Here is a 116,156-nt window from a genome sequence, read left to right on the forward strand (position 1 = left end):
CTTTCAGACTGTGACAGCAGTGCCACTTGCCTGCTTGCCCCTTGCCCCTTGCTCACTGGGGTATAAAGGCTGCCCTTGAATCTCTTCTCCAGGTGCACCCTGGGGGACAGGAGGGAGGTTCCATCAAAGATCCTCTCAAAAAAAAGATCCTCTCTTCAGCTCCAAGTGCCACCCTGAGGGTGGCCTGGAGATCTCTAGGACCCCCCCCCCAGGGGCTGATGAGTGGGGGGCCATGGCAGCAGGAAGCTTGGGGTGCTGGAGGCTTGTGGTTGGGTTGCTGGGGCCCAGTTGGCTGCGGAGCCCTCAGGAGGAGGCAGGAAGTCAGGGTGGGACGTGGGCGGGCTAAGACAGGCGGTGGCTACCTCAACGAAGGGAGCTGAAGCTGGGTGTGAGCTGCCAGGCTAGGCCAGGAGGACCATGTGAATGGGGCCAGGGGCTCCTGGGCTGGGCAGGTAAGGAGTCCTGGGAACAGGGGTCTAGGACTGGTGGGGGGGGTGCCTGACGGTGGGGGCTGCATCCAGGCATGGGGCTGGGCCCCTGGGTATTCAGCACCCCTACAGGCTGGGGGAGAGAAAAGTCTTGCTGGAGGCCAGGTGGGTGGCAGGCAGTGCAGCTGGTAAGAAGTAGCCTTACCTGCGTAGCCGTTGTCTCTCAGCCCTGCCACGCTGTCTGCCACTGGTCCCTACCTCACTGGGAGCCTTTTCTGGGAGATCCGACACATGGACTATTACATGTGAAAAAGGTCTTCAGAAATCCCCAAGTCCAGGGGCGCTGCCTTCAGCTCAGGTCATTATCTCGGGGTCCTGGGATCAAGCTCCACCTCGGGCTCCCTGCTCAGCAGAGAGTCTGCTTCTCCCTCTCCCTCTGCTTCTGCCCTCTGTCCTAAACCCACTTGTGCTCTCTTGCTCTCTCCCGCTCTCAAATAAATACACAAATAAAACCTTTAAAAAAGAATCACCAAGTCCAGTCCCTGATCCCATGATGGATGAACTTCTGAGGCCCAGAGAGGTCGAGCCCTCCCTCCCTGCAGTCACTCAGCAAGGCAGTGGCAGAGCTAGTCCCTGGGAGAAGGTGATGGTCTAAGCTTGGCCTCCCCCACCCCTATCCGTGGGGCAGGTGATGGTCAGGCTTGAGTCGGGGACCCAGGAATCCTAGTGGTTGCTGGGGCAGACCCCAGTGACAAGAATCGTTTGAGAGAGAGAGAGAGAGATTGAGAGAGAGAGTGATCACCCAGAACATCCGGAGGGACACGTGAGACGTGATTTTAGCCTTGGTGACCACCGGTGCTGGAGAAGCAGAAGTGTCTTCTGTTGCAGGCGGATGGATACGGGAGGGCGTGTTTGTTATCTAGGATGGGGCCTCCAGAGCGGAAGTATCTGACCGGAGGCTGGAAAGTTGAAGAACGAAGAATGGAAAGGGCAGGGCAGAGGAAGGGCTATTTTTAACCGAGACAGGGGTGCAGTTGGCCCTGGGAGAGGGACGCCAGCACTTCCATCTGGAAAGTTGCCATTCCTGCCCCTGCCGAGTATCAGAGGAGGCCACTTGGTTCCTCTGGCTTCACCGCCCGCCCCCCCCCCGCCCCCCCAAACTGTATGCGTCAGGCCAGCTGGTCTCTCTGATCGCTGCTTCAAACCCTAGGAAGGCAGAGGCCCAGGAAGGCATAGTCAGCTAGCTGCCCACCCCTCACCTTCTTCTGAGCCATCCATTTACGGGGAGGGGCATCCCCATGTGAGCCGGACTTTCCAGGTTTCCCGTATCTTACCCTCCACCATTGGAGTTTTTCTTGACACGCAGTTTCCACCCAGTCAGCATGCCCCAGCCTTTCTCTTGTCCCCAGGTCCAATGCCTGCAGCCTTTTGTAGGGGCCAGAGAACACATTGACTTTCCATGTGCTTCCGGGGGGGGGGGCTCCTCGGCCTGCACCCCTCTCCTCCAGCATGTGCTGGCAGATGACTCAGAGTCCTTTGCCCTTATGGCTCAGGGACGGAGGTTCTCCTGAAAGGGTAAAGGGCCAAGTGTCGGGGCAAGAGAATGAGGCGAGGTTCTCAGGGAACAGAGGACTTCCCTGTGGTGATCCAGAAGACTCACAGATCTGACTGGAAGTCAACACAGTTCTGAGAAGGACAAAGGCCCATTTTGGAAAGCATCTACAACATGAGCCAAGGTCACTGTCCCTGGTTTCTGTTTCTTGGGTACCATGAAGACAGAACAAGACCAAAGGCCAGAGAGTCAATGGGTATTGTGCAGTGCAGAGAACACGGGTTTCAGGGTCAGGCTGACCCAAGTACAATTCCAGTTCTGCCATTTCCTTGAACAGTATTGACTTCACCTCCCCAGACTCCAAACTCTGTGAAGAGGCAGTCATAAATCTCTCTCTTGCAGATTGCATTTGGGGAGTTGGGTTGTGCACTGGGTCGTACCTGATGCATAGTAGGTCCTTAACAGAGGTTAGGCAGCCCCTCTCCTGTAAATGGTGCACCAAAAGGAAGGCTGTTCACACCCAGAATGACCCGTACTCAGCACCCTGGCCGGCCAGCATACCGCTCATCCCCTCACACTTGTGGTGTGGTTTTGCAAATGAGCTTGTTTCCTGTATATAGTGGGTGTGAGAATTCTAGGCTGAGCCACAGGGTCTGCCTTACAGGAGAGTAACACACACACACCCCCATACACACATACCCTATCCCAAACACCAGACTTATCATCAGAAAATATCCGTGTGTAGGTATGGACGGAAGCAGAGACAGGGTCTACATACACAACACATACTGTATCTTACGAATCCAGAGCCTGGGGGTGTGTATGGATTCACATACATCATCAACTTGGCCTTGAAGTCACCAACTTCAAGTCAGTGACTTCAAGACCAAGCTCAGTTCAATGAAAGCAATGCTGAGGGGAGCTGGGGGTGGGGGTGTTTGGGGGCAGGCAGGACCAAGATACCATCAGGGGACGTGGCCTCCAAGAGCAAACTTCGGTGTTGGCCTGAACGTAGCTGGTGCTTCATTTCCGATGCTTGTTCTAGGGAACACCAGTTCCATGAGGCATCTGGAAAGAGAGTGGTTCTGGGGCCAAACCAACATGGCCTCCGCTCCAGACTGGGCCATATTAATTTCCTGGTCAATGTCTCAGCTGGTTAGCACTCTGAAAATTCCCCCAGAGAACGGGCCTGATGGATTCTGTCTCATCGACATTGGCATTTCCCAAACTTCTTTGGTCACAGAAGCCTTGTTCCTGCATGACCCATTCATTGCACGCCTACTGTTCCTGAGACAAGGCGAGGGATGGAAGGGTAAGCTACGCAGTGACTCCTCCACAAACCGTCCTGTCTCTTGGCAGAGTTTCTGTGTTGGTGGCGGTTTGTTGTTTTTTGTTTTTCAACTACAAAATTAGCACATGACTGTCGTTAAAAATTCAAACAGTACGGAGGCATAAAAAGAAATATAAGAAACTACAGCCCCCTCCGGTCTCACTTCTGGGATGTGTTCACTGCGAACAATTTGCGAGCATCCTTCCAGATTTTCCTACGGACCGTGGCTGCAAATAGTAGGAGTTAGGAGCCCCGTGTCTGGGGGCAGAGAGACAGAGGTTCAGCTCGCCACTCCACCACTTATTTGTTTGTTATGAGGCCTCAGACAAATCACTTCACCCTGTTTGTGCCTCAGTTTTTGCATGTGTAAAATGGGGATAATAATAGCCTTTACATCATAGGATTATTATGAGAATGACATGCAAACATGCAAATAAAAGCTTAGCCCAGAACCTGGCTGCAAAGAATCCCCAAATATACACATTTGAATGCAAATAGGCTTCTATGCTACATTCTGTTCTATAGCTTCCTTGCCATGTTTTTTGTTTTTTGGGGTTTTTTTGCTTGCCATCTTATATCCAGGATGTCTTTCCATGTCAGTACATGGAGACGGACCTCATTTTTAGTGATTTTAGCTTAACATCGACTTGGTAAATGGGCAGCGGCAGCGATTTTGCAATACTACTTCCTGACAAGTACTGCTGTTTTGTGTTTCCAGTGTTGTGAGTCACAGACATTACCAGTCACTGAGCTGAAGACAGACCCATGGCCCCTGGTGAAAATGGAGGGACCTGCCAAAAGAGGTCAGGGCCGGGGGTGCCTGGGTGGCTCAGTTGTTAAGCGTCTGCCTTCAGCTCAGGTCATGATCCCAGGATCCTGGGATCGAGCTCTGAATCAGGCTCTCTGCTCTCTGTTCTCTGCTTGGCAGGAAGCCTGCTTTTTCCTCTCCCACTCCCCAGGCTTGTGTTCTGTCCCTCTCTGTCAAATAAATTAAATCTTAAAAAAATAAAAAAAGAGGTCAGGACCAAATGGACAGGAACCTGTCTATTTGCTCAACCTCTGTGTCCCCCAACCTAGATCAGAGCCTGGCACATAGAGGTACCCATTAAATTTTTGTCAGTAGTCTGGCCAGTTAGGAAAATGGTGCCTCCTCTAACTCACCAACAGAGGTCTAAATCCAAAGGTCCTTCTCACTCATATTGCAGCAAGTCCCAAAATACGGCCTGTGCACCTCTACCGTGGAGTGATTTTAGGGGGTAACAAATGTGAATTTACATATGACATTATGCGCTTGGTTTAATGGATCCTGATTTCTATCTCTGGCTGGTGATACTGGTTTTCCATTTAGGGTAGCGAAGTTTCCATTTTAGGTAAATGTATTAAAGGCAAAAGGGTGGTCTGTGAAAGTGCCCAAAATCACAAAGGAAAATGAAAATGATTGATAACGGCTAATGTTAACATTTAGACTGGAAAAATGTTTAAGGCTGGTGCAGGGAAATGCTCACACTAGCCTCAAATAGCAATTAGACTTGACCTTTAAACAACAGTGGGTTTGCGCTCTGACCACACGTGGTCGAAAATCCACATAAAACCTTTGACCGCCCAAAAACTTAACGACAGTTGACCCTTGAATAATGTGAGGGTGTAGGGGTGTCGACTACCAGCGCAGGCAAAAATCCATGTGTAACTTTGATTCCCAAAAAAGCTTTACTAATAGGGTACTGTTGACCAGAGCCTTACTGATAATGTAAATAATTAATTAACAGATAATTTGTATATTATATGTCTTGTACACTATATTCTTAAAGTAAGCTAGAGAAAAGAAAAGAAATGCTATTAAGAAAATCATAAGTGGGGTGCCTGGGTGGCTCAGTGGGTTAAGCCTCTGCTTTCGGCTCAGGTCATGATTTCAGGGTCCTGGGATTGAGTCCCGCATTGGGCTCTCTGCTCAGCGGGGAGCCTGCTTCCCTCTCTGTCTCTGCCTGCTTGTGATCTCTCTCTCTCTCTCTGTCAAAAAAAAAGAAAGAAAGAAAATCATAAGGAAGGGGCGCCTGGGTGGCTCAGTTGGTTAGGCACCTGCCTTAGGCTCAGGTCATGATCCCAGCGTCCTGGGATTGAGTCCCGCATTGGGCTCTCTGCATGTGAGGTGTCTGCTTCTCCCTCTCCCTCTGCTCTTCCTCCTGACTTGTTCTTTCTTTCTCTTGCCCTCTTTAAATGAATAAATTAAATCTTTTTTTTTAAAAGATTATTTATTTATTTGACAGAGAGACATCACAAGTAGGCAGAGTGGCAGGCAGAGAGAGAGAGAGGAGGAAGCAGGCTCCTTGCTGAGCAGAGAGCCCAATGCGGGACTCGATCCCAGGACGCTGAGATCATGACCTGAGCCGAAGGCAGTGGCTTAACCCACTGAGCCACCCAGGCGCCTGAATAAATTAAATCTTTTAAAAAATATTTAAACTGAAAAAAAAAAATCATAAGGAAGATGGAACACCTGGCTGACTCAGTCAGTAAAGCATGTGCTTCTTGATTTCAGGGTTATAGATTTGAGCCCCATGTTAGGTACAGAGATTACTTAAAAAGATCTTTAAAAAGAAAGAAAGAAAAAGAAAATCATGAGGAAGAGAAAGTACATTTATAATACTCTACTGTAAAATATCCACATGTGAATGGAACCACAAGGCACAAACCCATGTTGTTCAAGGGTCAACGATGTTCTCATTTATTTAGCTCTTGGCAGGTACTAAGCACATGATAAGCAGTTTATGGGATCATCTGTATCTCCCAGGTAATGCTTACAGCTGCCCTACCCGTAGGTCCCACTTTATTTATTTATTTATTTATTTAAAATTTTATTTACTTATTTGTCAGAGAGACAGAGAGAGGAGATGGCGAGCACAGCGGGGGGAGCAGGAGGGAGAGGGAGAAGTAGGCTCCCTGCTGAGCAGGGACCCCAATGTGGGGCTCATACCCAGGACCCTGGGATCATGACCTGAGCTGAAGGCAGACGCTTAACTGACAGAGCCACCCAGGCTGTCCGCGCATCCCCAGTCCCCCAGAGAGGTTTAGTAACCTGCCCTGAGGCCCTCTGCCAGTGAGTGCCTAGGGATTGACAAGGATATGGTGAGCTGAGGGCACCTGGGTGGCTCAGTGGGTTAAGCTGCTGCCTTTGGCTCAGGTCATGATCTCAGGGTCCTGGGATCGAGGCCCGCATCGGGCTTTCTGCTCAGCGGGGAGCCTGCTTCCTCCTCTCTCTCTGCCTGCCTCTCTGCCTGCTTGTGATCTCTCTCTGTCAAATAAATAAAATAAAATCTTTAAAAAAAAAAAAGGATATGGTGAGCTGAGACCCCATGACCGGCAGACTCCTAGAAACTTGAATAAAGCTTCATGGCTCGCCGAACTGTAAATAAGGCTCTGTCCATCCTGATAAAACCATCATGTCACAAAATGCGCACTGAGGCACACAGGGATCGGACTCACTAAAAGGATTAGAGGTACATACAAGTTACTGGTTGGAGGGCCTCTACCCAAAATACCAGCTTTAGCATCCTTGCTCTGTAACCCACACTTCCGGCAATAATTAACTGACAATCAGTTTTATGGTTAAGACACTCAGTTTTGTGAGAATAAATCTACCTTGTTTGCATTGAAGAGAAAGCTTACCTTTTTGTTCTCTATGGTTAAAAAGGTGGGGGGGGATTATACGTGAAAAAGGAGAGAACTCGGGACACATCCCTCCTTTACCCATTAGAAATTATTTATCATGCCCGCCAACCCTGATTGTTGAGTACCGTGATGAGGGATCTGTGTGGACCGCCTTCATAGCCAAGGCTCTTGATTGAACATATACAGCTTTGCTGACAACCAAACCTTGGTAAAAGGCCAAGAAAATGTTTTAAATGATTCTGGGCAGATTTTGCCACAAAGTGGCCCAGGGTACCACGGTGGTTCTGCCTCATGATAGCCTACCTGCTCTTGGCTAAGAAACCCAGGTTCTTGGCAAGAACCTGGCACACATTATGGACAGAATGTTCGATAAATGAATAGCTTTACAGTTGAAGGGAGGAAAAGTGTTGTTGTTGTTATTGTTTTTTTTTTTTTTAAGATTTTATTTATTTATTTGACAGAGAGAAATCACAAGTAGATGGAGAGGCAGGCAGAGAGAGAGAGAGAGAGGGAAGCAGGCTCCCTGCCGAGCAGAGACCCGATGCGGGACTCGATCCCAGGACCCTGAGATCATGACCTGAGCCGAAGGCAGCGGCTTAACCCACTGAGCCACCCAGGCGCCCCTGTTATTGTTGTTTTTAAAGGGGACAAAACACATCCTAGGCCCAGCTAGGCAAGAGAAAGTCTGGAGTTGATAGAAGTGAGTGAGTTGGCAAGAATTGGAACTCACGATGATATCAACGCTAAACAGGTCTGGGTTCAGATGATCCAAGGTGGGAGCTTTGGGTAGCTTGGGATTTTCAATCGGTTCTACCAAGTGAGCAGGGCTACTGCATGTGTTGGGCGCTGTGGTGAAGGGCACCTAGAGGCCTGAGGTCTAACCTTCACTCTACTCTCCGCATTTGAAACCCCAAAGAGGGGTGGCTCTTTATAATTGGCACAAAGTGCTCTGTGGACCACAGGCAGCTCTGAATTTTACTGAGAACAGTACAGACCTTGGTCAGAGGAGGTCTAGATCTCTAACATTCTTGTTATTGACCTTGAATTCCTGAGTTGGAAGAAGAAAATGTCCTGTTTCGTTCACCCGAGAATCGGCCTTGCTGCTTATTCTGAGAACCCTGGGGATTCTCTGGATCTGTTTTTTTCTTCTTTTTCTTCCTTTTAGACAATGAAACATTTATATATTTCTTAAAGAGACATTTATATATTTATCTGTTTGAGAGAGGGAGAGGGAGAGAGAATGAGTAGGGAGGAGGGGCAGAGGGAAAGGGAGAAGCAGACCCCCCGCTGAGTAGGGAACCCACTTTCAGGGCTCCATCCCAGGACCCCGGGATCATGACCTGAGTTGACTGAGTCAGAGGACTAACCAACTAAGCCACCCAGACACCCATGACAACGTGACATTTATAGTAAGCTTTAATTTTGATTTTCTTTTTACAGACCTCATTTGTCAACCTGGTTAGATTGTTTTGGCTACTGGTAATCTTTGTCACGCTAAGACGAAAGGGATGGGACACACATTTTATATAAATAGAAATATCCGTCTATGACCTCACAATTACACAGGGACAGGCACAAACTGTAAATCCCCTCATTCTGTTACACAGCCATCTGCATATACGACCTCAGACAAACTCACGGGCATGCGCACAAAAGCACAATGCTTGCTTAATCATATGCCTTCATATATACAGACCTGCATTCACCTGTCCGGTAAATTACATTCAGAAGCATGTAGTCTAGATGGAAGGAGCATTGTCTTGGAGGAAAAGGCCTCTGTTAACAGCACAATGATCACAAAATTTTTTTTAGGATTTTGTTTATTTATTTGAGAAAGAACGAGAGTGGAGAGATCACAGAGAGAGAGGGAGAAGCCGACTTGCTGCTGAGCCAAGAACCTGATGCCAGGCTCAATTCCAGGACCTTGAGATCATGACCTGAGCCAAAGGCAGCTTAACCAGCTGAAATACCCAGGCGACCCATGATCAAATTTTTGATGAAGAGTGCTGCCCCCACCTCTCCCCACCACCACCCCCTGCTCCCCCAACCCCCCATACCCCTGCCAGTCAGACCTGCCTCTCTGCCCCTGTTTCCTCATCACTTCTTAGGATCCTCCACTTCCTTTGGATTTCCCAGGGAGTGAAGAATAGAGGAGGATACCTTGATAAAGGAGTAGGAAACTGATTTGAGTTTCACTTCTGCCTAGAGCCCTCATGTGCTCTTGGGAAATTCACATAACCTCTCTGATCCCCCAGCTTCTCCATCTTTAAAACAAAGCTGGTATTATACTGGTGTTTCTAAACTCTTGTCTCCCAGACTCCTTGGCCCCTTCCGCTGTTGTACTCCCCACCCTCCTGGGTCATGGATCTCATGATTTTGAAGTTTCGTCCTACTAAACTACTTTGTTTAAGTACTCACTTTCATGTTATCTAATTCAAATTTTAATCAGAGACAATCAGTATGCATTGAAGAAACAGTAACATGATTTATCAAACTAAGAAACAAATTATAGTACAATTTCCTTTCAGTTTTTTTTCTAAAAGATTTTATTTATTAATTTGACAGAGAGAGAGATCACAAGTAGGCAGAGAGGCAGGCGTGGGGGGGGGGAGCAGGTTTGCCGCTGAGCAGAGAGCACGATGAGGGGCTTGATCCCAGGACCCTGAGATCTTGACCTGAGCTGAAGGCAGAGGCTTAACCCACTGAGCCACCCAGGAGCCCCATTCCTCTCAGGTTTTTAAAAAATACTGAAAAAACCTGCAGGCCTCCCATGTTATCCTGGGGCCTCCCAGGAGCATGGAGCCCTGGTAGCTGGGAACCACACACCAAAATCTTCTCTGGCATTCCTGGATCCTAGGGTGTCATTATGGCTGCCAGACCCTACGCACCATAGCTCACACTTCCGTAGAGGGCAGGATCTGCTCCTGGTAGCTGGAGGACTCCAGGAGCACACAGCCAGCCACGGAGAAAACACTAAGGGTCAGATTCCCAGAAGAGTTAGAGTTCCTTTTGGCTTAATCAAGACACAGCTTGACTTTTTCCTCATTCTTGGCCCCAGTCTTTAGGAATGTCAGGTCCTCTCTGGGAGGCACAGATTTAGTCCAAGACATAGGTCTTGTCTGCATGCTGTCCTGGACCCTGGCCATCACCAAACTGTGATCTTCATAGGCCCATCTGAGGGTCACAAACAACAGGATGCTCACAGCCACACCCAATAGCTCAGCTCATCTTAGACTCTTTCCAGATAGTTCTCAGTGCTTCTCTGGAGGCTTTTCTGCTCATAGTTCCTAGCCATAATAAAATTAGGTGTCAGAAAAGCCATTTGCAGGGATGTCTGGGTGGCTCAGGCAGTTAAGTGTCTGACTCTTGTTTTCGGCTCAGGTCCTGATCTCAGGGTCCTGGGATCAAGCCCATCAGGCTCTCTGCTCAGCAGGGAGCCTGCTTCCTTCTCTCTCTCTCTCTGCCTGACTCTCTGCCTACTTGTGATCTCTGTCAAATAAATAAATAAATAAAATCTTTTTAAAAAAGGATTTTATTTATTTTTTAAATTTATTTGTGTGTGTGAGAGAGAAAGAGATAGCACAAACAGGGGGAGTGGCAGGCAGAGGGAGAAACAGGCTCCCCACTGAGCAAGGAGCCCAATATGGGGCTCGATCCCAGGTCTGTGAGATCATGACATGAACCAAAATCAAGAGTCAGATGCTTATTACCCGATGGGACCACCCAGGCACCCCATGAATAGAAAAAAAATTTTTTTAAGCCATTTGCATCCACAGATGAGTGTTTGAGCTGGCTTTCTCAAATGTCTCTCCCCCACATTCCAGGACTCTTTTTTTTTTTTTTAAGATTATTTATTTATTTGATAGACAGAGAGCACAAGTAGTCAGAGAGGCAGGCAGAGAGAGAGGAGGAAGCAGGCTCCCTGCTGAGCAGAGAGCCCGATGCGGGACTCGATCCCAGGACCCTGGGGTCATGACCTGAGCCAAAGGCAAAGGCCTCAACCCACTAAGCCACCCAGGTGCCCCACACACTCCAGGACTCTTAGCAGTAGAGGGGAGAGTGAATGTGTACCCTTTTCCTTGAAAGTCTCTTAATTTGGCTTAAAATTCCATGTATTCCATTCCTTGCATTTTCCTCTATAATAGATCTGTGTTTGTTTAACTATATGACTAAGGTCAGATGACACTCATGTTCTAGGAAGATGTATACCCATGACTTCTGGTACCCATGATGGGTTCTAAGTTTCTCAGTTTAAGAAACATGAATTTCTTTTTCTTTCTTTCTTTCTTTCTTTTTTTTTTTCTAAGAAACATGAATTTCTAATAAGGAGGATTATTTACTGATTCCATTCTCCCACCCTCCAAAGTAGGTGCTGGGAGGGGCAGAATGAGCAGTGCTGAAGTCTTTCTAAGCTCTAAACTAAGCTAACATTTGTGTAAGCTTATGAGAAAGGGGTGACAGTCCTCACTGGACAAGAAAGGAAAGTCAAGCTTGGGAAGAAGAGTTTCAGCAAAGTCATAGAGTAAACGTCAGAACCGGAGTTTGAACTTAGGTCTCTCTGACTCTGAGGCCTGTGCCAAGCAAGGAGCTTGATATGGGACTCGATTGCAGGACACTGGGATCATGACCTGAGCAGAAGGCAGCTGCTTAACCAACTGAGCCGCCCAGGCGTCCCTCTTTTTTCCTTTTTTTTTTTTTTTTAAAGATTTTATCTATTTATTTGACAGAGAGAGAGAGAGAGATCACAAGTAGGCAGAGAGGCAGGCAGAGAGAGGGGGAAGCAGGCTCACCGCTAAGCAGAGAGCCAGATGTGGGGCTCGATCCCAGGACCCTGAGAACATGACCTGAGCCGAAGGTAGAGGCTTTAACCCACTGAGCCACCCAGGCGCCCCTCTTTTTTCCTTTTTGAATTGAGATGTAATTGACATGTGTCCTTCAGTCTTGCAAACCCCACAATCCCCAGTACTTCCTACTTCCACTCGGTTCCAGCATGGATCAGCATCTCTAGCTTTGTTCTGTCCCAAATAGGTTGTGTGAGTTTAATCTTTTTTAAAGATTTATTTATTTATTTTTAGGGAGAGTGTGCCTGAGCCAGGGGAGAAGCAGAGGGAGAGAGAGAGAGTATTCTAAGCAGATTCCCCACTGAGGTCAGAACCTGATGTTGGGGGCGGGGGTTGGGCTCTATCTCACAACCCTGAGACCTGAGCTGAAACAGTCAGACGCTCAACCACCGGAGCCACCCAGGTGTCTCCTGTGAGCTTAATTTTTTTTTAAAGATTTATTTATTTGAGGGGGTGGGAGGGGACAAGGGAGAGGGAGAGAGAAACTCAAGCAGTCTCTGAGCTGAGTGGGGAGCCCCACAACCCCAAGATCAGACCTGAGCTGAAACCAAGAGTTGGACACACAACCAATTGTACCACTCAGATGTCCCTGCATGAGTTTAGTTTTAAGCAGTCTTTTTGGGCTTCTGTTTGCTCCTCTAAAATCAGAAGTTAGACTTGGTGATGTCTTTCTCTCTTTCTCTCTTTTCTTTTTCTTTTTTTTTTAAAGTAGCCCCTCCTCCCTTTTAAAAGATTTTATTTATTTATTTGACAGAGAGAGACACAGGGAGAGAGGGAACACAAGCAGGGGGAGTGGGAGAGGGAGAAGCAGGATTCCCATCGAGTAGGGAGCCCAATGCTGGGGCTTGATCCTAGGACCCTGGGATCATGACCTAAGCAGAAGACAGATGCTTAACGACTGAGCCACCCAGGCGCCCCAGACTTGGTGACCTCTAAGACCCTGGTAGATGGGAGCCTCTGTGTATGAACCCTCCACATACCAACATTTATTAATGACAAGTAGTTCTGGGTGCTGGGGTATTCAGGCAAATAACCCACAGCTTCTGTTCTGAATGAGCCCCCCATCTCATCAAGGGGAGGGAAAGACAGTGGGACTGACCCATAAATCCATCTAGTCATGGCATTCAGTGCTAACTGACAACTGTGTCTGAGTAGAGTGTTGACAGAGCAGGGTATTGGGAGGGCTTCACTGGGGAGGTGATATTTGAGCTGAGCCTTAAAGGTTCAATTAGTTCAGTAGGCGGACAAGAAAGCATTCATGGTAGAGGAGTCACATGTGCAAAGGCATGGAGTAAGAAAATAGTATGAGGTGTTTGGGAAAGGCAGAGGTAGCTCAGAATGAAGGTGTGTGTGTGTGTGTGTGTGTGTGTGTGTGTGTATCAGATAGTGTGGAGGTGGATTTGATCTTGATATTAAAACGTCATAGGGGAGCACCTGGATGGCTCCCTCAGTTAAGTGTCCGGCTCTCCTTTTTGGCTCCAGTGGTGATCTCAGGGTTGTGGTATTGAACCCTCTTGGGCTCTGAGCTTGGCACAGAGATCTACTTGGGATTCTCTCTCTCCTCCTCCTCTCTCTCTCTGCCACTTGTGCATGAGAGAGCATGAGTGGGGGTGGAGGAGCAGAGGGAGAAGCAGACTCCTCACAGAGCAGAGAGTCCAGTGGGGGCTTGACCCCAGGACCCTGAGATTATGACCTGAGCTGAAGGCAGACGCTTAACCACGGAGCCACCCAGGTGCCCCAGCAAGTTTTTTAAAGGGTCATGGCGTGCCGGAGTGGTTCTGTCGGTTAAGCATCCGACTCGATCTTGGCTCAGGTCTTGATTGCAAAATTGTGAGTTTGAGCCCTGAGTGGAGCCTACTTAAAAAAAGAGGTCTTGAATGGTAAGTTAAGTTTTATCTGAGGACTAGTGCTTTCTAAGCGGTTCTGAGGAGCAGCCCTAGGGAAGGGGGTTTCTCAGGCCTCCTAGGGGCTTCACAAGCCGTCACAAGACATCTCCACTCTGTTTCAGGCAGAATAGCCCCACGTTTACTTGCTTTATCTATTAGGTTTTGCTTGATTTCCATCCGACAAAAAGTTTCCATTGCTTAAGCAAACAAACAAAAAAGTTATGGCCAATAGCAACACTGAAGGGTTTTCTGCTGGTGAGAATCAGAATCCTCTAAAGGAGATTTGCTCTGGGAAAAGTTGGGCCCTGACATCTGACATTAGAGAGCAGGGCCCTCTTATTCAGCTTCCTTGGCCAGAGAGGGGAGTTGTAATTAGGAGGAGGGGCACACACACCTCTTTGGTAGGGAAGGAACAAAATTTAGGGCTCCCCCAGGGCCTGGGGAAGTGTTGTGTGATCTTTAGTAGGTAGTCCTCCAACATGGGGGATGGGAGGAAAGAGAGGGTTGGTGGAGAGGCAGGAAGTGGGCAACTAGGCTAACAAAGGTATCTGTGGCGGTTTGCCCATTCCAGGTGGGAGGGCGGGGCCTAGGGCTCAGTGGGGGCCCATGTGTGACTCTACTTGTGGCCAGGGGGTCTCAGAGTGAGCACCAGTAGGGAGCTCCTCACCAGACCAGCTGGACCCATTTCAGCTTTTCTGTGGCTGGTGGCTAGGGGATGGGGGATGGGGGCCTGACAATTTCAGGTACTTCTGGAAATTCCCAGGGCAAGGCCCTAGGATGTCTGATGTTGGGGAAGTAGATCTTGGGGGAGCCCCTTCACCCCCCTCTCCATTGCCCCAGGGACCATGGGCTGTAGCTGCAGCTCAAACTCTGAAGAAGACTGGATGGAAAACATCGATGTATGTGAGAACTGCCATTACCCCATAGTCCCACTGGATGGCAAGGCCACGGTAAGAGGCAAGACGGGGGACTTGGTGAGGGAGTCGGGTGGAGTATACAAGTCAGGAGAAGGAAATGGACCACCACCGAAATAACAGAGTGGCCCTTTCCCCTTGGAAAACAGAAAGGAAAGGAAGTCCAGAGAGGGGAAGGGACTCTCCTAAGTTGTTGGCCAATGCAGAGATAAGACCCAGCCAAGCTGGAGAAGCAAAAACGGGGCAGTGGGGAGAGAAGCCAGGATTGGACTCAGTCTCTCACTCTCTGACCCCACTTTCACCCCCTCACCCCACAGCTGCCCATCCGCAATGGCTCTGAGGTGCGGGATCCACTGGTCATCTATGAAGGCTCCAACCCCCCAGCCTCACCATTGCAAGGTGACCTCACAATCAGCAGGGCCTGAAAGTTAAGGGGCCTGGATCCTGGGCTGTTGGCCTCCATCTCCCATTCACTCTCTGTCCTGTCTTGCCTCTCTTGCCCCTGGTCTTCTCCGCTGCCCTGTAATTCCTGAATTCTGTGTTCTCAGCCTAATCCAGGTAGGTTCTCCCTGACGCGCTCTGTCTTTCCAGACAACCTGGTTATTGCTCTGCACAGCTACGAGCCCTCTCACGATGGAGACTTGGGCTTCGAGAAGGGTGAACAGCTCCGTATCCTGGAGCGGTGAGTGCCCCCTCTTCGCCACCCATCCTTGCCCTACCAGAGCATGGGAGGGAGCAGGGATTCCCCCCCCCCCCCCGTATCGCGGTACTCCACGGGCTTGCAGCGGCCGCCCTTAGGACAAAATGGGAGGCTCTAAGGTGCTGGGCTAGAGGGTGGGTGGCAGGGTGTAACGGGGGCTCTGAAGGTTTCCAGCCCAATCCAAGGCCAAGGAGACCCCACCGACTGGCTCTGTCGCACAGGAACGGCGAATGGTGGAAGGCACAGTCCCTGACCACCGGCCAGGAAGGTTTCATTCCCTTCAACTTCGTGGCCAAAGCGAATAGCCTGGAGCCCGAACCGTGAGTAGGGACCCCCCGTGACGAAGGGTGGGTGCAAAGGCGGGATGCTAAGGCTGGTGGCGAGTGCTTGAGGGCGACGGAGGCGGAACTGACCAGCAACAGATAACGGCCTTCCCTTGTGCCTTGCGCAGCTGGTTCTTCAAGAACCTGAGCCGCAAGGACGCTGAGCGGCAGCTCCTGGCGCCCGGGAACACGCACGGCTCCTTCCTGATCCGGGAGAGCGAGAGCACCGCTGGTGAGCGGCTGGGTGGGGCCGTGGGCGGGGCCGTGGGCGGGGCCGTAGCTCGGAGGTCTGACCCCCGAGATCGGGGGAAGGGGGGCGCGGGGACGGAGATTTGCTTGAGTTCACCCACTCTTTCATCCAGGATCGTTTTCACTGTCCGTGCGGGACTTCGACCAGAACCAGGGAGAGGTGGTGAAACATTACAAAATCCGTAACCTGGACCAAGGCGGCTTCTACATCTCGCCCCGCATCACTTTTCCTGGCCTGCACGAGCTGGTCCGCCATTACACCAGTGAGCCCTAGCAGGAGCCCCTCAGACGTGCGCGCGGGGCTCCTTCACCTGTGCCCTACCAGCCTGCCTCCCCTAAGTCCCTCTCAGGGGTACCCTCCACCCATCTCAGTATGCTCCTTCATTCCCCGCAGTGGGCGAGGTGCGGTACCCACAGCCCAGGTGTCGGGCGACAGCCTCACACCTCCCCCGCCAGTCCATTTCCCCTGGACGGGGACTTGGCCCGGCGGGGACTCAGTGGGGACACCCGAATCCGCCGTATTCACGGCCCTAAACCTCTCCCTTGTGCTCGCAGATGCTTCGGACGGGCTGTGCACGCGGTTGAGTCGCCCCTGCCAGACCCAGAAGCCCCAGAAGCCTTGGTGGGAGGACGAGTGGGAGGTTCCCAGGGAGACGCTGAAGCTGGTGGAGCGGCTGGGGGCTGGCCAGTTCGGGGAAGTGTGGATGGGTGAGTGAGGCCCTCTGCGACTGCAGGAAGGGGGAGAGGAGAGGCGTCCGCTGAGGCCGCGAGAGTCCCGAGACGGCGTCCGGGCAGCTACCTGGCTCCGGGTGCTCGCGCTCCCAGTGATTCCCCTATCCCTCCGCGCCCCAGGGTACTACAACGGGCACACAAAGGTGGCAGTCAAGAGCCTGAAGCAGGGAAGCATGTCCCCCGACGCCTTTCTGGCCGAGGCCAATCTCATGAAGCAGCTGCAACACCAGAGACTGGTCCGGCTCTACGCGGTGGTCACTCAGGAGCCCATCTACATCATCACGGAATACATGGAGAACGGTCGGTGCCGCCACTACGATCGGCCGCTGGGGGGCGCTGCCACCCCCTCCCCCGCCCCTGATAGGAGATGAAGGAGATCTGCCTTTTCGCCCAGCTCAGAGTTTCTAGTTTTCCTGGGCACCTAAAGACTCACCACCAGGGACAGGAAGAGGGTGTGATGTTCAAGCCTGTCTGGGAGCCCAGCCCAAGGTGGCAGGCTCCGAAAGAGCTTTCACTTCTCATTTTCCCTGGCCTTTTTCAAAGGCTTAAGATCAAGATCTCGGGATTCGTGTGTGTGTGTGTGTGTGTGTGTTTAAGATTTTATTTACTTATTTGGCAGAGAGTAGAAGCAGGGGAAGAGACAGAAGCAGGTTCCCCACCCAGCAGGGAGCCGGGGGCTGGCTTGTTCCCAGGACCCTAGGATCCTGACCTGGGCTGAAAGCAGATGTTTAACCCAATAGCCATCCAGGTGCCCCCTCCCCACCAACCCCCCGGGATGCTTGATTTCAAATGTGCGGGTCTCTAGCCTTATTTCTCTCTTCCTTTTGACCCTGACCCTTGAGAGGGCAGATCTGCCTCAAATCTCTCTTTTTCAGGTGTAAGTGAGCCTCTTGTCCTCCCTTGGACTGATTGAGAGCACCCAGGAAGGTGGATAGAAGTTTCTAGCCCCCGCCAAAAGATTTTAGGCCCAGCTTTGTCACCAATTTGCTGTGACAGGCCAAGTCCTTGTCCCATCTCTGGTGCTCATTTTCCCCAAGTTTAACATCAGAAATCTGAACGGGCTCACCCAGAAATAATTTAGAGTAGTCATCATGAGCTCTAGAATCTGACTGCCTATGTTAGAATCTTGCCTTCACGATTGTGTGGCCTTCACAGCTCTCTGCTGTGGTGTCCTCATCTGTAATATGGTGATAATAATTCTATAGTAACTTTCTCATGGGGACTTTGTGAGGATGACAGAGTCAGTGTACACAGAGGTGTTAGAATAGTGCCTGCAGTATATTTACTGCTTAGCAAGTTTGTTGTTATCTGTTTCTGATTCTTTGGGAGTATAAGAGCTGTCCCTCTTCCAGGAAGGGAAAAAGGCTCCTAATTGGCTATTGGATTCTGGAAGTAGCAAATAGGTTTTACCACGTGGACCAAGTTCAAGTGGTAGCTGCTTGGAGTGTTGTGTTGAGGAGGATTCTGAGGCTCACTGGAAATGAGTGTTGGGATTGATTAGCAGCATCTACCATGGATTTGATGCGGGAGTGGCAGTACATGCCCATGTATTTGCTGTGTCTGGGGGAGCCTTTTATCTTTGGTGACTAATTCAGCCCTCATAGTAGGGAAATTTAGATTGTTGCCACCTTTACACAGGGTTTTAATCTCTTGAGAAGTCACTAGCTCTGTTCCAGCAACTGTCATCACTGGTCTTCTCCTAGTTACCCTCTGCTTCCAGATGTGGTCCCTCAGCCCCCCCAGGCAGCTCTTACTATGCTCCATGCAATATCTTTGGCACACATTTATCACTGCTTATTTTGGGAGGAACACCAAGAGAATGGATGGACAAAACAAGGCTCCTGCTTTCAGAGGAACTGCATTTTAGTTATGTGGCACAAACTCTAGGAAAACCAGAGTTTTGCCACAGGAGAGTTCCAGCACGTCATGGGAATGTAGATGATGATGCAATTTATTAGGCCTGGTAGGATCTAGAGAGGCTTCCTAGAGGAATTGTCTAGCTGGGCCATGAAAGAAAAGTAGAATTTTTAGAAGGCAGAGATGGGAACAAAGAGACTTTGGGGTGAGACTCCAGTGGTCTATATGAAAAATTTCAAAATTATCTAGGGTGGGTGAAGTGAAAGAAGCAGGAATGGGGGAAAGACAAAACTACAGTATGGACTGTGCTGGAATTTGGACACCCAGCTAAGGAGTTTGGATTTTACCTCATTGGTGACAAGAAGTTTACCGACTTTTCCAAGCATGTTCCATCCTAGTCCCCGGGAAAAGCCTTCATATATCCTGGGTATCTTCACCCCGAACGCACACTTCTCCATTCTCACCGCTTACTCTTCTTTCCACGTGTCAGACACTGCTTCTAGATAGCCAGTTAGAGAAGGCTCTGGGAGCTTTCTTTCTTTCTTTTAAAATTTTTAATAACAAATTTTCCTTTTTTTAAAAGATTTTATTTGACAGAGAGAGAGAGCACAAGTAGGCAGAGCAGTAGACAGAAGGAAAGGTAGAAACAGGCTCCCCACTGAGCAGAGAGCCCGATGTAGGGCTCAATCCCAGGACCCTGGGATCCTGACCTGAGCTGAAGGCAGACATTTAACTGACTGAGCCACCCAGGCGACCTGTCTGGGGGCTATCTGCTGGGACATCTTGAGTCAGCAACTTTTGCTTCTGCTCACAGGGAGCCTGGTAGATTTCCTCAAGACCCCCCCAGGCATCAAGCTGACCATCAACAAACTCCTGGACATGGCAGCCCAAGTAAGGAGACTGGGGAGGGGCTGGGCAGGTGCATAGCCCAGTGAGGTGAGGATGTTCAGCCCAGGGCTGCTGACCTCCTGTGGTCTTCAGATTGCAGAGGGCATGGCATTCATTGAAGAGCGGAATTATATCCACCGTGACCTGAGGGCTGCCAACATCCTCGTTTCTGACACCCTGAGCTGTAAGATTGCAGACTTTGGCCTAGCACGCCTCATCGTGGACAATGAGTACACAGCCAGGGAGGGTAAGTGTGGGATATAAGGGAATTCTGGGGCCTGTAGGATCTGACCAAGCAGACCCAGGTGACCTCTCTCTGCCCCTCTCCAGGAGCCAAGTTTCCCATTAAGTGGACAGCACCAGAAGCCATTAACTATGGGACATTCACCATCAAGTCGGATGTGTGGTCTTTTGGGATCCTGCTGACGGAGATTGTCACCCATGGCCGCATTCCTTACCCAGGTCAGGGCCAAGGGGTCGGAACTGAAAGGGTGATGGGGAAGAGTAGCCCATGCATGTCTGTCCACTCACTTCATCTGTCCCTGGTTCAGATTCTGAATCTTCCTAGCTGCTTTTCCTGTATTCACTCAAGACTCCAGAATCCCCAGTCAGGTGCCACATCTCCTAGGGCTGGCTTCTGTGTCTGTCTCGATCTCTCTCCTCCTTCAATAATCCCAGTTCTTAAGTTCTGACACAGGCAGCCTAGGGTGGTAGAAGAGGATCTGACTTGGGAGGGAAAAAGCCTGCCTTTACTACCAGGTCTGCCACTGATGCTAACTTTTTGTTTGGGTTTGATCAGATCATTTTTTTTTTTTAAGATTTTATTTATTTATTTGAGACAGAGATCACAGGTAGGCAGAGAGGCAGGCAGAGAGAAAGAGGAAGGGAAGTAGGCTTCCTGCTGAGCAGAGAGCCCAGTGTGATGCGGGACTTGATCCCAGGAACCTGGGATCATGGCCTGAGCTGAAGGCAGAGGGTTTAACCCACTGAGCCACCCAGATGCCCCCAGTCAGATCATTCTTTCTTTCCCCACCTGTAAATTATGAGGTTAGAATAGTATCTGGCCCATACTAAGCACTCAAGAATGTTAGGTTTTATTATTTTTTTTTAAAGATTTATTTATTTATTTGAGAAAGCAAGAGTGCAGGGGGAGGGGCAAGGGAGGGGGGAATCTCAAACAGACTCCTCACTGAACACGGAGCCAACATGGGGTTTGATCTCATAACCCTGAGATCAAGACCTGAGCAAGTCAGACACTTAGCCGACTGAGCCACCCAGGAGCTCCTAGATTTTATTATTAATCATCACTTTGGGCAAGTGACTTCACCTCTCTGAGCCTCAGTTTCCTGATATGAACAAAAGAGACTATTTGTGAAAGAGCTTGACTCCCAGCAGGTGCTCACTAAGCAGTGACTTCCCTGCCTTCTGGAACTTTCCACATAACAAATGAGAGAGATATATAAATGACTAATTCCTATCCTCTCCCATCCCTTCCTCTAGCCTCTGGACACAGTCCTTTACCCCCAAATTCAGCCAAGACAGATGGAATTTTTTGAAAGGAACTTGCTAGGAAGTTCTGGGGAAAGGAAATGGAACACAAAGACAGGGGAGAGAGGTCACAGAGTACAATGGCCAGAAATGCAGAAGCTTCCCACACCCCCAGAGCACTATGTACAGAATTTTGCTCCTAGAAAGGTAAAGGCACCTTAGAATCAGGTGAGAGCCTGAAGGACTTCTCTTCCCAGGACTGGCCCTATCAGAGTCCAAGGGCAGCATGGGGGTGAGAACCACACTCCAGTCATCCAGCCAAGTGTCCTTACAGCTCCTCCACTGTGCCCACAGAGGTGAACCCACAGAAAATTTCTCTGTTAGAAGAAAAAAGAAAAGCAGGGGCTCCTGGGGGCTCAGTGGGTTAAGCCTCTGCTTTCAGCTCAGGTCATGGTCTCAGGGTCCTGAGATTGAGCCCCGCATCGGGCTCTCTGCTCAGCACAGAGCCTGCTTCCCCCTCACTTTCTGCCTGCCTCTCTGCCTACTTGTGATCTCTCTCTCTCTCTCTGTCAAATAAATAAAAATATTCTTTTTATTTAAAGATTTTTAAAAATTTATTCATTTGACAGACAGAGATCACAAGTAGGCGGAGAGGCAGGCAGAGAGAGAGCGAGAAGCAGGTTTCCCGCTGAGCAGAGAGCCTGATGCGGGGCTCTATCCCAGGACCTGAGATCATGACCTGAGCTGAAGGCAGAGGCTTTAACCCACTGAGCCACCCAGGTGCCCCAATTAATAAAAATCTTAAAAAAAAAGAAGAAGAAGAAGAAGAAAAAAACGTGGGGCTCCTGGCTGGCTCAGTCAGTATAGCATGCAGTTCTTGATCTTGGGCTAATGAGTTCAAGACCCACACTGGGCATGAAACCTACTTAAAAACAAACCAACAAACAAAATAAATAAATAATTAATTTTAAAAGATGAAGAAAAGCATTGAAAGCATGAGAATAATTGGCAACTGACACGTGACTTCAGGATTAGGAAGATAATGGGGAGTAATGGGACTTGGGTGAACTTGCATTACCACTAAGACGATAGGAACCCCCCAAACAGGTATTTTCTCTTCTTTTCTTAAAAGATTTTTTAAAAATTTATTCATCTGAGACAGAGAAAGAGAGTGAGCGTGAGCAGGAGAGAGAAGCAGAGGGAGAGGGAGAAGCAGACTCACAGACTCCCCGCTGAACCAGGACCCTGACACAGGACTCAATCCCAGGACCAGAAGATCATGACCTGAGCTGAAGGCAGATGCTTAATCATCTGAGCCACCCAGGTGTCCCCAGACCTTTTCTTTTTCAAGAGAAGCCAAACCTTGGATTTTTTTTTTTAAGATTTTATTTATTTAGGGACGCCTGGGTGGCTCAGCTGTTTAAGCGGCTGCCTTCGGCTCAGCATCCTGGGATCGAGTCCCACATCGGGCTCCTTGCTCAGCAGGGAGCCTGCTTCTCCCTCTGCCTCTGCCTACCACTCTGTCTGCTTGTGCTCACTCTCACTCCTCTCTCTCTCTGACAAATAAATAAATAAAATCTTAAAAAAAAAAAAAAGATTTTATTTATTTATTTGGCAGAGAGAGATCACAAGTAAGCAGAGAGGCAGGCAGAGAGAGAGAGAGGAGGAAGCAGTCTCCCTGCCGAGCAGAGAGCGTGATACGGGGCTCGATCCCCGGACCCTGAGATCATGACCTGAGGCTTAACCCACTGAGCCACCCAGGCGCCCCAAACCTTGGAATTTTAAGAAAATTTCCTATATCCAAATACTGATGATTGATTGTTTAAAAACACAGTAGGGTGCCTGGGCAGCTCAGTTGTTTAAGCATCCAGCTTTTGATCTCAGCTCAGGTCTTGATCTCAGGGTCTTGAGTTCAAGTCCCGCATTGGACTCTAACTGGGTATGGAGCCTACTTAAACAAAATAAATAAAATAAATAATAATAAATAAATAAAAATAAAAACCCAATAGGCGTCAAACCAAGTAGGTCTATGGGCTATTTAGACTGGGTGCAGACTATGGGTTTGCATCCTTGACTCTAGCCATGGCGTTTAGTTCCCTGATCTATGTCCTCTGATTTCCTGAATTTCCTAGTTTTAAGGGACATGGCCCTCAAATTATTTAATCTGGTTCCTAGAGGCATCTGGTGAATCTTCCTTATGTGGGGTCTGCTTTGCTGGTCTCTAGGGCCCACCTGGCATCTCATGTGCCTGTTCCCCAAACCAGACAAGCCTCACCCCTGTGCCATCTGTAGGCTCCTGTCCTGCCCTGGGGCCTGACCACCCCATATTCCACCACCAAATCATAATAATCACAGATATTCTTCTTGTAGCATCTCCTCTCCAGGCCCTATACTTGCTATTTTACAAGCACTGTCTCCTTCAATTTTCATAATAGCTGTATGAGGTAGGAGCTACTCTTAGGTCCATTTCCCAGATGAGGAAACTGAGGCCCAAAGAGGGGCGGTGGCTCACCCACTGCCTCACAGTCATCACATACGTGTTATTAAGTGCTTAAGCCACAGCCAACACTCCAAGTGGCCTGGCTGATGTGTGGCTGGTACCTGAAGTACAAGGACTTAGTGTTGCTGCCCACCGAGATCCTTTCTGATTGGTGCTCACACCGTGCCAGTTAAATATTCCGAAAGTCACCCCTGCCGTGGAGGTCGGAAGCCTGGAGCCTTGATATCATCTCTCCATCAATCTCTAGGGATGACCAATCCTGAGGTGATTCAGAACCTAGAGCGAGGCTACCGTATGGTGCGACCTGACAACTGTCCCGAGGAGCTGTACCACCTCATGATGCTTTGCTGGAAGGAGCGCCCAGAGGACCGGCCCACCTTCGACTACCTGCGCAGTGTGCTGGAGGACTTCTTCACGGCCACAGAGGGCCAGTACCAGCCTCAGCCCTGACACACCTAGCGGGCCGGGCCCAGAGCCCTCCCTCCATCTAGCCCACCTGGCTGGGGGAGATGCAGTTCTTGTGTCATACTTGTCATACCCGTGTCGCCTATGCACCTACGGACTCTGCGTGTGAATCCCGCCCACGCGTGGCAGGACCACTTCCTGTTGTCTTATACAGGCTTCTGTAGCTGTGTGGGTTCTGCGCAGGTGTCTTGTATGTGTGTGGCATGGGTATATTATGTCTTGGGCACCTGTTCAAGTTGTCCCTTTGTGGGCCCTTCTACTTCCCGAGGCGACCAGAGAGAAGAGGGACGCCTGTGATTGACACTGGCTTCTGCCCACCCCCTTTCCCTTACCCCTCCCATCAAGAAGCTTCTTGAAGGCTGGGACCTTATCTGATACCTCTGTGTGCTCTCCTTGGAGCCTGGCACACATTAGGAGCTCAATAAATGACTCTCTGTTGATGAAGATTACATATCTCTCAGCTCCCCATTCACTCCCATCTACACTTCCTTGGGAGGGGGAAGTGGGGGTTCAGAAGATGGAAAATAAGTCACCCTGAATTGGGGTGAAAGATGGGATGAGGGGATGCCTGAACTTTTTCCAGCTCTGCTGATTTGGGGGGCCAAGAGGAAGTTCCTACACGTTGCTGGATGGGCTCTGTGAACTCCTTCAAACTCCCATCCCAAAGGATTAAGGGTGACCCCTATGTAGAGCCTTGTGAGGAGTGGGTGTGTCCCAGGACACCCTCCCCTCCCATTACTTAAGGGTAATACCACTTATTTATTTATTTATTTATTTATTTATTTGACAGAGAGTAGAGAGATCACAAGTAGGCAGAGAGGCAGGCAGAGAGAGGGGGTGGGGGAGTGGGGGGAGAAGCAGGCTCCCTGCTGAGCAGAGAGCCCGATGTGGGGCTCGATCCCAGGACCCTGGGATCATGACGCGAGCCAAAGGCAGAGGCTTTAACCCACTGAGCCACTCAGGTGCCCCTGGTAATACCACTTTTTACAGCTACTGATTCTGGGGCTATGTTTGTACTCAGATATGTTTTATTTTGTTTAGATCTTACTTATTTGACAGACAGAGATCACAAGTAGGCAGAGAGAGAGGGAGAGAAGCAGGCTCCCTGCAGAGCAGAGAGCCCAAGGCGGGGCTCTATAGCAGGACCCTGAGATCGTGACCCAAGTCGAAGGCAGAGGCTTAACCCACTGAGCCACCCAGGCACCTGGAATCTTTTTTTTTTTTTTTTTTTAAGACTTTGTTTATTTGTTTGACAGAATGGGAGCACAGGCAAGGGAAGCAGCTGGCAGAGGAAGAAGCAGGCTCCCTGCTGAGCAGGGAGCTCAGTCCCAGGACTTTGGGATCATCACCTGAGTTACAGACAGACCCTTAACCACCTGAGCCACCCAGGCAACCCTTCAGATATATTTGGATTCACTTTCAAGACTTTTTTGTTTTTTAATTCTATTCATTTATTTGACAGTGACACAGCGAGAGCGAGAACACAAGCAGGGGGAGTGGGAGAGGGAGAAGCAGGCTTCCTGCTGAGCAGGGAGCCTGATGGGGGCTCGATACCAGGATCATGGGATCATGACCCAAGCTGAAGGCAGACACCCAACGACTGAGCCACCTAGGTGCTCCCCTTCACGATGTTTTTAAAGATTTTATTTTATTTTTTTAAAAAAGATTTTATTTATTTATTTATTTGACAGAGAGAGAGAGAGAGATCACAAGTAGGCAGAGAGACAGGCAGAGAGAGAGGGGGAAGCAGGCTCCCTGCTGAGCAGAGAGCCTGATGCCGGGCTCATTCCTGGGACTCTGAGATCATGACCTGAGCTGAAGGCAGAGGCTTAACCCACTGAGCCACCCAGGCGCCCCAAAGATTTTATTTTTAAATGGTCTCTACACCCCACATGGGGCTGGAACTCACAACCCTGAGGTCAAGAGTCACCCAGTCTACTGACTGAGACAGCCGGGCACTACCCCCCACCCCAAAATGTTTTTAAACATTGAATTAATTCACTCATTTGGCAAATATTTACTTATTTATAATTTATTTATTTATTTGAGAGAGTGAGAGCACAAGTGGGAGGGGCAGGGAGAGGGAGAGAGATTCTCAAGCTGACTCAGCACTGAGCGCGGAGCCCCCATGGGGCTCAATCCGAAGACCCTGAGACCACTACCTGAGTGGAAACCAAGAGACGGATGCTTAACCGACTGCGCCACTCAGGCACAACTTGGCAAATGTTTATTGAACATCTGAGTGTTAGGCATGGTTCTGGGTTACGGCAGATAAAGCAAACAAAATCTGGGGCGCCTGGGTGGCTCAGTGGGTTAAGCCGCTGCCTTCGGCTCAGGTCATGATCTCAGAATCCTGGGATCGAGTCCCGCATCGGGCTCTCTGCTCAGCAGGGAGCCTGCTTCCCTCTCTCTCTCTCTGCCTGCCTCTCTGCCTACTTGTGATTTCTCTCTGTCAAATAAATAAATAAAATCTTTAAAAAAAAAAAAAAAGCAAACAAAATCTCTGTCCTTAGGGAACTTACATCCTAGAAAGGGAAGACACCATAAACGTCACAAAGAAGTAAATGATATGGTATGTTACAAGGTGCTGAGTGCTGAGGGGAAAATAAAGCAAGGTAAGGGGAATGAGGAGTGTCATGTTTGGGGGAAATGTACAATTCTAAACAGGATGGTCTGGGAAGGCCTCATTGAGAAGGTGACTTTTGAGCAAATATTTAAAGGAGATGAGGGAGCAAGCCACATTTTAGGGGGAGGAGAGGCCAGGATGAGGGAACAGCCTGAGGCAGAAGCTCCCTTGGCCAGCACAGAGACAGAAAGTCCAGACAGGGGCCCTCAGGGGTAGATTTTTGCATAGCCATGACATGACCTGACTTATGCTTTATTATTATTTTTTTACCTTTTTTTTTTTCTCTGAGAGCTCGTGTATACAACACACACACACAAGTGAGGGACCCTGGCACCCCACGATCTGACTTACATTTTAAAAGAAGGGCCCTTCCTTCTGTCTTGACTGTTAACTGAGTTAGCAGTCAATTTATAAAACTGGGAAGATTTTGCCTAAAACTACATATTTCTGCCTTCTCTTGAAAAAACAGCTTGGGGGCACCTGGGTGGCTCATTGGGTTAAGCCTCTGCCTTCGGCTCAGGTCATGATCTCAGGGTCCTGGGATAGAGCCCCACATCAGGCTCAGTAGGGAGCCTGCTCTCTGCCTGCCTCTCTGCCTGCTTGTGATCTCTCTCTCTCTCTCTGTCAAATAAATAAAATCTTTTAAAAAAAAGTTTGAAGATTTGGTTTCCTGTCCTCGGGGAGCTGGGTAGTGGCTCCCCCTTCGGGTAGGACTTGAGCTTTTTCTTTGCCGGAGTCCCTTTGCCAGACAGTGAAACTGAGTGCGAGTGGTTATATCATCATGCTTGCACTGTTGTTCTTAGAATGAAGAGGAAAATGAAATGTTTTTCACCTCTATTTCCATTAAAAAGTGAGAGTATGAAAGATACCTGCAGATGGCAGTGTGTTTGAGGAAAGATGGGGGAAAGGCATATTGCTTCAGGAAAGTGAAAAAGAATCCAATTTTAGAAATATGCAAAGCACTTGAATCAAACTAATATAAATCCACTTATTTTTATACCACCTGCCTCACCTCTGGAAGGATCTGAGTTTCTGACTCCTGTTCTGCATTTTATAAAATGCTGCCACACCCATGACCTCATCTGATCCCCACCCTCCTCTTCTTCTGGATACTGTGTGCAGCCATAGAGCTGGTGGACTTTGTATTCTTATCCTCTCTATTTTACAAAAAGGGAAGTGGGAGCCAGAAAGGTTATTAGCCAGAAAGCAGCAACACAGAGCTGGAAACAGGGGTTAATCCCCTGGCCCTTTAGCTGTTTCTATGATAGAATTGCCCAGTCTTAGATCTTCTGTTACTTTTATAATCAGTGGCCCAAATGCAGTTCCTAAGTGAGGAACACAAGTGCACAAGCAGTCTTTAACTGTAGAGGCATAGGGGTACCTGGGTGGCTCAGCTGGTTAGGCATCCAACTCTTGATGAAGCTGTCTTAATCTCAGAGTCATGAGTTCAAGGCTCCTATTGGGCTCCACTCTGGGTGTGGAGCCTACTTAATAAATAAATAAATAAACAAATAAATGAAGAGGCATAAAAATGTATCTTATCAACTATAGGACCATGAATTTGTAACTTAACTTGGCACACAAATAGTTAAGTATCCACTAAATATTAATACTGTTATATTTTATTATTTTAATAGCCCATCCCATCCCAGTGCTTTTCAGTCTTTCAGCTTTCAACAATGAACAGTTGTTGATTGTTTGATCAATTTAGAGCAGTGGTTCTCAAGGGGAAAGTAGGGGTAATTTTATATACACACACACACACACACACGCACACACACACACACACACGCACACGCACATGCACACCTTGCCCTGGGGACAGTTTTGTAATGTCTGGAGACAATTTTTGTTATTGCAGCTGGGGGTGGGAGTGGAAGGTGCTATTGGCCTCTAATGGGTAAAGGCTAAGAATGTTGCTAAACATCCTACGATGCACAAGACAGCCCCCTGCAGTGTGGAATTATCCAGCTCCAAATCCTAATAGCTTTCAATAGCTTGAGAAACCCTTCTCTAGCACAAGGGGACAGTTTCCTCTTGGGTAAAGGCACTCTTTAGTCCTCCTGGGTGACGGCGTCAGGGAGGTTTGGCGTAAGCAAGGCTGGGTTCAGGGTGCCGGGGTGACTCAGTCATTAAGCGGCTGCCTTTGGCTCAGGTCATGATCCCAGGGTTGGGGATCCAGCCCCAGCTGCTCAGCTGGAGGCCTGCTTCTCCCTCTCTCACTCCCCTTGTTTGTGTTCCCTCTCTTGCTATCTATGAAATAAATAAAATTTAAACAAGAAAAAAAGGCAGGGTTCTGCACCTTCGTTAGTGTCTCTGCTGCACAGTGGGCATTCACAAAATCTGTACTATTGAAAGTTGGATCTAATTACTCATTGTGTGACTCTGAACAGGTCACAGAGATCTGAAGTGCATTGTCCGTATCCCTAAAATGGGAATAAAAAGCCTCTTCCAAAGCTGCTGTGAGCAATCGTTGAGATAAACGTCGGTGGAGCTGTTGCACAGTTGGCCCACAGCTATTTTCTTTTCTTTATCAGTTTATCTCTCCCTCTTCCAAACCCACGTTCTAATCCATGTTTAGCCGTGTCATCAGCTCAGTGACCTTGTGCAAGTCACTTCCCCCCACCCCGCCTCAACCCCCCACGTAGACCTCCTCTGAGTCTCTACAAAATTACAAAGTTGGCTTCTGATCTCCAAGCACGCTTTCCAACACCTAAATGGGACGGTGAAGCGTACGGCTCTGCTTTCTTCCCCCGGGACTAATGGTACGGTCCCCGGGCAGCTCCCCCACCCCCCTGTCGCAGACCTTGGTACAGGCCCAGGGGGCCCTCGGCTGCCTCTCAGGGCTGCCCTTGCCCCCTGCCGAGTTCCGGGCCGTCCCTGCGCAAGCTGATTGGCTGGATCCGTGCCCGGGCTGCGCGGCTATAGGTGAGCCCGGGAGGGGACGGGCGGAGCGGGCTGGAGGCCCGCCCCCTCCCCCCTGGGTCGGACGCTGAGCGGAGCAGCGGGCGGGAGGCCGGACGGACCGACTGACGGGAGGGACGGGAGGCGAGCAAGATGGCGCAGACTCAGGGCACCAGGAGGAAAGTCTGTTACTACTACGACGGTGAGCACCGTGCGCGCGGCGGGGGCGGGGCCGGGTGGGATCCGGGAGACGGAGGCTGAGGAGATGCGAGCGGGGAGGCTGGGAGAGGCTGAGGCGTTGGGGAAAGGCTGAGAGAGGAGGCTGCGAGGAGGCTCAGAGAGAGAGGCAGAGGGAAGAGGCTGAGCGGAACGAGGTCGAGACTGAGGGAGGAGGCTCAGAGGAAAGAGGTCGGGGGAGGGAGGAGGCAGGGGGAGGAGGCTGGGGGAGGAGGCTGAGAGCAGGAGGTCGAGTCTGAGGGAGGAGGCTCAGAGAAAAGGAAAGGAAGTCGAGGCTGAGGGAAGAGGCAGAGGCCGAGCGGGGGTGTTTTGGGGAAGCCTGGGGTAACTTGATGGAGGGAGGTGGGATTCTCAGGAAGCCTGATGGGGAGAGTTTGAGTGGGACTCCTGGAGGGGAGGCTGAGTCTAAGGGAGGGGAGGCAGGATCTGGCAGAGAAGGGTGCAAGGATTTGTTTCCCTCCCGAGAGTACAAAGGTCTTCCTCTGCCCCTTTGCTTCCTCACCCTTTTTGGTGAGGGTCCTGCAGGAGTCACCACCTCCTGTCACCAGCCTCCCCTCCCCCCGGGTCTCTGAGCTGGGTCTGCAGTTGCTGCTGGGAAATGGGGCCCCTGGGCTTGGAAGGAGAAAGATGCAACCTGTTAAAACAGACTTTTTCATTTAACAGAAGCCTGTGGAGCAGCTTACTCTGTACTAGGGACGTTTAGGTGCTGGGGCCATGGGGCTGATCAGGTCACTTCTCATTTTCCCTCAGTTTGGAGGGGGAGATGGTCAGTGACAGAATTGCTCTTCAGTATCATGCTGGGATAAAGGAAAGCTCAGAGTGTTTTGGGAGCACAGAGTAGAGGCACCCAGCCGAGCCTGCGGAGTCTGGGTGGGAGGTGCCATCTCAGTTAGGACCTGAAGAACGGGAGTTACTAGCCAGGCCCAGGGAAGGCAAAGATGACGTTAAGTTTAGAAGTAAGAGAGAGGACAGCATTTTTGAAAGACAGCAGGTATGTGTATAGTATGGCTGAGACATAGGTTTGAGTGTAGAGTGTAGAAAGTCAGGGAATAGGCTGGAGGGAAAGGTTGCAAGTGATGAGGCTGGAAAAGTAAATGGAGACCAGATCATGAAGGGCTGGGCACTCTGTCTTAAGGAAGCTGAACTTTATTCTGAGTGCACTTGTGAATCATTGAAGTTTTATGCAGCCTGGTGACATCATCAGACTTATACCTTAGAATTATCACTCTGAGACAGAAATTAAGTACATAAATGTAGGGGTAAGGAAGAAGGCAAGGATCCCAAACTCTTGGGTTGGGTAGTTTGATGTGTTAGGCTATATCAGTTGATAACTTTGGGTTTTGTATTTTTTTTTCTTAAGATTATATTTATTTATTTGACAGAGGGAGAGCATAAGCAGAGGGAATGGCAGGCAGAGGGAGTGGGAGAAGCAGGCTTTCTGCTGTGCAGGGAGCCTGACTTGGGGCTTGATCCCAGGACCCAGGGACCACGACCTGAGCCAGAGGCAGACGCCCAACTGACCGAGCCACCCAGGTGCCCCTGGGTTTTATACTTTTAAGAAATACTTTTTGGGAGATATCCAAGTAGAAGCATTCAGAAGGCTGTTGGCCATTCAGGTCTGCAGTTTAGTAGGAATGAGAAGAGAGAGATTTTTGGTAGTTTTCAGCATACAGATGGTAATTTTTGTTACAGAGGGTGCGATCACCCAAGAAGTTGTACAGGGTGGCAAAAGAAGAGGATCCTTGGTGGAATTCTAAGGAAGCCGACTGAGGAAAAGTCTAGAGCTTTTCGTGCTCGGTACTCCCCCGTCATAGTGCTTGTCGCTGTCTATTGGAATTGCCTGTGGACCTGTTCATTCTTCTTAGACAGTAATCTCCTTAGGGAATGGGGTTGTGTCTTACCTAGCTCTGTATGCTCAGCCCCCAGAACAGTGCCGTGGTCATAGTGGGCTCTCCATAAATACTTAAATTGTACAAGGGGAATGTAAGTGAACCAGAAAGTCTTTTCTTGGTTGTTGTTTTTTTCTTTAAGTAGGCTCCGCACTCAGCAGGGAGCTCACCATGGGGCTTGAACTCATGAGAACTGTGAGTGAGATCAAGACCTGAGTGAGATCAGGAGTCAGATGCTTAATGGATGAGCCATCCAGGCACCCCAGAAAGTCTTGGGTTACAGTAGCCAAAAGAAGGTGGGAGTGGCAACTTGTTGGCAAGAACTGTTTCATGTGCGCAGTTTCAGAGTGAAGCTAGATTGCAGAAGATTGAAGAATGAATGGATGGGTGAAGAGAAGACGTCATATTGAACCCTTTTCAAAGGAAGCTTGGTTGGGGCAGAAAGAAAAGGTTGTTTATAAAAGGGGATGTAGTGGCTGAGGGTAGAGCATATTCAAAATCCGAATGTAAAATAACCGGAGGGAGTGGTTGAAGATACGGGAGAGAGGGGCTGGTATTGATGGAGGTTCCTGAGGAGGCCAGGTGAGATGGAAACCAGAGCACAGGGAGCAACACTAGACTTTCCAGGGGAAGTTTCTTCGTGATGAGAGGCAAGGAAAAGTTCAAATGGAGGTACATTGGATGGGGAGAAAGTTGAGGGAGTTTTCAAAATGAAGGAACTGGAGTATTCTTTTTCCTGTGAGTGGTGGAGGGCAGTTGGAAGAGTAGTCCTCTCAAAGAGAGATAGCTATTAAGTAGCTGTTGTGAAAGAGGGAGCTAGGAAAATAAATTTGGAAGGACTTCTGGACAGTGGTTAGGGCACATTTGAGGCTGGAGCCTCTGACTTTGTGGCCGTATCAGTTTACACAGTTGTTGTTGTTCTAAGATTTTTTTCATTTAACAGAGAGGGAGAATACAAGCAGGAAGAGCAGCAGGCAGAGTGAGAGGGAGAAGCAGGCTCCCTGCTGAGCCAGGAGCTGGATATGGAACATGTGGGATTCGATCCCAGGACTCTGGGATCATGAACTGAGCCGAAGGCAGCCGCTTAACGAACTGAGCCACCCAGGCGTCCCTGTTTGCACAGTTTTGTGATCTCTACACCGTAGTTTAAAACAAGAAAAAGTGAAAAGACCTTAGTCTTTTCAAAGGAGACAAAGGAGACGGCTTACTTTTTGAAAAACTGCTTGTGAGTTTTGCAGTGAGGTCACTAACTTGGGACCCACACTTAGTTCTGCCCCTCAGAAGCTTTGCAGTATTGGGCAAGTCACTTAACCTTTGTAGGCCTCAAGTCACTGTCCTATAAAACTGATAAACTTTGAGAAGAGTGGGGAAAAGCTCTCTAAATTATAAAGGTAGTATCTAAATAAAAAAGATGATTTCTTTTCAAAAGTCAGCAACTGGATTAAAAGCTGTTAGGAAAAGGATGGTGCCTCTGTACCCCACCCCCCAGGGGCACCCCTAGCCTTCTAGATAAGTTATCTTAGTTCCCCAAGTCTTAGCCTTGGCTGAGTTCGGGCTTGATAGGCAGGGGAGTTGCTGGGGATTAAGGCCCAGGCGAGAGACATGGGTAAGCCAGGAATCCAGTTACGTAATGGTAATGGTCATGTTACTGTCTGCTTTCAGATTGGGTCTGCATCAGGATGTCTCAGCCAATGCCTTGAGAACCTATTCTACCAAATCCTCATGACTAATAAGGTGGTCTGAGGGTCTCTGGAAATAAATTTCCTCCTGCCTTCTCTGCTACTGCATCTCAAAAGTCTGTGTCTGAGTGAGACAAGGGTCCCAACTGAATGCCCCAAATACTGCATTCTGGCTTGTGGCTCTGGCTGAGAGCACAGTTCTTGCCCTTAGAGGCTTCACTAAGATTAAGAGAAGAGGGTAGAAGGACATGAAGTGAAAACTAAGGAAATTTGAATAAAGCATGGGCTTTTAGTCAATGATACTGTGTCAGTGTTGGTTCATTAATTGTAACAAATACTTCTTATTTTATCATGTAGAATGCTGGTAATAGGGGAAACTGCTTGTTGGGTATCTGAGAACTCTCTGTACTATCTTTGCAATTTTTCTATAAATCTAAAATTGTTCTAAAAAGTAAAGTCTATTAAAAAGACAGAGAAGAGGGTGAGATCCCAAACATCCAGCTGTTCAGAAGTTTCCCATTGTCCCTGCATGTCTATGACGAAGAGGATTGGAGCATAGTTTGGGTGCTCTTGGTGGCGTTCCCCACAGTGCAATGCTCCCTGGTAGAAGCAGACTTCCTGCTGGGCAGGGAGCCGGATGCGGGGCTCATGTGGGGCTCCATCCCAGGACCTGGAGTTCATGACCTGAGCCAAAGGCAGATGCTTAACCATCTGACCCACCCAGGCGCCCCTCAAAACAAATTTATTAAGTGCTACCTACAAATGAAGAGGAAACGACCCTTTATTTTTTTTATTTTTTTTAAAGATTTTATTTATTTATTTGACAGACAAAGATCACAAGCAGGCAGAGAGGCAGACAGAGAGGGAGGGGAAAGCAGGCTCCCTGCCGAGCAGAGAGCCAAACGTAGGGCTTGATCCCAGGACCCTGGGATCATGACCTGAGCCAAAGGCAGAGGCTTAACCCTCTGAGCCACCCAGGTGCCTCATGATCCTTTATTTTGATCAGGAATATGTCTGGCGCTTAAGCTGGGCTTTGTAGTATGAGGATCGTTAGAAAAGGAAGGACATTCTGGGTCAAAGGAACAGTCTTAACAAAGGCGACTTGGGTGTGAAGGTGAATGCCATGTTCAGGATGCTGATAATCATCTAGTGTGTTTAGAACAGAGCCTGGCAAATTTTCTGTAAATGTCCCCATAGTAAGTATTTTTGGCCTGTGTGCCATGTGGGTGGGTCTCTGTGGCGACTGTTTATTCAATTCTATTGTAATGTGAAAGCAGCCATAGCCAATATTTAAATTAATGGGCATGGCTGTGTTCCAATACAATTTTATTTACAAAAAACAGGCAGCCTGTAGTATTTGGCGCAAGGGCCATAGTTTGCCTACTCCAGTTTAGAGCAGAGAGCTGGGAGAGGGAGAGAGCAGGAAAGAGATAGGGCAGATAGTTTCAGTTGAAAGCAGAGGAACCAATTAGAAGTCTATTGTTATGAATAAAGCAAGAGATGATGAGTTTAGTGCTTTTATTTTTAATTTTTAAAATTTAAAAATTAAATTAAATTAATTAAAATTATTTATCTATACATAAATTATATTTATTTATTTATTTGAGACAGAGAGAGGGGGAACACAAGCAGAGGGAGTAGGAGAGGGAGAAGCAGGCTTCCCACTGAGCAGGGTGTTTGACGCGGGGCTGGATCCCAGGACCCTGGGATCAAGACCTGAGCCAAAGGCAGAATGCTTACCGACTGAGCCACCCAGTACCCCAAGAGTTTAGTTTTCTTATCTATAAAATGGGAATAATGCTCGTGTCCTAACTGTTTTACCAGGTTATTGTGAGGATCTAGTAAGAAAATGAATGTAAATGTGCTTTAACTCCATAAAATGTTATAAAGTGAAAGAGGTGAACTCTGACTTATAGTGATTTTGAATAGTAATGGTTATTCTTCTGTTGTGGGAGTGACTCCTTTGGAGATATAGTGAGGTGAGTCACCTCACCGCTGCTATTCTCCTGTAGCTTTGGAATGGATCCATCACACTGTCTAGTGCCTGTGGGCTCTAAGTGCTGGCCTCCCCAGGGTCCCCTGCTTTGTTTGTTTCCCTTTTTTTTTTTTTTTTTTTTTAAGATTTTATTTATTCATGGGGCGCCTGGGTGGCTCAGTGGGTTAAAGCCTCTGCCTTTGGCTTGGGTCATGATCTCGGGGTCCTGGGATTGAGCCCCTCATTGGGCTCTCTGCTCAGCAGGGAACATGCTTCCTCCTCTCTGTCTCTCTATATCTGTCTTTCTGCCTGCTTGTGATCTCTGTTTGTCAAATAAATAAAATCTTAAAAAAAAAAAAGATTTTATTTATTCATTTGAGACAGGTACAGAGAGAGAGAACATGAGCAGGGGAAGAGGCAGAGGGAGAGGAAGAAGCAGACTCCCCGCCGAGCTGGGAGCCTGATATGGGGCTCGATCCCGGAACCCCTGACATGGGGCTCCATCCCAGAACCCTGACGTGGGGCTCCATCCCAGAACTCTGAGCCGAAGGCAGACGGTTAACCATCTGAGTCATGCAGACACCCCTGTTTGTTACTGTTTTGTTTTGTGTTTTTTGTTTTGGAGTTATTCTTCCTTGAAGTGGGTGAGAATCTTGGAAACTAGAACGAAAGAGAAAGAATTTGACTAGGAGATGGTTATAAAAATTCCTGGATTCTCCTGGGAGTGTGTGTTTAACTGTGTCACTGAAACTGCCGCTCTTTCTTCTTCAGGAGATGTTGGAAACTACTATTATGGACAAGGCCATCCAATGAAGCCTCACCGAATCCGTATGACTCACAATTTGCTACTTAACTATGGTCTCTACCGAAAAATGGAAATCTATGTGAGTTACTGGGAGCCCCACCACTCCCTAACCCCATCAGTTCTGGTCATATGTTACTCATCTCATTTTCTCAACTACTCATTCATCATATGTGCTGCGCGCCTGTTACGTGGCAGACACTGTAAATGAGAGATTTCTGTTTTTAAAGGTTTCACACCAGTGCTGGAAACTGATAGGTACACAAATAAATTATATTATATTCTGTAAGTGCAACAATTAAAGAATGTACAAGATGCAGAGAAAATGAGAAGTGAAGGAGGAAGGGAGCCTTGGAAAGTTTCCGGGAGGTGCTATCTGAGCAGATTTTTTAAAAATATTTTATTTATTTATTTATTTGACAGATCACGAGTAGGCAGAGAGGCAGGCAGAGAGAGAGAGGAGGAAGCAGGCTCTCCGCCGAGCAGAGAGCCTAATGTGGGTCTTGATCCCAAGATCCTGGGATTATGACCTGAGCCGAAGGCAGAGGCTTTAACGCACTAGGCCACCCAGGGTTCCCATGAGCAGAATTTTAAATATTGAATAGAATTTAATCTGGAGTTTAGGAGGGGACTGATGTTCTAGACCAAGGGAAGAGTGTAGACAAAAAGGCAAAGAGGTGAGAACAATGTGGTGTATTTGGGGAAATTATAAGTAGTTTGGTGTTTTGGTAGTGCTATAGTGTAAAGTGTATAGTGTGAGGGTACTAGAGCTGAAGAGGTCAGCAAGGATTAGATATGCTGTACTATGTAATAAACAATTCTAATGGACTAGGATCAAAAAATTCCAATGCCTAAAAAAAGAGTGATCAGGACTGTTTTGAACCAGACAAGACTCTGATTACTAGAGAACATAGACTCTCTAACTGCTTAACTTGGTTCCAGCTGGTTTTTGCCCCCCTGCCCATTTTTTTTTTTAATATTTTATTTATTTATTTGACAGAGAGAGATCACAAGTAGGCAGAGAGGCAGGCAGAGAGAGAGAGGAGGAAGCAGCTCCCCGCTGAGCAGAGAGCCCGATGCAGGACTCGATCCCAGGACCCTGAGATCATGACCTGAGCCGAAGGCAGCGGCTTAACCCACTGAGCCACCCAGGCGCCCCCCCCGCCCATTTTTACTTAATTAATTAGTTAATTGAGATTTCACTTATTTATATGAGAGAGAGCATGAGCAAGGGGAGAGGGAGAAGCAGACTTCTTACTGAGCAGGGACCCTAGGATCATGACCTGAGCCAAAAGCATACATTGAACCTACTGAGCCATCCAGGTGCCCCCACCTACTGGGTTTTAGAGAGAAGCTAGAAATCCATAATAGAAATTATTATGTAATATGGGACCTGATTTCAAGAGCCTGAGATCATGCCCTTAGCTGAAACCAAGAGTTGGATGCTTAATTAACTGTGCCACCCTGGTGCCCCAAAGATCTACATGCACTGTGGGGCTAGAACTCACAACCCTGAGATCAGGAGTTGCATGCTCTACTGCCTGAGCCAGCCAGGCATCATCGGGTAATGGATTTTAAATCAAAGAGAGATAAAAACAGGCATGCATTTTATCTTTATTTATTTATTCATTTACTTAAAAGATTTTATTTATTTGTTGGGGAGAGAAAGAGGGAGGGAGAGGGAGAAGTAATCTGTACACCCAGTGTGGGGCTAAAACTCATAAGCCCGAGATCAAGAGTCACATGCTCCACCAACTGACCCAATCAGGGGCCCCCGGGCATGCATTTCAGAAGCAGGGAAGCCAGTTAGGAGGCTGTTGCAAAGATCCAAATGAGAAAATAAAGAAGGGCTGGGGGCCCATGTTACTTTATGGTTAGAGCCCAAGAGTCAGTGGTTAAAGTCTGTGCCGGCAGCTTAAGTAACCTAGCAACAGCAGTATCCTTCCTCACCATTCCAGAGACTGAAAGGAGATGAGTCTTCTGTTATGTCCTTAGAGCCGCTGGAGGCAGCTGGGGAAGCGAGGAGGGAAGGTAGAGGAGCAGACAGACATTGGGATCAGAGAGCTTTTTTGGGTGTGAGAGGCATCTGGGAATGAGAAACATAAAAGGTAGCAGACGGAGGTTTTGAGGGACTCGAGGGAGCAGACTAGCAGCTAGATACAGAGAGGATACCTAAATGTGGAAGAGTGAGCACCAAGACCTTGCGGAGCTGCCTTGTCCACATCTTTACCATGCTCATCTGGCCCCAGCCTGCCTCCTTTTCTGCCACTCCCCTCTCAGAATCCTCTGAGTCGGCCAGATGGGATTCTGCTGCTTTCCACCCTGTCCTGACTGAGAGGATTACTGACTCTGCCCAGTCATATTTTACTCATCTTCAAAAGTCACCTCAAGCCCTATTTCTTTCTTTCATTCGGTAGATTTTTTTGAATACTTATCATACCCCAGGGACTATATTAACCTCCATGAGTGATATTGAGATATTAAAAAATGGATCCTATCTTCAAGTGAGAGGAAAGATAAACTAACAGTTATTGAAGACTGCTTAGGTGGTAGGCCAGGGCTACCTGTTAGTTCATGTAATCCTTATAGCAACCCTAAATTATAGATGAGAAAACAAGGTCAGAGAGGATAATTAATGTGTTCAAAGTCACATAGCTGTTAACAGATGAGCTAAGACTCCAACCCAGATCTCTCTGGTTCCAGAGTCTTTATGTGTCCATTTGTCATTTGTCCTTGTCCCTCTTCCTAAACCATATATATATATATATATATATATTTTTTTTTTCCTAAACCATATATATATATATACATATATATATATATATATATACATATATATATATATATATATATATGTTGTTTTTTTTTTTTTTAGTAGGTTCCATGCCCAGTGTGGAGCCCAGTGCTGGGCCTGAATTCACAACCCTGAGATCAAGATCTGAGCTGAGATTAAGAGCTGGATGCTTAATCAGTTGAGCCACCCATTTGCCCCCGCAAGCAATATTTTAACGAGAAGCCTAGAAGTAGATGGTTTCTGGACTTTTTGGTAATATCATAAGGGAGCCAGCTCAGGCATCTCAGCTTATTGATTTTTTTTTTTAAAGAGTTATTTATTTATTTGACAGACAGAGCTCACAAGTAGGCAGAGAGGCAGGCAGAGAGAGAGAGGGCTTCCCGCCGAGCAGAGAGCCTGATGTGGGGCTCCATCCCAGGACCCGGAGACCATGACCAGAGCCTAAGGCAGGGGCTTAACCCACTGAGCCACCCAGGCACCCCATTATTGATTTTTTTTAAAGGAAAGATTTATTTTATTTATTTTAGAGAGAGAGAGCAAGTGGTGGGGGGAAGAGGCAGGGGAGAGGAAGAGAGAGAATCTCAAGCAGATGTCCCGTGTACCGTGGAACCCAGTGCAGGGCCGATCTTGTGACCCATGAAATCATGACCTGAGCCGAAATCAAGAGCTGGATGCTTAACCAGCTGAGCCACCCAGGTACCCCAGCTTATTTGATTTTATCCTTTTGTTTTTTTACCTTGAAATCCCATGATAGCTGTCTCAGCTGCAAGTATTATGTCTTTGTACAACAGAATACAAAGAGGAAGGGAACGAGAGGCAAACAGATCATTCTCCACTGTCCCTATCCCACACTCCTTTTTAATTTATTTATTTGACAGAGAAAGAGATCACAAGTAGGCAGAGAGGCAGGCAGAGGGAGAGAGGGATGCAGGCTCCCTGCTGTGCAGAGAGCCCTATGCAGGGCTCCATCCCAGGACCCTGGGACCATGACCTGAGCTGAAGGCAGAGGCCCAACTCAGCGCCCCCACACTCCCTTTTTATTAAAGAGAAAAACCCTTCCGAGAAGTTTCCCAGCAGATTTCCCCATAAATCTCACTGGGTCATTTGCCATCCTTAGGCCATTCACCAGCCATTGGCTTAGACTAATCACATTCGGTTCCTTTGGCTGAGTCCATGAACACCCAACCAAACTGAGATCTGTTACCAAGAAAGGAGAGAATGGCTCTTTGGGAAGCATCTAACAGTGGCTGTCATAGAAACAATAATGCCTTATTAGAAATTTCTTCATCTGTATGTATTATTGTTAACTTCTAAAGCAAAATTCTAGTTTAATCTCTTTCTTAAATCTCTAGACTTGTTCTGTTTAATGTGATCCATTTTCTTCTCTGGCCCTGCTTCTTCATTGAGTATGAATCTTCCATCCTCTTCCCCCAACGGTGTTTCTGTGCATTCATCCCTTCTGTCTTCTTCTCTCTCTGGGCTGTGGTCCTGGTATTCCTTTCCCAAAACACAGTTATCCGTTTTAATATATGTTCTGAAATTGCTGGCTTTTGAGAGTCAGTCCTAGAAGAAGCTCCTTAGACTCTTATGGAAGTTGCTGTATGCTGGGGTATCTGGCTGGCTCAGTTGGTAAAGCATGCATCTCTCGATCTTGGGGTGTAAGTTTGAGCCCCATGTTGGATGTAAAGATTACTTAAAAATAAAATCTTAAAAAAAGAAGTTGCTATATTCTATCTCCATACCTGAAAGAGACATTTTGAAGTCTTTCACGCAGTGGTCCCTCCCCCAGTTCTGCCTCCACACATCTAATTAATCTCTCCCAGAATCTATATCCTCATTTTTCATCCAGGAACCTTCCTATTTACATAATCAACAATTCTGCTCTCTTCCTTGCCTTGGATGCTAATTTTGTATATTCCCAGGCTTCTTATTCATCGCCTTCTGTTCTTTTGTGCTTTTTTTAAAAAATGTTTTTATAAAATATTGAGTTGATATGAAAGAATTTTTATAAAATATGTGGAAGGTATAAAGAATCACAATACAATTAATACCACCTAGCTTAAGAAAACAAACATTACCAGGACTGCTAAAGCCCCAATATGCCCTTCCCTGATCCTGTTTGCTCTCTTCCCCAGAGTTAACCTCTACCCTGTATTTGGGGCTTATTTCTTTGCTTTTTAAAGATAATTTTACCAGTATGAATTCTTTATTTTTTTTTTAAGATTTTATTTGTTTATTTGACAGATCACAAGTAGGCAGAGAGGCAGGCAGAGAGAGAGGAGGAAGCAGGCTCCCCGCTGAGCAGAGAGCCAGATGCAGGGCTCAATCCCAGGACCCTGAGATCATTACCTGAGCCAGAGGCAGAGGCTTAACCCACTGAGCCATCCAGGTGCCCCCAAGTTTCTTTATTAAGTCCCTTTTTAAGCCTTTTATCCATTTTCCTATTTGATTGTCTTTTTATTTTAATTGGACCTTAGATACGCAGAATTAGAATAAATATTGTCCTTGGCTCATAAGCATCAAAAGAAGTTCCATTTTTGGTCTTTTTAAAATAATATATTTTACATTTTCTTACTCATTTAGTAAATATTTTAATGGTGCTATGCACATCTGTATTCCTGCACCCCAGTCATTCTTCTAAATTTTGTGTTTATTATTCTCTTGCTTTCTAAAAAATGTTTATCCTGTGTGTATATGTCTAAACAATTTAATTATTTACTTCTTTTTTGAACTTTTTAAAAAAACCACACAGGTGTCCCCCCTTTTTAAGTTTATTTATTTTTAATAATCTACACACCCAGCGTAGGGCTTGAACTCACGACTCTGTGATCAACAGTTGCATGCTCTTCTGGAGCATCTGGGTAACTTAGTTAAGTGTCTGACTTCAGCTCAGGTCATGAACTCAAGGTCCTGGGATCAAGCCCTGCATCAGGCTCTGCACTCAGTGGGGAGTCTGCTTCTCCTGTTCCTTTCCCTTTGCCCCTTCCCACCCCCCAACCCCCAGCTGCTCATCCCTTCTCTTGCAAATAAATAAATAAATATTTATATATGTATTTTTTTAAAGATTCCACTTATTTATTACTTGAGAGAGAGAAAAACATTGAGAGAATGAATAGGAGTGGGGACAGAGGGAGAAGCAGAGTCCCTGCAGAGCAGCCCCCAGGACCCCGGGATCATGACCTGAGCTGAAAGCAGATGCTTAACTGACTGAGCCATCCAGGGACCCAATAAAAATTTTTTTTTTTTTTTAAGATTTTATTTATTTATTTGACAGAGATCACAAGCAGGCAGAGAGAGCGGGAAGCAGGCTTCCTGCTGAGCAGGGAGCCCAATGTGGGGCTCGATCCCAGGACCCTGAGACCATGACCTGAGTGGAAGACAGAGGCTTAACCCACTGAGCCACCCAGGCAATCCCAAAAAAATCTTTTTAAAAAAGGTTGTGTGGGGCACCTGGGTGGCCGAGTTGGTTAAGTGACTGCCTTTGGCTCAGGTCATGATCCTGGAGTCTCTAGATGGAGTCCCACATCAGGCTCCCTGCTGGGCAGGGAGTCTACTTCTCCTGCTGACCTCTCTCCTCTCATGCTCTCTCTTTCTCATTCTCTCTTTGTCTCTCTCAAATAAATAAATAAAATCTTTTTTTAAAAAAAAAAAAAAGAAAGTTGTGTGCTCTTTGAGCTGAGCCAGCCAGGTACCCCCTATGACTTGCTTTTTTTTTTTTTTTAAAGATTTTATTTATTTATTTGACAGAGAGAAATCACAAGTAGATGGAGAGGCAGGCAGAGAGAAAGAGAGAGAGGGAAGCAGGCTCCCTGCCGAGCAGAGAGCCCGATGCGGGACTCGATCCCAGGACCCCGAGATCATGACCTGAGCCGAAGGCAGTGGCTTAACCCACTGAGCCACCCAGGCGCCCCTATGACTTGCTTTTATCATTCAATTACTATGTTAGTAAAATCCATCTACCTTGCTTCATATAACTATCATTCTTCCATTTTTCTCTGTTGAATAATATCTTATTGTCATTATACTTCAATTTATCCCTTCTCCCATGATCTTAATTTGTATCTCATTTTTTATTTAAAGATTTTATTTATATGTTTATTTGAGAATGAGAGAGAGAGGGAGAGAAAGCACATGAGGCAGATGGAGAGGCAGAGGAAGAAGCAGGCTCTCAGCTGAGCAGGGAGCTCCATGTGGGGCTGGATCCCAGGACCCCGGGATCATGACCTGAACCAAAGGCAGACGCTTAACTGACTGAGCCACCTAGGCGCCCCTGTATCTCATTTTTTAATTTTGGGAACAGTGCTTTGACTATTCTTGTACATGTCTCTTAGTGCATATATTCAAAAGTTTCTTTGGGCTGTTTCTCTAGTACTAGAACGGCTGGACTGTAGGATTTATGAGTATGAAATGCCACGTTGCTTTTCATTGTGGTTAGATGAATTTTTACTCCCATTGGTAATGCGTAAGTGATACCTTGAGGGGCACCTGACTGGCTCAGTTGGTGTTATGTGGCTCTTGATCTTGGGGTTATGAGTTCAAACCCCACCTGGAGGGGCGCCTGGGTGGCTCAGTGGGTTAAAGCCTCTGCCTTCGGCTCAGGTCATGATCCCAGAGTCCTGGGATCAAGCCCCGCATCGGGCCCTCTGCTCAGCAGGGAGCCTGCTTCCCTTCCTCTCTCTCTGCCTGCCTCTCTGCTTGCTTGTGATCTCTGTCTGTCAAATAAATAAATAAAATCTTTAAAAACAACAACAACAACAACAAACCCCACCTGGAGTGTGGAGATTACTTAAAATAAAATCTTAAAACAAACAAACAAACAAAAAAAACCTCGATTCATATCTTTTCCCATACTTGGAATTAGACTTTCAATCTTGCCAACCAAATGAGTATAAATAGTATGTAAATAGTATGTAATTGTGGTCTTGATTTGCATTTCACTAGTGACCAGTGAAAATGAGTATCTTGTATGCTTATTAACTATTTGTAGGTCATCTTTGAGCTGAGCCAGCTGTGACATGTCTTTTCTTTTGCCCATTTTCCTGTTTTGGGTTGTTTGGGTTTCTTTTTTCTTACCAATTTGTAGTAGTTCTTTATTCTGATATAAATCGAGCCCTGCATCAAGCTCCCTGCTTGGCAGGCAGCCTGCTTCTCCCTCTCCCACTCCCCCTGCTTGTGTTCCCTCTCTCGATGTCTCTCTCTCTATCAAATAAATAAAATCTTAAAAAAAAAGATTATATATTTTAGAGAGAGGTACATGATAAAGAGGAACAGAGGGAGAGAGAGAGAATCTTTAAGCAGAATCTGCACTGAGTATGGAGCCCAGTGTGTTTGGATCCCATGACCCTAAGATCACTCACCACCTGAGCCAAAACCAAGAGTCAGACGCTAACCAGCTGTGCCACCCAGGCACCCTGCTCTAAATATCTTCTCTTCTGGTTTTGTCTTTTTACTCTAATGCATCTTTAATGATCAGAAATTCTTGATTTTAATATAGTCATATTTATTAATTGTTTCCTTTATAAGGGCTTTTGTGTCTTAAGAAATCTTTCCCTTGGGGCACCAGGCTAGCTTACTCCAAAGAGCATTCAACTCTTGATCTCCAGATTGTGTTTGAGCTCCACCTTGGATGTGGAGATTACTTAAGAAAAGAAAAGAAAGTACTTCTCAACTCTTAAGGTATTCTCCTAAGTTTATCTGTTAAAAGCTTTATAAGGGGGCACCTGGCTGGCTCTGTCAGTAGAGCACGTGGGTCTTGGTCTTGGGGTTGTAAGTTCAAGCCCCATATTGGACATAGAACTTATTTTAAAAATAAAATTTAATTTAAAAAAATAAAAGCTTTAGGGGTGCCTGGGTGGCTCAGTGGGTTAAGCCTCTGCTTTCGGCTCAGGTCATGATCCCAGGGTCCTGGGATCGAGCCCCACATCGGGCTCTCTGCTCAGCAGGGAGCCTGCTTCCTCCTCTCTCTCTGCCTCTCTGCCTACGTGTGATCTCTGTCTGTCAAGTAAATAAATAAAAATCTTTAAAAAAAAAAAATAAAAGCTTTAAAGGTTTGCCTTCACATACATGTATTTACTGTATCTTTTTTTTTTTTTTGAAAGATTTTATTTATTTTCCAGAGATAGAGAGAGAGAGAGTACACACAAGCAGGCAGAGAGGCAGGCAGAGGCAGAGAGAGAAGCAGGCTCCCTGCTGAGCAAGGAGCCCGATGTGGGACTCGATCCCAGGACCTTAGGATCATGACCTGAGCCAAAGGCAGCGGTTTAACCAACTGAGCCACCCAGGTGTCCCATATTTACTGTATCTATAATTGATTTGTTAATATGGTTTGAGGTAGGAATCCACTGAAATTTTTCCCCCATATTGGAGCTGATTTACTAAGTCTGTTGTTTCCCCCACTGACCTAAGTGCCAGCTCTTTTCTATATGAGACGCCCATATTTGTTCATTCATTCCACAAATACTTGAAGCTCCTACTTTGTGACAGGCACTGTGAATGGGTTTGTTTCTGGGCTCTGTGTTCTGGTGACTTGATCTGCTTATTGACCCGTATGCCAAGATGCAGTGACTTAATAATAATGACTCCTCAGTAGGTCTTGATATCTACTAGCACAAGTCTTCCCACTTTGTTCTTTTTTTTTTTTTTTTAATTTTAAAAATTTATTTATTTATGTATTTGACAGAGAGAGAGGGAACACAAGCAGGGGTGGTGGGAGAGGGAGAAGCAGGCTCCCCAGTGAGCAGGGAGCCTGACACGGGGCTCGAACCCAGGATCTGAGCTGAAAGCAGATGCTTAACTACTGAGCCACCCAGGCGCCCCCTCCCACTTTGTTCTTAAAAAAAGAAAGTGACTTGCTATTTGGCCTTTATACTTCTCTATAAATTTTAGAACTCACTCATCAAGGACTACAAACAAATCTGCTGGGAGTTTGGTTGTAATTTTTTTGAATTTTTATAGCATTTTAGGGAGAATCGATTTTTTGAGACTATTTTAGTCTTTGAGTCCATGAACATGGCATATCTCCTATTTATTTAGGACTTTTTATTTCACTTATTTACTTTTTAAATTAAGTCTTTTTATTTTATTTTTTATCTTTCTAAAGATTTCATTTATTCATTTGAGAAGGAGAGAGAAAGCAGGCATGAGCAGGGGGAGAGACAGAGGCTGAGGGAGAAATAGACTCCCCACTGAACAGGAGCCTGATACAGGGCTCAACCCCAGGACCACAGGATCAACCAATGGTTACACCCACACATCCCTAATTAAGTCTTTTTAAATGTCTTTTTTTTTTTTTTTTTAAGATTTTATTTATTTATTTGACAGAGAGAAAGAGATCACAAGTAGGCAGAGAGGCAGGCAGAGGGTGGGGGAAGCAGGCTCCCTGCTGAGCAGAGAGCCTGATGCGGGGCTCAATCCCAGGACCCTGGGTTCATGACCTGAGCCGAAGGCAGAGGCTTTAACCCACTGAGCCACCCAGGTACCCCATTAAAATGTCTTCTATAAAGGTTTCTTTTAGCTTCTTTGTTGTAAATATAATATGGGCACAGAAAAATGTATAAAACATATGTGCAATTTAACAATTTGGTATACAGTAAACATGCATGTAAACACCAGCTAGTTCAAGAAGTAGAACCCTGCTTATCCCCGCCCTGATCACAGCTGCTTCTCTTGCTGCAGAGGTAATCAGAATCCTGACTTTTCTATTAATTGCTCCTCACTCTTCTTCATAATTTAATTACCTACATATGCATCCCTAATACAGTATAGTTCAATTTTGCCAAACTTAAAATAAGTGGAATTATACAATATCTGTTTCTAGTTTGTTCATTTTAATTGCTGTGTGGTATTTTACCGTAGACTGTACCATAATTTATCCATTCATCTGTTGATGGGTTGTTGAGATTTTGGCTATCAGTCTAAAGTTTTATAAATTTCTTCTTAAAAGTCATGCACATCGGGGCGCCTGGGTGGCTCAGTGGATTAGGCCGCTGCCTTCGGCTCGGGTCATGATCTCAGGGTCCTGGGATCGAGCCCCGCATCAGGCTCTCTGCTCTGTGGGAAGCCTGCTTCCTCCTCTCTCTCTGCCTGCCTCTCGCCAACTTCTGATCTCTGTCTGTCAAATAAATAAATAAAATAAATCTTTTAAAAAAAAAAAAAAAGTCATGCACATCATTCATTTGATTTTTTCCCCCAAGTATTTCTTTTTAAAGCTCTCATGAACTGTATCTTTAAAATTTTCATATTTAGATTATTTACTGAGATATAGAAACGTAATGTAGTTTTTTTTTAATTTAAACATATGTCCAAGCTCTTTATAAATCTCTTTCTGCTATTTTTTTTCTGCTATTTTTTTAAAGATTTTATTTATTTATTTGACAGACAGAAATCACAAGTAGGCAGAGAGGCAGGCAGAGAAAGAGAAGGGGAAGCAGGCTCCCCACTGAGCAGAGAGGCCTTGCAGGGCTCCATCCCAGGACCCTGAGATCATGACCTGAACCGAAGGCAGAGGCTTTAACCCACTGAGCCACCCAGGCGCCCCTGCTATTTGTTGTTTCTGTGAGCTCTTTGTTTGCTTGCATGTTTTGTGATTTTTTTTTTTTTAAGATTTTATTTATTTGAGAGGAGGGGGAAGAGAGAGAGAGCACAAGCAGGGGAGAGGGGTAGCCGGAAAGGTAGAGAGGAACTAGAAGACTCCCTGCAGAGCTGTGGGGCTCCATTCCAGCACCCTGAGATCATGACCCAAGCTGAAGACAGTTGCTTAATTAACTGAGCCACACAGGCACCCTTGCATGTTCTGTGATTTTTTGTTTGTTTGTTTTTTGTTTTTTTAACTTTTATTTATTTATTTATTTTCCAATTTATTTATTTTCAGAAAAACAGTATTCATTATTTTTTCACCACACCCAGTGCTCCATGCAAGCCGTGCCCTCTATAATACCCACCACCCGGTACCCCAACCTCCCACCCCCACGCCACTTCAAACCCCTCAGATTGTTTTTCAGAGTCCATAGTCTCTCATGGTTCACCTCCCCTTCCAATTTACCCAAAAGCACATACCCTCCCCAATGTTGTTCTGTGATTTTTGACTGTGAGGCCATATTTCTTGAAACTCTGTGTCCTGGGATGAAGTTAGGTTCTTAGAGCAAGATTTGCTTTTACTTCGTGAAAGAGGCAGCTTTTGAGATAGGCTTTGTCTTTGTTGAAGGTAGTAGATCAGGGGTGCGGAGTTAAGGGTGGCTTCTGTCTTGAGCAACTGGTAGATGTGGGTGAGTATGGGAACCCTGGGAAAGAAGAGCATAGGAGAAATAAGGCGGGGATGCGGTCAGGATTATGGGGGAGGTATAATGAAGGGGATAGGCAGTGGGTTGAAATGGAAGTCAAGAAAGGGTGGAGTTAGGGATTACACCTAGTTTCTCAGCCTGAGTGAATGTTGGTGTCATTAACTAAAATAGTAAAAGAGAAGTCTGGAAGTGAAGTTAAATTTGAATGTGTCTGGGTTCTCTCTAAGTTGTTACATCCAGTTGGATTTGAAATGCCTCTAGGATTCACAGGTGGAGCTGGGTGAAAAGCTGTTGGAATTGTGAATCCGGAGCTCAGAGCAGAAATCAAGATGGAGTGAGTCTGGGCAGGTATCTTTGTAGAAGGGATAGTCAGGGGCGCCTGGGTGGCTCAGTGGGTTAAGCCGCTGCCTTCGGCTCAGGTCATGATCTCAGGGTCCTGGGATCGAGTCCCGCATCGGGCTCTCTGCTCAGCAGGGAGCCTGCTTCCTCCTCTCTCTCTCTGCCTGCCTCTCTGCCTACTTGTAATCTCTCTCTGTCAAATAAATAAATAAAATCTTTAAAAAAAAAAAAAAAAAAAAGAAGGGATAGTCAGAGCTTCACCCACAGCATTGCCATGAGGGTAAAGGGCTTAATATAGTAAAAACGATTTAGTATTTGGAGCCAAGTCTTGTTTCTTTCAGTATGGGTGTGTTCTAGAAAACAGTCTTCAGGGCACCTGGGTGGCTCAGCCCCACATTGGGCTCCTTGCTCAGCAGGAAGCCTGCTTCTTCCTCTCCCACTCTCCCTGCTCATGTTCCCTCTCTCACTGTTCGCTGTGTCTCTCTGTCAAATAAATAAAATCTTTAAAAAAAAATCTTCATTTTGTAGTCTTACATTCTTCCTTATATAAAGTGAGGCTGAAGCAAGAGCCAGCTAGTATCTGTATTAGGACTAGGGGTCCCTAGTCCAATTTACCAGCTGCAGAACCATGGGCAAATTACTTCACCTTCCTATGGAGAGGAAGGGTACTAATTGTACAGAGTTTAAGAGGTTGTTGTAAGGATCACAAAACGACACACAGTGCCTGGCTCAGGGTAAACAATGTTAAGTGTGGATTGAAAAGGCTTTAGAACGGTATTGGTAGTTAGAAAAGCAGAAGGTCATCTTAGAGGAAAACCTACTTTTAAGGGATGAGAGGAAGAGAAGAGAAATTTAAAAAAAAATTTTAAATAAGGGTGGCCTGGGTGGCGCAGTTGGTTGGACGACTGCCTTCGGCTCAGGGCGTGATCCTGGAGTCCCGGGATCGAGTCCCACATGAGGCTCCCAGCTCCATGGGGAGTCTGCTTCGCTCTCTGACCTTCTCCTCGCTCATGCTCTCTCTGTCTCTCTCTCTCAAATAAATAAATAAGTAATCTAAAAAAAAATTTTTTAAATAAGATTTTATTTATTTATGTAATTATTTAAAGCAGAGAGAGAAAGAGTGAGCATGAGAAGCGGGATGGGCAGAGGGAGACAGAGAAACAGACTCCTGCCTGAGCGCAGAGTCTGACACTGGGTGGGATCCTAGGATACTGAAATCATGACCTGAGCTGAAGGTAGATGCCTAACGGACTGAGCCACCCAGGTGTCCCAAGAAGACAATTTTTCTTTTTTTTTAAAGGTTTATTTATTTACTTGTCAGAGAGATCACACAAGCAGGGGGAGCTGCAGGCAGAGGGAGAAGTAGGCTCCCTGCTGAGCAAGGAGCCTGATCCCTGAACCCTGGATCATGACCTGAGCCAAAGTCAGACACTTAACTTACTGAGCCACCCAGGCATCCCGAGAAGAGACTTTTTCAAAATAGGGCAAGATGAATCAGAATGTTAGGATAATCCCGAAATTACCATGTCAAGGAAGCTTCAGCGGGGAGGGTATGATCAGAATTGTTGGTGTGATGATGGTTTATAAGACTTCTATTTCAGTTACTACTAGTTACCCCTTTTTTTCAACCTCTTGAGCCATTTGGCCCATAACTATATATTGTTATACTTAGTACTAAAAAGAAATAAGAATTTATAAAGTGCCTCACAGTTTACAAAGAGATTTAACATCTCATCCAATTCTCACGATCCCTGTGAGGTAGAAGTTGTCCCTATTTAGTAACTGAGAAAATTGAGGCTCACTAGAGACTTGCCTAAGCAACAGAGCCAGAGTGACAGTCAGGGTCTTCTGATCCTGAATCTCCTTTGATAATCTTCTGTGCCTAATTAGATCTTAAGTTCTGGAGGCCTTAATCTAATCAGTCATTGCTTGTTAACCTTTACAGCACCCAGCTCAGTGCTGGGCAGATACAGGTGTTAGAGTAGATTCAGTGAAGACTGGCCGTGGTCAGAATAACGTGTCCTCTCTCCCCTCTGCCCTCTAGCGCCCTCACAAAGCCAATGCTGAGGAGATGACCAAGTACCACAGTGACGACTACATTAAATTCTTGCGCTCCATCCGCCCAGATAACATGTCTGAGTACAGCAAGCAGATGCAGAGATGTAAGTCCGTTCTGTTCCTCCTTCCTTGAGAAGCCCCACTTGGGTCTGCCTTAGAATCGCCGAGGTCCGCAGCCCTGCCTTCCCTCGTAGCTCCCATTCAGCCGACACCTGATTTCCTGTGCCTCAAGGAGGCTGAAGTGCTGCTTTTTTTTTTCTCAAGTCTAGTTTTCCTTTTATTTTTTTTTTTAAGATTTTATTTATTTTTTTTGACAGAGAGAGAGATCACAAGTAGGCAGAGAGGCAGCCAGAGAGATGGGGGGAAGCAGGCTCCCTGCTGAGCAGAAAGCCTGATGCTGGGCTCAATACTAGGACCCTGAGATCATGACCTGAGCTGAAGGCAGAGGCTTTAACCCACTGAGCCACGCAGGCGCCCTCAGTTTTCCTTGTATCTTGAGTATGAAGAATAGAGTTTGATCTTTGTCTAGTTCGGTTCACAACACTGTGCCGAGGAAACTGTAAATGTTGCGATGGAAAGAGCACTGACCTGGGGAGAGGGACACAGGAGATACAAGCCGCGCTCTGACTCCTCACTGACCCGGCGAGTCACTTCCCCTTAGAGTTTTCTTTTGCAAAATAGACTGGGTGTCATCCCGTACAAGTATAACTGCTCTCACTTTGTGAGCAGTAATTGAGAATCAAGTGGCTATTTAGACTCTAGATGATGTGATCTTTGAGTTGAGGTGATTCTCCTTCTGCGTCCTGAGACTCAAACACAGAGCAGGTGGCATCTCAGAAGCTACACTCAGTTTGTAGGAATCATGGGGACTATTTCAGCTGTGGGAGAAAATGTGTTGAAATTTGGGAGAAAACTCTCATATCTGACTTCTCCCTTGTGTTCTTTTAGAAATTCTCTCTCAGCACCTACAATCTCATAAAATGAAACAATGAAACAACATTGTCCAGAAGAAGTTTTGATTAGCTCATAACAGCTTATTTTGAAATATCAGCAAGTCTGTGGCACTTGCTATACTGGCCACAAGGCAGAAAGTTTATTTGTTACAATAATTGTGTAGTTGTAATGGTTACAGAACCACAGAGACATTTTTTAAAGCATCAAGCTTCTTTACCACCTACAACTCCAGGAGCTGCTGTCCCCTCCAAGTGCAGTGTTTGCTCTTCGAATTGACAAGATCTTATTGCTTCCAAGATGAGACAAATGCCTTCCTTTGCTCTAGATGGCTTTAGTGCTTCTCATAACCTTTTTAGGTCAGTGATCAGGCTCTACTGTCAGCAGAGAGAATTCTCATTGGAGAAGCAACTTGGTGTTGAAGCAAGAAAATGAGCTTTGATGTCTTGGTTTGAATCCGTTCATTTGCCACTCCGCTGCTGTGTGTTCTTAAGCAAGTCCCTAGCCTCTCTGAGCCTCATCTTCTCTTCTTATTTATTTAGCTTTAAAGATTTATTTATTTATTTTAGAGAGAGAGAGTGCTTGTGCACGGGGGAGGGGCAGAGGAAGAGGGAGAATCTCAAGCAGACTCTGCTACTAAGTATGGATCCCAGAGCCCAGAGTCAGATGCAGGGCTTGATCTCATGATCCTGAGATCATGACCTGACCCAAAATCAAGAGTCGGGTGCTTAACTGACTGCACCACCCAGGGACCTCTGTTTTCTCTTCTTTAAAAGGAAGACAGGGGGTCCTGGGTAGCTCTGTTAGTTAAGCGTCTGCCTTTAGCTCAGATCATGATCCAGGATCCTGGGATTGAGCTCCCCGTGAAGCTCCCTGACCTGCTTGTCTTTCTTCCTCTCCCACTCCCTTCCTCATGCATGCTCTTTTCTCTCTCTCAAATAAATAAATCTTAAAAAAAAAAGAAAGAAAGAAAGATAATAGTGCCTATTTCATAGTGGAAGTTGGGGGGGATAAGTGAGATAGCATGGACTGTCAATGAATAGTAATTTTTGCTATGATGACATATTACTTTCATTTTTTTCAAAGATTTTATTTATTTGTCAGAGAATGAGAGAAAGAGAGCATAAGCAGGGGAAGTGGTAGGCAGAGGGAGAAGTAGGGTCCCTGCTGAGCAAGGAGCCCAATGTGGGACTAGATCCCAGGACCCTGGGATCAGGATCTAAGCCAAGGGCCCACACTTAACCAAGTGAGCCACCCAGGTGTCCCAGCTTTCATTATTTTCAAATCTATCAAGGCAGACATAAAATATTAGGCTCTGAGGAATACCCAGGTTTGGTTCTGGCTCCCAGTTTGTTCCAGTTTTCCTGAAATTAGCGTTCTAAGATTGTGCATTTAAAAATAAGGTTTGGGGGCACCTGGGTGGCTCAGTGGGTTAAAGCCTCTGCCTTTGGCTCAGGTCATGATCTCAGGGTCCTGATATTGAGCCGCACATCAGGCTCTCTGTTTAGAGGAAAGCCTGCTTCCCCCTCTCTCTCTGCCTGCCTCTCTGCCTACTTGAGATCTCTCTCTGTCAAATAAATAACTAAAATCTTTAAAAGAATAAATAAATAAATAAAAATTAGGTTTGCAGAGCACCTGGGTGGTTCTGTGGGTTAAGCCTCTGCCTTCAGCTCAGGTCATGATCTCAGGGTTCTGGGATCAAGCCCTGCATCAGGATCTCTGCTCTGTGGGGAACCTGCTTCCCTCTCTCTCTGCCTGCCTTTCTGCCTATGTGTGATCTCTCTCTCCCTCTCTGTCAAATAAATAAATAAGATCTTTTTTTAAAAAAAAAAAATTAAGTCTGGGATTTTCTCTCATTGAAGAAGTCCCTTCTCTAAGGACTTTAGGCGCCTCCCTGACTTGATTCATAGAGTCATAGAAAGCTGTCACTTTGTGAAGCACTGTGTAACCAGGGGTATCTACAGAGACAGTAACAGGGATGTGAGAGCTAACACCTACTCTAGGAAGTTATACATGTAAAAAACTAAGTAAGTTAGGCTTCCTTGCTCTTAGCTAGAATGTAATAAATGTTCTGTGGTCATTTTGAGATTTTGAGAACCTTGATCAGAAGGTCTGAGCCAATAATTAGTTAAAATGGGACCATTATGTACAGTAGGCTCCCTGACAGCCTGGTGTGATCTGCCCACTTGCAGTCGGTCCCCTACCAGCTAGCCTTTGCCTCCTGGGGAGCTCGTGGCCTATTGGGCTCAGGCCTTCTTCTTCTTCTCTTTTTTTTTTTTTCAAGATTTTATATATTCGTTTGTCAGAGAGAGAGCGCACAAGCTGGGGGAGCAGCAGGCTGCTTGCAAAGAGCCCAAAGAGTCCTTGATCCCAGGACCCCGGGACTGTGACCTGAGCTGAAAGCAGATGCTTAACCGACTGAGCCACCCAGGCATCCCAGGGCTCAGGCCTTCTTAAAAATAATAGTAAATAAATAAAATTTGTTCAAACGTTAAAAAATGCAATTTTTTTTCTTTTTTTCTGGTAGTTTATCAGAATATGAAATGTGGTGGACAAATGATAAAGGAGAATTGTGGTGGCAAAATTTGGAGGCATAATCATCTATTTTTTAGATATATAAACTGGGGCAAAATTACTTTCCCAGGGTCACCCAGCAAAGTAGTGGTAGGCTGGAGAATGGAACTCGTTTCCTAATTCTGGAGTATTTTTAAATAAATAAATAGCATGCAAAATATTTCAGACACACACACGAAAGTATAAAAAGTAATAGAATGAGGGACGCCTGGGTGGCTCAGTTAGTTAAGCAGCTGCCTTCGGCTCCGGTCATGATCCCAGCATCCTGGGATCGAGTCACACATCGGGCTCCTTGCTCAGCAGGGAGCCTGCTTCTCCCTCTGCCTCTGCCTGCCATTCTGTCTGCCTGTGCTCACTAGCTCTCCCTCTCTCTCTCTCTCTGATAAATAAATTAAAAAAAAAAAAGTAATAGAATGAAAATTCAAGTACCCCACTACTGGTTTTTGTTCTAAGAAAGAAAACATTACCAATATAGTTGAAACCCCAGGATGCCTCCCCTTGATCACACACCCTTTCTGTCCTACCACCCACCCCCTCATAGCACCACAGTGGGGTAAGGCCTCTCCTGAGTCCCTGTTAATCCATGCATGTCTTTGTGCAGTGTGTTTTTTACTGCCTTCTCCATCTCCCTCCACTCTCCCTTCTCTCACCCAGTGTTGCTCCCTTCAGCCTAACGCCAGCCTAAGAATAAGAAACGTATTTATAGTGGAAAGAGAGAAACCCATAGAAAACTCCTCTCTCATTTCATGCATTAGCCCAAGTGAGGGACTGCCTCCCAGTTGCCCCCTTTCCATCTCCAATCACACAGCTTGTTGAACTGAGCATGATGGGCTGGCCATTTGAGCCACATGTTGGTTTGGGGCCTGAAGGAAAATACTTTTTTCTCCTATCTAAAACAACCATTTCTTGTGGCACCCAGCAGGCTCAGTCAGTAGAGCACACAACTCTGTCTTGGGGTCATGAGTTCCAGCCTCACATTGGATATAAAACTTACTTAAGGGGCGCCTGGGTGGCTCAGTGGGTTAGGGCCTCTGCCTTCGGCTCTGGTCATGGTCCCAGGGTCCTAGGATCGAGCCCCATATTGGGCTTTCTGCTCAGCAGGGAGCCTGCTTCCTCCTCTCTCTCTCTCTCTCTCTCTCTGCCTGCCTCTCTGCCTACTTGTGATCTCTGTCATATGAATAAATTAAAAAAAAAATCTTTAAAAAAAAAAAACTTACTTAAAAATAATAACAACAACAAAAACAGATAAAACAACCATTTCTTCCCATGGTGGCTCCACATCCCAAATGGGGGTTTAAGCAAAACTCTGGCAATCTAGGCAGGCCAAACCCAGTGAGGCAGGAAGCAGCTGGAAGGGGCATTTGGTTGCCAGTGGATAAAGAGCCTGGCTCCAGCGACCAAAGTTCTTATTGACACAGCCTCCCAGTGTTTACCCGGGCAGTGGGGGTGAGAGCCAGGTACTGTTGCTCACCCCCTTGTGTGGGCCATCCTTCCTCAGAGCACTTGTCTTGGTGGGGCACCCTCCAAGTTCAGGGCAGTGCCAGAGTTAGTAACACTTGTAGTTATCGCACACTTTGAGCTTCAGCTGTCTCTCCGAAGGTTACCACAGTCCGAGCCAGGCTCTGCTACCCTCTTCCTCCCAGGGCTCCTCCCTGCTCGACTTGGGGAACCCCGGCTGATAGCAGCAGGTACAGTAGGAAGGCTGGGGCAAGGAATAGCCTACACTAATTTCCTGTGTATCGTTCATGTCTCAGTAGTTTCCTTTTTTTTTTTTTTTTTTTTTAAAGATTTTATTTATTTGAGAGAGAGAAAGAGCCTGAGTCTGAGGAGGGGAGGGGAGGGGGGAAGGAGAGGGAGAGAATCTCAAACAACCCCTCCTGCTGTGCATGGAGCCTGATCTTACAACCCTGAGCCAACCCTGAGCCGAAACCAAGAGTAGGATGCTGCACTGACTGAGCCATCCAGGCGCCCCTAGCAGTTGCCTTTTCTGGGAGAGGAGACTTGGAGCCCTAAGGTTCCTCTCTCGCCCTGTGACTCCACGGCCCTCAGATGCACTTCCCTTCCTGCCTCTCAGTTCATTTGCATCACTGTTTGCATGTGTTTCCTCATTACGCTTTAGTTTGTGCTTTTTGCCCCTTTGGGTCTGAAATAACCTGACTCCAGTTGTCACTCAGAGGTGTAGTAGAGAGAGCACTGAACTGTGGGAGTTGAGACACCTGGACCCTGATTCTGTCTCTGCCACTCTGCTTATAGGACAGTGGGCTGGTCACTTAATGCTCGGGATCTGTTTGTCCCTGTGGACGGTGGGGTGGATGTGTCCTGCCCAGCTCATGGGGTTGTGACAAGGACTAAATGAGACTGTACATGAGATTATTGGGAAGAAGGCCAGAGTGCATTTTCATGGGCTTTTAGGGCAGGCGGACCAATGCTTAAATATTGCCTCTGCTATTTACTAGCCGTTCACCTCTCTGAGCAGGTTTCCTCATTTGTAAAGTAAGACCAAAGCCTGGCTCAGAAGGTCAGAAGGAGAAGGTTACGTGAGGATGAGGGGCATAAGGAATTTAAAGCCTTTAGCACAGCGTCTGGCACACTGTTAAGCATTCAGTGGATGATGGGTTACACAGGTCTCAGTTCTTCCCTGCCTTGTTGGTCAGCTGGAGAGAGATCTGGAACAAACCCAGGAATAAGCAGCTCCGCTTTTCTCCCTCAAGGAAAGAGCCAACAGGGGCGCCTGGGTGGCTCAGTGGATTAAGCCGCTGCCTTCGGCTCAGGTCATGATCTCAGGGTCCTGGGATCGAGTCCCACATTGGGCTCTCTGCTCGGCAGGGAGCCTGCTTCCTCCTCTCTCTCTGCCTGCCTTTCTGCCTACTTGTGATCTCTCTCTCTGTCGAATAAATAAATAAAAAAAAATCTTAAAAAAAAAAAAAAGGAAAGAGCCAACATTTTCTAAGTACTCACTGGCTATGCTCTTCCCCATAAAGATTTCTGTTCATCTTCTCAGTGGTTAGGTGAGGCAGGTATCATGATTGCTAGTTAAAGGTAATGAGCCAAAGCTCTGGGAAGTTAAATGATTTGGCCCAATCACAAAACCAGTGAGAGATAGAGCCTGGACTAGAACACAAGCCTCCTGAACCCAAATTCTATATTCCCTCCCCCACCCCGCCCCCACAGGCTCATAAGTATGTAAATAAAGAACAAAGGAATTTTGGAAACTAACCTTTGTCTTATGTCTTTTAAGTCAACGTCGGTGAGGACTGTCCAGTATTCGATGGCCTGTTTGAGTTCTGTCAGTTATCTACTGGTGGCTCTGTGGGTAAGGAATATAATTCCCTCCTCGTGGCCTGTGCTGGGTTGTACTAGTGAGGTCTGCCTTTTGGGCCGCTGTTCCAGTAGGGCTGATCGGTGACCATGTAAAATGGTCCTATGAGTTTTTACCTTAGGTCTTTAAAATACCCTCTGGTTTAGTCCCAGCCCAGGTTCAGTCTCTGACAGGGTACTGACGAGTGTCCTTGACTGTTCTCTCCTACCAAGAGATCTTACACCCTGGAATTCCCTGCAGACCGCATGGAGTTGTGGAGATGCTGTACATAGAAGCAGTTTGCAAACTGCAAAGTGCTTTAAAAATGGGAAGTGTCATCATCTGTGTCTTACAAAAGACCATAGTAATCACCTTTAGAGGTCAGAAATACTCCCCACATATCTCCCACTTCCATTATTAACTCCTAGATTACCTCTATGATTACTCAACCCTTTCTTAACAAATATTTATTTTCCTATGATCATTGTTTTCTGTCCTCTCCCCTTTCACTCGGCTCCCAGTATCATCTCAGATCGTCTCAGGAAAAAATTGCCCACAATCATGCTGTCCGTGAATAATCGTTATTACCATTTTGGTGTTTGTATATCCATTCTTTTTTCTGTATGTATATATCTGGATATAACATGTACGTCTGTATTTTACAAAAATGTGTCACATGCATATAGTTTTGTGTCTGCATCTTTTACTTAGTAAATCTTTAAAAGTTCTTTAGCTCACATAGTCTATAGCATAATGCCTAGTGGCTATGTGATTATTCCACATTATGGGCCAACTTTGGTTGATATATAATCAGTCCCCTTTTATTGGATCACTTGGCTCATTCCGTGTTTTTATTGCTGTTGTGGTTACACTGCCGTACACGCACCTGAATACACAAGTGTGTATTTCTCTCACTTCTGGGCCTGTTTGTACTTTGAGCTCCTAATACCGCTAGTATCTTCACCGTTTTTTGACCATGAACCCCAGTAAGAAATACATTGACACTTGCAGTCAAGGTCATGCACACACGTTCTCGCTCTGAAGCCAGTTTTACAGGAGAGAGCAGTTACCTTTACTGTCATTTTATCTTAGTTTGTTTTGTTTAACACACACACACACACACACACACACACACACTAGTCATGACCCACTAAACCAGCTCTAAGGCTTACTGATGGTTTACCACCCTCCGTTTGGGAAAAAGTTGTTGAGAGTAGCCAGTGTCATATCTACTCCCTGCTGGAAGAGGAAGGGAGGGAGGGAGAGGACTGACCCTTGGATTATACAGTCCCATTGTTGAATAGGTCCCACCTCTCACCGGGCTTCCTGGGCTTCTTGGGGAAAGGGGGAGAACGGCTTGTTAACAGTCTTACATTCACTCTCCCACACCCAGCGAGTGCTGTGAAACTTAATAAGCAACAGACGGACATCGCTGTGAATTGGGCCGGGGGCCTGCACCACGCAAAGAAGTCTGAGGCATCTGGCTTCTGTTACGTCAATGATATCGTCTTGGCCATCCTGGAACTGCTAAAGTATGCCTGCCTGGCCTTGTCTCTTGCAGGAGATCCTTAGGCCAGGTTCCCACTTCCCTCTCCCCCGGGCTTGCCTCCCTAGTTTGCTTTTCCTAGCAGTGTGCTGGCTAGGATGTGTTCATTGAGTGTCTCTGGCCATCCTCTCCTTGACGGGGTCCTGGTTTGATCTGAGCCCACGGCAAGATCAGGGGCAGGCGCTGCTCAGATCCTGCCTCCAGAGTGTCCCTGTGTGGCTGGAGTTGACCCTGGCTGTAGAGTAGGAAGATCGGACTTGGTCGGCTTGGTCAGGCCTCTGGAGACACCCTGCCGCTCTTCCACCTTCCTTCAGCCAGTTTCCACGTCTCTGGTGCTTAGAGATACCTGAGGGAGGCAGCCAGCCCGGTAAGCTGGGACCTGGCGCCCTTGGCGCGTCCCATTCCCAGAGAGCCCCCAGACCCCTGACCCCCTTCTGATCCTAGGTATCACCAGAGGGTGCTGTATATTGACATTGATATTCACCACGGCGATGGCGTGGAAGAGGCCTTCTATACCACAGACCGGGTCATGACTGTGTCCTTTCATAAATACGGAGAGTACTTCCCAGGAACTGGGGACCTACGGGTGAGAACTCCCTTCAGGGGCCTACTAGCTCACCCTCAGCTGCCAGCTCTAACTCTCCTATCTCATGTCACCAGAAACCACTTCCTGCCTCTTCTGCCATTCAGAACACCATAGCCCGTTGTAGTGTACCTGCTCAGGTCTCCTTCCCTCCCTTATTCTGGAGGAAGGGAACAATGGGGCCCGAAGGGTTGGAGGGATAGGGGTCGCATGGCAGGTCCCTCCAGGCCATAACGAAGTTACATTACAGTACTCAGATGTCCCATATGACTTGAATTTTAGACTAGAAACATCAGGTTCAAAAAAACCCCAGAACATCAGGTTCTCTCCTGGGGGCTAGGAATTGGGACCCTTATGGACCATCTCAAGGGTTCTTAACCTTCCCCTTTGATCACCTATCTGAAAGCTATGGGCTCTGTCCCTAGGAAAGTGTCGGAAATGTTTTGTATCTGATATTGAATAGTTAATTAGACACCTCCCCTTAGTGAAGCCCGTCAGTAGACCTCAGGATAAGAGTCCTCAGAAGCAAACTCACTGAACTGTTGTTATATCTGCTTCTATTAACATGAAGATGAAACCAGCCCTATGGCATGCGGTAGCCCTCTGGTGAAAAAGTGGCAGTAATTCATTTGTTTGCTGTGGCAAGCATTTGAATAAGTGGGTATTTCCAATTTTAAAGAACTCTTCCACCTTCTCTGGGGAGGAAAAGGTTGTCCCAGGGTGGGTGTGATTTCTATGATCCAGCCACTGGCAGCTCTGACCCAGTCCAAAGGTGGAGGTCTTGTGCTGTGGGGTGGGATAGTCCATCTCTGGTTCCATGAATAGTTCTCAGGCTGGGCACGAGCTCAGTGGTGTGCCCAGAGGAATGAGCTAGACTTCCCCGTGAAAGGGATGGTATTAACCAAGAGGCCCCTGTTCTGTCCCTGACTCAGCTCACGGGCCCCACTTTTTGCTCTTAGAACCACTGCCTGTCCTTAGCCTTCCAGCCCCCATCCTTGAACCTCTTCTTAGCTTCCTCTTTCAGTTTTACTTTAATGTTCCTCTTGATTAGGATATTGGGGCTGGCAAAGGCAAGTATTATGCTGTTAACTACCCGCTCCGAGATGGGATCGATGACGAGTCCTATGAGGCCATTTTCAAGCCGGTAAGTGGCTTATCCACCACCTGGGCTGCAGTCGGGCTTAGTCAAAGGGAGGGGTAGCAGAGCACCCCAGCATACGTCAGGAACCTCTCCCTCCCTGAGAAGCTGGTCGGGAAAGGAGATGTGTTTTGACCGTGGCTCATATGCTGTGTGCTCGGCTAGAGGAACGAAATTCATCCAGGTGTTTATTGGTGCCTTCTGTGGGTCGGGCCCTCTGTTGGAGACAAGACTATCTAAGGCATAAATCATGCCCTTGAAGACCTCACAGTCTATGTCGTGGGAGGCTGGCACACACACAACAGTGTGCGGTCATTACTGTTTTTGCAGGATGAACAGAAGAGTGGGAGAAAAACCACTGCCTGGGCTGGGGCGAGGGTAGTCAGAGCCGATTTCATAGAGGTGGTGATATTTGATCTGGACTCTGAAAAATGAGGATTTGTCTGTGTGAAGTAGGAGCTGGAGGCTGGAGGGCGGGGATGGCGTTCAGCAGGGCAAACAGCACTCCAGAAGCACAAAGGTGCCAGTACGTAGCTTTGTGTAGGCCAGTGTGATGGGTGGGAGGACTGTTGGAGGATGTGGTAAGAAATGTATGCTGGGGTCGGTATTTCAAAGGGAGCCTTGAATGCCAAGCTGAGGAGTTAAATCTTCCACCTGCAAGCCACAAGGAACCATTACTGGAGTATTAATGTAAAAAGTTCAGGTAGTCAAGTGCCTACTGTATGCTGCATAGTAAGGGTGACAGCGAAGCCCAAGATACGGTCTTTGTCCTGGTAACCTCAAAATCTTGTCAGAAGGAGAAAGACAAAAGTAAGCCCTCCCTCACGATATGAGGCTCAAAGTCTGTAGGACCGAGGTGTAGGGCAGGTGCAGCTCAGGGTCAGAAGTGGCACTGGAGTTGGGGCAATAAAAGTAAAGAAGGGAAAGATTGAGGGAAAGATGAAGAGGCTCTTCTAGATTCAACATTCCTAGAGCTAGAAGGATCTCGGAGAGCCTTTCAGATTGGAAAACTGAAATCCCAAGTAGGGAAACAAGCGCCCCAGACCGATGTTCCCTCTTTACCACCCAGCATGAGGGAGAGTGCAAAAGTGGGAGTGAATGATAGGGGGCAGAGGGACTACACCCACCCTTTGCAGCCCCGAGCATCACATAACTTTTCTTAAAGCCAGTGGTGACCAGGATGTGTCCTTTTAGGTCATATCTAAAGTGATGGAGATGTTCCAGCCCAGTGCGGTTGTCTTACAGTGTGGTTCCGACTCCTTGTCTGGGGATCGGTTAGGTTGCTTCAATCTGACCATCAAAGGTGAGACCGTGGAGCATCGGGGTGGGTGGGCGGGTCCTGCAGGGTGCTCCTGTAACCCCTTTCTCCCACCAAAGGGCACGCCAAGTGTGTGGAGTTTGTGAAGAGCTTCAACCTGCCTATGCTGATGCTGGGAGGAGGCGGCTACACCATCCGTAACGTGGCCCGCTGCTGGACGTATGAAACAGCAGTGGCCCTGGACACGGAGATCCCGAATGGTAATAACTCCAGGGCCAGGTTGGGTGGGGCAGAGCTGGAGCTCAGATGTCTGCAAGTTCAGGAGCCCTTTCCCATTGGCCATGTGGCCTCTCCTCTTCTGATACTTGTCATTGATTTTCCTGCCTATTCACTTGTGATTGTCAGACCATCAGTTTTCCCTGAGTCCTTTTTGGACCCTGTCCTCCCTCCCTTTTGCTTCTGGTCTAGATGAAATTATCAGTGGTTATTTATAGCTTTGGAATTTCTACTCTATAGGGGAACTGGGTAGTCATTGAGGACGTGCTCGCAGTGAGCATTGCCTGAGTTTTCCAAAACCAGGGGCTTGTGCCTTCTCTTCTGGAGAATGGCATTAAAAAGACTGAAACCCTATAAAGTAGCCAAGTACTCTGTTAGATGGTTGGACTGATGTAGGTTCCAGATAAACCTACAAATGCTTGGGGCGCCTGGGTGGCTCAGTGGGTTAAGCCACTGCCTTCGGCTCAGGTCATGATCTCAGGGTCCTGGGATCGAGGCCCGCATCGGGCTCTCTGCTCAGCAGGGAGCCTGCTTCCTCCTCTCTCTCTCTCTCTGCCTGCCTCTCTGCCTACTTGTGATCTCTCTGTCAAATAAATAAATAAAATCTTGAAAAAAAAAAAAAAAAAACAAACCTACAAATGCTTTTCTCAGGGTCCCATGGTAGCCAGGTCTCTTGACTCTTAACCTCCTGCCCCAATTAGAGCTTCCGTACAACGACTACTTCGAATACTTTGGACCAGATTTCAAACTTCACATCAGTCCTTCCAATATGACCAACCAGAATACCAATGAATACCTGGAGAAGATCAAGTGAGTATATCCCCAGACACCCCCTGACTGAACATTCCAGGCTCTAGTTTGTCCCTAACCAGAGCCCAGCCACCCTCTCTACCATTGGCCACAGACAGCGACTGTTTGAGAACCTGAGAATGCTGCCCCATGCACCGGGGGTCCAAATGCAGGTGATTCCTGAGGACGCCATTCCTGAGGAGAGTGGCGACGAGGATGAAGAAGATCCTGACAAGCGCATCTCAAGTAAGACCCAGACCCCGGGGCCGGTGCCTTCCCACTCAGTAGGTAGCTCTGACTTCCCACCACTGTTGGTTCCGCATTCCTCTCAAGCTACCCATCTGTTGGGAAACCCAAGTGCTAGGACTTGGAACAATTTAGGGACTCCTTGAGTTTCCTCCCCCTCTTCGTGGACTCCCCTTCCCTTGATGTCTCTTAGAGGGCACACGGGGAAGCACCGGGCACAGACCCTGAGGTAAAGCTCACCTCCTGCTGTCTCACCCACATTCCACATTGCCTCCCAGTCTGTTCTTCTGACAAACGAATTGCCTGCGAGGAAGAGTTCTCCGACTCTGATGAGGAAGGAGAAGGCGGTCGCAAGAACTCTTCCAACTTCAAAAAAGCCAAGAGAGTCAAAACTGAGGATGAAAAAGAGAAAGACCCAGAAGAGAAGAAAGGTGGGTTTGGGTCATGCCCAGCCTTGGGTCTTGAGCCCCAGACCACAGAGGAGGATCTGTATAGGGCATTGGGAGGAGAGAGCCGACTCAGGCCCTGCCTTCTGCCGGGTTCAGCCTCAGCTCCCAGAAGTAGCAGGCCCCACAAAAGAACGAAACTCGATTTGTCATCTCCACTGGCTGATTGAGAGCCCTGCCAGGCTCCGAAGCCAGGGACATGCCTGGGCTTCCCGTGGTCAGGAGTGTGGCTCTCACATACCACCCAAGCCCTTTTCCCAGCACTTCACCCCAGTTTCCCAGGGGGCTGCCTCCGCCCACCAGGTTCAGGCATTAGCAGGCTGGGAAACCGGTCCGACCTGTTTGTTCTCAACAGGGCTCAGTGGGAGGACCTGGGATGGGCTTTTCTCTCTTTTGTATGTCCAGTGAGCTGTAGTGTTGGGGAAGGGGTTTTAGGCTAAGTAAAGATTCCATGGGTCTTTCTGGAGGGGAGCCCTTGGTCATCCCTGCACTCTTCTGTTCTAGAAGTCATAGAAGAGGAGAAAACCAAGGAGGAGAAGCAAGAAGCCAAAGGGTGAGGAAGGAGCTGTCAGCTATCTCCCCAGCATTGGAGCACCAGCCCCTTTGTCCGCTATGCTGAGGGGAGGCACAGGGACAGCTGGTGCAGCTTACAAAGACCTCTTTCAGGGACCAGTCTGTCTGTCTCTGCAGCTCTAGGCAGAGCTAGGAAGCCTCAGCTCTCAGCAAGTCACCTGGGCAGCTGGGGTCCTATAGAAGTCATTGTCCCCATGTTTTTGCCTCAAGGCCTCTGGGGTGCTGTTATCTCATGCCAGTCTCTGCTCTCTCCACAGGGTCAAGGAGGAGGTCAAGTTGGCTTGAGCAGACCTCTCCAGTTCTGGCTTCCTGCCAAGTTCCCCACCTTCCTCCCACAAGCCCTCAGATTTTATATTTTCTATTTCTCTGTGTATTTATATAAATATATATTAAATATAAATATCCCCTGGGACTAGACAGGAACCAGGGCCCTGAGCCCAGGGCACGTGTTAGAGTGAGCTTTTTTAGTGGCTGTGGCTGCCTTGCTGCCACCCAGCCTTCCCCAGTTATTACTTTTGAACCATAAAGGGTGCCGGGACTGGAAGGCATACTCTTAAGCAGCCATAGGACAAAATCCTGAAATGTCAAGTGCCTGCTTAGTAGCTTTGGAGAGGTGCCCTTACTGAGCATTCTAGGAGTGGTTGGGTCTTCAGAGACACCCCTCGCCCCCTGCCCAAATCAGGCTCCTTAAGGTAACATCAGCCATTTTAGGTTGGTTCTGTTATCATACCTTCCCCACTAGCCCCATGTGAGCCAAGGAACTCACACTGCCTGCCCTCTATCCTCACCCAATTCTGCAGGTGGAGATTGGTGGTCTAGTATCCTTTTTGAGATACTATTTTCATTTTCGTGAGAATCTTTGTAATAAATTGGTACATTTCTACATCCTCCTGAGTTTGTGTCCTAGCAGTGTCCCTGAGTTGATTTCCATTCCACTTCCGTGCCCTTCTGGTGTCCATGAGAACCTGGGCAACTCCCTGAACAATGTAACAACCCCAGACTTACCCTTCACCTTAATCCCCGCCTCAAGGGTTGAGGTTAACCGATCTTTCTTGCCCTACCCCCAGAAGACCACTCATTAAAAAGCACTACTAAAGGGACGACATTTATTCCTTCTCCAAATGTTACAGTAAAACCAGGTGGAAGAGAATGGTTTTAGCAGTTAGAAAAGAAAAAAAAAAGTACAAATCTGGGGTTTGGCCATTAAAAGTTATTTACAACAATGGGAGGGGGAAAAAAAAGACAACGAGAAGTTGTTTCACATTACAGACCTCCCCCCCACACCCCAAAGCCTAATACTTGCTTACCAAGTCAAAAAAGAGACACAGTCAATTCACAAGCTGGAGGTTTGAACTTGAGTAAGACATTTATAAAAACCTAGACAGGGGCAGTGTCCTCCCCAGCCCAGGTGCCACTAGGCACAGCACAAGAGACTAAAAACTCAACAGCGGGGAAGGCTGGACACTCAGGGTTTGGGAGTGTAGGCACCCCACATCTGGCTCAGGGATTTGGGGAGTAAACAAAACCTACTTGGAAAAGAACTGGGGAAGAAAACCAGCAATTGCCTTCTTCAGGGGTGGGGACAGCAGAGGTAGGGCCAGGGGCAGGAGAATTTCACATCACTAACCTAACTTGGGAAACTGCAAGGGACCATCCTCAACTGGCCTTAAGAGGAAGGCCAGATGGATGATGGGAGAATCCACAGGAGGGAAAAGGAGAGGGCACGTGGCTGGGAGGGGGCAACAGCCCCTTCCTTTCTGGGCACAGGAAGGCAGCCAGGGCACCAGGTCCAGGCAGTGACCTCACAAGGACAGCACAGTTTTTGCAGCTTAGAGATCACCCACCTGCCCCCACCCAGCTACTCCTTCTGCTCGCAGGCAGGTGTAGGGCCACTCTCCGGCCCCGAGGGGGTGGATGGCTCTGCAGCCTGGGGCCCTGCCTCTTCTTCTGTGTCTCCTCCCTTGGAGGCAGCACTAGCCTCTGCCCCCTTGGCCTGGGGCTCCTGGCTTTCAGGGGTGGCAACAGCCTTCCCTTCCTGGGCTGTGCCTTCCTCGCCGCAGGCACCGATCTCCCCCTGCTCCTGCTCTTCCTCGGTGGGTGAGGAGGCAGACGAATCACCCCCACCCTCCTTCCGATTTCTCTTGAAGGACAGACCACTCAATTTGAAAGGCTTCTTGAAAGAGAATTTCTTCTTCTTCTTGGGGGTCTCCTTGGCGGGGGCATCCCCCTTGACCTCAGCGCCCTGGCTAGGAGGTGCTGGCTCGATGGCATCGCCAGTGGCCCCGGCTGCCTCCTCTGTTCCGTTCACGGGGGGCGACTCCCCTTCACCCTTGGGGGATAAGTCTCCATTGCTTTTCACGTGGCCATTCTCCTGCAGGGCAGAGGAGACAGCAATGAGGGCCAGGGCTCTACCCCTCCTCCCCCAGCCCGCCGCGGACCTCTTCCAGGCAATGGGATCCCGATTCTTCTGCAATCCGGGAGGCTGCTTGTAGCCTCACCCACACCGGGATCCCGTCAAACATCTCCCTCCTGTCCTCACGAGCGCGCAGAGGCCGCGGCCGGCAGGAGGCGCTGGGGTCCCGTGGCCCCCCACCCACCTCCCCCGGGGCGCGCTCTCCATTCGGCGGGGACCCGCTCGCCGCCGCCGATCCCCGGCAGGCGGGCGAGCCCAACAAGCCGACATCGGGCGGGAAGCCGCCACGGGGCGCTCTTCTCCCCACCTGGACGGCCCATTTTCCCAGCCTCCCGCTTTGTGCAAGCGGCCCCCCACCCAGCTCTCCCCACATCTCGACTCCCCACTAAAAAAAGGCCGTGAGCCACCGAGGTCGGGTCTGCGGGTGGAGTGCCCTCCCTCCCGGGAACCCGCCCCGCGGCCCCTGGGCGCCCCCTTGGCGCGGCCCGGCAGCGCCTTTGTTCCCCGCGCGGCACTCGGGGCGGCCGGGGGCAGCGCCGGGGGCCGGGGCCGCAAACAAAGAAGGCGGCGGGGCCGGGCCGGCGCCCCCTCCCCGCCCCTCCCCTCGCTTCGCCCGCGGGGGCTGCGGCGCCGAGAACAAAGGGACCGGGCGGGGGAGGGGGCGCCGCGTGTCCCGGGCCGGACAAAGCGCGCGGCCCCGGCCCAGGGCCCCAGAGGGGGCGAGGTACGGGAGGAGGGGGCCAGGTCGGGCCGTGCCGAGCGCACCCACCTGTCCGTTGGCCTTAGCAGGGGAAGCGCCTGCTGCCTCCTCGGCGGTCACGTCGCCCCGGGGAGCCTTGGAGCTCTGACTGCCCATGATGGGGGGTCTGCTGGGGGGGGCGCCCGGGACCGCCCCGGGCTCGCGCCGCAGGGGATAGTTCGGCCGGGTCGGCCTGGCCGGCGGAGGGGTGGGGCTCGAGCCTGAGGGGGAGGGGTATCGGGGGGGGGTGGGAAACCGAGCTGCACCCCCTCTCGGCGCCCGACCCGCTAGCTGCGCCCGCCACCGCTCCGCTCCGCGCCAGAATGCCGCCCGCCGCCCGCCGAGCCGCCTTATATAGGCGCCCCGACCTCGGGGCGGGGCCGGACATTTAAATGAGCGCCCAATCGAGGAGCAGAGGCGGGCTCAGGTCCCGGGCTCCACTGGCGCAGTGGGCGACGCCGGCGGTCTGGTACCCCTAGCCCACTAGCCTACCCCGGACGGGTGGGGTCCAACGTGGGAAGGGGAGAGGCAGGTCGTTAAGCGAGCTCTAGAGGAAAGGGAAAGCAATCACTCTCTCCTCTCAACGCCCACCCCCCAGGGTGGACGCCCCCAGCACCTGGAGCAGCCCCCAACGCCGTAGTTCTGCACTGACAGCCCCTGTCAGTCTCCCCCTAGAACTCTTCGAAGGGCTCACATGCCCAGACTCGTCAGAGGGCTGGTCCTGAGTTATGCTACGGAGAATGCGGTCATAGAAGCCGCGGGGCCCCGCGCAGGGATGATCTGCACCCGCCCCCCCAGGCCTGGAGACCCGTCACAGGTCCCACCCACGTCCCTGCCTGCCTGCCCCGGTCAGCATGGGGGGTCTGGCCCACCGCGAAGTCACTGGTCAGACTGGTGAGGCCCATCCCTCCTCTCTCCTCCCGGTCCCTTAGCAGCCAGTCACACGGAGCCCCCACAGACCAGCTCACCTCTGTCCCTTCTGCCCTCAGCCTGGACCCGTTACAAAGCCCCGGGTAAGGCGGTCCTGCGACCTTGAAGGGCTTCCCCATCCCCTTGTGAAAGCTGGAGAGTCTGAGGCTCAGAGATGTTAACATAGCTATCCCCCACCTCAGGGCTCCCCAAGCAGGCAGAGGAACTCCAGACCTGAATTCAACAAAACTTCAAACACTCTAGTGGAGGGCAAGGACATCACCAAGGCTCCTGGGACAGCCCCTGGAGGGCAGCCCCCAGGGTTGCCCAGCCCAGCCTCCTGCCCCACCTGAGAGTGAGGGAGACCCTCCAGCCCCAATCCCCTGCCACTTCCCCTTCCCCTTCCCCTGGTATGGACAGGTCTGTGGGAACCCCAGAGCCCTGACTGGCCCCGGATATGTGTGTCCGGTTGCCTGCTCTCAGCCCCCAGGAGGAAGAGGATGGGGGCTGGAGGAAGGAAAGTGTTGCAAAAGCAAGGCTGTGTCCTGGACAGCTCAGCACGTCCCTCCCTCCCTCCCTCCTTCCCTCCTACGGGTAAGGCCTCCTGGGAGGCCTGAGGCTGTGAGGTGTGGAGACACCCCAGGGCCTGAGAAATCAGGAACTCCCCACAGATCTGACCACAGAGGGGCGGAGAAGGGCTGAGGTGGCATCTACATTCAGTGCTCACCCCTGTAACCTCCAGCTACTCCGAAGCTACAGAAGACTCATTAACAGCCCCCCTACCCCACCACCATTTTTCAGACTGGGACACTGAAGTTCAGAAAGGGAAAGAGACATGTTAAAGGGCACACAGCAGATGCTAGTAATTGACGGGGAGAAGGGGTTTGGAAAGACCTACTAAAATGAGGTGGGGACAAGGAGGAAGCCCCTGGAAAAATTCTCCATTGAGATCTGGGACTGCCTGGTCAGAGTGGGAGGTGAGAAGAACCAGCTTTGGGATAGGAGGGCCACCATGCCCCACAGCCGCTCACGGACAGAACGGTGCCTTCACCCACTGCCACTAAGGGATGGACTTCGTGACCTGCATCTCTGTCTCGACCACAATAGGGAGCCCACAATGCTGCCAGGCGCTGCCCGCACCGGCTGGCAGGGCTCAGACGGAGGCTGTGCGAGTCCTAGAGGGTTTGGGGTCAGAGGTTAGGAGCAGATCCCAAGCATCCGGGCTCTGCCCTGAGGGGCTGACAGGCAAATCCCAGGAGGAGAGAGGAACATCAGAACTAAAGGACCCTGAGTTTCCAGAGCCCCAGAGGGAGCCTGGGCCACAGGGGAGCTCTGCCTCTCCCACCAGCCATCGCTGGAGGCTGGGGAAGGGTCGTCGGGGAGCCCAGTCCCTCGGTAAACCCAGGTCCCAGCAGCATCTGGCTTCTGGAAGAGGCAAGACGCTTAGGATGCTGTGGAAGTGGGGGGGGTACAGCGGCCCCCACGGCCTCCTCCGTCCACACTGTGGCTCCTTCCTCCCCAGCTGCTGCTAGGCCAGACAATGCGCCCATTGTTCTGTGTCTCCAGGGGCCCGTGTGCAACTGTGTGTGTCTGTTTCTCCCTGTGTGTGACTGTGTATCGCTCTGTATCTGTGTGTGAGAGACTTTGTGTGTGTGTGTGTGTGTGTGACCAGGTGTGCATGTTTGTGGTTGTGTGAGTTTGCATCTTTGTCAGCTGTGTCAGGCTGTGAGAGAGAGGTTTGGTGACTCTTGGCGCCTCTAAGATTTTTTGGGTGTGTGCCTGCCTGTCCTTGAGATGGTGTGTTGGTGACAGTGTCTGCCTGTGATTGGGTGTATGACTATGAGTGTGTGAGGCTGTGTGAGAGAATAGGAGTGTGTCGATGAGAAAGTAGCAATTTGTTGTTTGTCAGCTGCGTGTGCCTTAGTGGGTCACCAAGGCTGCGGTGGTTGGAACCTTTCAGGGATGGGCTGTTGCCAGGACAGAGTGGCCGGGAAAGGAGGAAGGAAGGGACAGGGTAACTCTGGGACTAGAGACTAGAACCCCCATGTTTTCACATTAACCCCCCCCGCGTGTCCCAGTTCTCCGGTGAGGCCTCAGCCCCTGTCCCTAGTCTGAGATGCTCCTAGCCTCCTGGGTGGGAGGGAATGCGTTTCCTTGGCAGGCAGGAAGCCCAGGACGTCAGGAGAGCCAAAGGGTGGGGCTGAAGGTGGGAGGAAGACAGAAAAGAACATGGCCCCATAAAGGAGGTTCGGGGGCGCTTCGAGGTCTTTGAGGGGGCCCTGCGGTGGGGATCAGATTGATGCGAGGTGAGCTGTGAGTGGGCCATGACTAGTCAGCAATGGGGGCTGGGCCTCTCTCGCCAGGGACCAGCACTTGCACAGGCCGGGAGAGGGGAAGAGACCTCAGAGAGTGGCTTGGTTCCCATGGAGTGCCCCGTAATGGTGACTTGGCAAGGCCTGCTTCCCAGCCCCAGCCACCCCATCTCTTTCCGGGGAGCATCAGCTGAACCAAGAGTCCTTAGTTCTGGCCCCAGGTCGGCCTCCTCCTGCTCTGTAATGGGGAGCTGGTCGTCACTCCTTGGGCCTCAGTTTGCTGCTCTGTACAGTGACAAGTTGGGCTCCATGATTCATACTCACAAAGCTGAGAGTTCCTCCTTCTGCTCACAATCGCAGAGCACCAGCTGTGAGTCACGCGGGGCCCCTGCCCCCAGGGGTTTCCCATCGATGGGGAGAGACTGGCAGTGCCTTAAGGGGAGAACAAAAGCCAGACCCGGGTCAGCTAAGGGCTCTGTCAGCTGCAGGATGGAGGGGCACATGCATGGGGAACAGATGGAGGAAAAGTTTCGAGCAGGGCAAAGTGGGAACAGCGACCAGCCTGTGTTAAGGGTAGAGATGGAGAGACAGGCCTAATCTGGAGACAGGATCCCTAGGACTCCGTGACTGGCTGGCTGCAGGGTTGGGAGCTGGGAGAGTCGGGAGAAGGGAGTGGCCAGGTTGTCACCTGCATTTCTGTTGTGGGTGACAGCTGGCCAAGTGAATCCGTGGACTGAGACAGGAAAATGGAGGGTAAGAGAACTGGGGGTGGGGAAGGGCTGGCTGAATTGAGCCTTGTTGAGTCTGCAGTGCCCGGGGAACATTCAGGAGCACATCCAGGAGGCAGCGCATAGACACGCCATCGGATCGTGTTTCCTGAGCCAAAGGCCAGGCCCCAAAGTCTGGCTAGTGACCTCACAGGGACAACAGACCTAGGTTTTAAGTCAGAAGTGACCCCAGGAAATCTGGGCCTCTGAATGCTGCTAGATGAAGGAAAGGGGAGCCAAGCTGTGTGTGGGTCACCCAGGAAGGTCCTGGGGCCATGAGGAACTTTCCCACTGCAGGAGCAGCAGCAAGGGGGGGGGGTGCAGGGGTGGGGGGGGCCCTGGGGTTGGAGTCTGGGAGGGAGCCAGCAGAGAGGGGGAGCCCACAATCATGGAGATCCTCGACCACTGGGGAGAGTTCTGAAAAGGCAGGAATGACCACGGAGGACAGTAATCATAGTTGCTAGCGTTGTTTACCTGCCAATTGCAGGCTGCGCTCCGTGCCAGCTGCTTTCCATACCTTATCTCATGACCTGCTGAGATGTGCCCCCTCATTGTTTCTGTCTGTGGAGGAGGAAACAAGCCCAGTGTGGTGTTTGTGGGGGGGGGGTTCTGCGAGCAGCAGGGGACAAGGTCAGAACTAGGGAGTGGTTTTCAGGATCTCCTAGCAGCAGAGCAGTGGAGAGGCATTCACAGAGGGCTCCATGAGGAGCACAGAGGGGGTCAGCAGGGAGAGGCCAGGCGGCCATGGGCTCGGGACCCCAGGAACTCGACTCCTCGGCATCCTGGAACATCGGGTTCTGGTCTGGCTGTCCGTAGCACCCAGATCTGCAGCCTCTCTGCCAGTCATGGGCCTTGGACCTGGGGCTGGATCCGGGGGCACCTTAGCAGCTCTTCACTGGGAACTGCCCCCGCATCCAACTGGTCACCAAATCACAGGGACAGGGATTCTGTAGGTTCCCTTTCCAATTTTTAGTCCAGTCAGCCCTCTTTTTTCTTCCTTCCCCTCCCTCTTCCCTTGGTCTGTGCGAACAGAGCATGTGCGTGTGTGTGCACATGTGCGTGCATGGAAGTGGGGTGGGGTGGGGTGGTTGTGTAACCTGGCCAGGGCCCAGTCACTGAGCTGACTCTCTGGGGCTCAATTTCCCCAATAGCCAAGGGGTGTGTCATCAGCTCACCTGCCTATCTTCCCCAGGCTTGATGAAGTCACCAGAAATTCAACCCAGGTGCCCTGGGCTGCCCGAGCCTCTCCCTTCCCCCTTCCCTCCCCTCTTTCCAACTTTCAGTTTCTGTTCAGATCCTGGGTGCCACCAGGGGGAGAGGCAGCCGAAGGGGTGGAATGTGGATTGCTTACAACTTTCCAACCAAAATTCCCCTCTTCCGGGGGAGTCCCTTTAAAAGGGAAACTGAAACCCTGTCCGCCTCCAGTCCCCAGTCCCACCCTTTCCTCTCCACACTGTTTGGGTCCCTCTCTTCTCCCATTCAGCCTCTTCCTCCAAAGGATCTGGTCCCACCTTGCAGCTTTGTGACCCCTCCCCTTGCTTGGCCTCCCAAGGCGCACCCTGTAAAATGAGGACACTGAGTGCCACTTGAGGCTGTGACAAGGGTTCAGTGGGGTGTTTTAGGGTTGAGGCAATTGTAGTGACGAAGCATCATGTCCTAGCTGTGGCTGGAGACCTGCTCTGAGCCTCAGTGTCCTCATCCGCAAAGTGGGAACGATAATAGCCAGGCCTGGGGTAATTGTGCAGTAAATGAACCAGTGCCAGCAAGCGAAACCCTTCTACCCATCACCTGAGGCGCAGAGCAGAAAGGAAGCAGTCAGCAACATTCATAGGTGCCACCAAGTGAAATGCTGGGCAAGAAGGAGGCACCAACTTGGCATTCATTCCCCCGGCCTGGGGGAAGGTGGAGGCAGGAGGCCAGGAGCCCCCTGAGACGACCTTGCATCTCCTCCCTCAACATTCTTCTGGGGGCAGTGGTAGAAGGACCCCCCGGGCTGTTCTCAGGATGCTGAATTATTCAGAGGGAGGTTTATTTGGCTCAATCAATTCCTTATACGGTAAAGGAGTCTGTCTCTCCCCAGAACCCTGAAGATTCTCACCCTCTCTTCCTGCAACCCAAGAATTGTCCCACTGGGGTCTTCTCTTAGTGACTTTTCCTAGAAAGACATGCCAGGAAGTCCCCCTCTGATACATCTGTCTGTCCCCTCCGAGCCTCTCCTCAAATTCTCCTTCCCTCCTGTCTACCCAGGTGTCCTGATATGCTGGTGGCCCTCCCTGAGCACTCCAGGTCACGCCTCAGAGAGATCAAGCTTGCCGCCTATCTCCTCCCTTTTTCTCTGGCTCACTGGACTTCAACTCTGTTGGCTTTTCAGCTCCTCGGTGTTGAGCTTCCCCTGCCTCAGGGCCTTTGAACATGCTGTTTCCTCTGCCTAGATTGCCTCTCTCCACTTCCCTACTTACTGAATTTCTACTCTTCTCTCTCTCTCTTTCTTTTTCTTAAGATTTTATTTATTTATTTGACAGACAGAGATCACGAGTAAGCAGAGAGGCAGGAAGAGAGAGAAGAGGAAGCAGACTCCCTGCTGAGCAGAGAGCCAGATGTGGGGCTCCATCCCAGGACCTGAGATCATGACCTGAGCCCAAGGGAGAGGCTTTAACCCACTGAGCCACCCAACCGCCCCCACTCTCTTTTTTAAGGTGTTATTTATTTGAGACAGAGAGTGAGGGAGAGAGAGAGGGAGGGAGGGAGAGAGACCATGAGTGGGGGTGGGGAGTGGGAACAGCAGAGGGAGAGGGAGAAGCAGACTCCCCTCTGAGCAGGGGCTTGATACGGGGCTTGATGAGGGGCTCAATTCGGGGCTCGATCCCCGAGACTCCAGGATCATGACCTGAGCCCAAGGCAGATGCTTAACTGACTGAACCACCCAGGCACCCCTCTACTCTTCTCTTAAAACCCAAATCAAACCACTCCTGAAGACCTCCAGGTAGAGAGGCTCTCCCCACCACATACTCTATAGCTCTGGGCTTAGGTCTCTCACTACTCTGTTGCCCAAGATGGGAACCTGACAACCGCCCCCCTCAGCTCATCATCCCCCTTCCTCCACCTCCAGGATGGCGGCCCTTTTCACCTGTGCCCAGGGCCTGCACCACAGCTGCCTTCCCGTGGTCTTCTGTCCCACATCCAACCTCTCTAGCTGCTCTCCTTTGCCTTGGGGCCGCTTTCCAGTAGAGGGTGCCCAATAAATATTTCTTGGCTGATGGAGTAAATGTGCTGAGGAAGGCAGAAGGAATGAAAGGGATGTCAAAATCAAACATGTCCCCTTGGCTTGAAACCTTTCTGTGGCTTCCTACTGCCCTCGGGGTGTCTGTCCCTTATACTGAAGGTTTCACCCTCAGTGCCCAGGACACAGTCCGGACTGCCCACCAAACTATAACCTTGCTCTCCCTGCCATTATGCAGGGAGTCCCTCGGCCTGCTCTGTCCCTTGGCCAGGCAGCAGGGCGACACTGGGTGGATGGGGACCTGAACTAAAGGTACAGAGCGCAGCCCACACCAACATTTCCACGCTGCACCTGTCGCCAGCGCGGGGGCTTCCACATGTAGCTTTGGAGTCAACATCTGAGATGCCCGTTAGAGACCCCGGGGACAGATCAGGCTCCCAGATGGGTCCATGAGCCTGGACTTCAGAGTTTGGGGTGTCCCAGATTTGAACAGGACTAGATGGATAGATGGAATTCACCAGAGAAGGAGTGGCTCGAGAAGGCAGCTCCAGAGGCTCAACAACATTTCGATTCTGGGAGGGGAGCTAGCGGGGGCAGCTGACGGTCAGGGAGAAAGGAAGAGGTCCAGGAGTGGGGGTGCCCTGGAGGCTGAGGGAAGCAATGGTTTCCAAAAGGAATGAGTGGCCCACCATGTCAAATGCTGCTGAAGGGGGGAGGAAGATGGAGGGAGAGCGGTGTGAGCGGTGTTCAGGGGGGCAGAAGAGGCGGGACTTAGGGAAGGACTGAGGACTGAGGGAGTGAGTGTGTGAGGAGGGAGAACTGAGCACGATGCCCGGTGAGGGCCCTGCTCAGGCAATGGGGGGAAGGAGGTGCCAAGCCTCACACGGGAGCCTAGAGGAGGAGTGGTGGGAACACATTGAAATGGAGAGGTCAGTTTGGGACAGGCTGAGGTGGGGTGACTTTGGGATGTCATTAGGATCAATGCGTCTAGAGCAATCAGTGTTGGAGAGTAAGATCTGTGTGTGTGTGTGTGTGTGTGTGTGTGTAAGTCTATACGCTGCTGACGATCAAAGTCTCTGTCTCTAGCCTAGATCTCTCCAGGACTCCAGCTATCCTTGGAGATCACTCTGGATGGCCCACAAGGACCTACAACAGCAGGAAAAACAGGCCCCGTGGACTAGAAAGGACAGAGCTGTTGGCGGGAAAACCAGGGAGAGACAGGTCCAGATGAAAGCGATAGAGGCTGGGATGAAATGAGGCCAGAAGGCAGAGGAGAAGACAAAGTCCAGAGATGTTCAGGGAGCAGAGAGCTCCAGAGACAGGGACTGGGTCCCATGTGGAGGGAGAGGGGTTGAAGGTGGAAGGAAGATGCTTCTAGAAGTCTGCTCCTGTGAAGAGCTGGAGTGGGGCTCCTCTGTTGTTACCTGTTTATGTGACTGAAGCCCCACAAAGGGCATGGGATGAGCCATCCGTAGGCCTCATGAGATGGGGAAGGGGGCTGCTGTTGGCCACTGAATGGTCAAGTTAGGGTAACCTTCTGCCAGTACCTTCTGCCAGATCTTTGTAGGGAGGCTTGGACTGGATCCACTCCTGGCCTCAGCCTCAGGTAGAAGCTGGGAGAGTGTGTAAGAGGGAGCCCAGAGGGAGCCCTGAGGCCTTGGACCTGGGTGAGGGCCAGAGGCTACTCACTGCTCACCAGCATCGATTCTGAATCCCCGGCTCTAGACCTGGAGATGTCATGAGGGGACCAAGTCCCTTCCTTGCTTGAATCCTGTCCATGGTTTCCAACCTCCTCCTGGAGAATGTCCAACCCCTTGCTTTGGTGTTCAAGGTCTTAGAAGCTCCAGGCCCAGTTAGCTTCATTTTAGGCAGAGCCCCGTCTCACAGTTACCTCAATGCGATGATCATTTCATCCTATAAACGACCCAGCCTTTCTCCATGCTGCCCATTCAGCCTGGAGGGCTATTCCCGATGTGTGCCTACCCAGTGCCTGCCTTCGAGGAAACCCTCCTGAGGTCTTTCCTGACCTACCAGAGGACTCACTGTGCCCCCAAACAAACTAACGGCACCCTCCTGTGGCACTTCACTGAGCTGGACTATGTCTCTGCTTTCCTCCGGCTATGGCTACTGTGAGAGTCTGGAGAGCAGGAGCCGGTCCGGTTCCTCCATTCTTCCCCGTTGAGGGGGCCTCAGGGTGGGGGAGGGGCAGAGACGGGGGGGGGGGGGCAGTGGAAAGGTCAGGAGTGACAGCTCTCCCAGCCCTGAGGGTTCAGTCTAACTCAGCGTGTGGGTGAATGGGGAGAATCAAAATGACCACCCCAAAGAAGAGAGAGGCGAAAACGGCTTTATTTGGGCAGTGAAGGGCGGAAATATGGAGATCCCAGGGGAGAGACCAATGGCGGAGAATCTTCCCCAGAGAGAGAGATGCGGGAGTTTGTGGTGCTCCGAGAACACCTCCCTGCTCATCCTGGCCTGGCTCCAGTTAGTCTTGGGACCATGATGCGATGAACCTGAAGCCTGTCTCCCCGGATCCCTGGAAGACAGACATCCATGAGTCTCCTCTGGAACCTTTAGGCAGAGGGTGTGTAGCTGGGCACCCCACACTGCCTGGGATCACACACAGCTCTGCCACCAACTAGTGGGTGTCCTTGGGCAGGTCATGTAACGGCTTGGAGCCTCAGTCTTCTCCTGAGGACAGTGGAAATAACAGCGGTGCCCGCCCCGAAGGTTTGTGATTAAGTCTCGAAAAAGAAAAGGCACGCAAAGTTTTAGCACACTACCTGGCAGAGAGTAAATGAGCAATACCTATTAGTTGTTATGATGATTACTGTTTTGTCAGGACATCTGGGTTCTGATCCCAGTTCTGCCCCATTTCCCTCTCTGGGCCTGCCTGAGTTTCTGTCCGTAAAATGGGATGTTGAAGGACTAAGTGAGAAAATGGATGTGGCAGAGGCTTCCAAGATGAGTGATCACCCTGCCCCTCTCAGGTTCACCTCCCTGGGGCTGCACGGGGGTGATCACCCCCACTCTGTCAGGTCTTTACTGGGCTCTGTCCAGGCAGGACTCCTCTGCCCGCAAGCAGAATGAGAGGAAGGACTGTGGTTAGATAGCATGAAGGACTTCCTGCCGGGCTACAGGATGCTAACCCTGGAAAGGAGCCAGAGGTCATGGGACTGAGGCTGCTGGGGAGAGGGCCTGCCTCCAGGGGAATGGCCAGGCCAGGCTAGGCTAATGAGGCCAGAGTAGCCCAGAGGGTGAATCAGATCAGCAGTGACCTCACTTCCAGAGAGCCCGGAGGGGCCCTGTTTAAACGTGCCTTTCGATTCTCAAGATCACAGAGAATCAGAGACACAGCAGCAGGGCTACTCCAGGGCAGATGGCCAGAGGCGAGGGGCCACGTTCCCGCCACTCAGAACACTCTTCCCAGAATCTAGAGTGGCTGACCCTTCATCCTTTGAGCCTTGTTACCTCCTCAGGCAGGACTTGACCAACCCATGCATTCACTCAACATTTACTGAACCTCTATTATGAGTCAGGCACTGTTGTAGACAAGACAAAGTCCCTGCCCACTCCATATAAAGTAGCACGTGGCCCACCCTATTCTTCTCAAACCCAGTGCACTGTTTATCTCTGACTTCTTTCTATTGTTTCTCTAACCAGAATGTAAGCCCCATGAGGGTAGGGACTTGGATAGCTTGTTTTACCAATGTGAACCTGATGACTCAGGGTATAAACCTGGCACAAACTAAAATAGGCCTTTGATAAGTATCTGTTGAGTAAAGAAGTGGACATAGAGATTAGAGACAGATGGACACCCAGAGAAACAGTCATGCTCAGAGGCAGAGTCAGACATTCAGAGAAACACACAGGATGACTGCCACGACTGTAACCTCAAGGCCACCCAAGCCTTCCTTTCTCAGGCCATTCAGCTTGGTTGCTAGGTAGAAACCTTGTTTGGAACTCTATTTTACTTTATGCTTATGATTATGATTATTTTTAAAAGATTTTATTTATTCATTTGCCGCAGACAGAGAGAGAGTGCACAAGCAGGGGGAGCAGCAGGCAAAGTGAGAGGGAGAAGCAGGCTTCCTGCTGAGCAGGGTGCCTGATGTAAGGCTAGATCCCAGGATGTTGGGATCATGACCTGAGCCCAAGACAGCCGCTTAGCTGACTGAGCCACCCAGGCGTCCCTATTATTATTATTAGTAGTATTATTATTATAAAGTAATCTCCGTGGCCAACGTGGGACTCAAATTCAGGACTCTGAGACCAAGAGCTGCATACTCTACCGGTTGAGCCCGCCTGGCACCCCTATATTATTTTACCTTTTTAGGTCCCTTCTGATGAACAGAAATTTTAATACAGTCAAATCTGTCAATCTTGTAAAAACTCTTCCTGGCGGTCAAAGAAAGGAAGGGATGAATAACCCACTGAGTCCCACAGCTGGCCCGAGGGGCCCTCCCCACTGCGGATCAGCCCCTCCAGGTACTGGAGTCTGAAAAGCTGGGCTGCGGAGGTCCCATCGGTACCTTGCCCTTCCCCCAACCATCTCCGCTAGGCCCCGCCCCTGGAGCCCCGCTTCCTCCTCCTCCTCTATCGGCCGCGCCCTCTTTTGGCTCCGCCCCTCACCAGATCTCACGGGCGCAGGGGAACTAGATGTCTTTTCCTCTTGCCCAGGAATTGGTAGTTAATATTCTGCCATCGGTGCTTCCACCTAGAGGGAGGGAAAATTGGGGAGACAGAATGGGGGCAAGGATCCGCCCCCCGTCCACGCCCATTTCGCCTAGCCCCGCCCCTTCCTCCACTCTCTGCAGCCTCAGGCCCCGCCCCTCCCACCCAATTTCGCCCCCTCCTCCTGCTCCCAGGCACCGTCAAGCCTAGTCTATCCAATCCCTGACCGGCCCTGGGCTCTGGGGATTCGCCCCTCCGTCACAGGCCCCGCCCCGCTCCGCGCGCTCACATGAGGCGCGGACGCGCGCCGTAGCAGCTGGGCCAGCGCGCGGAGGGGACGTCGGCCAGGCCGGTGGCCCCCGGCAGCAGCAGCAGGTTGCGCGTCGGCCAGCGCCAGGCGGCGCCCGGCGGGCGGCGGCGCTGCGGGCTCAGCCAGTAGTCACCCAGGCTGCGGCGGGAGGCGGGCGCCGGCAAGGCCGGGCCCCGGCAGCCCCAGAAACACAACTCCTGGTCCAGGCGGTGCGGGGGCGTGGCCCGGGGCCGCCTGCCGGGGAGACAGGGCAGCGGTCACCTCGGAGCACTGCGGGCGGGGAGAAGGGGGCCGCCTCGGATCCGACGCGGCGAGGCCTGCGTCGGAGTCACTCTTGGTGGAGGGATTCTTTAGGAGGACAGGGAAGGGCACTGGAGGGCCTCATCGGGGTCCTCCGCCCGGACGCCACCTCCCCCAGCTGCTGGACCAGGCCCCTTTATGCCGCCGGCACCCTCCCCGGGGCCCCCCTCACCGGGACAGAAGAAAATTCACCACGAAGTGGGCAGTCTCGGTGAACAGCATGGCGTCCAGCCGGCCCGGCCCGACTTCGACCTCTTAAATACCTGCCGGGGTGTGTGTGGGGGCGGGGAGGCCTGAAAACCCATAGTCCCCCCGGGACAGCCAGCCGTTTTTAGCAGGAGGCATCAGTGGGCAGAACGGGGTGGGGGTAGTACTAGGCCCTTTGGCATGTGGGGTCTAGTCCGTGGTCTGACCTCATCAGCCGTTTTGGTGGGAGGGGGCCAGGCACCAGATTTTGAGATCTCCTGAGACACTACCACTCCCCATCCTCCCCACCCTCCCCACCCCAGTCCCCAGGACCAAGGATGGTAAAGGCAGCAGCAAGAGGGGGCCAAGGGCAGTAAGGTCAGCTGCAGGTTAGATAAACCTTACCCATGGCGGTGCTCAGGCAGAACCCACACCTTAAACCCACACCTGGCCCGCCTCCCCAGGCAAAAGATCCCCCCCACCTATGCCTCCCAAGGCTCTCTTAAAAGAGCTTTTTTCCTTAACCTCAGGGCACTTTTAAATGTGAGAGGCGGCCACCTCTAATTTAGGAGTTCTTATATAGAGACAAAATATGAATGAACTTCTGGGGAATCCAGGACCCCCTAAACTGTCTCAAAGTTCCAAATACACATATATTTCTGGAAAGAATCTGGAAAGGATCTCTGACAGGATCACACTGCCGGTCCAAGAAAAAGTTAGAAGCTCTTGATCTGGTCTAACACATTTGCTTGGGAGAAGGGGAAATTGAGGTTTAGAGAGTGGTTGAGAAAAGCCAAAAGTAAAACCCAGCTTTCATACAACTCTGCCCACCCCTCCAGAAGGTGAGACAACCCCCTGTGCTCTCCTGAGTGGAGCATGGGGTTCAGGGCTCAGCTCAGGGCTTAGAGCCCAGGCTGGGCCCTGCTCCCCGACCCCCTGGGATCTAGAGGAACTCGCTGGCCCAGCTCCCTTTCCCACACTGCCAGTTTGGGCTATTTCCCCCCCAGTGACTCACACTGGCTGCTGGGGAGAGTGGGCAGCTGTTCCGTGCCCCCAGGGCCCAATACAGGCCCTGACTTGCCCCCCAATTGTGTGGCCATATTTGGGGATTTAATCTCTTATTTCCCCTCCTTAGGGAATCTCCCTCCCCTCATCCCTTCCTCTTTTTCCTATCTCCAACCTCTCCCTCCCTGATGGCTCCTTCCCAGCAGCAAACAAACAAGCTCTAGTCTTCCCTATCTTTGAAAAAGAAGAAAGCCCTCCCTCAACCCTATGTCCTTCTCCAGCTCCCCTTCACAGCCAACATTCTTGAAAGAGTTGTGTACACATGCTGTTTCCACTTCCTCACTCAGCCCCAGCAATCTGGCTTCCTCCCCCACCATTCCACAGTAACCGCTCTGCTCCTCAAGGTCATCACTGACCTCCTTGTTGCTAAAGCCAAGGGATGGTCCTGAGTCTTTATCTAACTTGACCCCTTAGCAGTGGCTCACTTCTATACAAATTCTTCCTGCTTGAAATACTTTTGTGTCCTTTTTTTTTCTGGACATTGTGCACTCTTGATGTTCCTGCGATCGTACTGGCTGCCGCCACATGGCAAATTTCTCATCCTTTGCTCACTGCCTAATCATGGCCCAAGGAAATCTCGTTGGTTCCCAGGCCTTGGGGATCTGCCTTTGTTAGAGGCTCACTTCTCACTTTCAGCCTTCATCTGTCTTCTCGGCCCCACACCAGTCTCCTGGCACCCCTCCTCCCTCCCTCCTCCAGATGTCCCACCTCCCAGGAAATATGCCCCACACCTACCCTTCCTCCCATCCAGGTTCCCTAGCTTGGCCGTTTCCTCAGTTACCAGAACCAAAAATCTGGGATTTGTTGTAGGAGCTTCTCTCTCTTTTCATATTGAAGCAGCTATGAAATCCTATCCTCTCCAGAACATTTAGTTTTTTTTTCAAAGATTATATTTATTTATTTGAGAGAGAGAGAGAGCTCGCACAATGGGAGGAGTGGCGGAGGGCGAGAGAGAGAGAGAGAGAGAGAGAGAGAGAGAGAGAGAGAAAGAGAGAATCTCAAGCAGTCTCCTTCCATCCACCACCCCCCCCCGGGACATGGAGCCAGACTGACTCGGGGCTCAGTCCCACCACCCTGAGATCACAACCTGAGCTGAAATCAAGAGTCTGACGCTTTATCAACTGAGCCACGCAGGCGTCCGCCCTGGACATTTTATTTTATTTATTTATTTATTATTTATTATTATTTTTTTTTAAGATTTTATTTATTTATTTGACAGAGAGAGATCACAAGCAGGCAGAGAGGCAGGCAGAGAGAGAGGGAAGCAGGCTCCCTGCTGAGCAGAGAGCCCGATGCGGGCCTCGATCCCAGGACCCTGAGATCATGACCTGAGCCGAAGGCAGCGGCTTAACCCACTGAGCCACCCAGGCACCCTATTTATTTTTTTTTAAGATTTTATTTATTTATTTGAGAGAGAGAGAGAGGTCACAAGTAGGAGAGAGGCAGAAGCAGGCTCCCCACTGAGCAGAGAGCCCATGTGGGCCTCGATCCCAGGACCCTGAGATCATGACCTGAGCCGAAGGCAGAGGCTTAACCCACTGAGCCACCCAGGCGCCCTGCCCTGGACATTTTAAAAATCCCATTGCTTCTTTCCGTTTCCACAGCCAGTGAGTGCCTGGTCCAAAGCCCCCTCGCCTTTCACCTGGGCCCCTGCAGCCACTGCCTGACTTGAATCTGTAGCCACTCTCTATCCCTAACGTGGTCTGTTCCCACAAAGCAGCCAGGATTGTCTTTCCAAAATTTTGGAAAGTTTGTTCCTCTGCACACTGTCTTCAGCACCAAGTTTACCCTTGGCATCTACCAGTACCGGTGCCAGGGATATTCCCCTCATGTCCTTGCCTGGGTCACTGCTGCTTGTCGCTCCAGCTTGTCTCTGTTGGTCCTTCGGGGAACCATTCCAGGCCTCCTAGCTAGCTCTGCTGTTCCTTCTCTTCCCAGCACTGGGGCCTCTCCTCTGCGGCCTTCTCAGCGTTGTCTAGCTAGTCTAATCTGTAGACCTTCTCCCAACTCCTGAGCCCTGCCACTCGAGGCCTCTGGGGTGTCAGGAAGAGCCTGACAGAGGCCCTGCCCTCAGTGAGTCCCCAGTGTGGTGGGGAAGGTAGACATTCACTGGGGAGCAAGGTATGTCTGAGTACATGGTGGGACAAGCAGGTGCTATGAGAGGGGAAGGTCAGGTGGTCTGAGGAGCCTTCTGCGAGAAGGGACAACTGGGGGAGGTCGGAAGGGTAAGTGGGGTTGGGAGAGAGGCTGCTCCAGGCAGAAGGAGCGACATGCTGAAAGTGGAAGAATGTCACGTGCATTGCTGGGGGATGTCTGGTGTGGCTGGATAAGTGTTGGAAAGAAGCCATTGATGAGTCTTAAATAGGATAATGGTATGGCTGGGTTTGTGGTCTTCATCAATAACTCTGGACTTGGGCAATGACGGGTCCCTGTGGGGCAAACGGACTCTGGTTGCCTGGAAAGAAGGTGAGGGCAGAGACAGGGAATGAGAATATTTGTGTTGGCTTCACCCTGGAGAGTGGGTGGGGAGAGGCCCGCAGGGGCTGGGACACCGGTATCCCTGTGGTGTCCAACCCACTGACCTAGCTGGTGTCTGGTTGCCTGATGTCTTCCCTTGGGCCCTCATCCAGCCTTTTCCCTGGAAGAGCAGGTGGAGGCCCGAGAGGCAGCAGGCTGCTGTGAGGGCCTTGGAGGAGGCAGAGGGGAGGAGAAGGGGAAGTTGGGTCAGAGTCCGGATATGACGGGTTTTCAGGGCATCTGGGGCATCTGGGGTTTCCTCAGAGTCTGGAAATTCCACTCTTTCTGGTTCCCCTTGAGGACCACCCCCCACTCCGCCCCCTATTCTGTGGTGCTCCAACTCAGGAGTCCAGTCCCTGGAAGACCTCTCTAGGCTTTCTAGGGGCTGTGAGTCTCTGTCTGAAGGGTCGCATCTGTGATGGATCCCAGGACTCAACAGTCCCTAATGTCAGCACCCATTTCCCATGAGCTGGCCCAGTGCCCATGACCCATGACCCCTTGTAGTCCTCACACGAGTCCTCGGAGGCATGTAGCTTACTTATCCCCATCGTACAATGAGACTTCCAGGGCTTAAGGAACTTGCTAAAATTCCCACAGCTTAAATTTGAATGAAGATTTGACTGACATCAGAGGCTGCTTTTAACTCTGTGCTATATTAAGCCTGTCGACCCCCTGGTTGATTGGCTCAGTAAGGGAAGGAGGCTTTGTGGGGTATTTGCTTATGGTTGGGGTGGCTGTCCCCCCCCACCCCCATCAAGCAACGGGAAAGGGTAGTACTGACGTCAATTGTTGCCATGACGATACAGCAACCTTTTCCCTGCCATCTCCATGGTAACCTGGGGGTCCATCTGTACTTCGCCCCCTCCTTCTAAAAGGGGGTCCTTTAGGGAGGGGCTAGCTAATAAGGTATCTGAGAGGCAAGTTAGGGGAAGCTGTAATTGGAGTATGCCCCTTTTCCCAGGTCCCTCCCTATTCTTTGGGCCCAGAGAATAAGGTTGGGCTCAGGGAGTCCTGCCTTAGGGTCTGGGGGCAGCTTTACCCTTAAGGGTGAGGGAGGAAGCTCTCTCTTTCCCACTTGGCGATTCCCCTGGAAAATGCCCCCCAGCCAAGGTCCTAGGCTCACAAATGGAAAAGCTGGGAACTGGCAGAGAGAGGCAAGAGGGATTCCCCAGCCCTCTCCAAGGCTGGACCTCACCCAGGCCCAGGGGACATGACTGGCTGGCTCTCTGCTGCCCCTCAAAGCCAGAGGAAGGAGCAGCAGCCTTTCTTGCTCCAGCGTTGTCTGTGCCCGAGACTCCTGCCTGGTGCGGGAGATGCACGCAGACTTCCAGCAGGTGTCATTAGCCCCATTTTACAGATTTGGAAATGGAGACTCAGAGAGGCTAAGTAACGAGACCAAGTTTGCACAGTTAGAAAATTGCAGAGTCGGGACTCAAATCTAAAAATTCAGGCCAGTGACTTTTCGGGGGGACAGAGGAAGAAATGATAACAGCATGGACGAGGGGAAAAGAAATCGGTGAGCGAGCGCGTCAGGTTGGAGCGTGTCATGCTGTCACCTGTAGAGCGAAGCTCAAATCCAAGGCCTCCTTGATCCAGCTTCTCTTCGGTTAGGTTCTTCGTCAGATCCCCTGAATTCTGAGCTCTGCCAGGGCCAGGGATCTGTCAGATTCAAGTCTAGGTTCCCAGCACCTGGTGTAGCCCATATGGGTAGGTGTTGGAAAAAGGTGATTGAACTGATTTCTTGGAACGCCCCTGCACTTTCCAGCCTTCAGGCCTTTGCGCACAATATTCCCTCCACTTAGTGGAACTAACTGGCCCCAGGGTCTGACCCCTCCAGGCAAGGTGTCTGTAATGTTCGCCTCACTCACTATCCAAGCATATGGGGGATGGCTGGCAGTCAGTCTTTTTTTTTTTTTTCTTTTTTTAAAAGGTTTTATTTATTTTAGGGAGAATGAGAGAGCTGGCGGGGAGTGGAGGTGGGGGAAGCGTGGAGCCCAATGTGGGGCTTGATCCAATGACCTGAGATCATGATCTGAGCATAAACCAAGAGTCAGACACTCAGCTCAACCAAGTCATGCAGACACCCCCTCCCCCCGCCTTTTTTTTTTTTTAGTGTATGTGTTTAAGTAAGCTCTACACCCAACGTGGGGCTCGAATTTACCACCCTGACATCAAGTCGCATGCTTTTCCAACTGAGTCAGCCAGGCAGCCCCCCAGTTTTTTTAAACTAGTAAGGAAGGAACTTGCTGAAGTGAGGTCTTCTACCCGCTAGGCTGTATGAGTCCGTGAGGGCCAGTGCCCGTGTCCTTCAAGTTCACTGCTGAACCCCCAGTGCCCTGCATGGGCCTGGTGGATGGACTTGTACTGACTAAGGTAGGGAGAGCCCAAATGAGAACCCAGTGGCCTGACTCCTTTCACACTGTCCAAGGCCTCTCATTGCCATGGAACAGAATAGCCACCCTGGCCCCTGCCACTGTCTCTCTCTCTGGGCTTCTTTTCCTCTCAGGGATACCGAATATTTACATAAGCTCTCTCTTCTCCTAGAATGTGTGTTTTGTTTTGTTTTGCATTTCTTTCCATTGTTTTCTGGAGATGCTGTCCATCACCTGGCCATGCTTCCACCTCAAGGGCAGGTTCTGCTGGCCCAGCTGGATCAGTTACAGTCTCGCATTTCCCTGAATATGGTAATTGGCCAAAACAGTGTGCATGCGACTTAAAAGAAGGGCCAATCACTGCCCTTCCCAAGGTCAGATAAACTGAGGCTGGGAGAAAGCACGTCTCCCTTCCACTGCAGATTTCCAAACCGCCACAGCCATGTTCCCTGCCCAGAGGAGATAATCAGGGATAAGAGATGAACAAAGGAGCAGTCCTGGTGGGCCCAGCAGACACTTTAGTTTCTACAGTTCTTCCTTTGAGCTTAGGTATCTGGAAAGCTTTTATTCTTCCCAGTCACTGGAAACCACCAATTCTTTTTTGGCATAAGTTAACTTCATTTGTTTGTAAAGGAGAGACCTTACCAATACAGAGGCCAATAATTTTTTCTTTTTAAACTTACAGTGGTCTTCTAAGGAGGGGGGTGACTGTTTACAGGAAGGCCCCCTTCTAGCACAGCTCAGCACGGGCTCAATAGGGCCTGCCTGGCTGGAGTTTGATGGGGATGGAAACAGCTAGATTACTCCACTTAATAGAGTGAACTGAGAGCCCCAGGGGCTCTCTAAGAATGGAGGAGGTGGGGAATAAGGAGGAGAGAGAAGTCAGCACTGTGGCCTGAAGCCACGGATTCTTCTGGAGGGTGAAAGGGAAAGAGAAGAATGGGAAGACTTTCCAACACCAGGGTGTTTGAAGGACCAGGCACCGAGTGGTCAAGTCTAAAATCCTCACTTTGAAGTAGACCCTTTATTGGCAAACATCCTTTCCTCTTTTTTTTTTTTTCTTTTTAATATATTTTTTTATTTTACTTTTTTAAAGTTTTAAATTCCAGTTAGTTAACATAGTGTAATATCAGTTTCAGGTGTACATTATAGTGACCTCTTCTCCTCTTTTAATGAGTCTCCTAAGTTTGGGACTGCCTGGGAGAGAATTAATGTGGAAACTGAGAATGGTGGTCCTTTTGGGTGAGTGTGGGATTTTGAAGTACTCTAGGGAGGGCTGGGAATTCTACCCCATGTGGATTAGGGGTGTTAGGTCCTTTGCTTTTAGATTTCAGGGGACAGGAGAGAGTGAACCTGAACTCTGGGTTATGTGTATTTTTCCCCCAATATTAAAATAATACAGACTCATTAAAACAAAACTGGAAAGTGGAAAATTCTTGTTCAGCTAAATGCTATACTTCCAGGCATCCTTGGGTCATGGATGGATTTTAGAGTATTAAGTCTGAGGACACTGAGAAGTGTGTTAGCCTATCAACCATCATCTGCGGGAACCTGGGCAAGTGTCTCAAGGCTCTGTTCCCTCGCCTATATAAGGGGAATGAGAAATCAAGGTGTTTCAAACGACTTCTCTCCCAATCTTTTTCTGGTCCCACTACTCCTACATCTAGGCTCAGGATGGCCCCTAACCTGAGCTGCCCAGGGTCACAGAACAGCAGGTAGCAAACTCTAATTCCAACTCGGGAGCGTTAAATGGGCGGGTGGGTGTGGTTGGCCATTCTCTTTATTCTGAGTTGTCTGTCCAGCCCCTCCAGTGGAGAGCTTCTCTGGACCCCCGGAATCCAGCACAGCTATGCGAATTGCATTGGAAAACCCAGGAGAGGGATGAGGAGAAGGATGAGGCCAGGGGCCGAGGGGAAAGATAATCCTGGAAGGGGTCAGGATCAGTAAGAAGTTGGGTGGAGGGCGTTTGGGCCGACGGGGAGGGCCGGCCTCTAGGGCTAGGTCCGAGGGAGGAGACCGCCAAGAGGAAGGAGCTGTTGGATGGGGCGGAGCAGTTTGCGGACGGATGGACGGGACAGACATACACGGCCAGCCCGGAGTGGAAAGAACAGTTTATGCTGTGCTTTATTAAAATGTGCATCATTCTTTTATTTTAAAATGTGCATCATTGTCTCGTGCTCGGCGCGCGCGACCTCAGCGTGGTGGCCCGCTGCGGGCCTCGTCCCCGCCCGGCTCCCGCGGAGCCGCCGTGCGCAGGCGCACTCAGGTGGCGCGGGCCCGGGGGCTCCCGCCCATGGCCAGGTAGACGTCGATGGGCACGTGCAGCAGCGTCAGGCAGTGGCAGCCCGGGCAGCGTCGAAGCGGCCTGAGGAAAGCGGGGCCCCGCCTCTGCTGTTGGGAACGCGCCTGGGGACTGCACCCGGGCCAACCCGCCCCCACGGGGGTTCCGCGGTGGCGGAGGGTGGGGGAGGCCCTGACGCTGGGACGGGGTTATGGGCAGGGAAAGCCTGGACGCAGGCGGTCCGGAGCCCCCGCACAGCGGGGACGGTCGGGGCGGCGGGGAGGGCGCCGGCCTCACCTGACCGGGTTGTGCTCCGTGGCCACCGGCTCCGGGCTGTCCTGGGACTCGGGGGCGGCGGCAAGGCCAGGGGAGTCTCCGGCCTCAATGGGGAATCTTCGACCCTGCGGGGGCTCCTGGGCACTCATGTCCAGGCCCCGGGGCGCTCTGCGAGGGGAGTGGTGGTCAGGCCGCTCCTGGGCCGCCGGGCGCCCCCTGCCCGCGCCCGCCCCCTGGGTCGTTGCTCACCTGCCGGAGGCCGAGGCCGGTCCCAGGCTGGAAGCAGCTGCCGGACCCCTGGCCGCGGGAGGACGCTCCGGTCCAGGCGGAGCCCGGCAGGTGTCTGCGGCGCGCCGCGCCCCGGGCGTCGAGGGGGCGGGCTGCATTGTGACCCGGGCCGCGGCGCGCTGACCTCACAGAGCCCGTTCCTCTCGCGGGGAACCACCCTCCCTCCCACTCCCATCGACTCGGGAGGCCCGGCACTCAGTGCGGCCGCGAGCCGGGGCTGGAGGGCTCCGGCCATGGCGCCTGGGCACTGGGTCGGGCCGACCCCCTGCAACCCGATGGGGGCGCAGGAGGCGGCTGCAAGCAGCCGCGAGGTGGCGTCCACGAAAAGGAGCAGCTCATCTCGGGCAGCGCGCAGACGCCCCCGAGCGCCCCGGGGCGGGCTGCGACTCCCTGCCCGCCTGGGGAACGGGGGCACAGGCGCGGCGAGGACTTAACCCGTGGTGGGTTTGGTGGTGGTGATGGTGAGGGCAGGTAAGGGCACTGACAATTTTGGCCAAGGGTCACACAGCATTTACATCACAATTGGGCCGGAGTTTTAAAATGTCTGGCCCTCTCCCTCCCCACCACCCGTGGCTGCTGTGTTCAGACGGAGAATGTTCTAGCGCTGGGGGCGGCTGCGCATGAAGTCCTTGGGGGGAAAAGGAGCAGGCCAAGGGCGATGGTGGAGTAGAGCTGCCTCACCGAGGCAGCATGAGCTGAGAGGGTGATAGGAAGGAAGGAGGCGCTAGACAGCATGGAGGACTTTCTGCTCTCCAGTGGGTACCAGCTGGGCAAGACCATTGGGGAAGGGACCTACTCAAAAGTCAAAGAAGCATTTTCCAAAAAACACCAAAGAAAAGTGGCAATTAAAATTATAGACAAGATGGGAGGGCCAGAAGGTGAGCTGGGGCCCCTTTGGAGGAAGGGAGGGCTGGTTGAGGTGGGTGGGCACTTCCTCCAGTTGGGAAGGATCGTCCCGTTTGGTCTGGAACCAAGGAGTGTAGGGGAGTTTGTGGCTCCCAGGAAGATGAGTGGGGAAGAGGAGGATGCTGGCAGTCCAGGAACGGTGTACCTCTAAAACCCAAGATTAAAGTGGCGGGAGGTAAAGGGTCCTCGGAGGCACAACCCCAACTTGCTGGGCCTTCCCTGTTCCCTCTGTCCCCCACAGAGATGGGCAGAGAGGCCCTGGCCTAGGCTGGCAGAGGGTAGGAGCTGCTGCCAAGGCAGGCGGAAGTGAGAAAAAGGAAGACAGGGCTTGGGAACCATGGGTCAGGAGGCAGGCGTGTGAGGAGCTGGCCCACCACGCTGTGGGCAAATCAGGCCTCATACCTGAGATTCAGTGGTTTTGTCTAAAATCCCTCAAAGCACTTTGGTATCTGTGGTCTCACAGGTTGCTCACAATAGTCCCTGAGGGTACAGGGAGTTCCTTTGAATAATATATTAACTACAAAAATAAGTGTGAGCATTTTTTGCAATGTCCAAGCAGCTAGACCTTTACAACTGAATGGGAACCCAGGCACCAGAACCAGACACGGTGGGCAGACAGAAGCTGGGAGGCAGGAAGCAGGAGTGGAGAGTTATGCCCTTCCGGACTTGATACCCCACATCTTTTCCCATTTCCTCAGAATTTATCCAGAGATTCCTGCCTCGGGAGCTCCAGATTGTTCGCACCCTGGACCACAAGAACATCATCCAGGTGTATGAGATGCTGGAGTCTGCCGACGGGAAAATCTACCTGGTGATGGAACTGGCTGAAGGAGGGGATGTCTTTGACTGTGTGCTGAATGGGGGGCCACTGCCCGAGAGCCGGGCCAAGGCCCTCTTCCGTCAGATGGTCGAGGCCATTCGCTACTGCCATGGCTGTGGTGTGGCCCACCGGGACCTCAAATGTGAGAACGCCTTGTTGCAGGGCTTCAACCTGAAGCTGACTGACTTTGGCTTCGCAAAGGTGTTGCCCAAGTCACGCCGAGAGCTGAGCCAGACCTTCTGCGGCAGCACAGCCTACGCCGCCCCCGAAGTGCTGCAGGGAATCCCCCATGACAGCAAGAAGGGGGACATCTGGAGCATGGGTGTGGTCCTGTACGTCATGCTCTGTGCCAGCCTACCTTTTGACGACACAGACATCCCCAAGATGCTGTGGCAGCAGCAGAAGGGGGTGTCCTTCCCCACTCATCTGGGCATCTCGGCCGAATGCCAGGACCTGCTCAAGCGGCTCCTGGAACCAGATATGATCCTCCGGCCCTCAATTGAAGAAGTTAGTTGGCATCCGTGGCTAGCAAGCACTTGATAAAAGCAATGGCAAGTCCTCCCCAATAAAGCAGGGGGAGAAAGCAAACCCAAAAACCCGCTTCTAAGATGCTGATATGTATTTTACACTTTACTTCTCTCCTGAAACTTACCTACACCCTCCCCAGCTTTACTTCTCTTCCCCTTAAAAGATCTTCATGCAAACAGAGGGCCTCATTCAGACTTCCCTTTTATTACAGCTAACAAGTGATTTTCACACAGGTGTTTAACTCAAGTTAATGAAAAATAGACCCCAGAATCATACACACACACACCGGGGGAGGAGAGGGGAAAAGTGACCAAGAGCAACTGGAACCATCGCTGTTGCAACTTCCTTTCCAAATAAAAGCAGAAGAGCTGGGAATGCAGAGACAGCCTCTCGACTCCTTGCCTCAGTGAGAGGCCTGCTGGGGGCCCAGTCTCTGCCTCACCCCAGAGTCTAAGCTGAGTCTGAGGTGAGGACAGGGGACCTCCTAGGGACCCAGACCACCCCTGCTGCCATCCCTGCCCCTTCCCCAGGCTCTACGCCAGAAGCCAGCCTGCACACTGTATTTGTCCTGCCCTGCCTCTGGGGCAGCCACTGTTGGGGACAAGAATAGACCCCCAGACACCTTCCAGCTTCTGTTGAATCTCTTTAATGCTGTTAACGGCAAGTCTGGAAAAGGTTCAGGACAAAGTTCTTTTTTCTTTCTTTTTTAATTACAAAACTAACAGCTGTTAGAATCTTTTTTTTTTTTCCTTTTTTCTTTTCCTGGCTACAAAATACTCTGGGGAGATGCATTATAATTTAAAATATATAATATTGCACAAACAACCAAAAGGTTAATTAAACTAAAGAAATAATTACAAAGAGAAAAACCCCATCCCGTCAAAAAAAAAAAGATTCAACATTCTTTCCATCCCACCCCCTCACTGAAGGTCTGGAGTGGAAGTGATTGCCACTCTCTTAGCACACCTGACCACACTCCCTTTAGATCACTGGTGAATACACCAGACTCAGTACCAGAAATCACCGAGCAGCATCATGAAGCACCAGGGTCTCCAGGAATTCCTGCAGCCCCTCATTCCCCCAAGAGAGGAACAGCTTTACCAGAGTGGAGGGTTAGAGCCACAAAGACTGGGTCAGTCTTCAGGAAGAAGAGCTTTTGCAGAAGCCTGATGAGAGCCTCAAAAAGTACACCCCCAGCATATCCCTTCAAGAAGCAGAAGGGCTGAGGGGGAGAAGCTGGGCTTACCAGAGTCGGAAGTATTCAGCTTCGATCGCTGCTCTGTACTGTTGGTAGCTGGCTTGTGTCCTAAGCTACAGGGGGGTGGAGGTGGGTAGCTGGTTGGACAAGGTATCCCGCCAGGCAATGCACAGAAGGGCCTGAAGTGATGCCCTCCCTTCTTGGGGAGGGGAAGAAATGCAAGAGCAGACTCTTGCTGGTGGCACAGCTGGGCTAAGGACTTGGGTGCATCTGACACAAAGAAGCCCTGGGAGAGGCATGGGGACATACCAGCCTGGGCCAGACAAGAGGAAAGAGGTGGGAACTCAGGGTTTGGTCTCTAGATTTGGAACCACAAGGAACCTTTCTGGGAATGGAAAATGCCTGGGAGGGGGGAGATTCCCCAGGAGAGGCAAGTTTCCCAGAGAGGAATGCCTCTTACTCACTGGGCTAGGAACCAGAATGTGCTTGCCATCCCGGTCTAGCCAAGGACGGTGGGATGGCCTTCCTTGCCTGCTTATGGGTGGACAGAGTGTTGTCTCCGCTTCCTCCAGGAGATTGGTGCTTAGCTTCCGTCTACACAGGTAGAGGGGCTAAAATTATCTCTTGGGACTTCCCAGCAAGAGTCCCTAAGAACAATGGGTGTTCAGCAGAGAAATGTAGGCTCTTCTGGTGAGGGGGGTAAGTCTCTTCCCCCTTGAGTCATCCTATGGTTGGCACAAGTCAGAGTTCCTGGTTTGGATTTAGTGAACCCCTTCCCGGATGTGAGCAGAGGTCCAAAGGACCAGCAAGGAGCCACCCAGAATCTGTGCCCAGAGCTCTAGTTGACAGAGGCCATTGGGGGGACATTCTCAGTCAGTGTCTTCCAGGGCTGGGCTGAGACAAGCGAGAGGGTGGGAGGTTCTGTGGGCGGGGGAGCTGCACGCTCCGGCTCCCCTCATTCCCAGTCCTCCCACTCGACATCTTCCAGCTGCAGACAGAAGGGGATAATGGAGAGCACAAATACATATTTACTCCTCTGAGTCAAGCCAGGCCCAACCTCCCCTGGCTGCCTCCGTTTCTGCATAGTCCCCCCAACACCCCTCCCCCCCAAAGACCAGCCCATCCACTCCCCGCAGGCCTCGCCTGGGGCCATACCCTCCTGCCCTCTGGGAGAGTGAACCACTGTCTTAAGGAATGTGTCTGGGGAGCAGAGCTGCCCTCCGCCTAAGTGGTGGGTCTGCTGCTCTGATTATTCCAGACCCAAAGGAAATGCTTCACCAGCCAACACTGGATGCTAGAAGGGGACACCTTGCCTCCAGGAGCCATGTTGGTCAGTCCCTTAAGGAGAACTGGAGAGGGGCACTGTAACCAGAAGCAAGGTGGCACTGGGCTCGGGCACTCACAGGGTCTTCCTCAGGGGCTCTAGCACCCTGCTCCCCCAGCTCAAGTGTCCCCAGGGCACTTTCTGTCGGCCTGCTGTCAGCTGATCCCGGGTCCTCTCGGCGGTAGAATGACTCTGCTTACGTAACCAGCTGTCAGGTTTTACAGAGGGCCGTAGAAACACAGAAAGCATCAAGCCCCTGTGACATGAGAGGGGCTCAGGGGCCTTCTCTGCTCTGGGTATAGTGAGGTCACAGGAGCCAAAGACTCTTGGGTGGGTCTCTACCTCTCCCTGGGCTTCAGTTTTCCAATATGAAAACCGAGGCCCTGCCTGTCTCTCTCATCTGTTCCCCTCTTTACAGCAGGTTCATGAGCTACAGGGTGGAAGGAATCATGTGGTTCTTGGGTGACAGTGGAAGAAACACTGACTTGAATCAGATGTCTGGGCTGGAGCCTCAGTCCCGTCACTTAGTAGTTGTGAGAGCTTTTCTCCCTGTCTTTCATTCAAAATGGCCCACTCGACTCTGGCAGGTGAAGAAGCCTAAGAGTAGGAAGGCCTCTGAGCTTCTAGTTGGACTGGGTTTTGTGGTGGCTTCAGAAATGTTCACTGCTACTCCCATGTCTTAGGCACGATGCCTAACATGTCTAGGTGTGTTATTTATCACAGCTTACAAGCTTCTAGGGCCAGTTCTAGGTTTTCGATGGGGAAACAGAAGCTCAGGTTAAGTGACTTGCCCTAGATCACACTGCTGTTTGCCCCAAGGCCAGGAAATCTGTTCAGGTCCCATCGCTGGGGACCATGAATCAGAAGATGTAGGGCAGGGTTTGGAGCCTGCGTTTTTTTTTTAGTAGTTCCTCCGGTGACTTTCATGCAGCGCTAATGTCAGGAACTCTCCCACCATCCATCCTGGAACTTAGGGCAAGCAGAGCCTGCTGATGGGAACAATTCAGGGCCTGAATGGAGGCTCCAGCACCCTTCCTAGAGCTACCATCTCAGAGAGGAGCAGGGATTCACCCTTAGGGGATGGCTGGGCCCAATGGGGAGAGTCCCCAGACCTTGGGATCATCGGGCTTGCTTCCCTGAGGCCAACCAGGCCCACTCACCTCCCCAGAGGCATCCACTTTGGAGAGTGCCATCTGCACTTCTTCTTCGGTCATGTCCAAGTCAAAGTCCTTTTCCCAGTCCTCGCTGATGTCCGTGCTTGAGCCTGGAACCGAGATCCACAGGGTGAAAGGCGGGAGGGGGTATGTATGGACAGTCTGTAGCTGGGGGCGACGAAACTCTTTAAAAGGGCCTGGCAAATATACATCAAAGGTCTCACATTCTGTTGTCACTCTGGCTCAGTGATCCTCTTTTGGGAATCTATTCTAAGGAAAAATCCTGGAGTCAAAGATTTAACCAAAAGGAATTTCACTGTAGTGCTGTTTATAGTGATGAAAATTAAAAAAAACAAAAACAAAAACAAACTTGAGAGTTCACTGATAGGGAATTTTAAAAATAAATGGTAGAGTCACATAATAGATTATGAGACTTTTAAATGTTAGGCTGCAGATGGCAAAACAGTCTAAAACTATTAAGTGAGAAAAAGGAAGTTACTATAGTGGCGAAGCAGTCTGGTGTGGAGGCTCCCCATAGCCACAGACATCTTCTAGAAGACATACACAAAGAACATTTTCCTTTTCACTCACTCCACTCTACCTTCACTGACCTTGCTAGTCCTGAAACACACCAGACACATTCCTGCCTTAGGACCTTTGCATGGGCTTCCTTGTACCCAGAACTCTCTCTTCAGACATCAGACCACAGGCCAACTTCCTCATCTCCTTCACACCCTTGCTCAAATCGTCCCATCTAAATGTGGCCTACCCTGACAGGCCTACTTTATTTATTTATTTTTAGAAGATTTATTTGAGATAGAGAATGAGATAAAGAGCATGAGCGGGGTGGGCAGAAGGAGAGCGAGAGGCAGGCTCCCCGGCGAGCAGGGAGCCCGATAAGAGGCTTGATCCCAGGACCCCAAGACCACGTCCCCAGCTGAAGGCAGACACGTAACCGCTTCACCAACTAGCCACGCAGGCGCCTCCACTGCCCCAAACCATCCTACCTTATACTTTAAACTACTTGTTTTTTCCCCGTTGTATTTACCAACTTTCAAATATATCACATCATGAGACTGACTCTGCCTATTTGTAATAATAGAGGAACTGGAATGTGCGCTCCCCGAGGGCAGGATCTTTGTTTTCCTTTCTCAGGTCTGCCAAGTGCCTCGAATACAGAGTTCGTGCTCAATAAATATTCATGGAATCCTTTTCTAAAGCAGGGTTGGCAGACAAGGCGCGGGGACCAAATCCAGCTTACTGCCTGTTGTGGGAAATTAAATTCTGGAGCAGGGCCATTGCCATTTGTTTCCCTATTGCCCACGGCTGCTTTCCTGCGCCAACAGCAGAGCTGAGGGCGTTCCATCAGACTGAAGCATTTGTGATCTGGCCATAGAGAGAAAAATTCTACTAATCCCTGCTCTAGGTGATCCCGATGTCTGCTAAGTTTGGCAATCACTGCTCTCAACATGCACATTTGGGTACGACTTACAGGCAATATTAAAAAATAAAATGTACACGTGAAAGTTATTCTAAGAAGAAAACTACAAAAACAGATTTTTTTAAAAAAGTAGATGCGGAAAAAAAGTATATGCAGCATGATTCTATTAAAAAATAAACTGAGATGTTTGTACACATAGAGAAAAGATGCATAACATACCCACAATAATGCTAACAGTAATTACCTTTAGGAGATGAGGTCGGGGGGTAATTTTTCCTTTTTTTTTTTTTCCCTAAAATGAACATAAACTACTTCGTATTTTTTCTCGTCTATTAAAAGCACCTTCAAAAAGAGTAGGTCCCTGATCTCTCAACAACATGACCTATAAACACGTCCTTGCTTTTTCTTGCTCAGCTTGCTCCTCACCAGGGCCCCAAGCTCTGACACCCTTGCCCCAAGCACCCCTACAGTCCTTATAAGGGGTCTTGTACTGTTCTCCTTCTCAGCCACCTGGCTGGCCACAAGCAGCCTTGTGAGATCATGTCTGGTCTCTGGAGCCATGCAGACCTGTGAATCCCTACTTTTTTTTATCTATTGTATAGTCTTGGGTTAGTTATTTTGGGCTACAGTCTATTTATAAAATAAGGATAAAACCACCCTCTTTGCAGAGAACCACACAGGAGATTACAATGCAGACGACTGCCTCCCCACCCCCCTCATTCAGACCCTGCAGGCCCAGGTAAGTGGCCCAGAATTCTGCATTATGAATAGGTACCTGGGGACTCCTTGTAGGCCTGGGCCTGCAGTTCTAAGATACAACAGTGTTAAGATCAGAGATATCAACGTGAAGTGCACGTAACATGTACACATAGTGGGAATTTAGCAAACAGGGCCATCAGAGGCACTGTCTCTGAGGTAAGTCATGTTGCATGTGGCCCCGTGACTGGCCAGGGCAGACCAGCAACAGAGGCCCGGATCTTCAGACGCCACATCCAAGTCTCCCTATGTCTTCGGGACACTCGGGTGGCACACACCGAGCTTTCTGTGGGTCAGAAGCCCAACTCCTAAAAGATTCCTCATCTTAGAGCTGTGGCTGTGGCCATGACAGCTTTCCCCGACCTCAGGTTGCCCTCCAGGGATGTGAAACTCTCATTTTCAGGCTTTAAATTCAAGGGCAGCCCTTCCAGGGGTGGAAAACAGAGTATCAGCTTACAGTTTGGAGCACTTCCTATCCACCCTCTGAGGCGAGTATGAACAGTCCCGATTTAGAGGACGAGATGAAGGCTTCGAGTGGCAGAGATGAGAATCAGGGCTTTCTTTCTCATGTGCCTCCTTCCCCCATCCTGTCCTGTCACACGACAAGAGTGCTAAGATCTCCCTGACACTGTGCGCGTGGCGGAGAACAGACTCATGCCAAAACAATTAAGGCTTTCATGAAGTTTTGCTGTTGTTTTTTTAAGAAAGGGGAATTTTCAGGTGATTATTAATCTCACAGTGTTGTCACTCAACTCATTTTATTCTGTTTAACCAGAACTCTGCTTCCCCAGAGAAGAAATGGAGGCAAAAGCCACTGTCAGGTCAGTCACTGGGGAAGGAGGGCAGTGAGCCGAAGGCTCCTCCTAGCTCGCAGGCCACAGGCCTATCCCCATCTCTCCTCCTCCTTCCTGCTAAGGGAACCTGAGCAGGGTAAGTCCAGGCTCTGAGATTAAGTGGATCTTGGGACAAAATGAAGGTAGGAAGCAGCTCTACAATGACAGTGACTGCCGCGGGACCTTGGGAAACCCTGTGGCGAGGCCACCGCAGGAGACTCTGCTGCGCGCAGGGACCAAGCTCTCCTCTGTCCTCTAAGGATATGGACATAAGAGGGAAAAGGAGTCACTGTCTCCAAGCCTGCATTCTTTTAAGATCCTCTCTCTCTACTCTGTTTCCACTGGGCCCCCCTAGTCCAAGACCCCAGCTTCCCCCAACTAAGTGATGACAATTGCTTCTAGTGGGTCTTCTGCAGCGACTCCCCAGCCCTCCTGCAAACCCCCCAACCCCAGAGCGTGTCAGAGGCAGGAGAGCAGAGGGATGGAGAGCTCATGCTACAGCTTCCCCATAATCTCATTTTGTCCCGCTTCAACCCACCACTAATTTTTCTGATCCCGCTCTCCCATGGCCCAATTCTACATAACCACTACCTCAAATGGGCCTGTCGTACCACCCAGCCAACCCCCCCACTGCCTTTTGGGCATCACCTGTTCTTCCACCTTCCCAAAACACTGTTTTACACTTTTCTAAATACTTGGTGGGTGGGTGATTGATCTGTTTCCTTCCAGTAAAAAAAATGGGGAAAATTACTCCGATCTCTTGGGCTTCTGTGACGATTCAATGATGTGCATATACAGTGCTTAGCACAGACCTAATAAGTGCTCAGACATGGTTCCTTATTATCATTTCCCAAAACAGGGCTCTACTCAGATCTCCTCCCTGAATGAGGGCCTAGCGTGAAACAGTTACCCCCAATTTACAGAGGAATAAGTGGGGCTTAGAGAAGATCAGTAACTTCTCAAGTCATATGGTTTAGGAGCAAGGTTGGGGTTTGAACCCAGAACTTTCTGAACCCTAGAGCCCGAGCCCTTAGTCCCGACATATAAAGCTCTCAGTACCGGTCAGGCCAAGTCCAACCTTCCAAGTTTGCCTTAAGGTTAGGCTCTTAATTTCTACTTCTGAGCTAATCCATCCACCCTTTTTGCTCCTCCCTCTCCTGGGAGATAATACAGCAACAAAATGGGCTTCCGTCACCACCCCTGCAAGGTGCCCCGTGGCCTCTGCTATCCACACGTCATAGGTCCCTCATCTGGGACTACCACGCACCCTGCACCTGACCCAAACTCTCCACCTCTCCTCTACAACGCCCGTCTCCTCGGTGAAACAACTGCCAGTGCCGGAGGTTCCTTCTTTCTCTGAACTCCAGCACCGAGCCTGGCCCATACTGCTTCATGCTCCATCATAAAGACTGCGGCTTTTGCCCCTCCCTCCTCAGTGTCTCATAAAGAGTAGGTAGGAGCTCAATGGATGACCTCACTGAACCAGAGCCAGAAGGGAAGCATTGTGTTGGAAACTGGAAACCCTACACCGCTGTTCCCATCAGGGAGCAGGGTAGGGGTGGGGCGGGGCCAGTCTCCCCTCCACTGCGGCAAACTAGTCCTCACTGTGCTGGCAGGCATGGGCTCACCTGCTGGGCAAGTTTTGTGGCTGACTGGTACGTGTGTGAGCAGAGACTGTGTGTGTACGCGTGCATGTGTGTTTCAGGAGAGGCTGGTGTGTGTGTGTGTGTGTGTGTGTGTGTGTAGTGGCCTTTCGGACAATCAGCTATCTCTGAAGAGGCAGTCTGGATGTGGCAAAAAAGTCAACACCAGAGCTATCACTGTCCTTTAATTCCAGGAATTAGAGAGGTTCCCCTTTGACAAAAAGTCAGTCTCCAGTCTAAAATTCCATTACACAGATAAGAAACTAAAGCTTTATTACTTAAGCTGGGTCACAGCAAGTTCATGAGGATTCATTTTATTCTTTTTTCAACTGTTCCTCTAAGTGCTGTTTATGTTTCAAACTCGTAACAATGCAGTAAGCTTAGGGAAGCTACATGACTTGCCTGAGGTCACCCAGGGGAGAAGACCTCTGACCTCCATCAATGTCACAGGGATTTCCAACCCAGCACAAGGCTGCATCGTCCAAATGCAGGGAAACTGGCACAGGGTGGTAGCTAAGGGCACGGGCTCCGAGTCCGAGAGACCCGGGTATGAATCTGGGCCTGCCACTTCCCGGTCATGCGAATTTGAGCAAAGTTACTTAATGTTTCTGAGCTTCACTGTTTTCACTATAAGAAAGGACAGTAATACTGACCTCGCTGGGCTGTGAGATGTAATGAGAAATTAAGTGAACCTGGCAGAAACCTTACTTTGTTGAAACTAAGACCCTAACGATTGTAAGATGCACCCTCATTTCAGAAAACAGGTACATTTTAAATGCATGAAATATGGTAATAAACACTTAACAGACAGCAGCTGTCATCATCATCAGTATCACAAATGAAGGACCACTGCCGCTGGGATCCTCCCAAGGGGTGAGGACACAAGTCTGCCTTACAGGGTAGCAACGCTAGTCCCCCCTCCCCCCGCCGCCCCCAACCAGGGCTTTGGCCTTGACTTACCTTTCTTTCCATTGTTAGAGGGGGTAGACTTCCCACTGTCGGAGTTCAGCTCAAACACCCGTAAGTCTGTGAGCACCTCCTCTCTCAGAGTCTCTACTCTGGCTGGAGGCCTGGGCTCTGGGCCACTGGGGCGGCCAGCAGGGGTGTGGGGCTTCAACGGAGCTGGGGGCGGGGGCCCAGTCTCACCCACATCCACAGTCAGACCCTGGTCCTCCAAAGATGCCTCTAGAAGCTTTTGGGACAGGTCCTTGGGCAACCCTGGTGCCTCAGCTGCAGTGGCAGGTTTGGCGATCTGCGTCACGAGGGAGACGCTCTCGCTGCTCTCTGACGGGGTCACCTCTGTAGGAGGCTCAGCTGGAGTCACAGGATTCTCTTCACAGGGGCTCAGGGGGCCAGGTCCTCCTTCAGGGGATGTGGAAGTTTTGGCCACAGGAACCTTTGCCTCTTTTGGAGACGTGGGTGAAACGCTCACAAGCTCCTCTGTCGAGAGAGAAAGGGGAAGAGGGCTATGTGCCCTGGTCAGCCCCAAGGCAACCTTGGAGGGCTCTGCAGACAGACCTCACGTTCCTGCCAAAGCTTACTCCGGTCAAGACTAGAGGGTGCCAGCTTCCTCACTCTCTCCCCATCATGGTTCATCCACAGATACTCCCTGTCGGTCAAAAAATCTCCTACCCACGAGGCCTAGCATATGGCTGGTGGACACTCAGCTTCCAGCAGCACAGCCCAAAGTGGTATCATAGATTAGAAAGTTAAGATCTGACAGTAAATCAGTTCTGGGTTCAGGACCAGCTCTGCTATATCCTCACTGCATGATTTTGGACAAAACACTTAACCTTCCTTAATAAGGAGAACACTTAATAGATGTGTTAACGGCCTACGGTGGCTCTAACTTACTGCCTAAGCCAAGGTACCAGGTAGAGGATGCTTGGCTACCTCCTTAAGCCAACACTTCCCAATGGTTCCTGAACCTGGCTAGGCATGCACTTTACGAGGAGAGCTTGTCAGAAATACAAGTTTGGAGGTGCCTGGGTGGCTCAGTTGGTTAAGTGTCTGACTCTCGATCTCAGCTCAGGTCTTGATTTCAGGGTCACGAGTTCAAGCCCTGTGTTGGGCTCCCGTGCTTGGGCGTGAAGCAAAAAGCAAGCCTGGCCACATCCCTCCAGAGTCTCATTTAGAATGGGGGGGTGGTGGGAAGGGATCTGGAATTCCAGTCAGCATCCCAGGTGACTCTGAAGGGTCTGGTCCATGGGCTGGCAGGGGAATCTGCCCCTCCTGACCCAGTGATTTCTGTACCTGAACCAGGAATTCCACCAGCCCAGGCAAACATTCCCTTGTTAGTTGAGCCTGTCCTCAGCATATACAGATGCTGTATATATGCCCTATGCTTCCCTGGGTATCAGGTCTCTTCTGGCAGAATGCTCACAGAATGGCCAGATGGTCCCCAGAGGCATGACAGGACCTGTTACTTGCCCACCAGGACCTCTCACTATCTCTTACCTTCTTCCTCCTCCCAGCCAGGCTCTTCAGAGATGCTCTGTTCTGCCCGTTGCTTCAGGGCATCCCTCCGGGCCTGCTCCTGAGTGTGTTGGGGGGTGGGAAAAGATGGCCAGAAGCGGTCAGGGCCAGCTCTTCCCAGACCCTGGCCCTGACCCCAGAGCTCTTGGTACCAGGTGCCCCTTCTTCCCTCAACAAAATCCAGCCTACTTCCCCAAGGGCTGAGTGGAAGACCTCCCAGGCCAGGCCAGCATACCTGCTCTAGTTGATGGACTTTATAGAAATACCGAAGCCAGAATTCTGAATGGGAAACAGCTGCTGGGACCTGGAGGGAGGGGACAGTGGAGATGAGACTCTGGGAGTGGTTGTGTAGGGTCTGTGCCCCCAGTCTTATCAGACTGCCCACAGCTGCTCTGGATTTCAGATGCGGTTAAGTGGCTGGCGGTTTTTCTCAGAGCACTTACACCCTCCACCCCTACACCCACCTTCCCGACCCAGCTTGGCCAAGGAAAGAGAAAAGAATTCCCATTAGGCTTTGCTGGCCCTTCCATTTCTCACATGAGTGCCAGAAGCTTGGTAAATCAGCTTTACCCACGTGGATTTTTAGCTTAGGACCTGGCTGGTCTGCCTCTAGAGAGTCTCTGATGGCTCTTTGGGCCAGATGACTCCGGAGTGACTCTGGATATGTCCCTCCCACCTCCCGACACCTGAAACCAAAGCTGGGTGAGGTGCTGCCAGCTGCGCCCTCACCATCTTGGTGTAGAGGGCCCGGATGGAGGGGCTGCCTACAAGGAGTTCTGAGATCTCCCCCTTCTTCTCCTCCAGGCAGAACTGGGAAAGCCAGGCGTCAAACAATTCCGGGGGCCCTGCAGAGGGACAAACACTGATGGTCAGTTTCCTGGGTCTGGAGAGGGAACACTAGGCCCACAGAAAAGACACCTAAGCATGGACAAGGACAGTGAGGGAAGCTTAAGGTTTTTTCCAAAGCCATTCTGCCAAAGGTGGGGGGTCCGGAAGGGTAATGGGGTAGTAGGCCCCACTGATATCATGGCAAGGCACTGAAAGGTGATCTCTAGGACGGCCTGTAGTCTGCATGTTCTCACAAGCCTGCTCACACTTTAGCCCACTACACTTGGCCACTGAGCCCTCTCCGCTCTGAAACCACTATTCTCAGGTCCTCACGGGCCCCATGTTTCCAGTCTAGGGAGAATTTTTTTTTTTTTTTTAAGATTTTATTTATTTGACAGAGAGAAATCACAAGTAGGTAGAGAGGCAGGCAGAGAGAGAGAGAGGGAAGCAGGCTCCCTGCTGAGCAGAGAGCCCGATGCGGGACTCATCCCAGGACCCCGAGATCATGACCTGAGCCGAAGGCAGCGGCTTAACCCACTGAGCCACCCAGGCGCCCCCCATGTTTCCAGTCTAAAGGCTACCTCTCTGCCCTCCCTCATGTGACCAATCCATCTCCTGATCCTGGGAGCCCATTTCTCTCCTGGCTTCTTGGGCTTTTGTGATTTTCCTCCCACCCTTCTAGTTGTTCCACCAGAGTCTTCAGTGGATTCCTCTTTTCCTCTCCTTAGCTCTTCTCATTCTCTTTTTTCCCGTAAGATGAGCTCCACTAAACCACAAGTTTCAACCACTGCCTCCGCTGACAACTCTTCCATCTTCACAGCCCCAGCTACCCTTCTGGGCTCCAGATCTGGGGGTCCAGGTGTCCTCCGGACACTCCTGCCTGCTCAAGTGCAGCAAACCCCACGTGTGTTCACTTTCTTCTCTCCCACGCTGTCCCACGTGGTTATCCGCTAGAGCCCTGGGGACCCTCCTGAACTCTTCCTTTATCTGATCCCTCTGTATTCCACTTCTTCAGTGTCTTCGTATGCACACTGTCCTCTTCCATGCACCTGCCACTCCCTAGGTTCTGGCCTTCCTACCAAGCCTCCTATCCAGTCTGCCCATCTTCTGTCTTTCTCTAGTTTACCCTTTACAACCATGCTTGATGACTCTTCCACAAAATGCAAAATCTAATCACCCTAGCCCGCAAAACCCTTCAGTAGTTCTCTAGGGAGGGCTTTTATTTTTATTGTTATTATTATTTTTAAAAGATTTTATTTATTTATTTGACAGACAGAGATTACAAGTAGGCAGAGAGACAGGCAGAGAGTGAGAGGGAAGCAGGCTCCCTGCTGAGCAGAGAGCCCGATGCGGGGCTCGATCCCAGCACCCTGGCATCATGACCTGAGCCGAAGGCAGAGGCTTTAACCCACTGAGCCACCCAGGCATCCCATTACTTTTTCATTCAGTAAATTCTTACACCCAACGTGGGGCTGAAACTCACGACCCTGACATCAGAGTTGCATGATCAACTGACTGACTCAGGAAGATACGCCCTCTAGAGAGGGTTTTATTTATTTATTTATTTTTAAGATTTATGTTATTTATTTTAGAGAGAAAGTGAGTGTGAGCAAGTGAGTGGGGGCGTAGAGGGAGGGAGAGATAAGCAGACTCCTCTCTGAGTCTTTGATCTCAGGATCCTGCTCTCTCGACCCTGAGCCAAAACCAACAATAGGAAGCTCAACCGACCGAGCCACCCAGGTGCCCCTAGGGAGGGCTTTTTTTTTTTTTTTCAAAGATTTTATTTATGTATTTGACAGAAAGAGAGATCACAAGTAGGCAGAGCGGCAGGCAGAGAGAGAGGGGGATGCAGGCTCCCTGCTGAAAAAGAGCCTGATGCGGGACTGGATGCCAGGACCCTGAGACCATGACTTGAGGCGAAGGCAGAGGCTTAACCCACTGAGCCACCCAGGCACTCCTAGGGAGGGCTTCTTAAGCTACGACCCAAGAATGGGCTTCAGAGGGTCAAAGAATTCCCCTGTTGCATTATAAAATTTTGTGGAGAGAGGGCTTGTCATTATCAGCAGGTTTTTAAAGACCTCTATGACTAAAATAAGGTTAAGAACCACTACCTTGAGGCATACAGAGCAAAATTCAAACTGCTTAGTCTGGCACCCAAAGCCCTGCTGATCTGGCCCCCACGGGGTCCCCACCGACAGCTCTCATTGCCTCCTTCCCTCACATGCCCCCTCGGCAGCCTTCCCCAGTGCAGAAGCTTCAAATATCCTGTCACCACGCTTGAAAGGCCTTCTCCCACTGCCAAAAGTAAAATTAGTTTACTTCTCTTTTCTTTTTTTAAGTAGACTCCATGCCCAATGCGGGGCTTAAACTCAGCACCCCAAGATCAAGAGTTGGAAGTTCCACTGAGTCAGGCAGGTGCCCTGAAATTAGTTTACTCCTAATTCACCCTTAAAACCTCCATGTCAGTGTCATCTCTTAGGTTCCCCAGGTCGGGCTGGATGCTTTCCTTCTGGGCTCCCATCTATGGAAGCAGGACTCCATCCATACTATCACTGCTTCCATGGTTGCCCGTTTCTCTTCTGAGCTCCAGTTCCCAGCCTGGGACTTGCTGCATGGCAGGGCTTGGCAAACAAACGCTCAAGAGAAGGCCGGCAGGGCAGCAGGCCTGGGGTGGGATGGGGGCCTGAGCGGAGTGGGAGGGAGTGGAGTCAAGTGTCTGTAGACCAGGAGGAACACAGTTCAGGCTCAGGGAGGAAAAGGGACTGACAACCCATCCCGCTACAAGGTGCGCTCTAGCCCCACCCTCGTCCCTCCACACGGGGAGCCGGGCCTATGCTATCAGAGACAAACAGGGTGCTCATCCCAGAATCCCCCCATCTCCCTTCCCTACAGGCCTGCCCCCTCACAGCTGCCCCCTCACCATCTGGTTCATTGCAGTAGGTTGCCGGGTCTGACTGCAGGCTATAGAGGCGAGCCTGTAAGAAACAAAGAACAGGACTTCTGGAGTGCTAGGCAGAGAACACATGTCCTCTCTGAGAGCAGACCCTACCACTGTTGTTAATTTAGGTGCTTTGAAGATGTCCCTCCCCTATACATTTCTTCCCACTAGAAGTCAACCTCAATCCAGCTTCTGCCCCTGCTGGCTGCCAGACCCATGGGGCAGCTCAGCCTATGGCTAGAGAGGGGAGCACTGGGCTAGGAGGGCAAAACTGGGGCCTTCAGAAAAATAGTCTTTCCCCTAGTATTTATTCTACCTTGGGAACTAAGAAAATACAGTGTAAGCAGACTACAAAATAATATGTATAAAATGCTTCTGAATTATGTGAAACTTGAAAAATGTTAGTTCAAATATATTAATAAAGCCCAAATTTATGGGTAAATTTTGAAGGAATGTAGCTCCCTCAAATTAAAACCATTCAAGAACTTCTTAATATTTTTTCTTTTTAAAAGATTTTATTTATTTGAGAGAGTGAAAGAGAGATGAGGGACAGAGGGAGAAGCAGACTCCCCACTGAGCAGACAGCCTGATATGGGGCTCGATCCCAGGACTCTGGGATCATGAGCTGAGCCGAAGGCAGATGCCCCAAGAATGTCTAAATTTCATGCAGTCTGCCAAATGAATTACCTCCTGGGTTCCTGTTAAGGTCACAGGAGTGACAAACAGAAAACCTCACCTTCCTTCCTGAGTATCACATGAAGCATGGACTGGCTGTCTTCATCAGAACTTCAGCAAGGGCCTTTGTGACCCACTGCTGTTAGAATGTAAAATCCTACAATTTAAGAAATTTCACACTTCCACTCAAATGGTCACTAAATGGTGGTATTAGTGACAATACTTGAAAAATCATTGTGTTTCGAATGGAATTTCAATGTGGTAAAAATGCTATGAAGGCCCAGCTGCCGTGACATCACACTGTGCATTTAGGAGAAAATACTCTGAAACGTAAGAAGTAATGCTGAGAAGATAAAATGTGTAAGAAATATCCTGCCGCTGTGGTTGATCTAGGTGCTTTGAAGACATCCTCGGCCCATGCACTCATGCCCACTGGAAATCAGCCTTAACCTCAGTGTTGAGAGGATCGTGCCCATAGAGCAGTCCTTATTACGGTTGAAAGCTGAAGGGAATCTAAATGTACAACACGAGGAAAATGAATAATGATGCTATCTTTACTTGCAAGAATTCAAAGACATTACCATGATGGTGATTAAGAAAGATGCTAATATATTTTAAACATTTTTTTTTATAGTAGGTTATAAAATGGCATGTATAAAGTGCCTTTTCGGGTAAAAAGAAAAAAATTCAAACTATCTTTACCAATGCTCGCAAACAAAAAGAAATGACAGGTTAGACACCAAAGAGAGATCAGTGATTCTCCTTGAGGGATGGGATTATGGATTTAGGAATCATTGTACTTCTGCTTTCTAGTATTCTTCAATTTAGTTACATACACGTTTATTTTCTGGCCTGAACACGTATCGCTTTTGTGAGTGCATGTTGGAAGCTAGAACCCAGTGCTGGTAGGCAGCTGCAGAGGAGGATGAATGTAATGGATACCTTCGTGCCATCATAGGGCTCAGCTGTGCCAGAGGGTGTGCCCATCAGGGTGATGACATCGCAGTCTATGGTTTTGTCCGGTGAGGGAGCAAAGGTGTCGGAGATCACCCCTAGGAAGTCAGACAACCCCTTCTTCATTTTCTCTGTTGCCCCCGAGGAGCCTTCAGTCTGCAGAGAGAAGCAGGCAGAGGAAACAGGTGGCCCAGCAGCAGGCTATAATCTAGGGGACGGGTACTGAGGGGTGAAGCATCAGGGGCAAAAGTGTGCTCTCTATGTGGGGACCAGGGATGTGCTCACGGCCTCTCACCCCATCTCTGGGATTGGAGAAGGACAGAGGCAGCCATGGTCCTTCCGTATACCAGATGGGGGTGTGGAATGGGGATCCAGTAGGCTTGGGTAAGTCAGAGCAGAACTCTCTGATTGGTTCATCAAAATTTCAAGGCCGGTGAGGGTGATCAAAAATTGGCAGGAGAGGATGCTTGCCATACACGGTAAGTGGGGAAGAGGACCTCTGGATAGAGTAGTGGGAAAGGTACCACTTTTGGAGACCTAAACCTCTGAGAGTCTGTTTCATGATCTGTAAAATGTGGATAAATAGACTTCCTTGAGAGGGCTGCTGTGACAAAAAAGACAAGGCATGTACAATGCCTGGCATAAAACAAACATTTACCAAACAGCAGTACTGTAATATTACAATTTCATCATCATGGCTATTCAGCAAGTGGAACATTTTGTACAAAAGGCTGGGGAAATACGGGCAGGATGAGAACAGATATCCCTGCCTAGAGGCAAACCTGGGACGAGCTGAGGGCCAACATATGGATCAGCTAGAAGGGGCAAATGGGACAGAGCTTGAGCCACACTGGTCAGAATGGCCGCGAAGCCAAGCACAGATGGGATGCTGACAGGGACAGGCTCTAAACCTCATGGAAACCATAATATTTACTCCTGATGAGGCTATCCCGGCATTTTACAGCTGGAATCTAGGAGCATGCTGGCACATGCTGGCACAGATACACAATCAATGAATGAAGAAAAGGAATGAATAAATGGAATAAACGAATGGCATCTGTGCTCCTGGCTGGACTCTAGCAGATCAGCAGGGTTACTCCTTGTCATCCATGCCCATCAGCAGCTGGGATTAGTAGGCAGACAGTAATTTACAACAAGTTACAAGAGTTAACTAAATAAGGTTGGTAGAAAGAACTCCAAAACATGTTTCTCATAACATGGCTTCTAATCACGGGGCAAATGGTTCAGCGGGAGCTCAAATGAAGAAAGTGCAATTGTCCCAACACTAAAGGAGAAACTGTTCATACAAAACCCGCATATTATACCTCATCAGAAGCTTGAGATTTGCAGGGATAGCCAACCATACACAACTTTCACTTTTCATGCTGACTTTTAGAATCTAATTCCTACCTTGCAAGAAGATTCCGCTATACGTCTTTCTTTGATCAATAAAAACAGGGCTAGTAAGAATATAACTCGGCACAGCCTTTCTGGAGGGTAGTTTTGCAATAAGTATCACAAGGCCTAAAATTGTACTCACCCTATGATCTTTTCCAGTATTTTATTATAAAGAAAATACTAAGGGCAAAAATTTAGCAATCGGAATGTTCAATGTGGCTCTGTTTATAGTACCAGTAAAAAATGCAGTAGGAACCTAGAACTGGCTGAACCTACAGAGCAAAGTAACAGGCCATTTATGATGCTGGAGAGCGTGGTTTGCAATGATCAAGTCAGAAAGTAGGCTACAAAACATGATATTCAGTTGATTCCAGTTTTGAAAAAGAAAGTGGACCTAAGGAACATATCCCCCAATATTAACAGCTGTTATCTTTGGGAGATGGAATTAAGGGTGTCTCTAGGTCTTTTTCTTTTACTTAAGGTATTCTCTAAATTGTCTATAATGAATGACTTTGCTAACAGGAAAACATTTGCTGAAACAATACAAAAATGGGACAGCCTGTTAATACTTCTTCCACGTAGCTTGTTTGCTCGACAGACACCATTCTTTCAAAGTGGGAGCCTCTGGGCAGAAACAATCACTTAGTAGTACAAAGGTTGGGGTGTCCCCACCAGAGGCCTAGGTCGGGTCAGGCTGGAGGGACAGTCTCTCCAAGGGCAGAGGCAGTACTCACAGCTAGCTTCTCCTTGACCACGCTGGCTGTGGCCGCAATGGTGCAGGCTGTGTCATGCTGTACCACCTGGGTGAACTCCGTCAGGTCTCGCTTCATGAACTCCAAGGCTTCGGAGGACTATGGGAAGACAAGAGAGGGATGACAGAGCCAGCTGGCACCACTACCCTTTGTTCCTGTTCTCTGGGCTTCTTCCGTCCCAGAAAGACACATGGAAAACCTAGGTGCCATGGCACAAAAACAATGCTGGCTTGTCTCAAGCCCATGACCTGGGATTACCGAACAGCAGCGCACAGAGGGACTTCCTGCTGCTCTGAGAATGGGGATGAGTCTCAGCCTTAGCACTGAGAAGCTCTGGGGCCACAGGTAACATCAAGCCTTGGGTTTCTCCTGTAAAATGAGGGAGGCGGCCCTGTCAGTGGTTCAAGAGCAGGCTGGGGAAGGGTCACATGTTGTCTGGAAACAAAACAGAGTCTGACGTGTTGCTCTGATATGCTTTAAGTTGTGATGTTTGTTTCAATTCAAATAACATGAAGAAAAGGTATGTGATTTTTTTAATCAACGGAAAGTGTTCCTACTTTTCCTTTTTTTGTTACAGGGAGATTCAGTCGAAATATGTGGCAGTATGTGTGTCTATTAGCACTTTTGAGGGTTCTGGTGATTTTTTCTTTGGGGAAGGGCCTGCCTAGTTTTCATCAGCTTGGGACGTCTCTGAATGGGGCAGTGTCATGTATAGATAAGAAGCTTCTCTGGGAGTGGGAATCATATCTCCATTTCAGACTCAGGACGACTTAATTAGGGTGGAGGGGTCATTTATTAATTCACTCTCTCCATCCACTCTGCCATCACCTTGGTCTAGGCCAACCTGCTCTTTCAAACTGACTCCTTGCAGGGTGCATCAAAGACCTCCACTACATTGTCCTTGTGCCACTGCTGTGAGCTTTGGAAGGCAAAGCGGACCAGGCTGTCCCTGCTTTCCATCCTTCAGTGCTTACACAGTATCCTATGAGCAAGCAAAAAATCTTTACCTTCACTTCCAAAGCTCATCTCATCTCTTCTCTGGCAGACTCTCCCCTACCACTGTGTCCCTCTCTGAGCTCTAGCTGGTTTTCTGCAAGTTTCTCAAATGCTCTAGCATCCTCCCTACCTCCAGGGTGTCTGAACCCATGATTGTAACTCTTCGGAACACATACGTGAACAAACACAATGAATGACCCCCCTCACCTGGTTAACTCTGGTTCTTCCTTCAGATCTATGCTTATATGTCACCTCCCGAGAGAAGATTCCCTGATGGCACCTCAGATTAGCTTGGCTCCCTGCTTCCCAGGGTACCTGCATGTTCTCTAACATTTGTCATGCTGCAGACTTATGACTGTCCTTTCAATTATCTAGCTTCCTGGATAAACAGAGTTCTGTGAACATCGAGCCCGTGTTTTTTGCTCACTGATGCTCTCCCTATGTATGACATAGAACCTGGCATGGAGTAGGTGCTCAAAGAAAGTTTGCTCATTAAATTTTCATGTACATGGGCACATTTTAATTATATAACCATTGCCATGATAATGTGATGAATGGCTGTCTCTCCCTCACTAGACTGTGAGCTCTGAGGGGACCCGTATGAACCGACAGGGTGCTTGCCCTCAAGAAGGTCATCGTCTACCGGGAAAAATGCTCCCATGACAGTGTCAGTGTACAAGACCAGAGTGGTGACCGGTGTTTTCTCAGGAAGTTAGAAAGACTTGATGAAGGGAAGCCTGGATTGAGCACCTCAAAGAATGAGCAAGAGAAGCCAGTAAAGGAAGCCGGGGCACAGAGGGCCCAGGATTTACTGCAGCCTCTAAGCATTTTAGTCCTAATGAACATTGAAGGAAATGCAAAAGTAATTGGGAAGAAAGCTGGAGAGGCTGCCAAGGGCAACTATGGTGGACCTGGTCAGCCCTTGTGGGAGTTGGGGAGCCACTGAGAGTTTGAAGGAGTGGGGACAGGATGAGTTCTGCATTTTTCATAGGTCACTCCAGTGACTGGCCTGACAAAAGTGACAAGATTAGAAGACGGAAGAGAACCCATCAGGAGGTTGCTGTAAAGTTCAGAAAAGGAAATGAGAGAATATGAATAAGGATAGTGCTGTCAGGATGAAAGGATGGGACCGGTTCAAGAAGTAAGAGCAAAAAAGGTAGATTTAAGGATTAAATAATGTGTTGAGTGAGGGCAAGAGAGAGTCAAGGAAGAGCCACTGGCTGCTAACCTAGGTGACTGGGTCGATGGACCGCTGCCAGCTGAAAGAGAAAATGCAGAAGGGGGAGCAAGCTTAGAAAGAAGGTGATGACAATGATTTTGGTCACGTAGGATGTGCGATGACAGTAGGCTAACTGGGACAGTTGTCCAGCAGGAGTTATTCTCAAACAGTAAAGCTCAGAGAAAAGGACTAGGAATCACACTATCATGAAAATGGAGAAGTCTCCTAGGAAGAGTTTGTCGAGTGAACAGAGCAGTGAGCTGAGGACAAGACCCCTCAAAAACCACATCTTTAAAGGGTAAGAAGGGAAAGTCATGCAACAGCGAGGAAAGAAGAGCCAGGAGATGTGGAGAATTGAGAGAGAAGCAAGCCACAAAGCCAAAGGAGTAGAGTTTCAAGAAAGAGGCTGAGTGATCACTAGTGTCAAATGCAGCCCAAAGGCCCAGGAAGATAAGAGCTGAAAACCACCCGATGGATTTGGCAAGTGGTAGGTGAAGCTGAGTGTGTTTACAGATAAGCTCACATGTGGTGGCCACAGGGATGGGGAGGGAGTTATGAGAGATCATGTTGTTGACTTCAAATATAAAAAGTAGGAGGCGAGGGTTTCTCCTAGAGGTAAAAAAGAGGAAGTAGCTGAACAGAGCACTGGAGGGAAGAGTTAGGTATGGGGAAAGTTTTGTATGGGGAAAGTTTCGAAGATAAGGGGAAGAAAAGCAAATCAGAGACTGAAAAAGCTTGTTGGGGGCTGGTGCTCAGGCCTAAATAAGCTTGGGGAATCTGTGGTTGGACCAAGGAGCAATGCCTTTATCAGTGTCTGTGCGTAAATGCAAACAAGCACAATGACTGCAGGAGGAGGGAAGGAGCAGAGGAAGACAGATTACAGCACCAACTCAGAACTGTGGTCTCTAGGGCAATGGATGCTAGGGGTGCAAGGTAACTGAGGGTCCTGGGAACTGAGTATTCTAGATGGAGTTGAAATGGGAAGGCAAGGGGGGCAAGGCCAGAAAAGCACTGAATGACCAAGGGAAAAAATGGAAGTAAAAATGGGCTAGAGGTGTTTAAGAGGTTTCCCCAGCACCCTCCTCAGGACTTAATAAAAATAACTGATGCTTATATACTACTTACGGTGTGCTAAGTATTGTTCCTAGTGCTTTACACACATTATTATTTAATCCTCACAACAGTACTATCAGGTAGGTGTTCTCAGTACTCCCATCTTACAGATGAGGAACTCAGGTTTAGAGAGGTTAAATAACTTGTACAAGTTCATGTAACAGTAACTAACCGAGAGAGAAATTAAGTCCCCTCTTTCTGAATGGGGAACTGTCAAAGGCAGAAACAACATCCACACCCTGGCCTCAAATAGGGAGCTCCCCAAGAACAAAGATGGAAAGCTAACCAACTATCTATTTTTCATGAGTTATGGTAAGACCGGCCTTGAGGGCAACACACAGAAAGTCCTCGCCCCAGTTGCTGAATGAATGTCAGATTCTCCTTCCAGGAGATCGCTCAACAGTATTCTGAGGTCCTTTGAGAGCTTTTCAATTAAACTCCAGTGTGAAATTCTCTTAATCCTCAACAACAACATAAACAACTCAGGACATTCTCAGATTAGCTAGGCTGTAGCTAGCTGAGAGGCTGAACAGGAGTATGCAGTCTAAAGAAGGTATTAAAATGCCCCCCAGAGCAAAGGACTGATTTAACTGAGATCAGAAGCCTCCCGGAGTCTGCCCTGAAGCAGGACTCACCCCAATTTCTTGAAGTAATCAGTAATTAACTTTTCCTCCAGGATTCACTTGAGCTGGTTCTGACAAACTAGTATGGGGTGGAATAGAAACACACATCAGCCTTGTCTATTGGCAGAGCCAAGGCTCACTCATCATCCCACAGGGATTGCTGCCTCCCCACCAGACTGTGAGCTTTGTGAGGCCCAGGATAGCATCTGCACCCTCAGGACCTGTCAGAGTGCTAGCTGTGGAATTCCAGTATTTCAAGGACTACAGAAATAAGTTTCTATTGCAAACTTCTTCGTCAATCGATCAAAGGTTCTCTCTTCTACGAAGCTGTGAACTTCCTTAGCTGGAATAAACTGCTCTTCCTATGGATTCCTACAAAAAGGAAGCTCCGGCCTTTAAAACAATCTGTATTTCACCGTGGCTAGTGTCACACTGGTCCGAGTCGGGGGTCAGTCCTCCCCAAGACCGACAGGGGTAACAGTAGGGCCCGGGTGGGCCTCATCTTTGAGGCCCAGCGCCCACACTGGTCGGGCGGGGCAGCTTGGACCTGCTTGTATGAGGCGGCGCGAGGCCCTGGCGGAGGAAGGGCGCCGGCCCGGCTTACCTTCTCCTTGACTGCCTGGTAGCTCTGTTGCAGCCAGCTCCGCCACCAGCCCACGTCCTCCCTGCGAAGACAGATATATCTGGCGGCCCTGCGGTGCGACTCTTGCCCGCGCATGATCGGGTCTCAGTTTCTCCCAGAGATGTGATCCGCGGGCCGAGACTTGGCAGACCGTTTCCCCACCCCCTCGCACTGAGACTCCACCCCGCCCTTTCAGCCCTGTCCACTCCCGGGCTGGCCTCCTGTTCCCCACAGGGACCCTGGCCCAGCACCCCGACCCTGGGAGAATTCAGGCCCCAACGCCCGAGAGCTGGATGACGGGCTCACCCTTCCGCCATCTTGCCTGCATGACATCACCACTATTTACTGACCTCTGACTTCCGACACGGCACTACCCCCCCTCCCAAGCACCGCCCCAGAGCGCCCGGCCCAATCCTCGGGCTGACACCGCCCACAGCCCAATCTCCGCCCCGGCTCATCACTAGGCCCCGCCTCCATGAGCTCGGTCCACTCTCTGTCTAGAGTTCTCTCTTAAACTCCGCCCCTGAACTCTCGGCCCAATCCTCACTCAATTCGGTTCTCAAGTCCACCCCCAAGTGTTAGCCCTACCCCCACCAGCACCTAGTTTTTATCAAACTGACTTCGGATACGGTGGCTGCCAGGGGCCACGTCCGCCGGCCTGGACCGCGGAGGTGTACGCGCAGAGGCGAAGAAGGAAGGGAGCGGGTCTGGAGCTCGAAAGTCTGGATCCTAGAGCGCAGAGCTAGGACCACCCCCCTTTATGAAACAAACCGCGTAGCGGTTGCTCGGGGTCTCTTCGGGCTAATTCAACAAGCGCAGAGCAGGGCACTGGGCCAGGGTCTGCAGGTGTACGGAGAAAAATTCTTCAACGGACATGGATTAGTTTGTGAAAGGGAGAGACTTTGGATCTGCTACCCATCAAATACCATCGCCTCTTGTCTGTTTACTGGGAGAGCTTTAGTAATCCCCCCACCCCCGTTCCGTTTCCCCTCTTTACAGGATTGTTCCTGTCATACCTGCTGTTTCTCCCATCTTAAAAGCGTGGAAATAAATACCAACACTCTCTTGATCGGACACCCTTTCCCCTTTACAGCAAAACTTCTTTAAGACTTGGCTGTACTCACTGGCTCCAATTCCCGTCTCTTCCCATCATTTATTGAATTCACTTCCGTCAGGTTTTGGCCTGACTTGTATTGGGATGCTAACAGCAATGACCAACTTTCAATCTTTCTTTGAACCAGTTGGTCACCTTCCTACTTTTATTTATTTATTTACTTATTTATTTATCAGAGAGAGAGAGCGAGCACAGGCAGACAGAATGGCAGGCAGAGGCAGAGGGAGAAGCAGGCTCCCCGCCGAGCAAGGAGCCCGATGTGGGACTGGATCCCAGGACGCCGGGATCATGACCTGAGCCGAAGGCAGCTGCTTAACCAACTGAGCCACCCAAAACACTCTCTTCACTTGGCTTCCAGGACACCAGTGCCCTTCTGACTCTCCTCTTACCTCACCAGCATCTCCTTCTCACTGTTCTCTACTGTTTTTTTCATTGACCTCTTATTGCTGGAATGTCCCAAGGCTCAGAGCGCCCTCTCTTTTTGTGTGTCTGTAATAATTCATCAGATGATCTCATCAAGTCTCATGATTTTAAATGCCATCTATACACTGGCTGCTCTCAAATTTTTTCTTTAGCCCACACATCTCTGAATACCAGGATCATTATCAATATTTGGTTGTATAATAGGCATATTAAACTTAATATGCCCCCCAACTCCTGATATTAATCTCAACTTTCTGCAAACTTACCCAAAGCTATAAATGGCAACCTCATTCCTCCAGTTGCTCAAGGCAAAAACGGGGAGGATCTATATATTTTTTTCAAGAATAAGCTTTTTTTTAAAAAAGATTTTATTTATTTATTTGACAGACAGAGATCACAAATAGGCAGAGAAGCAGGCAGAGAGAGAGGGGGAAGCAGGCTCCCTGCCGAGCAGAGAGTTCCATGTGGGGCTCCATCCCAGGACCCTGGGATCATGACCTGAGCCGAAGGCAGAGACTTTAACCCACTGAGCCACCCAGGCACCCCGCAGGGGATATATTTTTGATCTTTTTCTTTCTTACTCCAAAGCTAGCTGCTTGGCAAACATATTAGTTCTACCTTTATTTATTTCTTATTTATTTATTTATTTATTGAGAGGGAAAGGGTGAAAGGGGCAGAGGGAAAGGGAGAGAGAGAATCTTAAGCAGGCTCCACACCCAGCC

The 116,156-nt window shown here is 49.8% G+C and overlaps 6 protein-coding genes and 1 long non-coding RNA gene across 9 annotated transcripts; 3 read left to right on the forward strand and 4 right to left on the reverse strand.

Moving 5' to 3' along the window:
• The first annotated feature begins 370 nt into the window (after positions 1-370).
• LCK (LCK proto-oncogene, Src family tyrosine kinase) lies at positions 371-24,265 on the forward strand. The gene is made up of 13 exons (XM_044236352.1): positions 371-452; positions 14,541-14,650; positions 14,932-15,013; positions 15,206-15,296; positions 15,536-15,634; positions 15,766-15,869; positions 16,000-16,149; positions 16,442-16,594; positions 16,739-16,918; positions 19,290-19,366; positions 19,457-19,610; positions 19,694-19,825; positions 23,599-24,265. Exons 2-13 carry the CDS (start codon positions 14,546-14,548, stop codon positions 23,799-23,801), a joined length of 1,530 nt encoding a protein of 509 aa, XP_044092287.1. The 5' UTR covers positions 371-452; positions 14,541-14,545; the 3' UTR covers positions 23,802-24,265.
• Positions 24,266-29,424: 5,159 nt separating this feature from the next.
• Positions 29,425-64,969, forward strand: HDAC1 (histone deacetylase 1). Its single transcript, XM_044237684.1, has 14 exons — positions 29,425-29,548; positions 35,898-36,010; positions 50,384-50,501; positions 57,161-57,235; positions 58,614-58,752; positions 59,211-59,352; positions 60,401-60,493; positions 61,682-61,790; positions 61,865-62,005; positions 62,723-62,831; positions 62,926-63,056; positions 63,335-63,487; positions 64,007-64,055; positions 64,333-64,969. The coding sequence occupies exons 1-14, from the start codon at positions 29,500-29,502 to the stop codon at positions 64,358-64,360; spliced, it is 1,449 nt and encodes a 482-aa protein (XP_044093619.1). The 5' UTR covers positions 29,425-29,499; the 3' UTR covers positions 64,361-64,969.
• A 198-nt stretch (positions 64,970-65,167) lies between these two features.
• Positions 65,168-67,501, reverse strand: MARCKSL1 (MARCKS like 1). The gene is made up of 2 exons (XM_044236353.1): positions 67,258-67,501; positions 65,168-66,446 (listed from the first exon to the last, which is right to left on the reverse strand). The coding sequence occupies exons 1-2, from the start codon at positions 67,342-67,344 to the stop codon at positions 65,934-65,936; spliced, it is 600 nt and encodes a 199-aa protein (XP_044092288.1). The 5' UTR covers positions 67,345-67,501; the 3' UTR covers positions 65,168-65,933.
• A 9,260-nt stretch (positions 67,502-76,761) lies between these two features.
• On the reverse strand, positions 76,762-79,200 carry LOC122898642. Its single transcript, XR_006383017.1, has 2 exons — positions 79,065-79,200; positions 76,762-76,968 (listed from the first exon to the last, which is right to left on the reverse strand). It is a non-coding gene; the product is annotated as an uncharacterized LOC122898642 (long non-coding RNA).
• An 8,833-nt stretch (positions 79,201-88,033) lies between these two features.
• On the reverse strand, positions 88,034-92,802 carry FAM229A (family with sequence similarity 229 member A). Its single transcript, XM_044237689.1, has 3 exons — positions 88,663-92,802; positions 88,435-88,581; positions 88,034-88,221 (listed from the first exon to the last, which is right to left on the reverse strand). The coding sequence occupies exons 1-3, from the start codon at positions 88,797-88,799 to the stop codon at positions 88,119-88,121; spliced, it is 387 nt and encodes a 128-aa protein (XP_044093624.1). The 5' UTR covers positions 88,800-92,802; the 3' UTR covers positions 88,034-88,118.
• Positions 89,435-90,967, forward strand: TSSK3 (testis specific serine kinase 3). Its single transcript, XM_044237690.1, has 2 exons — positions 89,435-89,579; positions 90,306-90,967. The coding sequence occupies exons 1-2, from the start codon at positions 89,435-89,437 to the stop codon at positions 90,965-90,967; spliced, it is 807 nt and encodes a 268-aa protein (XP_044093625.1).
• An 84-nt stretch (positions 92,803-92,886) lies between the features above and the next one.
• On the reverse strand, positions 92,887-114,244 carry BSDC1 (BSD domain containing 1). Of its 3 annotated transcripts, none has more exons than XM_044237686.1 (11): positions 114,204-114,244; positions 113,880-113,940; positions 109,307-109,423; positions 107,163-107,330; positions 105,528-105,582; positions 102,548-102,624; positions 102,015-102,083; positions 101,762-101,840; positions 100,265-100,744; positions 94,638-94,741; positions 92,887-93,141 (listed from the first exon to the last, which is right to left on the reverse strand). In XM_044237686.1, the coding sequence occupies exons 1-11, from the start codon at positions 114,212-114,214 to the stop codon at positions 93,109-93,111; spliced, it is 1,254 nt and encodes a 417-aa protein (XP_044093621.1). In that variant the 5' UTR covers positions 114,215-114,244; the 3' UTR covers positions 92,887-93,108. The 3 variants fall into 3 exon arrangements, with proteins under 3 accessions (XP_044093621.1, XP_044093620.1, XP_044093623.1); XM_044237685.1 differs by having other exon boundaries at positions 102,509-102,624; XM_044237688.1 differs by lacking the exon at positions 92,887-93,141 and adding an exon at positions 93,525-94,466 and having other exon boundaries at positions 102,509-102,624.
• Positions 114,245-116,156: the final 1,912 nt, after the last annotated feature.

This window comes from Neovison vison, chromosome 2, assembly GCF_020171115.1.
Source record: "Neovison vison isolate M4711 chromosome 2, ASM_NN_V1, whole genome shotgun sequence".
Lineage (NCBI taxonomy): Eukaryota > Metazoa > Chordata > Mammalia > Carnivora > Mustelidae > Neogale > Neogale vison.

Coding starts and splice junctions, on each gene's coding strand:
- LCK (XM_044236352.1), top strand. CDS start 14,546: ATGGGCTGTAGCTGCAGCTCAAACTCTGAAGAAGACTGGATGGAAAAC. Junction 15,635..15,765: donor AATAGCCTGGAGCCCGAACC/GTGAGTAGGGAC, acceptor TGCCTTGCGCAG/CTGGTTCTTCAAGAACCTGA. Junction 19,826..23,598: donor TGGCCGCATTCCTTACCCAG/GTCAGGGCCAAG, acceptor ATCAATCTCTAG/GGATGACCAATCCTGAGGTG.
- HDAC1 (XM_044237684.1), top strand. CDS start 29,500: ATGGCGCAGACTCAGGGCACCAGGAGGAAAGTCTGTTACTACTACGAC. Junction 58,753..59,210: donor GCCATCCTGGAACTGCTAAA/GTATGCCTGCCT, acceptor TTCTGATCCTAG/GTATCACCAGAGGGTGCTGT. Junction 63,057..63,334: donor TCCTGACAAGCGCATCTCAA/GTAAGACCCAGA, acceptor ATTGCCTCCCAG/TCTGTTCTTCTGACAAACGA.
- MARCKSL1 (XM_044236353.1), bottom strand. CDS start 67,344: ATGGGCAGTCAGAGCTCCAAGGCTCCCCGGGGCGACGTGACCGCCGAG. Junction 66,447..67,257: donor CTGCTAAGGCCAACGGACAG/GTGGGTGCGCTC, acceptor TCTGCCCTGCAG/GAGAATGGCCACGTGAAAAG.
- FAM229A (XM_044237689.1), bottom strand. CDS start 88,799: ATGCAGCCCGCCCCCTCGACGCCCGGGGCGCGGCGCGCCGCAGACACC. Junction 88,582..88,662: donor CCGGCCTCGGCCTCCGGCAG/GTGAGCAACGAC, acceptor CTCCCCTCGCAG/AGCGCCCCGGGGCCTGGACA. Junction 88,222..88,434: donor ACGGAGCACAACCCGGTCAG/GTGAGGCCGGCG, acceptor CGCTTTCCTCAG/GCCGCTTCGACGCTGCCCGG.
- TSSK3 (XM_044237690.1), top strand. CDS start 89,435: ATGGAGGACTTTCTGCTCTCCAGTGGGTACCAGCTGGGCAAGACCATT. Junction 89,580..90,305: donor CAAGATGGGAGGGCCAGAAG/GTGAGCTGGGGC, acceptor CCATTTCCTCAG/AATTTATCCAGAGATTCCTG.
- BSDC1 (XM_044237688.1), bottom strand. Junction 102,625..105,527: donor CTACTGCAATGAACCAGATG/GTGAGGGGGCAG, acceptor GTCCCTCTGCAG/GGCCCCCGGAATTGTTTGAC. Junction 100,745..101,761: donor TGGCTGGGAGGAGGAAGAAG/GTAAGAGATAGT, acceptor CTCTCTCGACAG/AGGAGCTTGTGAGCGTTTCA.